At 40.1% G+C, this 126,189-nt stretch overlaps 1 protein-coding gene and 1 long non-coding RNA gene across 4 annotated transcripts; both read left to right on the top strand.

Moving 5' to 3' along the window:
- Positions 1-7,943: 7,943 nt before the first annotated feature.
- LOC142601036 (uncharacterized) lies at positions 7,944-15,468 on the top strand. Its single transcript, XR_012834591.1, has 3 exons — positions 7,944-11,865; positions 13,266-13,482; positions 14,955-15,468. It is a non-coding gene; the product is annotated as an uncharacterized LOC142601036 (long non-coding RNA).
- Positions 15,469-18,800: 3,332 nt separating this feature from the next.
- Positions 18,801-114,246, top strand: GALNT2 (polypeptide N-acetylgalactosaminyltransferase 2). Of its 3 annotated transcripts, XM_075748668.1 has the most exons (17): positions 21,796-21,896; positions 22,006-22,173; positions 68,579-68,669; positions 74,438-74,591; positions 79,629-79,727; positions 80,323-80,390; positions 80,684-80,749; positions 84,095-84,216; positions 90,596-90,683; positions 94,406-94,493; positions 95,042-95,145; positions 99,835-99,961; positions 103,861-103,953; positions 104,151-104,234; positions 106,009-106,135; positions 109,894-110,013; positions 111,353-114,246. In XM_075748668.1, exons 2-17 carry the CDS (start codon positions 22,132-22,134, stop codon positions 111,506-111,508), a joined length of 1,629 nt encoding a protein of 542 aa, XP_075604783.1. In that variant the 5' UTR covers positions 21,796-21,896; positions 22,006-22,131; the 3' UTR covers positions 111,509-114,246. The 3 variants fall into 3 exon arrangements, with proteins under 3 accessions (XP_075604782.1, XP_075604784.1, XP_075604783.1); XM_075748667.1 differs by lacking the exons at positions 21,796-21,896; positions 22,006-22,173 and adding an exon at positions 18,801-19,044; XM_075748669.1 differs by lacking the exons at positions 21,796-21,896; positions 22,006-22,173 and adding an exon at positions 19,566-19,773.
- Positions 114,247-126,189: the final 11,943 nt, after the last annotated feature.

The raw sequence follows: 126,189 nt of genomic DNA, 5'->3' as shown, positions 1-126,189 counted from the left end.
CTGCCCACATTGTTGCTAGCTGCAGTAAATTTTAAGCAAAATCATATATTGTTTAATGAGGAAAGTTTACTTTTTTTGCTGCTTCTTGCAGATTTCAATTTATAAACAGTACTTAAACCTCCAGATTAGAATATTTTACAACTACAACATGGCAGCACAGCAAGTAGCACTTTGATGAATCCCAATAGAGACATAGTGACCTGGCAGCATAAAAAAGACTTCAAACTCAGTTCTAATAGAACTGTGCAGATTTGGCTAAAATATAGCTGTATATCGATACTAATGTAAAACTGAGAATCTTGTATTTGTGGGTTTGGTTTTCTTTGAGATAGAATGATGCTGAGAATACAATGTTTATTACCACCACGCTGCTATTTATAAGAGTAAATTCAGACTGAAGAAAGCACTGCAGAGTGTTAGAAAGGTGGTTAAAAAAAAAAGACAGTTTTACTGTTGGAAACTGTACATCTAGAACATCACATCAGGGAACCTGTGTCATATTTTAAGTACTTTTACATTAAATGTTTGTTTGAGAGTGCCATTTGAATGTCACCTCCAAAATAGTCAGTAACTGCTCGTCGCAGGACAGGTTGGGGAAGCATTTGGCAACCATCTCTGCAGCCCCCAGTAAGCACGTGTAGCAAGCCTCTATGCGATTCACAGAGGGTAAGAGTTGTTGCAAATACGAAGAGGTGTGGTTCTTTGAGAAACAGTACATTTTCACTCAGAAAACCATGGAATTTGTGGAAGAGAACCAAGGCATTCATGAATTTCAGTGAAATTTGTCAAATCTGGGATTTCAAAATACTTGTGTTCATGGTTTTGATGTTCAATGTTTTGTTTGGGGAAACCCTGGGAAATCTTTTATTATTATTATTAAAGGGTAATATAATTTAAAATAGAAACAAACTATTTCAAGTCAAAATATTTCAGGACAACTCATTTTGAGCAGGCTGTTATTTGTTTCACAAACCTTCTAATTCATTTTGGTTCACTTTGACGTGAACCTGGAGCTTTTTTTCATCCCCTCCCACCTCCCCCTGCAATTGCACATCACATTAAAAACCCAAGTATCACAAATCCTAGATCCAACTTTCTTTCAGGTCTGTTTCTCCCACACAATCCTCCCGGGCTGAAAGGATGTGTCTGTGACACAAGTGGTGTACGCCCCGCTTTCCAATCATGGCAAACCCCACAAGCAGAAGAACTCGCCTCTGATGAGTGGGTTTTGGAAGACACCCTCTCTGCTGGTGCCTGGGGTTTTTTGGAAAGAGCTGGTGGTTTTCATACGGAAGATCTCAGGTTTGCTCCCTCTCCCAAATGTTGGCCAAGAAGCTGTTGTCACCTGTTGATGTGGAAGCTCACTTTCTGAGATTCATGTCATCTGGTCCAGACCCATCAATGTATTGCAGCCAGGGGCTTTTATGTGAGCAGGGTGAACAGGTCTGAAATCCCCTAAAGGAGAGCTGCATTGTAAGCAGTAGGGGGTAAACCTACTATTCCCCTCTATAGTGATGGAAGACTAGACTGGATAACAAGTGATTTTCCATCTTAGCAGACGACTTTTGCGCTTTCTTTTTGCTGCTATAGGCAGAATAAACTTCTCTAACCCATTCATAAAAATGCTACCTCATTCTCTGCAAATCTCACTTCGGTTGTAAGTGCAGAGTCAACTGTTCTGAGTAAATATTTATTGGATGCTAATAACATGGCTCAGTATTTCCTAATTGTATCTTCTAAAGAATAAAACTGTGCTACTTGTGCCCAGAACACAAGTGTCTTATCACTTCTAATCCTTCTCTTCATTTCTCCATTCCTTCCTTATGGGTTTTCTTCTGGCACTTGATGATGTGCCTTAAATCTGATTTAAATCTATTTGATTTAGAGACTTTTCTCATGTGCTTGTGTGACAGTATGATTTTTGTCTGGCTACAGTATTAATAACAATTACACAATATTTTCTTATCACCACAGCAGGGATGATATGATCCTGTGGTTTTATCCTGCTCCCAACTGAATTTCCATAGGAAATTACCCTTATCTATGACAGGAGCAAGCTTGAGTCCATTACAATTGCAAGTCATCGGTATCACCCCTTAAGGTGTTTACCAAGGGGCTCAGAGGTCCTGCTAGCCCAGGGCTGAGCTCAGCTGCCTGGATGAATTTGCGGGGATGTCCTGTGATTTGTGCTGCTTGGGTCACAGCTGGAGACCAGAAGCCGAGCTAGAGGGATGGCCGGTTACTTGCTCCAATGCAGCAATGCTTTTGGTTGCACTCGCTCAGGCAGTGGCTCGTAGATGTTTGCCTGAAGTGCCTGAATGTGAATAGCTGAGATGTCTATAGACAGCAAGCAGCTTCCAATCCAAGACACCGATTTGCAATACGAGATGCAGTTAATACCAGCTTGAACCAGCTGGTGTTCACCTGCTTGTCGGTAGCCCTGAATTATTTATCTATTACCCATTGCACAGCATTTTATTGCTGCAGCTTACTCTTTTGTGTCTTGCACTCATTCTCAAAAGAATGGTACAGATCCACAGAAAAATCTCCCGTGTCAGTATCCTGCAACTCGAAATCCCTTGTTTCACTGCAGCAGTTTTGAACAACATGAGAAGGAAGACAATTTCTGAGATAGATGTTGTTCCATCAACATAGGCTTTTGTGCCTTCTGCACTCATCCAGCCTTTTTATTTTCCCCCAGTCCTCTCTCACAAATAACAAGTGATGCACCACAGACAAGTCTGGCAGGTCATCAAGATACAAAGGTTGGACCATATGTTAGGAGGAGAATTCAGATATCTTTAACGCTTCAGTCATTATTCCCAGAACACCATCCTTTTGGTTTATGGACCTGCAATATAATCTGCCTGATAATTTATATACTATTTGACCTACCACAGTCTCAGATTATTGTTTTTATCTCCCTGGAACAACTGGTGAAAAGTAACAGTGACTTTACTGGCAGCTTCCAATGCAAGTGCATTTCCCTGTGCTGAAGGCAACATGCCATATCTAAGGGAATTCCACACACAAGTAATTTCTGGGTATCCTTTTGGTCGTGCTTCAAATTTTGTTATCCCTATTTATTTATTGAGCATTGCCAATGAGCTCAGTTTTCTACACTGTGTAGGAAATGCACACAGAGCCTGACTCTCAGCCAAGTTAAACTGACGTGTTGTCCTCTGGTGAGTCTGGCTTTCACTCCCTTATCTTACGGGCTTACCATCAAAGAGTTTCACACGGGTGCGTTAGGTACCAAGCTCTTCTTTGTTTTGTTTGCTGGCTGTACATTCAAATGTCTTTGGGGATCTGGCCTTGCTGAGAAACTGGGACTTAAATCAGCTGCAGTGGGAATGCCAGTACCCCATTCCTAAATCACACCAATCTGCTTTTCCTTTTATTTTCTTTCTCTTATTTCTTTTATCCTCCTTCTCGCACGCTGAAAAAGTGCTGTATCTTATCGGAGGCAAATGCCACAAGGCTTCTCCTATTCCTTTGAACACAAAAGCAAAATTCTCCTGGATGTGAATAGCACACAAGCAGGGCGTTTGGTGATGTGAGGTGTTGCACAACCAAAAAGTTAACCTGCATTACCTTCTTCCCTGCTTGGACCCCCTACACGTTGCTCACCAAGGGGCTACAAAAGGTCCCACTGATCTGGGGGAAGATTATTTCCTTGTGAGCTCCGCAGGGAGCAGCCACAAGGCTATATTCCCACGCATTTGGCAAACTAGGCAGAGATGTGCTGTGGTACCATGAGTTGTGGGGAAGGGGTACCTAAGGAAAGGGGGGGTAGTTCTCTCCATTGCCATTTCTAGACAGGGCCATTTCTCCTGGGAAAGCCCTGGGAACATCCCCCTTTGGACTCCAGCAGAGCTTCTGCATTGCTCCAAGCGTTCTGGAGCAACATGGGATGGGGTACAGGCGGTGAAAGGCTGCCATGCCCTGACCGTGGAGGTTGTGAGCTCCCTGCTCTGCCTCTTACAGCTACTTTACTACACGTAAAGTGTACAAGGATGTGCTTACAGCTCGCTTGGGCCTCGTGTGGCTGTTGCGGCATAGAGCGGAGCCACAGCTAAACCCCTGTGTATTTATTAAGATCTTGGACAGACTTTGCAGTCCATACTAAACCCTGCATAGCTATAGTCCTGCTGTTTTTAATACTCAGCTAATGTAAAACTAGGCATTCTATCAACTGCAATTGGTACTCTGGCTTGTAGTGTACCCACATCTGGAGGGGTCGAGTATAGAAACTTACCCCAGCTGCAGGAGACATTGGAACTGATGGGAAATGTGAAAAATGTGAGGGCTTCTGTGAGGACAATAGCCCAAAGCAATAAACATAGAAGTAAATAAATCGGTAAATGGCTGAGGAAACATATCCCTGGGTGTAGTAAGAAAAGTAAGTGGAAGAAAGGATAAAATTAGAGAAAAGGACTGGAAGAGAAGGAAAGGAGAAGAGATGGGGGAAAAAAAGACAATTTTACTGGGTGTTCACTTTTCTTAGGGGCAATTGGGAGAGGGAACTGGGGAATGGGAAGAAAAAAAAAAAGAAAAATTAAGAGCTGTGAAAGGAAGGAGAAAAAGGAGATGCTGAAGGATGGAAAAATGTTAAAATTAACATGTTGATGGGATAGGAAACATAGTCTGTGAATGGAAGTAAAAAGCAAGTAGAACTTTACTGTCCTTATGAACAACAGCTGGCTTGTGGGTAAGGCAGTGAACCCAGGGGGATGCTCTGCAGAGCAAAGGGCCTGTCTGCATGAGAGAAGGGCTCAGAATCTGGCAGGAGGATGGAGAATTGGATGGCTGAGAAAGTGCAAGAGAAAAAAGAAAAATCAATGTTACTGTGGAAAGCTAAATAACAGAATGTTGTGGAAACAAATTTTGATTTTTCACTTTCTGAAATGCATCATTGCTGAGAGGTAGGAGAAGAACTGGTCAAGTCTGGTGGTGGCTGAATGGTGTGTACCTGAGCCCCTGCATTTTGGGTGCAAGTGTGAATCTCCCTCTACAGAAGTTTTATTGAGCTTTTCTGTGGTGGCTAGGACTCACTTGAGTGCATCCAGGCAGTGACTTTTCTTGGTGCACGCTGATGTATCAGAAGCCTGACAGCTTGTTATGAGCAAATTAGAGTTCTACAAGGAGCCGTCCTTTATTCTGACTTAAAATCTTTTTTGAACAAAAAAATTATTTTGAAAATACAAGGAATTGCACTTTTTTTATACTTTGCAAGAAAATAATTACTTGCATGAAAGCTTTTACATTTTGCTTTACTACCTCTTCACACAGGTTTGGTTGTCTGTCGGAGGCGGGGGAGGGGAATATTCTCCAACCATAACGAAAGCACTGCAGGGTGATGCCAGGGAGATCTCCAGTCTCAGTCCTGAGGTTGCCATCCAGCTTTACTCTCCATGCTAACTGCAGCGCTGGGGTTTTTGGGCTGTGAACAAAATCACTTGTAAGAGCCACTGTGAAGCATGGCAAATCAGCCTGTGTGGTGCTCCATCCTCCTGCAGCTAAACCGTTTCTCATAACCTGAAGTTATCTCACACATGTTCATACTGCGCTACAGTCTGCAGCACACAACAGAGCAGAGACCCGGACAAACGGTGCCCATGCTACTCCAGACCACTAAGACAGGGACCAGGTGAGGGGATGGTGGTATCTTCATTTTCTTGCTGCACGGGCACTCCCTGGTGCTCTATTACAAACCTACATGGAGGAAAGAGTCTGGTCCTTTCCTCCAAGTCCCTGGATCGTAAAGCTGTTGGCAGGTCTGCAGTGCAGCAGGAGAGGAGGGATTTGCCAGGGGTGCTGGGCTTTGAGGCTCTGGCAGAGACCTTTGTTTTATGGGACTCCTTGTGAAGCAGCATGCAGGGGGTAAACTGGAACAATGCTGTGGATTCCTCATTTTCTGGAACCTGGCAGGCAGGGATGTGGGGCTCACAGCAGTTCAGGGCTCACACAGCACCTGCACAGCAGCCCACGGGTCAGGCTGGGGGGCTGCAGCATCCCACAGCTCAGGCTTTGCCTTCAGTGGGGTTGATCCTGGGGTAGAGATTGGAGCCTGATGGTCTTCATGAACAGCTGAACCCTGACTAAACCTTCTCTGTTTTCAACTGCAGTGAGAACAGAAATTCAGGGTGACCTAGAAAATATTATGAGTAGAGATCCATATCACAACAAGATCAAGGAGTGACTGGAAGGGGGGTATGTGTGACCACTTGAGTGTACCCATGTCACGTAGCTGGGAACATCCGCAGTACGCTGGGGCAAGAATGCAATCCCCTCAGGACTGTCGGAAACCCACGAGTGCAAGCAAGTAGCAGAGTTAGATGATGGGAATGGTCCCTGCTTGTTCAACAAAAGCATGAGAAAGAAAAGGTGTTGGATACTGAATTTGTATCTGCCAAAGTTGTTGAAGTGACTGAAAAGCACCTCCAGCTTAGCTTCAACACTACACTGTTGCAAACAAAAAGGAACTGGATGGAGCTGTTAAAATGGGATTGAGAATGTTGAGAAGCTATATGAAACCACTGAGATAATTTCCCTGCTCCAAGTGGGATCAAACATACCTGTAGCGCTGATCTATTCCTAAAATCCTCTGCTAGCACAGAGTCCCAAGTCTCCTAAGGATTATTACACAGCCTCGGATTTTCCTCCAATATCTAACTGCCATTCTGCAGGATCTAGTGGATTCTTGCCTGAAAACTGGGCAAAGGGAATAAATGAGTGTTGTCCTTTCTTGGTCAGTCTTTCATATACTGGAAAAGTATTATAAAAACTTCCTTTGGAGCTTATAGAGACCAAGCTAATTATCTGAGATGTTTCTGATAGGCCACATTCTCTAAATACCTTATATTCTTGTTGCTGTTTTAAAAAGCCACCCAGAATTAGATCCAATAGTCCAGCTGGGTCTTCACCAGTGCCTTGCAGAGCTGAATAATTCGCTGTTGCATATGACACTCCTGTAATAATATATCTCATTATGAGATTTGCCTTTCAGGAGAAGGAGATTTACCTGCTTTGGTCATATTTTCTTTGAGTCCTACTGTAGCTCTCACATTTTTTTTTTTTTTTCAGTCCTCCACCTCTTCTATGACTCCTCATTTTGTATTTGTGCATTTGATCTTTCATTTCTTCATGTAGTGCTTTGTACGTGTTGTTTCTAAATTCTGTCTTGCTAGTTTTAGACCATTTCTCCAACGTATGGAGATAATTTTCAATTCTGATCCCATCCTCTGAAGTGCTTGCATCCACTCCCACCTCGGTGTCATCCACAAATTTTATAAGTAAGTGCACTCTCCACTCCATCATCTCTGAGGATGGCACAAAAATACTGTGCTAGGTAATAAAACATTCTTTTTAAACCTTGCAAAGATAAATAGTGAGTTAAGTTCTGATAAAGAACACTTCAGGATGAAAAAGGTGTAATTTAGCTCTAGGACTTCTAATCCCAGTTTGTGTGAATAGTTTGCATGTGCTACATACTTGAGTGTGGAAAAAACACAATCCTAATTTTAGTGAGGAGTTTTCTTCCCCTACCAGCCTAACTGCAAATGAAAAAGGACACTGGTAAACTGAAGTATAAAAAGAGCCATATTGTAGAGCACAAGATAGTACCAGAAAGAAGTTTAGCATTCAGGGAATGTGCAGCACTAAAATACTTGTCAGTGTTGCAGTATTTTGACATATAAGTGGGACACATCTGAAGCCTTATCTTTGCCCTCCATTGCCTAGTGCTAAGAATTGGCACAGTGACAGAATTCATCTTGCTTAGGAGTCAAGATGTTACAAGAACCATCTCTAGAAAAAAAAAAAAAAAAGAAAAAAAAGAAATAGCAACACCTATAGTAGTCTTACAGCCCTGGGTTGGCAATTGCAGCTTATATGCTTCTGACAAGCCTGGAAGGTTTTGTCTGAACTCAGAAATACACAGTTTGCAAACTTGCTCTCTGAAGAAATGTCAAGAAGCATTGGACAAAGACGATACTTTCCTTAGCCTTTGGGATGTTACCAGTTCTCCCAAATTGCTGTCAACCTTGCCACTGCTTGTATGGTTTTCCCATCTGTGTAATCAATTGACAAAATATATCTTTTTGCTTCCAGAAGGTATTCATCCTGCCTTTACTTGATGCTGCTTTTTCTATGTAGGGTGGAGATCTAACTGGAACAATGAGCTGAAAATACACTAAATTCCAATTGCAGCTGTTCTTTATGTTTTGGTTGGTTTTAGCGAATTTAATAGTTCTGAATGGTGCCAGATCAACAGCCTCCATACCGATGTTCCCTTTCTCTCCAATCGAGCAGGTACAGGATCAGTGCTGGCTTTACTAAGGCTTCCTTTCTGGGGTGTATCTCAGCCCAGCAGGATGGAGAGCAGCGTACTCGGTTGCGGTGAACAACCCACAATGCAAGTGCAAACGTTGATCACAACCTGTGCTGTGGATTCTGATCCACTACAAGTGGCCTGAGACCAGGCCATCTCACAGACAGCTATCGAGCGGCTTTGGGGGACTGAGTAGCCCGGCCAGGTCTCTCTGGCAGATCCGGGGAGCCCCGTGTGCTGTTACCAGCCGCCTGCGCCTGCCAGCTCTCCTAGCAGACCCATGGAGAGCCTGCTTGTGGCAGGACCAGTCTGAATGCTTCTTGGCTTTTCTCAAGGAAACAGAGGAAAATCTTGGCAGGAAGATTTACATGGGAAGGGGGTAACTGGTTACACACTGAAAAGAGGCCTTGGCTCAGCTGATTTATTTATTCAAACTTTTCTCAGCTCTAGGTAACGTCACTCCCCATGGGCCATGCAGAATAAAAGCACAGCTCTGGCAGGGTTTCCTACATTGAAGAGGTTCCTCTCTGAAGACTTTATTTCCTTTGGAAGGAGAAATTCCTCCACCTGGAAAATTGCAAATACAGACCTCTGTTGTGCTTGTAGGTGCGAGCCTTTTGGTTCTGCGTTTCTTGGGATGTCAGAAGCACATTGACTCCTCTCAGATATGTATCAGCTACTGCCTCAAGTTCCCAACAGGACCCTGCTTCCTCAGCTGGGGGCGTGGGGGGTGGGAGTCCTGTCAGGACCTCTTCTGGCTCTTGGAAGCCCTTTATTTCAAGGTTTTTTTCATGTGCAGCAGCACAGTAGAATTTTTCAAGAACTAAAACAATGACATGTGCAGACTGACCCAGACAAGTGCTCAAGATCTGAATCTGTTCAGGTCTTTCACATGCAAACTCCCCATCTTTCCTCTCTCTCTTTTCATGAGCTGATGGCTCATGAGATCATGGCTGATCAAATTCAGCAGCTGAAGTACCAGTGGGATCCTGAACTAATTTGGTGCCCCATCAAATTCTTTGATATAGCTATACAACAGCTCAATGTGTTAGCAAGTAGAGGGAATAAACAGTTCTCCTTAGTGTATTGGGCCTGCTGATGTTTTTTTGGCTTTTAGAACAGAAAATCTAACTAAAATAATAATCTTATGAACCGCCTTATTTTTCCTGTTATTATTGTTACTCAAGCACATAGTACGCTGAAGGTTACCTAGCCAAGAAAGCAGTGCAGACAGCGAGCAAAAGCTTTGGAGAGCCAGCAGAGAGCATCATGATCTAACCTGGGGAAACTGCAACTGCTGGGTTAATTATTGTTATTTAGTCACATGCCAGAAAACATGTGATTAATTGTAGCAAGAAAACGCACTGCCCTTCATCAAATTTGAAAGAAATCTGCCTACCAGGAAGATAGACAAACTCTGTGAAGCTGATAAACTGAAATAGAAGCAGGAAAGAGCAAGATAAATGCTAACAGTGGTCTTGCAGCAGGTGAGGCTTCCCATCACATCCAGCCCCTTGCAAGGTCCCATCAGAAAGCAGGGAAAACCATGACACCCAAGCACAGAGGATGTTGGGTTTTTTCTGGCTGAAATCCTCTACCAGTGGCTTGACAGAGCTCTGGGGAAGCGTGGGAGCACAGGGAGATAAATTTCTTAAGTACAGGGTTTCTCTGCAGTGCGTAGGTGTGTGCCTGGCTCACGTGCAGTGACACGGCCCTGTTCCTGATGGGAACCTTGCCTTCAGGTGCGACAGTGTCTGTAGTGTTGAGCCGCCGTGTGCTCTGCACTCTTGTCAGCCGGAGCTCTGGGTCTCAACTGCTCCAGGGCACGTAGCGTGCAGGATCCTGAAAGGGCAAATGACTCAGACAAATAATGGTTTAGGTGAGACACTGCTAGGCTTGGCAGGGGCTGTACTGGTTAAAGGCAGGATTTCTGCTGGTGGACTGCTAGGATTTCAGCTGGTGCTCCACATGGCGTACGACCTCCAAGGTCAATATTGTGTATGCACATTTGTCTCGCCACTGTCACGCTGCACCTCTGCGGGTACATCTGTGTCCCTAGGCAAGTATTTAGTGAGCTCTTCTGAAACAAGGACACACAAAGAATAGCTGGTAAATGTTTTATACTGTGCAGTACAGCCAAGGATGTTTGTTCCTGTAAGACTGTCCTGGGACATCCATCTAGAGGGGATGACTCAGGCAGCACGAAAGAAAAATAAGTGTACAGCAGAAGTGCTGCTTACAAAGATGTGATACCAGAAACAGAGTTTTTCTTGTTCAGCTTCACAGAGTTTTCTATTCCCAGCATCACAGCAGGAAGCATTACCTAAAATGTGGGGGTTTTCCCCTCCTTAACAAGTGATGCATGAGAGGCTATGGTGCAAAGGCATTTCCCTCATGCTGGGCTTCCTGACACAACCAGTATATGCCCATATGTAACCAAGCAGAGGGCATGTCCTGTCTTTTCTGATTCTCCCCTCCTCTTCCTCTTCCTCTTCCTCTTCCTCTTCCTCTTCCTCTTCCCATGCCTTCCTTACCCTTGCCTCCTCTGCCACCCCCCCTCCCTGCACAGTAGCCTATGGGGCTGGCAGTGGCCCTGTGAGCATTACCATGCACAAAGTCTCTGGTGGTGACAGTTTTTAGGGCTGTTCTGTGCAGTGTTTGTAGAAGTGCAGTACTCTGTGCAAAAGCCTTTTTTTTTTTTTTTCTCCACTGTGTATTACCACCTTTCAGTGAGAAAAGGAGCTATATGAAAAACCTATTTCTTTTTCTCAACTTACATCAGTTTTAACCTGCTGTAGTGACACAGCCTTCTATAGAGTTACTCCCAATTTACACCAGTGCATGTGAGATGACAATTGGGCAAAATATCTCTCTTGGACTTATGGAAGGAATGACCTTGCTGGGGAGTTCCTGAGCCCAAAAATGTTACTTCAATAGGGAGGGCTTCATTTACACCTGTATGTTCTGGAAGAATCTATTTTACAAGTAAAAGTAAAATCATTATTTGACTATCTTTCCACCAGGTGCATGTTTCTCTCAGTTCAGAAATAGTTTTGAAAACTAGAGAAAACAGTGAGCGACACTCTGGTAGAAAGAGAAAGGAAGAAGGATCTTAACCTCAGTTCACAAACCCACAGACCTTCAGCTTACAGAAACAGGATGGAAAGTTATTTTATTTGCTGTTTGACTTTTTGGAAGAAAATGCTCGCTCCTCTACCTGAAACTCTTGAAAGAACAAAGGGGATGGAAACTACACGGTCTCTGCAGGGCAATCCCAGTTTCTCTTTCAAATGATTTTGTTTGTGTGACAGGCATCAGGGCCAAGTTCATTGTGGTTCAGCCGTGTTACACAGGGGGTGGATCTTGCTACTTCTGTTGGAAAAGGAACAGTGTAAAACTAATTTCTCCAGATTTGCTGGTTTTGGCCCTGTTTTCAGAAATAGTATCTTTCATGATTTCAACAGATGATGATAAAGGTTTGAAGCCAAAAGGGTCATGAAGACTACAAACAGGGTCAGTTTCCATCCCCTGTGGTAAGTGAGCCTATTTACTGTCTGTTCCAAAGCACTGAAAGATTAAATTTGGGAGAAATCAATATATGACTTCTAGAGGGTATGTGAACTGAAATAGCTGTGAGCATCTCTTTTCCCTCTTACATGAAATACGCTCTTGAGTGTGATACAGAAGACCTGTGTAATTTGTTATCATGATTGTGGGATCCAAACACCAAATTTTGCAAATTGGCAAATATGCAAATGGACATGATAAAGTAACGTATTTATCGATGATATATATGCCGTGTGAAAAAAACTACTTTTCATTGCACAGTGCAAAATACTTTTGAGCAATATCCGGGAGTATAATCTATAGCATTGATAAAAATACATCACTGGAGTTTGTTTAGCCACAGTTGTAATGCAAAAAGCAGACACGGTACTAAAGCAGGTGTGTGGGGAGTGGCATCCTACACCCGGTGCAGGGGAGTCTCTGGGGGTGTACAGCACTGCTGACTGTCAGGCTGCGCTGTGTCCGGGAGGAATAGCGTGGATAGGTTGCTATGGGGCAGCATACCACTTTGAAGGCATGGGTTCCACTGTGTGCATCTGAGTGGGAGCCAACAGTATGAACACAGAAGAATGATTTTTTTTTTTTTTTAAAGAAAAGCTTATTCAAAGACATCTAAGCTGTATTCAGCCTGTCCACTATGGCACCTTATCATTGCCAGTTATTAGGATGCTTCTCCAGAAAACCGGAGACCTGCTTTCCATGTCTCAAGCTGAAAGCACTTTTATTTAACTCCTACTGTAAGGGAAGTGGGGAAGAAGTAAGGAGATGCTTTCTACTGTCCAGCTGAAAATAAAATATTTTATAGCAAGGAAAGATTTTTTCTCTCTCTCCCCCTCTGAATCATATACAGTCACTGCAGAGAAGCATTTGCAATACCTAGGTATCAGTCTTTCCAATTCAGACACTGCAGAGAGACAATCTGAATATGGTGCAGTATCTTTGAAAGGCAAAGGCCTATGTTGCTTCCTTGTACTCTCACCTCCCTTCCTACCACTTCTTCATTCCTCTCTACTTTTGTTCTTTTCCCCTTTCCCTCACATTCCCTGCGGTGAGCTGAGGATGGTGCAATTAGCCAGGAAATACTTTATTTAAAGAGAGAAGCAAAACCTGCTTCTGGTAGAACACTCTCACTTGCAGAAACCTCTTTCTTGATCTCCAGGAAAGTTATTGTAGGCTAATTTAGCTGTATTTTGCTGTAGCAAAGCTGTATCGTAGATAGATAACCTCAAATTACTTGGCTGTAGCCTTACTGAACTACATTATGAGTTTGAATAGACCAAGTACCAGTTGAGATTACAGCACCATTGTGTGATGTGTTCACATTTGTCTTTGTTGCTCAAAAACAGATGTTTGTATTATGTATTAGCAGGTAGTGTTTACCCCTACCCTCCAGTGACTTATGGGACTACAGCTGTGCACCCCTGCAACGTAGTCTTGCTCAAGAGGAAAGGATGGAATTTCCTGACCTGTCTCAGACAGTAGATCATCAGTCTTCACCACTCCTGGCAGATATGAAAGATCCAGCATGAGCCTCAGAATTCAGATAAATGCAATGAAGGGGCATCAAATTACCTCAATCAAAGGTGAGGTCATTGTTTCAGCAGCCGATTCTCTCTTTCATCTATCATCGCTCTCCCATGAGAGATGCTTCTGAGCCGTATCACATTTTGAAATCTGATCATCGGCCTACAGAATGCCGCAAGAGGTTTGTTTTGTGCTGCTGAGGTTCAGTCCAACACGCTAAATGACTCAGCTTGGGAAGAATAATTGGCAATGGGACTGCAGTTTGTACTGGCTTCTGCCATCTTTAGCGGGAGGCCTACCAAAGGCTGAGTTGTTCTTTCTTTGTCTTCACCACCCATAGGAAAAGAATCAGTTTCCTCTCTTTAGAGAACTGAGCAACTCCAAGGAATGTTGAACATTGAACTTTATTTAATAGAGAGGAAGGGCTTCCAGATTTGGATCATTTGTCTTGGAAGCACAAGGGCTTAAGCTGATACTGCAAACCTTTGTGAGAAAATGCAGTGTTCACAATATCTGCATCGCATGACGTAATGTGCTGATCGATTTCTAATGGGGAAACAGCACAAAAAAGCTGCTATCAGAGGAAACAGCCATTGCTTTATGCTTTAAAAGTGAAGATACTACCTTCTTGATATCAAAGTTTAGCATGAGAGAGCTTTAGTTCTTAAAGGCCTGAATGCATTCAGACCTGTCACGGCAAACCCTGTACAGGCCAGGCAGGGTGATGTGCTATTTTCAAGGTAAAATGTGCATGATACAATATTTGCTACTCGGGGTTTTAACAGCTCAAAAAACATTCTTGGAGGGTAACAAGATTTTCTGGAAGTGAGCCACTTTCAAATGCTATTGCCAGCACGTCTGCCTACTCTGGGTAGCATCAGAAACTGTGCTGAAAAATTAAACAAACATAGTTCTTGGCATCTAAACAGATGGGAAAGGACATGTTGACTCCCAAGTCTTTAGCTGAGGAGTAGTCTGTTTCTCATTGTTACCACTGTGCAGTGAGGAATTGCAAAACACCCACATAGATTTTCAGACCTGCTAGCTGCACTTAACCTTTAATCCTGCAAGTACTCAGCCATGAGCATATAATTTTAAACGTCTGAGTAGTCTGACTGACTCCAATGGGAATACGCACTGAATGAAGTTAAACATTTGCATAAACATTTGCAGGATCAGGATCTTTCACTACAAACACAATTCTTGCACTACAAACACAAACTCGGTTCGGGCTGAGTACTCAGCGCAAGCTCTCAAGGCATTAATAAACCTATATCCACACAGATGTATTTTAAATTTCACATTAATGCGTGATTTCTATGTTATAAAACATCTTATATTAGGCTAATGAGCAACCTTTCTCATGAGAGAGGAGGAATGATACCCTTTCTGACATAACTGCATACGTTTGAAAGAATGTAATCTGAACTGGATCAGCAACATACTATCTTCTGTGTATCAAATAGGTTCAGGCACCTTGATCAGACTTTTTGCCTTTTACAGCTTTTAAAACCTATTTTCTGTGTTTTAGACCTGATCTGAAAATCCTCCTTCCTGCCTTTGCAAGGACAAGATTGCTTGCATGAGTAAAGGATTTGACTCACTTATTCCTAAAGGGGAGGACTACTTTCCATTCGCACTGCTGGAGGATTTGTTCACCTCTGACTAGGTCATTTAACTCCAGAAAAGGATGAGTAACTTTTGTGGTCTTTACTTAGGAGAAGATGAACACTAACACTCTGAATTAGACTCTGGTCATGGTTGTGTCTCGTTTTATATGCGCTCTTAAATAATTTGGGTGAAATTCCCTCTGGTTTACACCCTAGCTAAATAGATCAGAATTTGGCCCATCGAATCTAGGTGTCTGCATTACAGATCAAAGGCAAAGTTTGGATGATTCCTTCTGCAAATTTCACTCCTATTTGTACTCTCACATGCTTGATCTCTCTTTTGTTTAAAAGGCTGTGGTTGATACAGAAGCATTTATATTCTGTGAATCATTCTAGCAATGCTGCTCTTGAAATATGCTAATATTTTCTTTTGAAATACACTGGAAAATAATTTAAAAATATCTTACATTTTTCTTGAATTCTTTCCTTTAATTGAAGTGTTGTTTTTTTTTTTTTTTTTTGGTTTTGCTTTGCTGAATAAACATGTTAGGACTTTTGAGGCAAAGAGGTATGTGCATGCAAATGCATTGTAATAGAACAGGCAGCTTTTCCTAGAGTTAAAGCAATGTAACATTTTCCATTCTAAACCTCTGTGTTTTCTGTGGTCTCTGAAATATAAATGATTCAGGATGAAATCTGCCGGATTGGCACTTTGTCCGAATGTGAATATTTTGGAAAGATTTGAACAAAACTGGTTCAGCCAGTTCAGAATATCAGGAGAGTGGGAAGAAAAAAAAAAAAAAAAAGTGTTTCTCAAGCTAAGTAGGTTCTTACAGCCTGTTTGGAGCATTTCTGTAACTTTATCAGCAGAAGGCTGAAAAATGAACTCTGACATGGAAGTAGCCTTGCTTGAAGTAGACGTGCATTTGCTCGTTCGAGAAGAAATTAGTTTTGATTTGGCTGAGTTATAAACCTTTGAAAACTGCAATTGAGCATGTGCAGTGGATTATTTCAGTAAGCTTGTGAAGTGTGCGGCTACAGAAGGATTTTCTGTACATGCATGGCTGGCTAATTTTGCTGGAAAGGGAAAAATCTATCTAAGCACATTGCTAAAATCAGTGAAAATACCTGGGGCTTCAGGGAGACCTTTGAAGACCGTCTCAAGATCTTTTAGACTATGAAAAGGGCAAGGAAAGATTCTGTAGGCTTTGCAAGGTGTTTAAAGAGTAAGTGGCCTACAGATTTTGCAAGGTTAAATGGGATTACGGTTCCAGAATTGGGCATTTTACACATGCAAGCATACGATGTTTTCTGTGGGGAAGCATGTCATGTACAGCACCCTCTCCCTCAGCAGATCTGCCCGGTGAAGGAATCCCCCAGCAGCAGGGAAGCTGCTTCTTTGTCTCATTCTAGCTGATGGTAGAGCTTAAAAGGCAGGATTTTATCAGCATGGTCACAATCTTGGGCTGCAGAGCCTGCTCTAAATTATATAGAAAACCTTGCTAATTAAAATTTAGCCTTTGGGGTGGGATGTGTGTGTCCTTGTAGATGCAGGCACAATCAGTGCTTTTGCAGGAACTGCTCTCACTTGTATCGAACACATTTTGGATAAATGAAAAACTCTCATCCAGAACATCTGCGTGTCTCCTGGCAGCTCATGCTTTTGCATTGTACCTCGCTTCAATAGATGCCAGTTATTTGTTTCCAAAACTTGTATTTTGCACAAATTGGGTGTCTCTCTCCAAGTCCCTCCAAAACCAAGAGTCGTAATGCTGAGTTTATTGAAAGAGTCATTTGCTCTGAAGAGATCTCTTTATTTTACGCTCCCTGAAAGAATGCTTATTTGGGATTTCTTCCTTTGTCTTTTCACCCATCCTGTCTCTCCATCAGGGCTCTGGCAGGTGGGAAGGTGTGCAGTTATTCACTGAAATCTTTGCATGCCAGACAACTTCTGCCCAGGCCGTGCCAACACTGACACAAATCAGCGTCTGACGAGACTGTCAGCAGAGTGACTGTGCCGCCGAGCAGGTGAGCTGTTGGTGCCATTTCTTTTGGCTGCTGGATCTTTTCCGGCTCATGCAACAGAATTTCTGCCAGAGCCCTGCCACATCCTGGCACGGCATGGTGAGCAGTCTTCTACAGAGGCTCTGTAGCCACTGGTGAGGCTGGACTGGCAGAGGTCTGACGTCGGTATAGACAGAAGGAGGACAGCAATGTGCGGTAGAGTCGGAATGGGTGGCAGTAAAACAGCGTATTGAAAAAAAAGGAGGTGAGATGACAGAGAAAACTTTTAACCCCCTGAAATGTTCTGTCTTGAGTGGATACCATGGCTCTGAAACAGAGGTGCTTTTTAATTGTTAGGGAATGTGTTTCTTCCATTTTTAGTTTTGCGTTCTCATATCTTGATGTCTCACGATGGGTAAGATAGCAGTGAATGCCAAACAACAGGAAACTCAGTGGCATGGCAAAAGAGCAATGATGTGAGCTGTGCACATACAAGTCAGCAAACCACAGTGAGAGCCAGCAGCAGTGTAGCGTCTGTCCTGAGGTGTTTAAGGGTGGAAATGGGTAAGCAGAAAGAAAAGTAATACCAGGCAATGACCCCCTATCAACAGACCAGCCTCTAAAGGTAGAGCCCCACTTGGGTCAACCTCCTGGGAAGATCCAGGCAGAGTCCCCCGGAGGTCCTTGTAGCCCTGGGTAGGGGCGACCACACTTCCAGAGCAGGTACTGCTATCTGACTAATGCAGTGATCACGGAGGTGCAAGGGGAGTGGGTGTGTGACCTCAGCGGGATGGTGTGGTTTTCAGGACCTTGATGTCGTCCACGAGGCCACGGAAGAATGCCTTGAATAACGTGAGAAAGGTGGAAACTTATCAAATGAGGTGCAGACACTTGCCATGCAGAGGAGACTGGACATCACCCAACATGACTTGGCTTTCTCACCTTTGAGGTTTAATGAAGACCAGCCTCACTGCCTACCTCAGGTGACTTCAACACCACCTTCATAAAGCATGTGAGACACAGAGACACGACTTGTGACCAGCCTGGAGTGTCTGTGGAATGGTGGTACGGGTGGGAGCGAGACAACCCAAAAGAGGAGCGACCAACACATCAGTGCTGTACTGCGGTGCTCGGACGCTGCACCGAACGGGGGTGCAGCCACTAGCAACCGCTGCCAGCCGGGATCACCCCTCACGGCAGAGGTCCCGCTCCCGGCGCTGCCTACGCCCCAGCTCCGCAGGGGGCCCGCGGACCGATCCACGGACCGCGGCCACAGACACTTCGCCGCTTCTGGCCCGAGGCAGGCGGGGGTGGGGGGCAGCGGGCCGGGGCCCGGAGCGTACCGCGCCGGCGAGGCGGCCCCCAGAGCGGCTCCGAAGCCACGCCGCGGCGCAGCACCCACCGCCCCCCGCTACGGGCGCGGCCCGACGCCTCTCCCCGCCCGCCCGGGGAAAGCGCCGCCGCAGGGGCGGCCCCGCCGCCTCAAGATGGGGAAGCGGTTACCCCCCGCCGCCCGGCATCCGCCTCACGGGCGCTGGGGAGCCCGGCGGCAGGGAGGGGCCGGAGGAGCCGGCCGCGGGACGGGTGGGCGGGGTCGGGCCGTGCCGTGCCGGTGCGCGCCCTGCCGCCGCGGGGGACGCGCAGCTCCCGGCCCGTGAGGGAGGGGGCGATGGCCCGGCCGCCGGCCCGGCGTGCTGCAACCATGGCGACGCCGGTAGTCCCGCCCCGCCCCGCCCCCCTCGGGGCCGAACGGCGCGGGATTGGTCGGGGGGCGGGCGTTCGCCCTCTGCCCCCTGACCCTGCGCGGCGGCGGCGGCAGGAGCGGAGGCGGCGGTTGCTGCTGGCCGTTTCCTGGTGGCCTGGCGGCGGGCGGGAGGGAGGATGCGGCGTAGGTCTCGGCTGCTGCTCTGCTTCGCTTTCCTCTGGGTGCTGGGCATCGCCTACTACATGTACTCGGGCGGCAGCGCCGCGCTGGCTGGCGGCGGCGGCGGCGGCGGCGGGAGGAAGGTGAGAGCCAAGCCCGGAGCCCTGCGCGGGGCGGGCGGGGAAGGTGCGCTCGTTCCGTGCCCCGACGGCGGAGCGGCGCGGCTCGGCTCGGGCCGGGCTGGGGGCGGCGCTGCCCGGTCCCCGGGGCGGGCGAATCTCCTCAGCCCCGCGGGCGGGAGGGCGCTCGCTTTCAGGCGGGGTGAAGCTCCCCCAGCCTCTCTCTTCTTCCCCCGCCCGTCCGTCCTTCCTCCCTCCCGCCCTTCCCCAGCCCGTTTCCCGGAGGCAGATGGCTTCTTTGTGGACTTCAGACCGGTTTCAGCCTCGTCACGTCGCTCCCTATCCAACTGCGGCCGGCCACGTCCCGGGCCGGGGGAAGTTGGTGTGGGAGGGGAGAGCGGGGCGGGCGGCGGGGGGGGCTGGGGCTGCGCTCCGGGGCGTGGGGGGGGGGACACAGACACGACGGGACACCCGCCTCGGCTCCGCTCCCCTCCCGACAGATAACGTCTGCCCCTTCCTTCTTTCCTTCCTGTCCCCGCCGGCACCGGAGTCGTTCGGGCTCCTGTGCCCACCGAGAGGATACGCGAAGATCCGAGCTAGAAATGCATTTTCCTCCCTGTCTTTTCCTTCTTGGATGCACAGCGATTTCCTTTCTCCTTAGCGCTACGCCTAAAAGATACCGTTTTCTGATCGGTTTTGCAATATTTCAGGAAATAGCTGGATTTGTTACATTTCATGTCTGTGGTGTGGAAGGTCGGTCTCTTCCTCTTTTTTTGACAGCTCAGTTACTAATGTGCAAGAAGTTGTCTATTAATAGTACAGGAGTAATTTTTCCTTATTCTGTCTGTGAACGTATTAAGTAAATTTTTCCATGTGTTGTAGTAATTAATTGATCAGGAAAATAGTTGGAAGTACATAATAGTTCACATTTGTGTCAACCAAAACAGGTTTTTGTGGTATGATGTGGGAAGTGGCAACTTTATCCACTAGCTCTGTTTAAAAAAATATGAATAAGTGGGGTTTTTTTTGGGGGGGGGCTCCTCCCCCCCCCAAAGACTAGCAAAACCAAGAGCTGTTAGAAACTGGTGTTTAAGCCTTATGTTTGGGAATAGGAAAGGCGACAAGACATCTCATAATTGCTTCATTTTTCAAAAAACCCCAAACAAACCCAGAAATGGGAAGAGGGCAAGTGAGTGAAGTGCACCACAGTTAAGCAGTGTTTGCTAATAAATGGCAATCTCCTGTTAAAGAAAAGTAGTGTTTCTTAAGTCTAGCAATGTGTAAGAAGGGGAATCTTTTTATGCTGCTTTGATGCAGTTCGGTTCATTAATGCATGTATCCCCGGTAAAAATCTGCCGATGACTGGTTCCTGTGGCAGGCTGTGGAAGCAAATACTTGCATGATTACTTACAAGATTACTTATGTGAGCAAGGGTCTAGAGAATGAGTCGCTGCTCATTGATAACTCTCTGTTCTGATGTGTCCTGGTTTGTTTTCTCCCTGTAGCTTAGGAATGTGTTCAGCAGCAACTTTTGACATAATATGTTAAGGTAAGTGTTAAGTGTGTATTGCTAAGTACAAGCTGTTAGTCCTTCAAAGTAGATAGAGTAGCAGAAATAGATCAAGCATGGGATAAAAAGTAAGGCAGTAGCCTAAAGCCTTTCTGAAGAACCACCAGAGTGTATTTAGAAAGTAAAAGCAATCTGACACTGCTGCTGATGTATAATGGGATAAAGAAAAGCCATCTAAGGCAAATATATCTGCAGATAGGGAAATATGTTTTTAACTCTTATGGTGTGTTACATCTGGAGTTTCCAGACAGATTTGCAACTCTGTTCAATACATTTTTACTGCTGGGGAAACTGCAGTGTGGGATAGTGATTTGCCCAAGGTCACCTAGAAGACTAGGTAAAACAGAAAATAAACCAATTTTTCTGACTACAAGTCTGATACTTAATCTGCTAGAACCTGCTGCTGTTTATTGTTGATATCAGTAGGAGTTTTCAGTAGGATTTTTAAGAGATCTATGATCCTGATACTTGCTTCAGTAGTATAATTTGTTGTCATTCTGCTCAAAATTCAGTAAACCTTACTGGTCTGCGTAACTGGAAGAGTTTAGTAAAGATAATTTAAAGAAAATGAGACATTTCATAGGCCTGAGCTGAAGCTCAGTGTTAGGTTTGGAAATGTGAAAGTTTAAAGTAAAGCTGTGGTGAGGAAGAAAAGAGGTACTGTGGCCACAAGAAACAAGTGGGGAAATTAACAATTATGTGTGGATTGGTGATTTAGGATTCTATTTTCTGTCAGCGAAGCGTAAAATTTAATCCTGGGCCTCAGTGTAGGTTAGCAAATGTAAGTAGAGGAAGATGTGTGTAATGTAATAGCTTTTGAATCTCAATAAAAGGCTTATTAACTTAGTGTCAGACCCTGGTATAAAGCAAAACCACAAACTGTCTTAAACTTACGAACAGAAACATGGCTGTAGTAAATTTCTTGGTGTGTGTGACTTCATGTAGTCCTTATTACTTGCCCACTATTTCAATATAATGGAAACGGAGTTGCTTACAGAAGAACATGACTTAATAAATTGAAGCCTCTGCCGTGCTCAGTCTATAAAATTACAAAAGCCAGGAGGGGATAGTTCTTCATTTGTGCGAGCAAGTAATTTGCATGTTAATTACAGGTCTGGTTATTGAAACAGAATGTTTTTTTCCATAAGGATGATTTTTGTTTTTCCATACACAGACCTAGTGTATTACCCAGACATCCTGGACTTGTTTGGTACAGCACCTGGTCCCATGATGTGACGAACACCACCAATTCCCTTTCTTTTCAGTGTAGTTGAAGGTGTTTGCCTTTTGCCAGGATTGCACTTGAGTAAGAGAAGAGAGTGATTTTTTTTTAAATTTGTTTTTCTTATTAGAGTAGTGTCAGAGTTAACATAACCTGCTTATTTTGGTTCTCCATTTACAACCTTTCAAATTAGATCTATGAAGCTGTTTGGATGTTGCAGTTTGCAGTACAGCCTTGCCTAAGTTTTTGGCCCCTGGCAACAGTGGTGGAACCCACAGCCCTGTGTGCAGTGCTGTGGCCTGGCAGGAGCTGAGCAGGCATGAGAGGGTCTAAAGCACACAAATCGGAAGCTGTCTCATTGGCAAGTGTGTAAATAATAAGAACAAAGAAAATAGGAAGGTGCAATGCTTCTCATTCTGGACCTAGGCATAAAAACTGTAGTAGAAAGAAATGAGATCTTCTGTGTCTGGAATTTAGGGTGTGTCAATGTTTTTGGGTTTGTTTTTTTTTTTTCGTGAAAAGAAGAAAAAAGAAAAGGATATAGTTTAAGCCTTTCATTCAAAATGTGCTTGAAGGGGCAAAAATGTTTTGGGGTGTGGGTTTTTTTTTCCTTCTCTCCAGTGAATCTCCAATTAAAATGATTGTAAGCAGGAGAGCGACATGGGTTCAGTTCACTCCTTTTCCAGCCAGATCACCGGGTCGTAGGTTGGAAAGGGTGAGTCTGATTCACTTGTTTAAAGGTTAGAGAAACAGTTGCCAAAACAGAGACTGTGACACAGAAGAAAGCAAGTTGCAAGCCCAACAGTTGTGAGACAGAAAATTGTGGGCTACTTTTGTGTTCACTGAATGTGTTTTATGTTAAAAAGCCTTTGGAGTGGAGACTGGAACTTCCCTTCTTTTTGCATATGAATTTCCTAACCCAGAGGAAAAGTGGTTCATGCTCTGTCTCTGATTGGCACAACATGGAGCAGCTTCTGCAAGATGGTTAGAAAGCTACTCATAGTCTCCCAAGCCAAAGCCATCCTGATGATGTGATCCTCTCCTAAGACTGGTGTGGATTTGAATTTGTGTATTTGTCATACAGATTTTGAGTTCTTTAACCACTAAGCTCTTGCACAATAGAGTGAACTGGGTTGAAAAAAACCCAACCCCAGCAAACCCAGACTCCAGCCAAAACCCAGCTGTTTTCTAAAGAACTTGTTCTTCTAGGCATTAAGAAAGTATCCCTGTGTAATTGAGCCCTTCAGGAAGGACAGAGGAATGTCTGCATCATGTTGAAAGCACAAACCGCTTCACTGCATACCCTGAAGGAGACCTGTAGGCAGAAAGGGGATTTACCGTTGAAAGCCAAGGCATGGAGAGAGGCCTGCTAGGTTAAGCCGCAGCTGAGCCAAGGTTTGGAGCCTTCCTTCCGGATTTAGGTGCCAGAGTGCTGACAAGCTTTTGCTTTTGTTGCCATGTGAAAAATGCCAGTTGTTTTTTAAGTTGGACCTCTGTCCCCTCCCACCCTGTCTTTGCTATCTAGAGGAAGAGGCTAAAAGCAATCTTTCAGTAATCAGAGATGGATAACTTTTGCCAATGTTCTTTAAAATTAGAAACATCTTTCTTTTTCATCAACACCCTGCACTCCCCCCAAAAAAAAACAAAGAAAAAACCAAATGCCAACAAAACCAAACCCCAAACCCACCTTGAACTAGAAGCTTGTTAGTCTCTTAGCTCACCAGATTTACTGAGTGTGATGGAACAAATTGGAGAAATCTAATTTATGGTTAGTTGAGCCACAAGGAGGCAGGCTTCTCCTGTAGAACTGGTTATTGCCCTGCATATAGTGCTGTTCTTCCTTTCCATATTCTGTTTGGGGTTTTTTGTTTGTGGGTTTTTTTAATTATTATTTTGGAGCAAGCTTTTGATAGGTAGCCGTACCATGGAGCTAGCTGAGATGAAATAAATGCAAAGGTAAAAGTTGATGCTTTGCCTTGAGTATGTAACTGATTAAAAGTGACTTGATCATTTTGGGGAAAGCAGGGGAAAAAGAAGCAAGCTTTGCAAGTTCTTGTTCTACCAGAACAAAACTTTAGAATAACTCCTTTCACCATATGCAAAGCTATCTTTTAATATTTTTCTCCTTTTTTTGGAAGCCCTGAACTATTTAAGTTACTGTTAAATGAGGCTCTTATTGCCATTATACATAATGATGTACATAGGAGAGCAAGAGTGCTACGTATACTGCAGATCTAGTGTATCTAACTTTCTTTTTGAAGGATTAAGTAGGAGGAAAAAGGAAACGTGCTTTAACTTTAGGTGCATAAACATGTTTTTGTCAGAAAATGAAACTGTGGAGTTTAACTTCTTTTGACTGTTTCTCTCAAGGTGCATGAAGGCCATAGAGCTTCTCTTTGGAAGAGGGGTAAAAGTAATCTCCCAAATCCTATTGTTTTCTTTCATCTGAGGAAGGCATTGCCTGTTTTAATTGCTAAATAGTAAGTTTAGTTTGCTGCATAATTTTTAGATTTAACTTCAGTCCCTTATGTGATGTGACATTGGATGTGATTTCCAGTATCTTGATTTTTAAACAAGTGAAGATATCAAAGGTTAAAAAAGCCAAATTATCATGTGTCTTTTCTGTGGCATTCACTTCCTAGAAGGTGCAAGGTGATAGAAAAGGATGTTCCTCTGTATAACAGGTAACAGTTTCTGCTAATATATGTTTTCTTCTATACAATTCTGTAATAAATGGGAAAGACATTAAATGCCCAGACAATTCAGTAATAAAGCTGTCCTTTTCTCACTAGGAGGTAAAAATGAGTCTCTGAAGTTTGTCGTACATGTATGTTTTCTTAATCTAACATATGTCATTTGACAAAAATGACTGTCTTGGCAATGCAGTCACTTATTTTTCTGGATTACTTCATAAAATTTAACTTTGAATGTGATGAAAAGACAGTCAAATGCAAATTTTGTGTCGACTATTTAGGTCTGTGGTCATACTGGGCTCTTCCCTTTTTCTTCCCTGCTATTTGAAATGCTTCAGTGAGGTTTTTTCCCTGTTGAAATAGAGGAGTAGTGCAAAATTAATTCTTAGCTAGAAGACTGTTGTATCGTCCCCTGCAACCTGCCAGATTAGAAACTGATGACTCTGGCTTTGGTACAGATGCTATCGCTCTTGGATTACTGATAGCTATTTTGTTTCATAAATGGAGAAGTAGAGCAGGGGTGTAGTGATGGCAGAACGGTTGAGGAAACAGGAATGACTTCTTCAGTAGTTTCATATGAACCAGGATAGTTAACCAGCTTTTCCCCTAGTTTTTCCCTTTCATGTGGGTACTGCAGTACTTCACTGTGCTTCTCCATGTTATTCCATTGCTGCTGTGGTTTGCTGCTTACCGTCATCTCCATGTACAAAGTTTGTAAGTTGTAGTGATGTCCTTTGATAGATATAGTTTAAAAAATAAGTAGTGCACTAATTAAGTGTGCCATATACCCTACCTGTTCCATCTTGTCAGTCTTGTGTCTTGAGGTGTATTGCAAATAAATGCCAGTTGTTCTTTCCTTGTGTTCTGGATCCTTTCAAAAATACGACGTGAAAAGTGATATAATAGCACTTTTTTCTCATTTAGAAAAGGCACAATATTCCTTCATATGAAGTAAAAGAATATTAAAGATCCATCTCAGTGGTGATTACCAAAATGAGACTGCCATCACTTGGTCTTTAGACCAACCTAGAAAAACAAAATATAAACCATTTAAACATATGTTAGAAAACTTCAATCTCGATCTTCAAAATTACATGATAATTCCACATTTTTTCCTTAGAAATCCTGATTATTTTTTCTTCTTTTGTCTTCTCTGTTCTTTGGGTCCTTTTCCATTTACAATGTTATGTGGTATCCAAGTGCTTGTGTATAACTGGTACTGTTATGTTGAGACGATGGTAGGTCTGATGAGATGTGGTATTGTCTGCTAGAAAGCCGCTGACAATGATACCCTTCTACAGAACAGAAGAGACACCTTTATACACCTATATATACTGTGTGTCATGAGAGAGCAACCCTTGTGGCATCCTAGAACATGTTTAAAAAGAATAATTCCAGCAGACAGCCTAGAAAATGGTTTTGGTTGGCTTTTTGGTATCTACTTATGATTTATAAATAATTTAATATATAGTACTTTTGGTTAAGTTAAAGCTGTTTGAAGAGAAAACATTAGGACACAGTTGATCCTGTAAAACTGAGGTGATGAATGTAAGCTGCTCAATGAAGTAAATGCAAATGATAAACATAAACTTGGATTTTTAAGTTGATTTGGTCCACTTAAATCTCTTCAATAACCTACTTAGGTTAGCTATAGCGGCACAAATCAGTGTATAGCCAGGTGTTGTGCAAACGGGTTTTTCAACTCCCTGGCTATTGATAACTTGTAACTAAATATGATTTTTATTAGGACTTAGTGGAGAAGCCATGTATTGCTAATTATGTTGGCAATGGCATGTGTTGGCAATACGTTTGAATTCTAATAATGAATCTGCAGGAAGCAGTGAGACATTTGGGTTTTTTCTTTTTCTTACCCCTCTCCCTCCCCAGAATATGGGGCTGAATGTCATTGCCCAAATATATGGGGATAGTGTGGAAACAGAGTATCAGTGTGGGCATTACAGAAGGAACCTCTAAGCAGGTTGTTTTATTGCCATCATGTAATGCAAACTGGTGGTATCTTAAGCTATATAAATTTAAAACCTGGGTGCGTTCTTTCATGCTGTGTGTTTTGAAATTAGTAGGTGCTCCTCTTCTGCTTTTCTCTTTCATGTAAGCTTTCAAAGGAGTAAGGGATGGATTGAGGAGGGAAGATAGGAAAAAAAAGTTAAATGGTCACGTCAAAATGTTTGTTTTATGTGTTTGGGAATTTAAAAGCATAGCATAAGAGTGTAGATAACACTAGAAACGGAACCATTTCATATTCCCTCTGGGTCTGTAAGATTCTTTCACAGAAAGCTTCATATGGTAGGCCTCTCCAGCTAAGTGGAAGTAAAGGTATGCGTGGTGTGGGGTTTTTTTCTCCATTATTTGGAGAACAAATAATTTTATGAAACCTGTATGTGAATGATGCATACAGAGTACATGCTTATCTGTCATTCTCTAAGTGTTCGTTTGCAAAGTAATCTTACTGTGAATGAAGCAGTTCTGGAATACTTATTGTGTCCTGTAGCAGTCATTAATGATCAAGAAAGTAGAAAAAATCACCGTCTGTTTTCTTTCTGTAAACAGCGACTAATACATCCCCTGTTGGAATATAGCGTATTTTAAACTTCCATTGTGGCTTTAAGGTATGCCTTTTTTGTTTGTTTTGTGGGTTTTTTTCTTTATGTGTATCAACTTACATGTTAAAGTTGTTTTTCTTCTGTTCATATGATAGCCTTCTAATGTAGCCTGTGCAAATTAGTATCAACACATTTTTTTCCTCAGTTGCTTTCTCATCTGTCTATCCCCCTATAAAAAGGGATCTGTCTATCCCTTTTTTATACACTGGTTTTGTTAATTGCCGAGGGTACCTTTATTGTCATTTAAACAAGTTAAAATATGCTAGTTCAAATAGCTCCACCACCTGACAGAGCACAACTGTGTAAAGGGACTATTCAAACAGATGTTAGTTTTGAGCTCTGATTACGAAATTCAAATGGGAATAGAATGAGATAGTAATAGAACAGAAAGTCTGAATTTTAGAGCTGTGTAGTGCACACTAAAGGCAATAATTTGGATTTGTCGTCTTTATAACTATGGTCTCTTATGGAAAAAAAGAGCCTATTGAAAAGGCTGCAGGTTCAGTTGTTAAATAACTTTTCTGAAGTTGTAAAATTGTCATAAAACGTGGGCACTTTTTTAAGGAAAGCAAAGAATAACTAGACATTCTGCTGAGTTCAGGTATTAGCAAAGTGCAATAGACTGTCTGTACTGAGTAACAGATCTGCTCGAAACAGACTTTAACCAAGGAAAGATTATACAAAGAATTGGCACTGAGCTAACGCTATTATTGTGTACAAATTCTCAAAGAGCTATGACTTGATGAGGAGAAAATGTTTTCTACTTGTATGAAGTTCCAAATGTTTAGCCACCCTGGAAATAATCAGCACAGCTGAAATTAGTTTCGGTTACTAAAATAAATTTGCTGTAGCTGGCCTGTCAGTTTAAGGATGGTCGATAAATATGACTGTATTTATGGATATATGCTTTAGTGAGATGAAATGTTAAGGTTTTTAGATAGCTTGGCTTTTCTTTTTCTTGCTTATTAAGTGAAATGGAAAAGTCTGTTCTCCTAAGTACACTTAGGTTCTCTTAAGGTCTTGATAAGGAAAAGAAAAATTTCCTTCTCGTTAATTACTTAATTTGGTAGCAAACTGCTACTGACTATGGTGGGCCAGCCTATATACTTCCAGCTCATTGTTCAACCACTGGGAAGTGTCCCTCTCACAAAACTGCTACTGTCGTAGATGGACCTACCAAAAATGTGGGGGCGATTGAATTACAGTATGTATCTGCTGGAGTGTTTCACAAAATTAGATTTGTGTATGTTGTCCAGACAGTGTAGTAAGTTCTTGTTTATGGGCGGTGGCATGTTTCCTGCTACGGTGGAATGCACCAGTCCTCCTGCTTATCATAGCAGATCATCAACAGCAAGCTTGCTCATTTTCTCCCGTGTTATCCATTTGGAGCAAATAAGGGGTGTTCTTTAGTCCTCTGATTTGTTTTCTCACAACACAATGGGTTGCTTTGCCAACAGCCACTGACATGAAGATGTGCAATGTCATTTAGCCTCAGGAAATGGTGAACGACTGTTCTACTATGCAGAATAGTTATTACCCATATACATTATGTTAGTGAATACTTTTTAAAGTTTTAATTAAGGAAATGTTCCTTTTTGTTCCACTGACACAGCATCTAGCTTTCTTTCAGTGTGCTCTCTAGGTGCTGGTGGCGGACAGTAATTGTAGCAAGTGCCGTAAGGACCCTGAGAGAGAGCTGGAGCTTGATTCTGTTATGTGGTGCACTTTTAAGAACCATTGTTAATACCCCTTAAACTGATAGGTGTCTATCAAAGACAATGCCCCCACCCTATTTGCTGTGTGCTTTCTGTTAATAAGCACATCTTAAGAAATTGCAGATCTTGATAGACAGATAAATAAAAAGGCATTTGGAGTCTGAAAGAAGTATTTCAACTAAAAGTAGCAGGCAGTGGCCTAGCAAGCAGCAGCATTTCTTTGCATCCTTAGGTTTCATACTTAAAGTTAACGTGCAAAAAGCAAAGGGGAAGAGATTTGGCTTCTTTGTACAGCAAAAAGTGTGCCTGAACATTTTTTAAGGAAACTTTATTTTCCCTTTCCTTTATAGATACATAAGTGCAAGTGTTGTTTAGTCTGGTAGATTGAACTGCATGGGAAGATTGTTGATATCACCACTGATGTATCACAAGAGTTAGAAATAACGTTAAGACAAAACTTAATGCTGATCAGAGGAGAAAAAAAATTCGAAGGACTTGTCCACAGTGACTGTCAGGTTTGTGAGAGACTTGATAAGGATGCAGTATGTTTTGTTAAGGTGCAATTGTTCAGTTATTCCCAATACTTTCTGGATATTCTCTAGCAAAAATAAGCGAGAGATCGATCTTGATCTTCACGTTAGCCTAGACCTAAAGTACCTGGCTTTATGCACAACAAAAGCTATTTGCTTAAAAATCCATTTCAGTTACCTGCTGAGATAACTAATGTGGATCATAGTGGTGTTCTAGGAAAAATATCTCTTGTATCCTGGGAACAACAGCTAGAAAATCAAGATGATAAAATCAGTCTGCAATCATTTAATGTTCTCCCTCATATTTGCTTGCAATCCCAAGAGCCAGAAACAGGCAAAACCTGGTTTTATACATGTGGATGGTCTTGGAGTGTGACTTTTAAAAATTTTTTTAATTTGCCATTATTATTCCTTAATGGTTGCAAATGTTTCAAATTTGACCATGATTGTGTCTTTATTTAGTGATATGCCAAAGCAGTTGTGTGGTGTTTTTTTTTTTTTTAAAGTTAAGCAAGTAGAAAATATTTTTGATAATTTTAAGTAGTACCTTTGCTAGGTTGTCTGTGTATAAGTAATCCTTGATAAACTTGGCTGTTGTAAACACTGTCCAACAGTATTGGAAAGTCTGGTGAAAAGATACCACCGCTTGTTCAGGACACTTTTGACTGTTGTCTGCATTATAGCACTGTCTATAGAGTCCTGGTTCTATTGTGCAATAGATTGAATGGTCTTAACAGGTTATTTCTACACCATGAACTTAGAAAAGGGCTTCTTCCTAGTAGGGTTTAGATATCTGTGTGTGAATGTTAGCTGTGGTCTTATCGTAGAAATTCTCATGTGGTCATCTCTTGGTGTGGCCTTTCGCTCAAAAGCAACCCTTTTTGTCTCTGTGTATCTCAACAAGCTCTATTAGGTAATTGGTTTTTATGGATTAAAGCTCAGTAATTGAATGGATTTTAAGAAATGATAGTGTCCCAAGTTATACATCATGTGGCAAAGATAGTTCAAGTTTTTCAGTCTTCAGCATTGAAGTATGATGGGACCTCACGCTGCTAAGCTTACTAGAATGTGGGTCTGGATCTGATACGGTAGTCAAGCTATGCAGCGAACCACAGCTAGTGTCTAATCTGAGTGTGGTTGATGTTGACCACTTCTGAAACCTCCAGTTCATGGATGTTCAGTTTTGTTTAGAATTGTGATATTCTAATGTTTATTTCCAAAAGCAGCTACAGCTCAGATGCAGGCAGTAGTTTGGAAATATCATGGCATTTATTCAGATTAATTGTGATTGTGGCTGTCATCTCACAATGTTGTTATCCCAGTTACTGAGAAAAGTTTCCAGTGACAGATCTGGATAAGTATGCAAGAAAATGGATGTAAAAACTCTTTCTTCTACTTGCTGAATGTTATGTATCTTGTAATGATTTTTTTTTTAAAATTTACAGAAATGTCCTTGGTGTTCCAAAAGGCGTATTAACAAAAAAAAAAAAGGCAGTTTGGGGATGTTTGAGTCTTACGGTATAGGACTGCTTTGGATGTAACTTCCTTTGAATACTTTACAATGCCTGAATTGATTGCTCTTCAATTGTAAATTGCTTTGAAGTGGGTGTTTGGTGTTTTGTGGTTTTTTTTTAAGGGAACTGCTGTTGGTGTGATTTGGTAAAGTCTTGTGAAAACTTCTAAAACAGAAACATTGGTTTTAGTGCACCCAGTTTGTGATAAAAGCAAGGTGAATGATGAACAAGCAAGGCATTGGATGTTAGTGGGTGCATGTACTTGATAGTCTTCCAAGATGTTATGTTCTTTTTTTTAAAAGACATGACTAGTAGAACTTAAGGAGAAACCCTGTACTTAAGATGGCAATTTCTCTTAAAATAATCCACAGAAGCATTGAAATTATGGCAATTCTTCAAGACTTTAAGCACTTGTTTAGGTATGCAAAACAGCTAATAAGTGTCTGCAGTTTGCTTCAATTATTAATACTTTACTGTTTTAGTGTTATATACTATCTTATTTTGAGTTTATCCCTAATTTCTGTTAGCTATATGACTGTGTCACTTTCGTCTTGTACTGCCATAATAATTTGTCAGAACATCATCACACATGGTGGATTTTTTTTTAAACATAATTTCTTAGGTAAGGCAGGGTTTTTTAGGTAGAAATTCTATTTTATTATACAAGTGAGGATAGATGTAAAACTGGTTTTGGCAAAGTGTATGTGTAATTTTTGGTTTTTTAAAACTGAAGATAGTGGCCTTTTTCTTGATACTAATACTTTGCTGCTGTTTCTCATACAATATTTGAACAAGTCTGTTGTCTTTGCTTAGAAATGTGAACTTTGCAGTGATGCAGCTTGCTATCTGCAGTTTCAAGTGAGTTGAAGACTTTTGTCTGTTTTTGTCTTCTGTAGGTTAAAGTAATGTACTCCTTTTCCTGGAAGGAGGTGATAGAGAGGGAGCCTTAAATGTTCAGTCCGGAATACGTACTTTCACATAAGCATCTTATAAGAATAATTAAAGATTATTTTTTTTCCTAGCTTTTTGTGATCAGCTAGTGCTTGCGGATATCAGTTTTCTAGCTCTGAATTTGTTTAACTGGCTCTTTTGTCAGCTGAAGGAAGAAGAGTCTCCAATGGGAGAGATTTTGGAAGTATGTCAGTATAGCTGTACTTCTGGCAACTGCACGATGTTTTCATTTAGACTGTTCTCATGCTCTTACTGGCAGTAGGCTGTAGCAGCTGGGATGTCAGCATGTTTGCTTTCTTGTGACATGGTTTAGTCTTCTTTTTCAGGCTTACCAGTTTAAGACAGTAATTTTGTAGTATTTTTTCCCCCTGTGTTTGAATGGCCTTCTGCCATTATACAAATAGTGAAGAAAATGGCAATGAAATGATAGGAAGTGCTAGTACTGGCTTCCCTTCTGTTTTTGGAAGTTACAGTGGTTATTGCATGCCTGAATGCTATTTTTTGCCCATAGTTCACTGATGAAGCAGTTGATTCTCTTCTTCCTTCTCTTTCTGAATTCTGGATTTTGCCAGGAAAACAAAGCTTTTCCCAGCTCTGCCAGTAAACAGCAGTGCTTGCCAGTTAATGCAATGATGTTAGCAGCATAGAACTACTGTTCAGATGGGAATTGTCCCAACCGTACTGTTTGAATAGGTGAATAACATTGTATGGGCTGTATTTCTACTGTTCCTTTGAGTGCTAGCATGCCTAAATATGCGGTCTTAGTTTGTCCGTGTTAACTTTTAAGATTAATCCCCTAAATACTTTAGCCAAGAGTATTATTGTCTGCCGTTGAAGAAAATGGTAATTACTGGCTCATGTCTAGAAAAAATGCAGATGCCTTTTAGCATTTTATAGGGGGAGTAATTAGTCCCTACCATGATATTAGTAATCACAGTTTTTATGTTTACTTATTCTAGTATAATTATCTCACATGTAGCACCGTGTAGCTTTTCGACTGTTAACTTGATTCTGCTTGTTTTTTCTGGAATCGCAGTTCTAGCTCTTATGCCCACTCTGATAATAGAGGTGACTTGTAACATATGCTGCCCTCTTACTCCTTTGAGGATTGAAGATGTACAGCAGAAGTTGTATTAGTTCTATTTGCCCAGTTTCTGTGCTGTGCTCTTGGGTTTGTATTTGAATCTCTAGAGGCTGTACTCTTCATATCTTAGTTGAAAAAAAAAGTACTGTGTAAATAAATGGCATGTTCCCTTTTCCCTGCAAGGATGAAAAGCTACTGATGTTGACGTGACAGTATTCCTGCCATGGAATAACGAAAGTGTGGTGAAATACTTCTTGGGAAATCTGCTGTCTAACCAGGAGCTTATAAAGAGAAAGTTAGATGGTCACTTGCTTATTTGCCATTAACTAGAACTTTTCTGATCCCAGATTTAAGCATTACATAATTGCATACTGGTAGAATACAAAAAAGAGAGCTCTCTGTGTTTCTGTTTCAGTAAGTAACTTAAACTAGAAACTGGCTGCTTCTGTTTCTGATGCCCTAATAATAATTTTAGTAGCATCTGGCACACACCAACACACATGTCACTTGTGTTCCGCAACAGAAAAGGGTATGGTAATGATATAGGCTGCTACTTTGTTTTAAAAGGCATAGTATCTGTTGTACATAATTTTCATCAGTCACCAGCAAAGCATCCTGTGTAAGAAAAAGAAGAAATGGGGTGAAGATAAGCTGTAGGCCAAAAAGTGAAGAAAGGCGCACTAAAGAAGCGTAGCCTTTACTTCCCTTTTCTCTATCTCGGAAAATCACCACAAGCTCTATGAGAACAAATGCGTGCTTTTACTAATCGTACCCTAAAACGCTGCCTGTATTACCTGGTCTCTGCATAACACTCAAATGCAGTTGAACTGAAGGAAATCTGGGGAGAATACGATGCTGCAGATGGTTTTTTTGGTTGAAGTTCATTTGTACTAATGGCAACAATGTATAATTTTAGTTATCACATTAAATGCACTTAGCTTTGAGGTTTACAATAAATAGTCTCTGTGCTAAGAATAACAATGCAGTTTTAGACCGAGCTGTTCAGTATACCCGTTTACCAACTTGTAGACAAAACCAATTATTTCCAATTAAGAGCAAATATGAGTAGAAAGCTGTTCTCTTCATGTTTATGTTTTGTTGTTTGGGCTGTTGTATCCCTCTACTTGACCATTTGGTCACTTCTTGACAGCTTGGCTGATTGATTTCTTTTTCAGTTGTGTTTGGATTTTAATGATGACAACTGGGGTTTTTTGTAGACTCTCAACTGCATTCAGATTTGCATTAGCAGTGAAGGAGGCTTCTAGAAACGGAAACCACATGTGTCATGATACTACAGGGTCTTTTTTGGCAGCTGTAAAGTATGATGTATACGGAGAAAAATTAAATGCGTGGCGGACAAAACTAAGAAAGATATGACACAGTGGTAGTGCATCATCCTAGGGTGATCCACCTACCCCACTTTTGGTGGGTACATTTCAAAAAAACTTTCAAGTCACAGTAATCTATAAAAATCTGAGTTTTGTATAGCCACAAACTACACTTCAAAAATTGCTGGAAAGCTTCAGCTGGGTGGAAGAACCTGTGAGCCAAGATACAGCTTGAATTGTGGCAAAAATCTCCTCAGAGAAGGGTCAGTTTACTCTGTAGCCATCACTGTGACTCCAACCATTTAAATACTGGGTTTAGGGTCTCTTTAAAGCTAGAATATGTTTGAAAGCTAAAATTAAGCTGGTTTTTTGGGTTTTTTTGGTTTTGTTTTTTTTTTTTTTCCCCCATTGATGGCTGTTTGAGAATTCACAATAGCATTTGGCAGGTAGTGGAATTAGGTTCTGGTGGACGTGGGACACCCGTGGCTCCTACCGCCTTGAGTGCCTCTCTGTGGTACTAAACAGTTGGCGTTGAACTTCTCTTTCAGTCATCTTTTCTTCTTGGGCCATCACTTCTGCTAGTAAGTGACACTGGTGCTACAAATGTCAATGCCTATCTTAATGTTGCATTACTTCTGTTTATTTCAAAATTGATCAGAAGGTGTTTTGAGAGGAGATCTGCAGTTATGAAAGGGAGGTGAAATTGCCAACTTAATCTGGGTATCTACAAAATTTAACTTGTTTGCTATTTTACGATGTGGTTTTCAAACTCTACTTCAATGCCAGGCTCAGGCTGCTCATTGAGAGAAGCTGTATAGGTCACAACAATGTTCACTTGCCAAGGCTCTATTTTGCAGCTGCCACCTTAGAGATGCACTAATTCTGAATGTGTTGCATGTTCAGCATCCCTCTCTGTCCACCTTTGTTACTTAAAACAAAACCTGTCTTGTCTCATTGCTGTAAAGGAAATTGGAATGGAGATTTCTACTATTGCAACAAGAAATAACAAGTGCCATTTTTCCAAAATATTTTTACCGTTTGATGTAAGCATGCTATTTTACTTTAAACTGTCTGCATTGAGTGCAAGTGGAAAGTATTATGTCTTATAAATAAAAGCTAATTTAATCTGTTTGTGATATTTTTGCCATTGTACTGTTTACAATCTTCAGGACTACTTAAATATGTTGGATCTTGTTTCTTTTTGAGGATGACAAAATGAGTCTGATTCCCTCTTTCGCATCACCATTTACTCTGTGCTGCAGTTTGAAGCAACAGAGGTGTCAGAAACTTCAGTTTTCTACATAAGTCTGCAGACCAACACCTTATTTTCTAGATCTCAGGTTACCAGACAGTTGTAGTAGAATATGTTTTCCAAACCAGAAAAATGTTGACCTGAAATGTCAGAGATAAGGACATTGTAATAATTTCCTCTCTAAAGAGCTGATGAAATAGGGTAAAATCCATGTGGACAGGTCATTTGTACTTTATTTTTGTCTATGGGAGGAAATGCACTGTTACTGAACTATTTCATGGCATGATACTATGACCATATGGTCATGATTAATGCATAAGTATACTTAATTAAAAATTTGACAGTCCTTTCTTTTTTTCTTCCTCTCTTTCTCTCCTCATTGTGTAGCGTTATCTAATAGGAATGAAATCTTAATACACACAATTATTTTCCTCCTTGAGAGTTACAGAAAGTGATAACCTTTGGGAGACCAAGTAGCTCCTGGGAGTCCTTGAAGAAGCATGTTGTTCTTCATAACAAAGTCTTTCTTCCGCAGAGCTTGAACAGCATCTTCTGCATACGGTCGTCATAATAAAAAATTCTTGGTGCGTAGCCAATATTTGAAATTCAAGTAAGGTTCAGTAGGCTTTCTTTGAATCGTTGTATAGCAGCAGTACAGAGGCTGCCAAACTTACAAGTTAAAATTAACGCTCATTTTCAAGACTATACTTAAAAAAATCAATTCCGTGTTCAGAGGGTTAGCTCATCACTCTACCAAGGAGCATAGTCAGCTCTGCCCCAGGAAGGGAGCTTTGATTCGATTTATAAAGGTGACCGAGTAGATTCTCCTGTGCCGACTGGCTTTCTTTGCATCTGGTAACTGTATGTTATCGCTCTGATTTTTCTGTTTTCTCCCTTCCAGCTGATACTTGACTGCTGCAAATGGATAGCCATGTAGTTCCTGTCCTCACACATAGTTTTTTCTGAGTATTTTCATACAAAGTTATGCTATTTTGTTGTTCCAGGTTTTAAAGAATTTGGCTGCCAGTAGGATTAGACTGGGTTATCTATTTTACAGTAGTGCTTTTTCTGATGCAAGCATGTAGGCACTGACTTAAAAGAAAAAAAGAGTTTTTGCCTGTTGAGGTGTTTTGGCTACCAGTGCAGACCAGGACCCTTTGGGGAGGAAATAATGTAAAATGTCATAAAACAAGAATAATTTCCCCCCCCCGCCTTGCTTAGAGAATCCTCAAATTAGTGTAAAAGGTGGAAGTTCAGAAACAAAGAAAAATAACACAGTTATTTTCCTGCTGGAGGGAAAGTGTGACACAATGCTGTGCTGATGGTAAGCAGAGCCAGAAGAATATAATGATCTTACAAAAAAAAAGGGCAGCTCTTCAGAGTGAGAGTGCGTGTGGTGGGAGGGTGGATGGCAAAGCTTCAGTTTACTGTGTCAGGCAATTTGGTGTTTCAAACTGAACTTAAGTATGAATTTATATAAAACATTTTTGAATGAAGGTTAGCTTAAAGATGGCTTCACAAGGACATTTTGAAAAACAGTTTCTGCCAGATCTGAATTTGTTGTCATTTCTTTTTTCCAAAGAAATCTGCTCTAGTAGCAGTCTTAGAGTCTGCTTGTGTGGCATGGCATATCTCCAAATGCTTGGGAATTTGTTTTTGTAGAGTGGTGATGTAGCTATTTCTTTATTCTAGTTGCATACAAAATCAACCATCTTTGTTCTGCTCATTCTAATGTATTCATTCCATAAAATAGATATAAACCTCAGTATTTTTCCTTCAAGATTCCCTTGCCTTTGTGGCATTTTTCAGTTGCTTGACTTGAAAAACTGGTTTTCAAACCCAGGAGTTTGTATTTACTGAGAGGGATATAAAACTTAACATTTCTGCTTTTCGCATCTGAGATTTCTCCGCAGCAGGTACTGGTGACAGAAGTGCAGTATATGAACTACAGAGAAATGTGCTCTGTTGGCACAGGTTAGCGACACAGACGTATGGGTAGAAATTACCACGATGCAGAAACCCCCTCAAATCTAGCCTCTGATGCTGAAGCTGGACATCAACAGCTGAATTCTGAAGTTGAAACATTACTTGGTTATTATAAGCTGTTGAGAGCAGCTTCTGGATTTTAAAATGTTACTTTAACATCTTTGACTGTAAGCTATACCTGTGTTGTACTTCTGTTCAGCGAAGCCAGTATAAGCATTTGTCTGATGCAAGAAAAAAGCAAGCCATTCAGTGGTTGGTTTTCTTTTTTTTTTTAAACAGCAACACACAGGAATTCTTGGCTGCCATTGCTCCCTCTATCCATGTGACTGCTCTTAAGGGTTTTGTCAATCTGGTGTGGTTTTCCAGTGGAAAGGTCAAATTTTTTAAGCAGTCTTTCCTTCCCATTGCCATAATAGTAGTGTTGCCATATTCTTGGGTAGCTTATTTTCTGATCAGAAAGCAAGTCTTACGAAATACTGCATGGGTACTTATCTGTTAAATGGGTGAATAAGTGGTCTCAATCTGTGCAGAAAGCAAATAAAATGACATAATTATTTTGTGAAGAGCCAGATTTTAAATGTGTCCAATTCACTGTAATTACTGATTGACTAGTTCAGTAATTGGCCATTTCTGTGAAAGGTGCATCTGGTAGCCTCCATTCCATGCTGGTGCAATGGTCCTCGTCTTGAAGTTTTGGGAAATCGGATGCTAATTGTCAAGCCGCCACAGACTCCAAAGGCAATTAATCACTCTGGAAAAAATGTTTCTAAACCCAAAGCTTTCTAATTCTGCACAAACTTTCATGGAAGTTTTATAAAGAAAAAAAGCAGGTTTTCCTTGCCCTATTTCAGAATTTAATTTCTCAGGAAATGCATGTACTGGGGGGGAGTGGAATTCTTGTGTTGAATGCAGGATTGGTGCTCCTGTGTTTAATAAACTGATGGGGTTTTTTGATAGTTTTAACTGTTATGTTTTTGAAGAATGTGCTTGGAAGAGCAGATTAATTGTTCACAACTGTTATGAGACCGACAGTTTTCACTATAATTAAATTTCTCGTTATTCAATATTGTCCTTTAAGGGGGTAAGAACAGCTGTTTATCAGTACAGGATATGTCTGAATGAAGTGCCCATATCCAGCCCCTAACATTGCTATTCCCCCACACCTCCTTCCTCTCTTATTCGAGGTAGATTGAATTGATTTCTTTTTAACAGATTTTTTAGCTATAAATCTTTGTGGCTTTTCTTGTGGAGGAAGGAGAACGTAAGGAGAAGAAAGAGTCTGAAGAGTGGTGTTACTGAATTCAAAGGGAAGTCTGGTGGTGTTGGACTCTAGATAATTTTCCCAGTGTGTCTTGCACGGACAGCTGTGCATGACAGTATGTTTTTACAAGCAGTTATGAAGTTCTCTTCTTTGGGGGGTGGGAGAGGCTGCACGGTTAAGATATTAGCACAATCGTATTATTATTATTTTTTTTTAAATCCAAGTAGCAAATTTGAAAGTTCAAGGGCAGATTCTGTCAACTAATACTGAATGTATTTCAGTACCTCTAAAAGTACAATGGCTTTCCTCCTGGGCAATTTAGATTTCCATTCCCTCCCCGCTTTGGGGGTATGCAGCGTGATCAGTAGCATCTTGTACCTCATGTTTAATCTGTCTGGTTAGAATCCAAAGAGCAAGTCTGTGCACAACTTCACAAACCCTGTGATTTTTGTATTATATTGGAAGCTCTTTTGCTTTGAATCTAAAAAGGCAAGTAGTGAAGAAGAGCCTCACAGCCAGGCATACAAATACCCTTTCTTCTTTGGTTTTGCTGTGTTGTACAGTAATAAGCATAGCCTATAAAAAACATTCGGTTATTTTCTTAGCTCCTACTTGCTGTGAAAATCCTTTTTCTAGTAATGTGTCAATTTTCCATTCTTGTATCCATGCTGGGATATGGATAGACTGTGAACTCCCTCATAGCTGCAGATGTCCTAGCAAGTGCCATTGAGAGAGGCTGTTGTAGATGGAAATAAGTCAAAATAATTGCTGTTGCTTGCAAGTTTGGCTGCGCTTTCTGTGAGATTTCATGTCAAAAGGACTGTGGGAAATTGGAAAGAAATTAAAACACAAACTCGGTGACTAAAAAATTCCATTAATTTAGGCCTTGCATGTTGTCTGTGGTGGTTTTTCTGCATGTGTATGTTCTTTCATTAGCCCTCAGAGTATACATGAGTATAAGCCTTACAAATTTACATGAAGAAACAAGTATTGCTTTTTTATTTGATGTTTGTTTGCGTCTTCAGAAACTCCTAGCACAAAATTGTTGCGCTAATTTCTATGAAATTAGAACTGTGAGATTTCTATAAGGTACTGCTAGCATTAAGCTACACAACTTGAAGTTGCAATTTTTCTAATCATTCTTGATTATGTCTTAGTCTCTTGCATGTCAGGGGTAATTAAATGTTGACTAATTATAGTGCTTTAGATTTTTGCTGACAAAAACCTGCTTTAGAAATTGCAAATTCCTGTTCTAGTTATAGCTGTCTTCTCCCAGCCTATATTTTAACACATAAAAATATCACTTGGAGACTGCCTAAAATGAAAGCAATCTGAATCGCAGTGGCCCCAAACTACAGTAAGCTGTAGAACTAGCTGTCCTGAAATGGTGGTACTTACTGGGCACATCTTTCTGTACAGCGGTTCTTCTTATACCTCTCAGTCACTTCTACACTTCTTTTGCTGAAGTCCAGGACAGCAAAGGGTTGGGCCAGAGCAAGTGGATTTTACTTTCTACCAGTGGGATATAGAGCATAGTCTTAGCAGAGAATTGGGGGGTATATAACTGTGTTTACTTCCAGAAGCTCAGTAATGTCATTCTCTGTCCCCTGCCATCCCAAAATACTGGGCAAACCTTTCCTAGCTCTCCTACCACCACTCTTGAAATTCAAGATACACTATCTTCTAACTGAATTAAAATGATAAAAAGTTCAGTTACATTTCACAAAATAGCACACAAATTTGTGCTGCACAAAGCTGGAATATGGAGGAATCGTAAGTGTGGTATCTAGTTGTGAGTTAGCAAGGTAACATTGCACTTTATTGTGGAAAACAGCAGTGTTTGAGGACATCTTTCAGAAATACAGAAGGGGATGAAATAATGGTGATGTTCTTCAGCATTTTAGAGTGTAAGACTTGCTTTTTGGTATGCCAGCTGGCATAACTAACTCATATACCTGAAGTGAGTTTCTAGAGGACTAGAGAATAAAAGCTGATACCACTTTTGTCAATACACTTCTATGATGCTCTGTTTGAAAATGTGTGCGAAGTTAACAAGAGTTAAGCTATAAACTGCTTAAGATGGAGTGTTAGTTCTCTTAAACTAAAAGAAGGTTTTATGGAAATTCAGTTGTCAGTATCTTACGTGCAATACAATGAGCAGTGGGTTACTGTTCTAGAATGTGGATTTTTTTAAAGTACAAACTCTATATCCTATAGTATTTCTGTAGCAATTTCTAAAGTATCACGTATAGTCTTACAGATTTAAAATGCTTCTTCACTTACTGTGACTATATAAGGTTATAATTTTAGATAAGACAAAATATTCTTGGCACTTCTTGTGATAATACTTCTTTAGTTGACTCAGAAAATAGAGAAATTGCAATGATTTCATGGCAGAGTGACCACAGGAAAAAAATATTCTTAGTAAGAAATCAGATTTTGGGTTTGGCTTTTTTGTTTTTGTTGCTTTGCTATAAGGTACACTCACAAGCAATTGTGAAAACAAAATTTTACTTATCTAGCCTGCCTGGTGTGTTAGAGGAGTATTGATTGTTCTTGGAATTGATTTAGAGATGCAGCTAGCTGCATGCCTCTGTGATGACTATATAAAATCTGTGGGTCTCTTCCAAATGTTTGGGGTTGTGTTTTTTAGTGTTTGTAGTGTAAACAGCCTCCTGACTGTGCTATTGGCACTGCCGTGTGTGTTGCCCAGCAAAAATGGGCAGTGCTAATGTGCCCTCTGAAGCCAACCCCCTGCTCCCAGCACCTTGCATGTGGTAATTTTCAAAGCAGTTTTTAATGGCCCTCTATTAGACATGGGAAGCATCTTGCTGCTAGTATGAATGCTTCAGTATTTCTTAATGGCTTGCTTGTAAAATTAGACAAAGAAAATGTTATTGATGCAATGTTGTACTAGACAGATTAGTTTTGCAGAAGTTGTATCTTGTTTCTGGAGTTTCAGAGCTACACTTTGTCTTCTGTATATGACTGGCTCTACTGTTTGTTAGCTGATCTGACATTCTCAAAATGGTTTTGACAACTAAAATTTAATTTCTGTCATTGAAGTCAAATGCTGTGTTTTCCCTTCTGCACTAATCTCCCTTGAGTCATGAGCTTTGAAAACTTTACTGTCGGCTAAAAACAAGAATTAGGGCCTTATAGTCTGGGTGGAAATGCAACTGAGCCTTTTGGGTTGGTTTTCCTTGGGACCTTGGTGATTTTTAACTGGAACGTTACAGTTGGTGCAGTGTACTGCAATTTGTCTTCCCATTAACATTCCAACCACTTCTGTTCTACTTTCCTATCTTCCATGGTATCTTAACTCTTCTCCTTAGTCACTTCTTCCCTCCCTCTCTGTCCTGTTACTGCAGGAGAGAAGCCTGGTAGATGCATATAGTCAGCTCTTCCCTTGATTGACAGGCTATGTTGTTACTCAACATATTGGCTGTAAAAGCATCTGTGTTCAATCAGTTTCCTGATGATACTGTGCCTGCTAACTCCAATGAATCTTTCACAGACCTTAATGTTTATGAAGACTCTGTTAGTAATCAGAGTACTAAACGAAAGTTTAATGGTTCTGATCCTGGGCTGTCGTTCTTGGAAGAAATGGGTTTTACTGTCACCTCCTGCCTGCTGGGCCTCCCGAGGGCTGCCCAAACACCCCAGTTTTTCTAGGCTGTGGTAGCAGGTGTAGCATCCATCTGAGCTGCTACTCCATCTGAACAGTGGAAGCGAGTGTCTTTTTTTCAAGGGTACTGGAAAAAGGTCTCTAATCTAAAACTATGTAATTGGTTTTTATTGCTGTTGCAGCTATAGCTAGTGGCCAGATTTTTGTAGGTTCTGTAGTTTCCCAAATGACTAATAACATCTTTCAGATAAGTAAATTCATATTTTCTAGTGGTTTTGGAAAGTTTTGAGCAAGAATATTGGGATTTGAACAAGGATGCTCCATTGTAAATTTGCTTTCTCTTAAGTCCTGAAAGATTATCTTTAGGAAAGGCCAAATTTAATGTCTGACTCTCATAAAGGAAGTTGAGAGATGCCCTGAGACTCTTTGCCTTCATTTGAGGTGATATTCTTCATAGTGGTCTGCTGCTATTTTAGAAAGAAGTTTAGAGGAAATGCTTGTATGATCTAGAGATTTACCTTAGCTGAAAATGACTGTAAGAGAGATATGTGCTTACCTGTTTAAGTGCTTGTTGCTAAAGGCTTGTTCTGTACTTTCTAAATTTCTTTGAAGAATGAGGTCCATAGGAAATACATTTCTAGAGCTTTTTGAAGTTCTTTAATAATAACAGGAGGATGAAAACAGTCAACAGTGCAAACTAATATGAAAAATCAGCAGGAATTGAAATATCTCTTTATAGGAGATTCTGGCTTTGGCAAAAATTCAGTTATTACATCATCTTTTGTCTGTCCTTTTTAATTTGTCTGAGTACTTGAAAACTGCCACAGAAATGATATACCTGCCGAAGGTTATTAAACATGGAAATGCAAAAGCCAATAATGCCTAATATTTCCTTGTGTTAGTATGAAAGGGTAACAATATAAAGAACTTTATTTCCCACAAAGTATATGCAGGTCTTCCTGATCACAACTTTGTATGAATATACTTGGTTTTGAACTAATGTGGATGCTACTTCTATGATGCTCTAAAGAAGTTATGTTTTTAAGGCTGTCAGCTGAAAAATGATGTTTTTGAATGTGAATTTAGGCAAGCTGAATGATGAAAGATGTGACTTCTGATTGTCAGATTTTTTTGGATGGAAAGAAACTTTCACAAACTAAATGTGTGAGAAACATGAGCGTATTCCTACTGTGTCTGTGTGAATAGTGTTCCAGGGTAAGCAGACCCTCTATTTAACGCAAAGCTTGACAGTTCAGATTATCAGATAATTAGGAGAAAAGATGCACACAGTTTATCTGTTCAGTGAGGGGAGGAATGACTTCTTCCTTTACAGTTCACTGAAGAAAAATGTTTTCTGCTCCTTAATGTGAAAGTGCACTATTTTAAGAGTTTTGTTCTTTACTTCACCTATGCCTTTGATCAGATGCGGCAATTCATAGTCTGTGTCATTTGATAAATCTGAGAGATCACCGGAACGTGATGTTTTACCCTTTGTTCTCTCATCTTAAAAAACTTAAGGAAAACTCTTGGGGTGGAGAGCCATTTTTGGGGTCAACTTTTAAGATGTTCTATTGAGCAAGACTTCACTTGGAAAAAACTACTGTATCTCCTTTCTTGCTGCTCTCTTATTGAAAGTTGTTGGGAATATTGTTAAAGATACCTTTGAAGTTTGTTTCTTTTTGAAGCTGTGAAATCTACAGTGGTTTGGATTCCTGGTTATGAAGACATTTGTTCAGAGCATGACTGATAAATTAAGACAAAGCTTCCTTTCTTAGCTTAAACAGGAAAGGAGTGTGGTTATTTTTGAAGACTCAGGGGGCTAGGTTAGCTGGTATAAAATGTCTCTCTGGGAATTCTAGTTAGCTTCTTGCAAAGATATTTCTTGAAATGCATGTAGAAAAGGAAATACCCTTTCACTTACAACTTCACTCGTACCTTCAGGAGAAAAGAAGTTGTACCTCAAGAGTTTATTTTTGATTTGTACTGAAACCTATGGCAAGGATTGTAATATTCCAGTGGCTCTCAAGAGGTCCTTTTAGAAGCATGATGATTATTCATTTAAGGTATTTTGTACCTGTGTAGGTGCTAGATGCTTTAAACATCTTCCTGGAGTTAAAACAATTTATGAAACTGCTGCTCAGCATTTGTGGGTTGGAAACTTACGTCTAACTTTTAGATGCGTGCTTATAAATCTCCATGGTTAATTTGCAAAGTATTTATACTGAGATCATGCCTTCTAAGGATCCGTGGTATTGTCTGATTTTCTTCTGTTCCTGATCCTCATGATGATTTTGAATTACTCTGAAGGTACCACAGAGAGATCAGATTTTTCCCAAAGCAACTCTGCAGAACTGAGTTATTAGAAACATCATAGCACCAATCTTCAATATTGCTTCAGCAATTAGGTGGATCTTAAGTGCTCAAAGTCCCTTTACCAATTAATGATGACAGACTTTAAACACCATGCATCTCTGAAAGGAGTTTTATGTGAAGGATCTGCTTTTACGTGATAAATTACTTCCAATCCTCTTGCAGAGTAGGGTTTGGAATGCCTCTTTCATAAAAGGTTTATCCTAAGCTTATACCTAATAGGCCTAGCATACGAGGTACTTGAAATTTTTTATTTTTTTTTTCTTCCTCCAACTATGAAGGTTTGGGTATCTTATCTCTTTATGGCACTGATGAAGATAGTTCAGTGATTTTATTTTTGTGTGTGTTTGTGTAACTATATACCAGAGTTGCTTTCATTTCTTTACCTTCCCCCAAATTATTCTCAGTATTAGCTCATAGTTTTAAAGTAGAATAACTGTTATAGGTCTGCCTTTACTTCTGCCTCCTTAATGAATGATTTCTCTTCATCAAGAGCCCAGCTTTAGCAAATCCCTAAAGTTTTGTTCCTTAGGCTGTTTTATTACATTTTGTCTAACTTGATATGTGTTTGGTATGATACAGTAAGCCAAATAGTTAATTTTTTCAAGCTTCAGACTTCTTACTGAATCTCAGTCAAACCAGTTTGATGAGGACTCTTAGTTTTGTACAGCTAAGTTGTTGGCGAGGAGGGAAGGAAGGTAGGGGTTTAGGGATTATTGCTTGTTTAAGATGAGAAAGAGCTGTCTTAATTGACTTCTCGTTAACTTTCTTGTCTTCATCTGTGTAATGCTGAAGAGGTTCTTAACTGACTTTAACTTTCTCTTATCTGGGGACCTGCCTGCTATCTTGACTGTTATCCAAGTTCTTCCTTTCCTTGAAAGTATTGCATATATATGTGTAGTATAGTGCTCTATCTTTTAATGCTACAGCATTTCTTGTAATCAAGATATCTGAAAATAAGGCTAACCTGTCCTGCCTTCTCAAATAATTATTACAGGGAACTAATAGTCATGTGAAACAGTAACTTTTGTCTCTGAAAGTGCTGTTCAGCTATTAAACTTTGCATCACAGTACTTCATTTACTACTTATCTTTGTAGTATCTTTCTCCACATTTGCAGAAACTTACTTCTGCAGAGTTTTAATCTTTCAATCAAGTATTTCTTTGTAAGCATAAAAGTTTTGCCTTTATTAGGAAAGGTTGGCTTCAGAAAAGTAATCCTCAGAGTAACTGGGAATTTCCTTTTGTTGTCAGCATGAACACATTGTATCACATTGTTTGGCTTTTACCACTTGCTAAGTGAAATCAAATTAAATTGCGCATGACTATTTGTTTCCAAAATAATAATTTTGGATTGACAAATGAGCTTGCCTTTGTTATCACACACTCATTCTGGGATAGTTTCCCCATTAAAAATGAGAGTAAGACTGCCTGTGAATCTAACTGGAAAACTAGCAAAGTAGCTCTTTATTTAAGTATTTGGTAGAGCTTAGGGCCCAATTATATCCTTAGATGTCATTTACACTCTATAGCAATACAAATTAAGAAAAATCTAATATTTCATCTTTTGATGTGATACTTCGCTGCTTATTTGAGGTAAAACGACAGACCTGTCGCACTGTACGGTGCAAGATGGGTCACAAAACTGGCTGTTAGTCGCTCTTCTGCTTTTGTGTTAGTTTATTTTTAACTCCTGTATGTTAACAGGTGAGTCTGTAGGCCGTGCAATGTAGGGAAGTAAAGGATTGCTTGGTTTTGAGGCACGTTTATTCAGTTGCATTGATTGCAACTAAGGAGTATATTTTCCAACAAATCATTTTTCTGTGATTTATTGCTGATGAGCTGATCAGAGATCAGGCTAAAATTGTTATTAGTCATGAATAGCCTCTCAAGAGGGAGACTAGGTGCACAGTAAACCTAAGTGGGGCAGGCGTGTCCAGGCACTTCTGTATTGAAACAGTTAAATGCCATCAAAACTGCACATACTTCGTTTGAGCAGGCTAAGTGTAGCGGTGGAGTAAAAGCTGATGCTCCTCCTGGCTGCAGTAAATTAATGGTGGGAAATATGGCTGGGGAAGAGCAATGTAGTCCACAGTGCTTGTTGCATTTCAAGATATTTTTAAGGAATAATTGGTTATCAGTTGCTCTCTCCCATAGGCTTGTATGAGTCCACAGAGTAATGGCTTCTTGGCAGAGTGGGTGGCTGAGCTGGCAGCTCTGACCAGGGTTGTATTGCCAACTTCTGCGTGGCGCAGAGCGCGGCCCGTGGCCAAGCAGTGAGCTGTGAACTCGGGATAGTTCTTCTGCGGGTCAGAGGCACTGAAGTGAATTTTGCCCAAAACGGTCTTTTGAATTAAGAGGAAAACTACCATTTATTCAAGTTCTTGTTTGTGTTGGCAGATTGGCCTAACAGTTTAATTCAGCTCTCGCTCTTCAGTTAATGCCTAGGAAAGATATGAATCATGGTGCAGTACATGGCTGTCGTGCCTTCAGTTTGAGTCTTAAAATTGTCTTGCAAAAAAATAAACGTTGGGAATATCTGTTCTTTTTTGTAAAAATATAATTTAAAAAAAATCAAGGAAAAGTAAATATATTATTAAAGTGTGTGTGTGTAGAGATTTCAATATTGGGAACCTCTTATAAAGAAATGTTAATATACTTGATGCAGTGCTGAGAAAGTGGATGGACTAGAATGTATTAACTGTACTGGAAAGCTAGCTGTTGCTGCACACTAGACCATTTTATAATATTCTATTAGCTTTATCTTTTGGATAGTCAGAGTAATGTCTACAGTATACATTCCTCAAAGGGTTGGGGGGGGGGGGGGGAAGTGAAAATTCTTTTCTCTACAGTCACCTTCTCAAGATGGAAAGGAATGTTACTAGATAATATTTTTATGTAGTAAATTAGACAACTACAACAGACTTGTCAAGTTATTCTTCAATCATCCATTAAACAGAATTGTCTTAGCTACAATGCCTTAATTGGTAGACCAAGAAGTATATCTAGGGTACTTTTATTAAATCTTAATTTAAACAGAGTATTATTCAGAATGGGAATGTTGTCAACCCACAGATAAGCATTCATACAGAAGCTTTAGGGTTAGCATGTTTCTTCCCTATCTTCTTTTGATAAAGCACTTTTTCTTCTTGTTTACATCTGTATAAATCTCATCAGTAGTAATTTAATTAAAAATCATTTAAAAGATGAAGATTTGTTTGTTTGGATGTGAGTCATTGGAAGTCTAATACAAGAACTTGATAAGATCATGAGTAGGAGTTAAGAGGAAGCCAAACTTGGTTTTCTTGTGCTGCAATGAAACTTGGCAGCCTGAAGATTCTAGACTTCATTTCTTTATTAATACATTTCTCCTGATGGATGACATGTGGTATGTTTTTCTAGGATAAGAGAAGTATTGGCTGCCAGAACAGCTATTTCATTATCTGTTCTCTCCCTTGTAGCTCCCTTTCCTATGAAAGGAATATTTTTGTTTTTTGTACAGTTTGCTGGCTGTGCAACAAAAAACCTGTTCATCTAATAATTTTTTGTTGGCCAGGGACTTCTTATGCATAGTCTGTGGTATTTGGCTTTTTCAAGGTACTGTAAAGGACCAATAGAAAAGGAAGAATATCTTTTTTGTCATATTAGTCAATGTTGCCATGTAAGGTGCTGTAAAACATGAAGAATGATTTCTCATAGTCTGTGTCAGCTTCTGAGAAGGAACTTGTTTTTACTTTTAAGCAGAAATCTTATAACGGAAATAAATCTAGGGTTTTTTTCCCAGCAGATTCTTGTTTTGTTACAGGAGTTCATTACTTACTGCTCTTACAAGAAAGACAGACCTGTTTGAAACTTTACCTGTAAACAGTAGGCACCTGAGAAATGAATAAAACAAATGGTATATCTCAGTGTTGTTCCACTTAAAAGTGTTAAAGTATGTACTATGGTTAGTTTTTGCCAACCCCTTCAATTTCCATTGTTCTTGTGTGCATGAAAGCTCTTTTTCTTTAAATTCAGGGCAATTTTTGTGGAGAGGATAACATTCTGTTGAGAAAATATATCCCTCCTTTGGGGTCAGTAGGGATCACTAAAATGCAAGTGAAGTTACTAACAGAAAATTGGATTTTCTTATGTATTTTTTTAAATGTCTTGCACATCCATCTTCTGGATCAGCCTTAGACAAAATTTAGTAGTTCTTTCAATGGCTGGAGGGAAGGAGAGCAAAACTTCACAGGGCATAAGCTCCTTTACTTCTAAGCTCTCTGAGCAGTCAAGAGAGCTGTCTTCATGACCACATTCTCCTTTTAATGATTCAAGCATGCTGCCTTGGCTGGACCACGTCCTCCCAATACATTATCCATATATGTTATAACAGTTTTGCTGTGGTGTGTGCTAGCTCTGCCACGTGAAGAGGACTGGTATGATCAGTCTAGTGGAGCAGAGTGTTGCTGAGTGTCTGGGTTCACGTGTCAGTACTTGCACGCTCTTGATCTTCACAACTTTTACCTGGCTCATGGCTAACATAGCTGCGTAGCTTGGACTCCAGAGTGTAATGTAACGGTCCCATGGAGATGCCTGAGCCCACCTTCAGTGGAAAATGAAACAAAGCTGAAAAGTGGTGCTCTGTTGGCACTTGGTAAGAGATATCTAGGTGTAAGGCATGAGAAACTCTGCTTGCAAGTATTCTCCAATAGTTTTGAGTCACTACTAGAAGACCTCTGTCTATCAAAGCAGAGGTCTCCTTCATTCTCTGTTCTGCAGAGCCATGATGAAGAGGTTCTGGACAGCCACGCTCTTGTGTCTGCCAACTCTGCTCCTTTGCCTTTATCTCACACATGTCCTTAGCTCTTGCTGGTTGAGTCGATCACTGTTTGAACAGGCTAATCTTTTGGTGGCATTGTGCACATGACAAAACCAGGTTTGCTTTTCTAATTATTTAGAACTAGATATCCAAAGCTCATCAGAAATAAGCTTTAAGGGTTTGTTGAACTGTTCTTTGGCTGTAACTAAACACATTGCCAAGGTGCAAATGTAACACATCCTTCTGTGTGCTGAACCAATGTAGAAAGCAGATGAAGAATGCAAACTGCAAAAAGTTTGGTGCAAGAACAGGGAAAACTAATTTTAATCTAGTCCTTCATTGTAAGCCAGACATGTCCAGTTTCAGTAGTGTGGAGGAAGGTGGTATTGTTCTTCCAGTAGTGCTCTCATTTGGTGTATTTCCTGCTTCCTACACTATTTTTTTTTACCCTAGCTACAGAAATTAATGCTTTTAGTGTTTGGCGATAAAGACATTATTTTCTTCAAAAGGTTACAAGCTTTCAGTATAGTTTCTAGAAAGTTCAGAGCCCTGCAGCTCATACTGATTTTCTCCAAGAAAATCTAGCATCATCAGGGATGCAGTTCCCCTTTTAAGGGGATGAAAATGTGAGAACTCAAAGTTAAGTAAAAATAACCAGTATTTTATTTCATCTCCAAAGGAATGATTTCATTAAGAGAACAAATATTTACTTTCTCTCATCTGGAATATGTATTATTCATACTGTTATATGGTTTGTAGATGTTCATGATTAAGATTCATTTTGGGCTTCAGAGCAGATTTGTTTTTTCTTGATCCTGCTGGTGCAGAGCTCCAGGTTTCTTTTCATTTTGGAGAACCATTCCTTGTGATCTCTGTTGGCTTCTAAGAGTTTATGGTAGAAATAATCCCAAGATGCTTTTCTTTTCCATAATTCAACCTGAGTATGTAGCTTCTTTTCTTTTTTCTTCCCCTTCCCCACTTTGTTGCATGTGTTTGGATTTTATGATTAAACAGTACGTTATATTCCCCTTTTCTCCCCCCCCCCCCCAAGAGTGCCAGATGAACCCCTTTCTTAGAATTATGGAATGGTTTGAGTTGGAAAGGACCTCTAGTTTCAACCCGCCTGCCATAGGCAGGGACACCCTCCACTAGACCAGGTTGCCCCAAGCAACCTTTTTCTGTGAAATCCCTTGACTCTGCTTCTGTCAGTTCTGCAGATTCTGAATTTCCCCTCAAATTCCTTTATCTCTGCTCTCACTAGACAGTTTCCTGGAATTTAACCTGCACAGATCCAAGTAGATGCAAAGGACTAACCTGGTTAAAAAGCGAGAAGCGTTATCTCTTGTTCAGAAGAGAGAGCCCTCTTGATATCACATCAGAGGGCTGATAGGTTATGTTCTCCAGATCACCTTTTGTATCTATTCCCCTGACCCATCCGCTCACCCTCCTTGATATGGTAGAGATCTTCAGTATGAGGTGGTTGATTGTGGTGGTGGTGGTAGGTGTTCCCCAAAATTATTCCTGAGAATTGCTATCAGGTACGTAGCCTGTTTGAGAGGTGGTGTGTGTTTTTCTTTGCAGAGGAGGGCAAGGAAGAGTAAGCATACAAAATAAAAACTGTTATGGAGGCAGTCTCTCTCTTTTATTTTAAATCACTCCATATAGAAAAGCAGATAAGAAACTAAATCAAAAAACCTTTTTAATCCAGAAACCTAGCAGAGTGCAAGATGGTAGTAAAAATCCATTAACATGTAGGAAAACTGGGCGAAGAAATCTAAACAGGAGTGGAAAAATGTACTACTTCAATTTGAAAGCATTTAATCTGAGAAAATATAGGCATAGGTTCATTCCTGTGTAAAGGGACACTACGAAATACAAGGTGCTGCTTACTATTCATGAGGCTTAAAGCGTGGTTGCCAGCAAACTATTTCAGAATACTAAATTCACTAGACAAGTCTTGAATAAGTGTCATAAGACTTTATATCCTAGGCTTAAAAAAATCTGCTCTGCTTTTTATTTGCAGTGGTGTCAAGGGTGTCTCATTATTCCATAAATACAATTTTACCATTAATTAAAACACTTCTGAAAAATAGCGCAAAAGGATATTTGAAAATCTAAAAATTGAATTACCTTGTTTCTCTTCAGCAATGCTAGCAGCAGTGGTTTGCAGTCAGTGGAATAAACTGATGCTTAAGACAGAATCAATGCCTTCTATTAAAGTGAAGTGTAAACTGCAGCGTACAAGTTTCTGTGTAAGTTTATCTTTGCCTCAACTATGTTGATTTCGTAAATGCCAGATCTTCCCGTGTCCAAAACTAATCAATAAACCTGTATGCACTGCTTCAGGGTTACTCTAACCAAGCAATGAATCAAGATTATTCTCAAAGTTGTTGTTTGTAGTCCTATGTTCAGCACTGTTTTAGAACTGAATATAGCCATCCCAAATTATAATACATAGCATTACCTTCACCTGAAAATCCTGACAGTAAGCAACTCCTTTTTATACTGCCAGCAGTCAAAAACATTTGGAGCAAGGGAAAGGGACAGCCTTGTGAAATACAGGATCAGAACAGGTTTTGATGTTAGGTTGAGGAAGTAGAGCTGGCGGCTTTCAAAAGCCACGTAAGAAACTGCTGCTAGAACTTGCTCCTGTTTGTGTTGCAACTTGATTCAGTGGCAGCTGATCAGTTTGAGCATCAAAGAATTCAACTCTGGTTGTAAGGGCTGATTCATCATCTTAGAGGAAAGAAGCATGAGTGCATGAGTGAAAACAAAAAATGTGGAAAAGGTTGGAGTCACCAAGCAATATTGCTCGGGGCTGGCAAAAAGTAGCAGATACCTGGCTTTTGTAAAGTAGCATTCTCTAGTTCAGCAGCTGGAGGACTTCATGTATGTCTCCCCCTCCTTTTCTCTTTTAAATTATTTGTGAATGTTGCTTTTAGTGCTTGTGTGAATTTAAGGGGGTTTATCTTTCAGAATTTTCTTTAGCACTTCATTTTTTCAACTTTAATCTCAACATGTGAATAATATCCATCAACAGAACAGCACACACTTCGGGAGCAGGTGACCTAATCTATGTCTCTGTCTTTATCTGTGCTTTCCTGCAAGTGCAAAATAAATGAGTTTTCAAGTGGTCTATGTTTTTAATAATAAACCTTTTAAAGTTGCTGTTATCTGAAACATGTGTATCCAGTAGGGAGAATTAAATGTCAAAGAAATACTTGCTTTGAATTGTTGCTTGGTGGTTCTGAAGTTTTCCTTCATTTTCTCCAGGACGGTTTTTGCACCTGTGTGTGTATTTTTTTAGCCTTCCTCCCGCCCCAGAAAACTCTCTTGGTGGACTGTGCCATTTACTTTCCTTCCTTATTCTTCTTCCTCCTCCAGCTTTTGAATCTGTTGTTCAATTCAAAATAAACTTCAATTATTTCATCTTTGTCAAGTTCTTTGAAACTAGACAATGTAGTAGACAAGGACAGATCAGATTATGACATCCCTGAAAGAACAAATGTATTGTGAATTGAAATATTCGTAACTCCTTAGGGGTGAAGATGGCAAAGCCTAACTTCTCATGGCCTTTGCTTATAAATGCTGCTGCTTGCGTAGTTCTGTTATCTATTCTGGTCTTACTGAAGTCTTAAAAATGATGGTAAAGCTGCACTTAGGCTGCAACTCAACTATTAATCTGGCTACAAGTCAGAATTTAAGGAATTTGACAGATCATATTTACTCATTAGTCTAGAAATAGCTTTAGATTTATTAGTCTGTGTAAGTGAGAAGTAGGGCTGTGCTAAGTACTACCTCTGTGAAGCTCAGTTTCACTTGTATGCTGTGGCTCAATATGTTGGTGCTTTTTTTTCCAAAATACAAATACAAAGCAGTTAGAAATTAGAGCAATGTGTGGATCTTTAAAATTTGGTGGCTCTAACTTCTGGATAGCATGACTAATCTGAAAATTGAAGCCAGTTGACTACACCTAGTTTATTTATCCATACTATTAAAACAAGTCATTAGGAAGATAAGACAGTACCTGACAACTTCTGACTCATGTAGTTCGAATCCCTCCAAGTTTGATGAACAATTTGATTCTTATTCTTTCCTCTAAATCTTTTAGGTGAAACAAACTCTTCTAGGACTTAAGAAATATCCAGAAAAGCTGTTTTGGTCTGGATGTGGGGTTTTTTGGTTTGTTTTTTGCTTTGCCTTAGAGGATCTAGCTTTCAGGCTTCAGATACTGGATGCCTACAGCTATAACTTGTTGTTCTCAGAAATATCATTATTCAGCCTTGAAGTGAAAGGCCTGGCTGATAAAACTTGACGTTCCTAATGCCTCATTGTGATGGGGAATTATGGATGATTTGAAAGAACAACAATGAAGTAGTTTAAAAAGCCAATGATGCAACTGTCTTGATATCTACATGTAGTATCTCACACTACTACTTGTTCTCTTCATCCCCATGTTTGAACTGCTGGGGCTAGACAGCTGTTTTATGTGTTTGTAAAGGATGAGCCTGCTTAAAGTTCTATGTAAAATGAGATTCTGTATAAAAGAGAGATTAAACAATCTCTACAATCAGCAAAAGTGGAAAATACAGCCATAGCAATCTGATTGCACAGCCCAGTGTTGAAAACTATATGTTGTGTATGATGAGATGTCTCTAAATTTAGTGAACACAGTGGCACTTGATAATGGTGTGTGAGACTGATTTAAAGACAGCGATTGCCTTTTTAGTCAGAAAGAAGGTTGCGATCCTGTAGAGTTGAGGTTCTAGTTGGATAACTATTGGAAAAGAGTAGATGAGTCAGATTTCAGGTGCAAAACTGTGGACTGCTGTGCAAAACTGAGGACCACATCTGCAGTGTATGTGAGGGCATAAATAAAACCCATGTTTTCGGACTGATGCAAGGAAAGAAAATGTTGCTGTCTCAAATCATGTATTTTTTTCCCTTGAGTATTTTGTGGAATAGCCAATACTAAAATAATCCTCACTCCCTTCCCACCGCATCAGCTATTTCATTCTGTAAGTTCTGCTACTGTTTTGACCATTACAAACAATGAAATGAAAATGATGAGAAATAAAAAGTAATATCCTATTAATATGCTGTGGTTTAACCTGGCAGGCGGCTAAACACCACGCAGCCGTTGGCTCACTTCCCCTCCGTCCCCACAAGTGGGATGGGGAAGAGATTAGAAAAAAAAAAAAAGGTAATATTCCTGGGTTGAGATAAAGACAGCTTAATAGGACAGAAAAAGAAGGGAAAATAATAATACTACTAATAATGATAAAAATATACAAAACAAGTGGTGTACAATGCAATTGCTCACCACCCTCTGACCAATGCCCAGCCAGTCACCAAGTAGCAGCCCTCGGCCAGCCTTCCTCCTTATTTCTATACTAAGCATGACATCATATGGTATGAAATATCCGTTTGATCAGTTTGGGTCAGCTGTCCTGGCTGTGTCCCCTCCCAGCTTCTTGTGCACCCTCAGCCTACTCGCTGGCAGGGCAGTGTGTGAAGCTGAAAAATCCTTAACTTCACGTAAACACTGCTCAGGAACAACTAAAACATCAGTGTGTTATCTACATTATTCTCATCCTGAATCTAAAACACAGCACTATACCAGCTGCTAAGAAGAAAATTAACTCTATCCCAGTTGAAACCAGGACATAATGAAATATAGACTCTTTATGGTAATGAGAGTTAAGCTTTTTTTTTTTAAAATGATTTGTAGTGTTAGATACTTACTGCATTACCTGACTGTATCTTGCTTGATTGACCACCAACATATGAATGAGTTAGGATGTTCATATAGAGTAATTAAAATATTTGCAGCAGTGCAGTGACCTTTCTCAATATGAAGCTTGCTGGACAGTGTAAGCATCAAACTGATAACTGTATTCTTACTGGAGATAATTTGTGATTTGGAGCTGCCTTCTATTGTACATTGTCTTTCCTGAGTATCACGTAGGCTTTACTCTCTCATCTTTAAGGACTTTTCTAATACACCTGACAATGTGTTTTTCAGGAAGCTGAACACACCGTTTTATTCTACCAGCTAAATTTGAGAATGCTTCTGTGGCTTGGGTTCAAGACAGTTGACACTACTATTTTTTTTTCCTTAGTTTTTGTGAAATCTTGTTGCTTCTCCTTAGGTTTTTTTTCTTCTTTGGCTTAATGTATCTCTTAATTTTATTATTTGCTGTTGTGATTAGGATTTCAACTCTTCTCTCACTGCCAGAGAGCAGTTAAGTTGGTGTTTATTTTTGTCTTCTCGTGGTAGCTCAGATTACTTATTAGGATTTCTGTTGTGCTTTCGAAAGTGCACTTGGTCTCCCACCCTGTGCCTGCCCTCATTTTTCTGCCACAAAGTAAGTCTGTGATTTGAGTTCACTTCTGACTGCTAATGTGAAAGGGTACTTCTCTCTGTGTGTATGCAGGTGTGTATAATTTGTGTGCATATATATGTATATATGCATGCATGCACATTAATTTAAGGGCTTTTTCTCCTCATCCTTTTTTAATTTTTTTTTTAATTTTTTCACTCACTTTGGGATGACTTCTGACTTAAATGTCAGTTATATGGGCGTATCTAGTGAGAGGAGGCAGAGCGCTCCTGTTTCACTGTTGGAAAATAGTGGGGTAGTACGTATTGTGGAAACAGTAGGTGATAGGAGTGGTGTTTTACTCTTATATTTTATGTAGCATTCATGACTTCCAAAACAGATACGGCTTTTACCTCATCTTTTGGCATTTTCCAATGTTAAGGCTAATATTCCATTTCCAAGTGGGTAGTAAAAAACCTTGTTTGAGCTAATGAATTCTAGAAAATGGTAGCTTATAAAATCCTGCTGAAGGGTTTAAATTTCAACTTTGAAAAGTTTCTAATAGTTTGAGTTAGGCAACCTTAAAGTGGAATCTGAGTTGGAGTCATCATTCCTGCTGGAGTCTTTTGAGTTGTTAAATTCCAAGACTTTTCCTTATTGGTAGGTTTGAGAGCAGCACAAAAGCTGTCTGAGCTGCACCTGGTTTAGCTGTCATGCTTGGATCAGCCTTTAGTTCTGGCTTTCCCCCTTAGGTCAGCTTCTGTGGTAAGGGCTCTTTGTGGAGGTTGTGAGAGATCTCCGCAAAGGGTGCACAGTTGGTGACCTCTCCTCTGAGGAACTGCAGATGAATAGGCCATAACTTGAGCAGACTTTAGGCCCCATCTTCTTCTTGCTAGGCCTTAACACCCAGGAGAAGGTTTCCCACCTCTTTTTAGAATGGGATTAACTCCAGTGTGCCTGTATAGTGTGAAATTGCCTTCCAGCTTGCTGCTTGCAAGTGTGCAGAATTCCTGGGATGCTTCAGTAAATCGCCCAGTTCTAAAAATGTTCCCCTTGTTCCTGAAAAACTTGTTTTCCTATGGACAGGTTTGTGTGGTGTTAGCTTTCTCGCAGCTGAAGGTTATGTTCTCTCAGGTCTCAGATATATCTGCTACACAGGGGAAATCTTGAAGGCTTTGCACACAGCACCTAAATCATATCTAAAGGGCTCCATTTATACACTCGGTATAAAATTTAGCCACACAAAGCTGTGGCTCCTCTCTGCCTAACTCTCTGCCTTTGCTCAGGACTGAACAAACAGGATCCTAACTTGAAGGAATGTAATTTCTCAGAAAGTGCAGACAAATTAGTGAAACACGGTTCAAAGGAAAAGCAGCGCTCTGTGCTAGGAGCAGAATGCATAGCAGCAAGGCACAATGCCTGATTTCCTGACTTGAAGTTGTGGGTCTGTGCGTGGTTGAAATTTTACTAATACAGTGCTCTGATATTGGTTTCCTGTAATAACATCGGTTTGCGTGTTAACCTGAGATTAAAAAACCAAGCTTTTTTTTCCCAGTTGGTGTCTTACTGCAGAACGATGTCTTTCAAAGGTATAATGTTGTATAATTTTGTTCTGTGGTGAGCAGAGATACAAAGATCTGCGTTGCCTACTTCAGATACAAATCTTAGTACTAAAATTGGGCAGAAAGAATTTGAAGGAAGTATAGGTATCCCTTATCTCTGTAGTGATTAGTGTTTCTTCCTTCTGATGCAGGGGTCTACCTTTCACACTTCTTGTCTGGTTTGTGATAGACATTCATTTCATTATGGGATTGAGTTTTGATTAGGTAGTCCAGAGTATTTCAGATGAACGATGCTGCCTAGGTCTGACAAAACTGAAAGATGTTACTGGCAATTGTCTGTGTGAATTTGGTGCTATGGAGCCTTTGCATTCAAATTTTATTTGTAGGTATCACTTACTGTCAGAATTTTTGGACTGTACTAAAACTTTACACTTGTTATGGACAGTATTTTTCATATTTTCTTTTTAAAATAAGAATCTGCAGTTAAACACTGATGCTAAATAGTGATCCGATGTGTGCTGTCATGTGCCCAGAGCTGCAGAGACTTGTCCGTAAACCCTAATGTTGGGATGGAAGGAAAAATATGCAGAGTTATTGAAGGTAGAAGTCATCTGTCAAATGCAAGCTTGTTATAAAGCTATTTAATTAGAGGAGTTACTAAGTAATTTTTCAGACTTCTGGGACTTACTCCATCTGTTTATGTTTGAAGATGTCCTCCTTGAAAGAGGTAGAAGGAAATTGCTCCCTTGTTTTTCAGTGGCTCAGTTCTTGAATCTGAAGATTAACCTTTTCTCCTTTTTAAAAAAGTTAAGATTTTAAGTCAGTCTTGCTTTTTTTCCTCCTATTGTTTTCTTAGAGACCAAAGCAATGTTTTTACATGCTACAGAAAAGATCCAAGATGCAACAACTTTAATTCCTTGTCTCAGCCTATATATATGCCTGTGATAACCTTCTGTTAGGGCTGAGAAAACATGGGGTAATGTTGTGTTGCTTCATTGCATCGTAACCCTGCAGATCTGATCCAGCAAAACACTCAACCTGTTAACTGCCTCTCAGTTTTCTTTTTTCTTTTTTTTTCCTCATCCAAGGTAGCTCTCTTGGATCTTATTTCTATGTTGTTTCGTTGTAATAGTCACTTTGTTCCCCTTATGAACAAACTGTGGACGTGACTGCTGCAGCAGTTTTGCCTTTACACATACTTGCATTTCTGATAAACGTATATCCTTTTGATCTCAGTTACATTTGCAGGTTTAAATATTTATAAAACAAAATTAAGCAGAAAATGGTTTAGTTCTAATAACTTTCCCTTTCTGCGCTCTCTATTTAAAGATGTGTGTAAAGGCAGAGGAGTGTTTTTTCTTTTTCTTCCATTCTTCCCCTCTGTCCTAGCTGGTTCTTGCCTACTGCTTCCTTCAGAAGTAAATAGATGAAGAATTAGAAATACCTGAGTTACTGGAATACTTCAGAATACTTAAGTTAGTGGATGCATACATTTTAAGTTGAGTTCTGCTTATTTATTCAACCTTGTGCTTTTCTTTCAATTATTTAACTCCAGTTTCCTGGACTTCTAGAAAATAAAATACTTTCTCATGTGCGTAAATATTAAAGCATGGCACAATTTGCTTTCTGTGCTTTTCTTTCCCTCCCTCTCCTGTGGAAAAGCTTTTTTTTTTTTTTTTTTCCTCCTTTAGAGAATCAGTCTTAGAGCTAAGAGCAAGCAGTGATGAATTGAATTCAGAGAGGATTAGGGACAGGACTTTGAAATGCAGGCTAATTCAGCAGACACTTCTGATATTGTAGAATTAACAAGAGATGGCATTAAATCATGCCTGAGCATTTGTTGGAGTAATTGCCTTCTTTCAAGCAGAAAAATATGTAGTGGTTTTGAGTGATGGGTGGTTTAATGTTGTAACTAAACTTGTAATCCTTTACATGTAATGGCAGCACCCCTTTCAGCACTTTTTTCCTGGTTACCCTGGGTGCTGCTCCCCTTGCATCAAATACCTCAGATAATTTAGTGGTTGATCTTGTGGTTTAAGGGAAAAAAAAAAAAAGCCGAACCAGTGAAATAATACATCCATACCCCCTCCCCAGCTCACTATCAAGTCAGCTGAATGAACTGGACCACCTGATCTGCCACACCAGTGTCTATAAGGGGAGAAGTGGGGACAGTCCAGAGCTGAGGATGGAGATGTGGTGCAGTGTGAACAGCCCCTTTCAGCAGCAGCTGGCCTTTAAGGCAGCTGACTTGTCAGGGTAAGCGGCACCAGCTACACGCTTGCCTTGCAAAGCATTGCAGCAGTTTAAGATTATATTGTCCTTCTGGTTTATTCCCCTTGCTGGACTAGTTGTTCCATGGGATCTTTCATCTGATGTAAGTTAAACAGGGGTTTAGTATAATCTTGTTAATTTTTTGAATGACTAACGTGCCTGCTGTATTTCTTGGATCTGAATTGGGGTCTGTGTACTTGTATTAAGCTACTTGAACATTCAGATTTCACACTTGGAAAGCGCTCAAGCAAGAAAATGAATACCCACAGTAATTCTCAAAGAAAAGCTATGGACTTTGAAAGAAGCACAGTAGGCAGATACTGTTTGTGCATCAAGCCATGCCCTACTCTTTTGGGACCTGTTACCACCTTTTCTACCTTGTCCCATTCCAGAAACTGATCAATTAGAATAATCAAAAAAAAAATTAAAATATTCTTTGGAAACGTTATAAAGCACGGGAAAAGCAGAAGGTATGAGATAGGCCTGCTAAAATTAATGCTACTGCCTGAGTATGTACCTCAAAACACTTTTTAACCCATGTAAGACACGATGACAAAATGCTCACTGGAGGTGGACATTCCAATAAGATGATTTTAACAAGTTGCAAAGGGCAAAGTTTTGTGATGTCTTCCTTACTCTTCTTTTTTGCTGTTGAATCTTTTTTTTTTTTTTCTGGCATATATATAACAGATCAGATCACTTGGCTCCATAAACATAAACACCATTGCTGCTGAGTGTGCACTGGCTGTGTAAATTGTGGAACTATGTGTCTGCACTGACAATTTCAGAATATAAGGCTGTTTGAAACATTATTTTTTAAAAAACCCATGAATTAACTATTGAAAGAAATGCCTTATTTTGTCTCCATCAGTCTTTTGTTTTGGGAACTAAAATTGAGCGATAATAGATGTTTTCTTGAATTTAAATAATCATTGCAAATGTTTTGTGATGTTTTATTTGCATAGTCTGTGGCAGGTAGTGCAGACAAGTGAGGTGTTTTGGTTTGGTCTTTTTTTTTTTTTCTTTTTTCTTGAGACATGGTAAATTTAACAGGAAATACTGGATACTGTTTCTGACTCCCTGCTGCCATCCTTAGAGATTGCTATTCCTTGCTTTCAAAGTTACTGGTGCACTTGAGAGTTTACCCTTCCATCAGTCCCAGTACCCTTAAATGTTTCTTCTTTTTTGTTTTTTTCCCCTCTCCCTCCTCTTTTTTTTTTTTTCCCTCCTGCCATCCACCTTTATACATTCACAGAACTTCGTGAATCATGAGGATTTAATAGTCTTAGAAAAAACACAGCAAAGCCTTTTAATGGCTCCTCTGCAGCGTTTCAGTTGTGCTCATGTTCTTTCTGGTGTACAAGGCTTTCCCCTTGCTTCTGCTTGTCTGTGGAGAGCTGACAGTCCTTCCATGAGTCAGAGCCAGATTCTGTTTTAGTTTCTGGTCCTTGAGCACTTCACAGCAAGTGCTGGTCCTGCTTCTGTCTGTGGTACCCTCTGCAGAGATTTTTAGCTTGGTTGGTAGGGCTTCTTTAGGTGACTTGGGTTAGCTGATGTTGTTAGAAATAGCTGCTGGCAAGAAGATATGTTCTTATCCACCCACGCTTTATCTGAGAAGGGAGGTGTGTTAGTGTGGTGTCTTGACTGTCCTCTCTAAGGACCACTTCAGCTCCAACAGCTCTTTTTCACTGTACAGCTGAAGAAAACAAAGGGTGTGTTGTAGATTTTTGGGTTTGTGGGTGTTTTGTTTCCTCTTTCTGGTGGTATACTAGCTTGCCAATTTTATAAGGCAAGTAACATTTAGGTTTTTTGCTTTCTTGATAGGTGGCAAGGTTGATCACTTAGTTTAGGTGCTTATTGCTGGAGTGGATTAAATCTCTGGGCAAAAGGTCACCTGGAGCTGGATACCTGAATTCTCACAGAGCTGTTAGTGTTGTGGGGTTTTTATACCTTTAGGGTCACATTATAGGATATCACATGCTGACAGAATTTATTGTTTGTTATAAAATACTGAAATACAGCCTAAAACTACATAGCATTTGTTGGCTAATCAATTAACCCAGTGTATATTAAGACAAAGTGGGCATTTGGGGGATAAGTCGTGCTGTCACTGATAGGTTATCTTCAAATTTTAATTAGTTCTCTAAAATACACTGAAATGCGAATCTTCATATTTAACAGCTTGCCTGTTCTTAAAAGCTTACTGACTGAATAGCCCTTTCTGCCCTGCCTGGGGGTTTCTGTTGCTCATTGGCTCTTGCCCGTTGAAAAAGTTTGTTGTACCCAGAAATGTTAAATGAAGTTGAATCAGAACTTGCAGTTGATCCCATTTACTGTACAAATAGGTCTTCTGCTGCAAAGCTGGATCAGACCTGCCTTGGAGACTATGTATACTTTTATACTAGAAACTTCAGATAAAGCATTATTTTTGTCTAATCCATTCTGAGTTTATAAAAGGTCAGGTTTTATAGTTGTTTCAGTACTTCAAATAGTGCTGGTAAGCTCTAAAATATGTACTTTGCCTTAAGTAAAGGTAAAATTTACAGAGAAGGTAAGGCACTAAGGCATTTAATTTTGTCTGAAGACTACAGCTTACAGTAATTAGCATTTTCAAAATGTTTTGAGTGTGTTCACTGAGAGTATATCTAAACATATTTCCTATATATGAAGCAATCAAAGTATAATCTTGATTACTTTTTTCCCTTTTTTTGGAGAATTTCAAATTGCCTTCTTGTATGCATGAGGGATGTGTGTGTGTTTGTTCCCCCCTGCTGGAAGCTTCTATTTTTGGTTTGAATATTCAAGCATATGAAAGGAATGTACCTTTGGCAGCGATTTACTTAAACTGAGTAAAGGAATAAGAATGAAAATTAAACCATCTTTGCTGTAATAATTTCAGACATTATGGCTAACAGTGGTAATCAAATATCGCAAAGTATATATGTTTTCAGTGTTTTCTGTTTATGCTTTTGCTTCTTGGTCTACTCAGAAATGTCTGCTTTACTAATGCTAAGCAAGTTGGCAATCAAAGGAAGTCGCATTTGTTTATGGAATACTTCCTGCTTGTCTTGCCTGTAAGCAGCAGTGTTCCAGGCATTTTCAGAGCACACTTTATCTCAGTTTCATACAAAACGTTTTTGCTGACAAGGGAAGACATGGGTGCCCCATAATGTAATTATGTTAAATTGCTAGAGTGCTTGCCTGGCACGTAGGAAAACTGGATTCATTTACTACAGCAAGAGAGAGTGGGAGTCATGTTTCTGAAGACGTCTTGGAAGGCAGCAAGCGAGCGTTGGGTCAGAAAGCAAGCCAACATGCTGGACTCTGTCCTCAGATTCTCCTGGGTTAGGAGGAACTGGCGCTTCAGAGCCTGCTCAGCTAATCTATAAGCGTCCAATGTGATATCTAATTAAAAGAATGTAAACTGAATTGGGGGGAAAAAAGAGGCAGATATTAAGTGCTAGCAGTAGCAAAGAAGATTGGGCTTTGGCTGTGTCTGTGGCTTAGGCTGCTGTCTGCTTGGCTTTGAGTCCTTTTCTTAGGTAACTAAGCTCTGTAAGGAGCTTCATGTTTGGTTTAGGGATCTGAATTGCAGCAGGCATTAAGCAGTTGGAATGCCAAGTGCTGCTCTACATAACATCAAAGTGCTTCTGTGTATCTGGCCCCAAGTACATGATCAGAACAGAAGTATATGAAGTGCTGAGAGGAGTGTCCTCTGTAGCGAGAGCACCCCTTCCAAAATCATAAACTGATTTGACTGATCTGTACTGCACGATGCAGCGAAGCCTTTTATTAGGCCAGCTGGATCAAATGTTGTTCTTTGAAGATGCTGCCAATATTCGGTTTCCTCTTAGAAAATCATCAGTAGAAGAAAATCTGTCTGCAGTTGGCCCTTGGCCAAAGTCTTAAAAGCAAGTACCAAAACACATATTAAGCTTTAGCATGTATTTTGTGCCATGAAGCCACATTTCTCAATTATTCTATCTGAGTGTATGCTGGCAAGGCAAGTAGAACTTTGTTTTATTCTATGTAATTCCCCGCTTTATATTCTGCATTAACTTCTTTGAAAAGTTGTGCTGGTAGGTGGTGATGAGCAAAACAGTTGGTTTGATGTGTGTCTGGGATAGCTGGATGACTTTTAGCCCTTGGCTAGCGCTGTGTGTTAGCCTGTGAGATGTTTTCATCTGGCTTGCTGCTGTTTCCATGGAAGAGACCGTGAGCAGCTGTCCAGGTAGCCTGTGGTGCAGTCATAGCTCCCATCCATCTCCTGTGCCCCAATGTTGCATGTTGTTCAGCATCTGGGTTGTCTGTGAGAGGGATGGCTTGTATTGGAGGCACATTCAGCTCCCAAGTAAGATGTTTTCAACCACAAGAGCTTTGCTGAAGTCCGTGTTGACTTGCCACTTGTAAGGCGTATGATATCTTAATATATCTAGTGATCTTACATGTTGCTAAGTTGTTCTTTTGTTGATAGGAAGCCAGTGTAGGATAGAAATCTCTGCTGTAATGAGGTCTAATACATAGCAGTTAAATGTCAAATCCGTGATACTTGAAACTTTAATTAAAAGAAAAAAAAAAGTATCGGAAGACAGAAATAGGAAAAACAGTAGTGGTTTTAACTGGTTTTTATATAGGGGCAATACCTAGAGACTTGGATCAGTTTAATATCTTCTTTTTTTTTGTGCCAAGTGAAATAACAATTGACAAAATGCTAATTGCTTTGCAACGCTTGTAAGGAATGTAATACTCGATGCAAACAAATATACCAAAACCAGAAGGGTAAGTGGTCTGGAAGATCTAAGTAATGGTAATGAAATTATCCACTAATGTACATATGTGTATAATTACAGCTTTCTAAACTCAAATGGCACTAGTTTTAAATTTCTTGTTGAATATGATCGTGTCTTGTTGTAGATGTGTGGAAATGCTGTAAAAATGTGTTTGAATTTTGCTTTGCATTTGTACTACCTCATCATCTCTTTCCCCACCCCAGTCAGAGCAGCTGCAGATGTGTAACTAATCATTTTGTGAAACAATTATTTCAAGTCTAGTTCTTGAAACTGGAGTTTTGTATTGCATCTTTGTCATATCTCAAATTCAACCTACAGGGTAGTCTTAATGGGGTGGGTGAGTTGAGCAGTAAAATAAAAGTGGTAATAGCAAGATTTGTAAACTGATATAGGCTTTGAGGCATACAGAGTTTACCGTATCCTGAAAGAAAAAAATTGCTGCACTTCAGTGATTTATCGGCCTAAAAAAACCCCTAAAATACCTCCCAAATTTATTCAATTTAACCATAATGAATTGTGGTTATGGTTTGCAAGGAATGTTTTAACAAATTGGTAAGTAAATGTACATGACCTTAACTTCTGAGTTTTTGGAGTAGCAAAGGTATTTAGGTAATTGAATTTAAAAATTACATTTAATTTAGGTTTATTTGGTACATCTAAAATATTACTACAGTACTGTTGTAAGATTTCCCACTGAATGGAGTTGAAAGATTGCAATTTTTGTTTCTTTGACTGTCACCTGGTACTGAATCAGGAATTAATGGAAAGCAGTGACATGACATGTAATTAACGTATGCCAGATCCCCACAACACATGCGTTTATAGGTGGCGTGTACTTAGTTTGATGTTGCTATATGTGTCCTGGCCTGAGAAAATGACTGCATGAATAATGACCACAAATGTATAACTCTAGTGGTGTTCCATGTGCATCTAATGTTTGGTTAGTGCCTATGCTAGTTGGCCAGCTACCTTTTTATTTTTTAATAAGCTCAAAATACTTGTCCAGGTATATTTACAGCATTTACATATTTAGGTTGTAGGCTGATATTGTCAGCTTTTTTAGTATGCCAGGAAAATATTAAAGTATTAAGTACTAATAGTATTAATACTATTTTAATATAGAAAAGGCATTAGCCTTAATTTTTATTCGTTAAATCTCCTTCTTGTGCTCTCATGATTAAAGAGCTGTGCCTCCTCTTAAACTATTTCAGTTGCTTTCAATCTTGCCTTAAGCTTAGCTTTTTGTATGAATGACTTTTGTTGGTGCAAGCATTGTTATCTTCTACCAAGAAGATTACTCATCAAATGCAAGGGGCTTTTTAAGATCACAGTAAGAGCTGAGATTTTGTTTCACTCCAAGCAAGCTGAAAAAGCAGCTCTGTCCTGTGATGACGACATCGGAATGTCATTTGACCATATGATTCATTCGTGTATTGCACCAAATTAGCACGCTGAAGCAATTTACAGTCAGAGATGTAAAGAAATTGGTTGTATTTGTCTACGGTTTTAATGTTTGCTTTCTTCTCCTTTTGTGCAATTGAGTTCTTTCTAAAGGGTATAACATATCGTTTATCCCTAAAAGGCACGGGATGCCCACACGTACCTTCCAAATGCTTCATTGGGTGAAAGTGCTTATAACAGAGCATCAGTTTTAACTTTTCTTGGAGAAATAAAATACCACAAAGCCCTAATCCTGGGCACAAAGGTTTGAGCTTAATATCCCATGCTTTCCCATCATTGTACTGTCTTAAAGGGAGTCCTAGGAGGCAAGTTGACCATCCAGCAATCTGCGGTGGAAACTTGCATCCTGGTAGCTTGGCTTGCCTCAGAATTTCTGAAGGCTGTACCCACGTAGTTTCATAGAAGCTTCAAATTTATAAGAATTCAAAATGCCATTTAGCTATAAAGATCTCTAAATCTAACTTTGCCTTTGCTAGTTTATGTTTATTAAAAAAAACAAAACACAAGAACAACAAATCCCAAAGTGAAAGATCTTGATAGACAATTATGTTTAATGGCACATGCTCTTCAGCTGGAAGGATTAATGGGAAGGCAGAGTCCCCCCCTAAAGACTTAAATGGGAGGGAAGGAGAGAGGGAGGGAATGAGGAAGCACTCAATAGTTTCTGTTTAACTACAGGAGAAATCCTTGCAATTTTTTCTGATTGCTTAATGTTTTGCATTTAGTTTTTAACTTACATAGGTATTTTTTTAGACTCATTGCAGTAATTTGGGACAGTGAAAAGCTTTGTGGAATTTTGCACAACTTGATGTTCTTATTGGGAAGATCTTTTCTTCCAGCTGCAGTTGATACTTGCACTTAAGTGTTTCCATAGTGTTGCTATCTCTAAAATGGTGCACAAAGCCAAATAGCTAGTGAAGTACAACTTTCTAAAACCATAGAAAGCTTCTGTTTCACTGTGTTGGTGGGACTCAGTGCACAGTGACAGATAATTTCCCTCACCAGCAGGAGCCATGATAATTTTCTTGAAATGTGTTGTGTGTTTTTTGAGGGTGGGTTTTTTGGTTTTGGTTTTTTGGGTGGTGGTGGTTGTTCTCTTAAATCTTTCTTTAAGCAATGTTAGTGACCTCCACAAGGCACAGTGGACCAAAGCATGTACCAACATGGTGAAATGTAGCAGAACCATCTACAGAAATTCCTTCTTTCTAGTATCCTCGATGCATGATGCTATGAAAAACATGCATTTGTAGCATTTGATTTTTAACTAATTTAGTGTTTACATGGCTGCTTTTCTCTAAAAATTATTAACAATAATAAAAAAGCATCAGTATTCAGTTTTGCATTTCGGTATGTTATAAATCAGATGCTGATTTATGTTGGAAAATTCAGACATGTGGGGACGTGCTGAAATGCTATCATTTGTGGTTGAAATGTTCCCCAACATGAATTTGGCCTGTTCCAACTACTTACTGTTCTACCCAAAAAATTCTCAGCCGTGGCTTAGGAGCCGGGATGGCAGAGACAGTTTACAGTATGCAGTTAGTACACTATCACCCTGTTCTGGAGACTCTGACAGATTCCTAGAAGAGATATGAACTGTTCTGCACTACTTGGCTTTGGTGCCTGGTAATGTTTTAAGGTGCACTTGCTGATAAGTATAGGCATAGGATTGTATCTTCTTATGTGATGTAGTAAAGGTGTTGTCTTTAGTAGGGTTGTGCAAATAAAACCGGTATTATAATTGGGACTTCTTCAATGCAGATGTAGAAACGGAAATAGAATTTCCTTTGGCAAGTGTGCAAGAACAACAGAAGCTGATGGCGCAGTTGGCTAAGTGTAGTGTGCAAATTGGCATACCCTTGCTAATTATTTTTTTTTAGAAAGTTACCCTCTTTTCTGCTTCTTCCAAATGCGTAATGGGATAATTCCAGCTTGACATCTTGTATTTTTGTGGTAATGAGCAGACAAGAGTGTGGGGTTTTTCTTTTGTGGAAAGAGAAATGAGGTTTGTAGATTCACGATAAATGTTGGAAATTGGAAGAGGGGGAGATAAAACTCCCCCCCCCCCAGTTATTATCAACATTACTGGAATTGTAAATCCAGTGGAGTTGACTGTGAAGCCCAGAATAAGCTCCACTGAAATGAACACATGAAAAGAGCAACTTGAAGATATTTTGGAAAACTTTTTCCAATAGGAAGGCTGCCACTCGGGATATAACTGCTAGATAACCTGACTTCTCTTTTTCAGATAACTTACCTGTTTGGGCTGTTCCTTGATAGAGTAGGGCTTTCTTCAGGTTTTGTTTAATCTTTTTGCCTGTATTGCTCATTTGAGTATTGCCAAGTTATAAATAAATAAAGCTTTCCTAATACATTTCCTTCTTAAACATTTTTTTTTAAATAAGAATTACTGCATAAATTAAATGCAAAAGCCTATCTTAAATTTTTGTTCTATTTTTTGGTTTTCAAGTAATGGAGGAAATAATAATCCTTTCTCTTAAAAACCAAAGTTAGCTCTGTGGACCACTTCACGAATTAAAAATCCACAAAACTTAATGTTTGCTTTGAAAACACAAAATTAAATCAATTAAGGAGATTATTTTAAAGATTATATACTTTTTTTCAGGAGGACCCAAATGATATCGACCCCAAAAGGAAAGACGTGCGTGGCAATGATGGGGAGGACAAAGCACAAAGTGTGGAGACGCTACCTCCAGGTATTGCAGTAAAGTTTGTTGCGAAAGATCCATAGCCATAAAACATTTATCCTTGAAAGCCATAAAACACAGCAGTTGTTCTGATTATAATCATACTTTGTAGTTTGGAAGTGCTGGGATTATTTTAGCAATATGTACTTCTCTATTCTTAAAGCTTCAGCTTCCTTAAATCTTACCTGCTTCACTGCTCCTTTGGGTTTAAAACCATAAAGAATGTGACTCTCTGCTAGTATGTTTGTATTGTCCTGCAATAGGTTTGAGGTGCCATAAAAGCCTCTGGTACAAAAGTAGTCCATTTCTCTTGATGGATATTGCTGGCAGGCAACAGACAAGTCGCCTTGGGACTGTTTCCAACTGAAGATTCAGCCAAGGTTCATACTTTTTTAGTTTTGTCTTGTGTTTAATGTGGCAGATTTTCCTGAGTGGTGTACCTTATTTTTCTCATACTTGCTCAGTATTTGTCACAGGCTGGCAAATAAGAGCAACATAATTTTTGGTTTATTTGCGTGAAATGGTCTTACGCCTTGAGGATGAGCTGGGAGAATTAAGTGTTAAGGAATTTTCATTTCATGTGACTGCTTCCATGAACTTCTTTCCTGCTTAACTGTTTCACATCAATGAGATGTAATATATAGCTAGAATTGCCATACTAGGCAATACAGAAATAGTAAAATGGATTTGTATATTTTACACTGTATCGAAAAGGTTTGCCATACAAGGAGGACAACTTCTGATCAAATAGCTTCACAACACGTTTTACTTTTCTTCTGTTAACCATAATGTTTAGCTTACAAATTTGTCTTAGCCAAGCGTTTGAAATGCTGTGAGCTCTTGAAGAAAGAACTAACCAAGGTAAACTTGCCTTTAAGCAGCTGGAAACTTCCATCCCCAATAATGTGTAAGCAACTACTTTTGTTTTACAATTTTAGACCTGGTATGGTATAAGCTGTTTGACATTCATGGCTTACTTCCTGTAGCCTTTGGTGTACCTTGTCTTAGCTGCTTTCTGGAGAGGGGGAAACAAGATTCTGGTTATGTATGTATGCTTTTCTGGCAAAAACTTTACTTTGTGCATGAATTGGAAAATAAATCCTAAAAAGCTGAAGAGCCTGGCTTATGTAACTTGGTTTCTGGCAGATCTTTTCAAGTATTTTTTTTCCCCTTAACAGAACTCTCTGCAAATATCGTTACTGGGATTATAGGTCAGCCAATTTTGCACCTTCCAGCTACTATTCTTGTTTCCCCTTTTTGAAAGGTTGTTTATGTATTCTGGGCCAAATGCTATATACTTCCTTTAAGACATTCCTTTCTCAGTGGCACTTAGTAACCATTTGCGTATTAAAAGAAGTGGGAAGTGTCGCAGGTTGAAAGGGAGAGATATCAGAAGCTGGAAGGGTTGAAGCTAGAAGTAAAATTAAGTGTAAAGTAGAGCAGGTCAGGGCTTCTTTCATTTCATCTGTTGATTAGTAATCTCTTCTGGTTTGATTTAACAGGCAGGAGAATCGGTTGCTGCAAAGTCGTATGAGAGTCTCAAATCAAACATCAAAGGCTACACAGAATTATGCACTCTAAAACCACTATTTTGATTATTTTCAATTTGTGTAGGGAAACTTTTGAACCTTTATGGCAGTGAAGTTTGGAATTTCTACAAATTCTTTGCACTGCTTTAAAGCAAAGTGATCAAATTTTCGGAGGGCTTTGGTTCAAAACTTTCTTGCTTTTCCACTGAGGTTAGAAGACCTGTAGTTTAGGTTTCAGCATTATGCAGTGTAGTATCTTTCAGAACTTCTCAGAATTAAGGAATTGTTTATTATCTTCATCTTTGAAATGGCTTTATATAAAGATTAAATGGTTTCTTTTACCCTTTTGTACATCAGAGTGTATCTATACTTTGTCATTTGGTGACTTTATTTTATTTGCTGCAAAAGCCTAATTACTGTTTTGTGAAAATAGTGATATTTAGCTCCTGTAGTTAGAAAGACCGATCCTGAATTGTCTGCATGGGTCTGCAGAACTGTATAACCAGTTCTCTGTAATGATAGGAGTTTCAGCAGTTACTCAAACAGCTCTTTTTCTTAGTTAATGAAGATCTGGAATCTCTTAATGCCTGTAAGTGAAAATAATCATATTTATATCGACTATCCTACTGCTTTTAAGCTGTATTGAGTCAATAAGAGGGAGTGCAAGCTGTTTAGGGGATTTTGTATCCATCTATTCCTGCTCTTTGTTGCCTGCTACTTGGCTGTACGCAGATTTATCTGCTACGCTTTTTTCTCTTCTGTCTCGCTTTGAGCTGCTCTTGCTGTTATCTGACTTTTCCCTAATAGGTCTGATTCATATTGTACACGGTTGACAGGGCCTTCTGCCTCCTTCCTGACTCCTGAAGCCAAACTCACTTGTTCTTATATTCTGTGGGCTGTCACTGCTTTTCAGTAAATTTAGACCTATGAAGTGGTCTGCTTGTTTTCTTCTAAAATTTACTCTCTGCTTTCTGGACTAGCGTTGCATTTGTTGGTTTTAAAGTCTTGGAAAATGGTAAATGACACATTTTAAATTATTTATATCAGGCTCTAGTTGGATGGAAACTGGAATGGAATAAAATGTACCAAACTAGCACTATTTTTTAAATACAGGTACCTATTACAGAGCAAAAAAAATCAAAATGTATTTTCTATTTCAAATCAAGCAGCTTATTAAAAATAACAGCAGTGAATTGCACTGTTTTTGTTGATTGCCTTCACCAAGACTTCAGAGTTGGGAAATACCTGGGACAAAAAGAAGCAGCTCTGCTGGAGTTCACCTTCTTTGCTTGAATTTGAAGTTACAAACTTGCTTAATTTAAGTTTGAAATCATGTAGCTGTGTTTTCTGATACTCATTCCACCTGGCAAAGTCACTGAAACTCAGGAAACTACAGAGACAGCCAACTCCCCGGAAGAAATTAAATCAAACATGCTCCTATTTGTGTACCCCAGGGAAGTATACAACAGAAACAGTACCTATTATTGGAAAGGGTTTGTTAAACCACTTGTAACTTCAAAATTTAGTTGATAAATTTGCTGAAAGGCTTGCCTTTCTGACAAAGTAAGGCTGGACAGTATACTTACCTTTTGGATCAGCCTTTCATTTTCCAGCAGTTAACTTGAGCTGTTAGCACTTGTAACCATGTGGGCAGCTCACATTGCAAGTTGTAGTTCATAAAGAACGCAATGTGTTTAAGAAGAATGCTTGTGACAGCGTCGCCCTTACCACTGATGTGATGTCCTCATGACCTCTTGTGTTTTAGCTGCTCTTACACTGGATGGAAGTCAACTGGAGGAGTGCAAATCCCAAAGCAGGCACAGCATTAAAATTCATTGGAATTTGGAGTGTTTGAAAGTCCTATATAAATGCATTTTAAGTGTAGATTATGTTTTGCAAAACGCACTAAAATCTTTATTTTTAGACTGGAAAAGCAGTGACATGTCCTGTGTTTCAGAAAATGTTCAACATATGTTCCAAATTTAAGCTGTATTATAAATTAGAAGCAAGGGTGATAATACGGTTTAGTTACCAAGGAGGTTGCAAAAGCTTTGGGAAATGTGAAGAAGAGAGTTATATGGGGAGATGATCTTATGATCTCTGTTTCTTCCAGTTTCCTGAATCAAGCCACTCTTGCATTTTGTATAGTTTTGTTGCAGGTGAGGTTTGGTGTAATTTTTGTAAGTAACTCTATTGGGTTATTTGCAGTGTGGTAGCTGGCTGAGGTGTAAAGTTGTTTTCAAAGTAAGTTTCTGGAAATATTTTGAAGAATGAACTTGAAAGGCTAAGAAGAACTCTTGGCACTCTGTGGACTACCAACAGCAGCTGTAAAGTTTCCTTTTTAGAGTTCTTTCAGTAACTGGAATTTGAAAATCTGTATTTCTCCCTCCAGTTATTGTCCTATAGTTTCCCCTCTGGGCTGCTTCACCAAGTGTCTGTTAAATGTTCCGCAGTTTGTTTTTAGCTCTCTAGTTCTGGCTTCTGTGTGTGTGTGTGTGTACATGTTTTAACTTCTTTAGGATGGTAATTCAGATGTAAAAATAGTTGCTTAGTATTAGCTGGCTAGCTGTTAAACCAGTAATGCAAAAGTATGGGCACTTTTCTCTTACTCCATGGCTGTACTTGGATGTTGGAAGTTTCTTAAAAACAAACTTACCAACCCAAAACCACCTCCTCCTCCCCTCTCCCCCACTCCCCTTGATATTTTTGCCTTACAACCTCCATCGCCATCTGATAACCAAATCACACCTTGGGTCCAAGTTGCTTTTGTAGCTGAGCTCTACAAAAATTTTTAAGAGAATTTTTAAGTTGGTGGTACTTGTCTGGTTAAACAACAGACAATTATTTTGTTTAATGAGGGAAAGTGTTCTTTCAATATCAAAATCTTCTAGCAGGAGTTATTGTGCCATAACCGGGGCATGGCTATGGCTAGGAAGCTGTAAATGAGACCTACCTTAGTTTCTGCGCTGTGCAGGTTGAGAGACAGCACAGGCAAACCTTGAAACATGTGAGCAACCTCTGACTCTTGTTAATAGCTGTTAGAATAGTATTCCCTCTATGCATGTCAGCTTAGTTAAGGATATACCTGAGCTATAATATTTGTCTAAAAGCTGAGCTTGAATGGAGGGACATCTCTGCAACCTGCTACTTGAACTTAATTGAAAGTACCTCAAAAACTTTGTATGTTAATTATGAAAACAATGAGTCCTAACTCCTCTCCTTGGTAATAAACAGTGACCCCAAAAGACGGCTTTTGCTTTGTGTTTTTTTTTTTTATGCCAACAGTATGCTGTGTTCACCACAACATGCTTGCAGGAGATTATCATACACATCCATGTTAAAACAAAAATGTCTATATTGCATTACAGTTTGAGTTCTGATTTTGAGTTAAAGGTGGTATTGATTTGCTGTAGGTAGCATAAGTTTGGCTGTCAATAGGCAAAAAAGTAAACATTCAAGCAGAGGTAAGAACTGATAGTTTTAAGACATTTGGTAGAGATCATACCATTGTTTTACACCTGAAGATGGTGAATGTCCTGAAATTTTGTTCCTGGTGGCTGGATGCTAATCTAACTTTCTGTGTTAGTGCCACAACCAGTCACATAACAACACGGTCCTTGTTAAAGAAGGATTAATCTGTGAATCAGTTCTGATTGTAAAGGAGGTTGCAGTTAGTCATAGTGAAGAGCGATCTAGTGCTCTGCCAACGTGAAATGCTGTTTTTTGAGAATAATGTTGTCTTGTGCTTCTAAAAGACCTGTTTCTCAAATGGTTTGATTATATCTGACTGTGTTTTTGCTCATGTGATGAGACATGACATTGAATTAGAATGTCTTTGAATTCTAGACTGGATCTTTAAAAAAAACCCTGTTTCTTGGATAACTTTATAGCCAGGTCATCTGCCACGTTAATGTCCGTCGATATGTGGAGGGTTTTTTAAATGGCAATTATGGTAGTTGGGGTTAAAACAAACAAAAAAAGCCAAAGAAAAGACAAGATGAAGCATGGTCTGGTGACCACTTGTATAAACTGAGATCTGTACAATTGTTGAATTTTATATTAATGTTCTAGAGGAATTTAACATGCAAAAGTGACAATGTTACACTGTTAATAATACTGTTGAGGTTTAATTAGGTTGTTGCAAAATTAAAAACCAAGCTATTTCATCAGTTATATTTGGATTGTTGAATGCTGTTCTTTAAATTGCAAAGATTGAATGTGGAATATCTTCCTGTTTTTCTATTGTAGGAAAAGTTCGGTGGCAGGACTTTGATCAAGATGCTTATGTTGGCGCTACCATGGTGCGATCTGGTCAGGATCCATACGCCCGCAATAAGTTCAATCAGGTAGAAAGCGACAAGCTGCGAATGGATCGAAGCATTCCTGACACTAGGCATGATCAGTAAGTGCCAAACTGAGCCATGTTTGACTTGGATTAACCTTTTTGTATTTATGGCTTTTGAGCAGCAGGTGGTTTTTGTAAAGCAGGAGCTCTCCAGCTTTCGAAATGACAGGAACAATAAACTGTGGTGTGATCCTTGAACAGTAGGTTAAAGAACAATGAATCTTATTCAAGTTTTTCTGTTTCCATGACTTCCATCAGTGTGTATTCTATATCCAAACTGGTGCTGCATTCCAGTCTTTTTTTGTTCCTATTTATCTGATGGCTTTTCTTGGTTTCTACCTTTGTAAGTCTCTTTCACTGTGAGGATAATCAAACAGTGGAGCAGGTTGCCCAGCGAGGGTGTAAAGTCCCCGGTCTTAGAGATATTCAAAGCCCAATGCACAGCCTGCTGTAGCTGGCCCTGCTTTGAGCAGGCAGTTTGGACTAAGATTTCCAGGGACCCCTTTCCATCTAAGTCACTCTGATTCTGTTCTTCTAAGTATGTGACGATTGTCAACGCCTGACCTAAAGGAATCCATTTATGCAGACCCCAGTGAACATAGGGCAGAATTGCACTTCAGATGCTTAAAAATTTTTTGCTATGTCAGGCTGCATGTGCAGATTCAGGAAGTAGTATACATCAGAGTAAGGAAAAATATTATTTTCCTGTGGGTAGAGAAGACTTTATGCAAAAAAAGGGTTTGAGTGACTTGCACTAATCTTGTTTAAGCAGAATTGATTACTATTAAACCAACAGTTGCTCATTAGGACTTCCATAACTTACAAATAACAAAAGCAGGTTGAACTTGGTTTTAAAAACTAAGCAAGCGTAGTCTCAAAGCATAAAATTAGCCAACTGTATGTAGTTAATTTGCATACCTAATTCTGGAGTTAGAGTGAACGTACATTCTCAGCTTTGTAGGTAGAAGAAGCTGGAGGGGACACCAGAGGGAGATAGAAAAGGAGGGTGACTGTTTTTCCTCTATAAAGCTCTTTGATCAGGAATGGCATAGCAAAGGAGACTTGTATAAAAAACTCAGACACTTGCTGTGTCATTTTAAAATCCCTTGTATAATAGCATGGGTTTAGGTTCCTTTAAGCAGATGATTTGTAGATAGAGAAAAGCAAGTCTTGTATAATTTGCCATTAATTGAATGGAAAAGTAGGAAGAATCTAGTGTTTCATGTGTTGCCATGAAAGCAGTGAAAAGCATGATGCCCCTGGTATACTGAGGAGTTTAAAATAACTTTTGAATTTTCTTCATCTCTCATAATTTTTTTTTTCCCCACAAGAAATGCATTCTAACTCTTTATACCAGGTATTCTTTTCCTGCAAGAGCAAAGCTCAACCATCAACTTCTAGAAGCTTGTATGTTTCAGATGTGCTGGATTTGGAATTTTTCTAGATATTTAATAACCTCTGAGGGGAGTCTAACAGAGAAATGCTGCTCTTTGAGAAGAACTTAAATAAGAGAGATGACAGGAGACAAATTATATTACAGTGTCTACGTTTGCTTTAACTGTCAGTATTGTGCTTGTACACTGACCTGCCTGGGTTTTTTCACTAAATGGAGCTGGAAAAGAACCCTGCAATGAAGAGAGGTGTGTTTCTGGAGAAAGGCTGAATCTGTGTTGTGATTATTACTTAGACTTTGCCATGGACCAGATTTAAGTACTTGTCAGTCTGTAAATGGTCATCTTTTTAAAGGGGAAAAAAACCAACCAAGCACCCTCCCCACCTGCCAAAAAAACCCAACCCAAAACAACTGAAGCAGTCATTCCTACAAAATGTCCATGATGCTTTCCCTGCCATGTTGCAATTAATTTTCCTTCTATTTTGGCAAGGGCATTCACTTGAAATGAATGAAAAAAGTCACATGAGATATTTGGGAACTGTCCAATGGAAAGAGCAAAAGCAATAGCCATAGGAAGAGCAATACATTACAGATCTGAACACGTGACACTTGGAAGCATGTTATTTTCAATAAAATTGGAGGCAACTAGGTTAAGATTAAGATCCCTTATGGAGCTGCTAAATCTTTTTCTTTAAGAGAAGAAACCTGGATGAGGAAATACTTGTTTCTGTTTAAGCAAATTTTTATTAATTTTATTGATGTGTCTAAGAGGCTGTTTGACTTTAAAATAACAACATGATAATATTATTGTTGAAATTGTCTAGGCTGTTTAGAAGCAGTTTGTCAGGATTCTACATTAGATAGCTAAATGTGTGTGTAACCACGCATCTCCTTTTCATACTATGTTATTTAGCCTTTTCTGCATCAGACAAACGTTAGACCAAAGTTTTCTACTTGCTTTTTGTCAAAGCTTACGAGCAGTTCTAGAAAACACTTTGGTTTGTCTAAGCTTCTTGCCTTTATTTTAAGCAAAAGGGAGAAGTGAGAAACAGGCAGATACAGCATAAGAAAGGAAGCAGAGCGAGGAGGTCTGGGCAGGAATGCAGATTTTCACTCCAGCTGATGCTCACAACTGCCACTTCCAACAGCTTTGAGAAACCTCTGGGTTTCCTTCTGTTGCAATCTGTTTACAATGTGTAACTGAGAACTATCCCTGTCATGGTAGACTTCAGAGATCCAGGAAATGAGTGTCACAGTCATAATAGGAAACTTCGAGAGCTGTCCTCCTGTCAGTATAAAATAGCCTCCCAAATGGGCTGAAGGGTGAAATACTCCATGGTTTTTGTGGACCAATGTCCATCATGCTTACTTTGGACCAGTGGTTTCTGATCACATCTCTTGTCTGATGTGTTGGCATGATTCTTGAGAATTACTGTAAGTACATTAGCTGGATTAAACCATGTTTTCTTTCTCATTCGGCATCTATTAGAAGCTTCTGACCTCACACTCAAGTTTTATTCTTAAGCAGAGAAGAAACAACTTTCCTATCTCTTTGGTACCCAGATATCTGTTGAGGTGAATGTTCTCCTTGCACTGTTTAAAGTGGATATTTCTGCCAAAAAATGGTTTCTGAATTCTCCGTGGTTTGTTGAAAACTTGTTAATGATATGAACTAGTCCAGCAACTCAAGTTTCTGGGGGAAGGAATGTACTTTTAATTTTTTTAACTGATTTTAATGGCCTGTGCTAAGCATCGAAGTGATGACATTGTTTCTTTGGTTGAGGTTTTATCTGTGGCACTATTCACACAGCAGAATAGGATGAGGACTGCTACTAAGACAGTTAAAGCAGGATTTTTTGAAGAGCTGAGCGCAGAAATACTCAGTAAGACATTCCTCCAGTTTTACTTGGAAGTCTAAAAATCTTAATTTCTCCCTCAGAAATATGCAGTAGTGCTCTTGTCTTGAGTTTCCTTACAATTCAGAGGCTTTATTGCATTCAGCAATTCCACTCTAAGACGTGCTCTGGCTCAAGTGCTCTCGTCTGCAAAGAGATCAGTATAAGTTTAATGTGACTTTTTTAATTAGTGTAACGCAAGTGCTTCATGTGATAACTGCATGCACAGTAGGCTTGTCCTCTGTGGGCAATTGGAAAGTTAGCAGAAAAAAGAATATCTTTTTTGGCACCGTAGGCTTTGGTGTATAATAGCTGGATGTCTCTTAGCTGTCCAGATGAATTGCCAGAAGGCAATAGAGAAGGTCTCAATTTTTTACTTTCCAGGAACGCATACACGTTTGATTCATTGCTTCAACGCTGGGCGGTAGTGACGAAGCCATCTTCTATGCCCACCATTGGAGAAAGCAAGCTAGATAAGGCCTTCCTAATCTGACACAGCAATTATAGGGTTGGCATGGGCTTTGTTTTTCTTCAGAGTGAGTGAGGTCACCATAGCACAGGCAAGCACCGACGTGTGCGATGTTATGGGTCTGTGGTATTGAAACCACTGCAGGTCCTTGGGATTTTGTAGGGTGGGCAAGGGCAAGAAGTGGACTGTCGCTCCCTCTCTGATTCCAAGTTGAAGGTTGTGTGGTTTATGATGCAGGTCACAGATGTTTAATCAGATATGGAGAGGCCTTTTATACAGTTTTAGAAGTTTAGATAGCAATGTAACTTACCTCTCTTCCCTTAAAAGCTAGTTTGATTAATACTGCACAGAGTACAGAATTGCTTGCTGAATTTGCTACAAGTGTATGCTGGCTGGGTTTATCCCTTCTGAAGACATCTAGGCCTGTTTAAAACTCTGCCCCTAATATTTAATAAAGGCTACGTGAGGAAATACATTATTCATGTATGTTACTGCATGAATGGTGATGAGTATCGTGACCTGTCAGACTGTAATGCTTTCAGCATAAACTTGATATACAGTGTTTTGTAGTACTGTTAGTTTCTAATACAATGTGAGTAGTCTCTTTTTTTAGGTTTACTGTCAGTGGATTTAAACAGCTTAACTTTTTGTAGTCCTGCAGGAAGTATTTTGGGATTTGCTTCTTTTTACTTATTGTATTAAATTGAAGCTACTAGAGGTGATGAAAAATGACTTGACATAGATGGAATATTTCATTATCTTTATGGTGCGGAAGGATGTAGTTCTGTGTTTAGTTGGCTCAACATTGTCACAGCTAGCTTTGTTTTTCAAATTCTGAATGTTACAATCCTTACAACTCTTTAGAATAGAAAACTGTTTTTATCTATGAGCAAGACCGGGATGTTACAAGAGCTTTAAAAATAAAGGGAGAAGTGGACACATGCTATTCTCAAGACGATACATGGTAGCCTGTGAACCTGTGCATTTTCATGGAAAATATGTTCGTTTGCTTAGATCTGTTGAATACTTTTAATGTAAAATAAGGGTTCTGGTTTCATACTCAGTTGCACGAAAGATATTTACAATGTGCAGCAGTGGTGATATTCTGATGACTTTTCTGAACCTGCCTATATCTGGCACTGACTTCTTAGTCTGTTGTATCCTAAGACAACTGCCAAAAGTGGCAGAAGAGGAGTCGCTTATAAACTCACCTGCAAACCAGATATTTCGTTCTTCCTATGTAGATGTCGTGCGTACATGATTTTAATAGAGAACTGTTTCTGCTAAGCCTGGAATGTAAATAATATGTATAAACAACAGTGTATTATGTCTTTCAGGTGTCAACGGAAACAATGGCGGATAGATTTGCCAGCCACTAGTGTGGTGATCACCTTTCATAATGAGGCAAGATCTGCTTTGCTTCGAACTGTTGTCAGGTATACCTAACAGACACTTTGATTTTTTATTTTTTTAACTTCTTTTTCTCCCTAAAGGCCGTTCACTTGTGTCAGATAATAGCTTACGATAAGGAAGGGAGGTAACAATCCATTAGGCTTTTCTGAACCATTTGCAGGGGGAAAGCTGAGCCTTAATTTCATTGATGCTTCCAGTTCTTATGTTCTGAAATAGTGACATTAATCAAGCAAAATTGCTCCCCTTTACCACAAATGCATGAAAATGTGGAACAAGTTACTAGATGATGTTTGGAAGTTGGCTGTATAACTAGTTTCAAGACAAACTCAGGGAAGATGGATTCTCAGGGGATATTTGACCTAGAGCTGTCTTCAGAATTCCATGTTGCAAATTGTCTAATCCACTCATTCCTGGAGGCTGGAATTTTGGGGGGAAAGATTCTATATGTGCCTTTCTTCACAATTGCTTTCTCTAAGAATAAGCCAATAGCTGTTATTGAAGATAGGATCCTTGGCTAGGTGCTATTGTGGCTTAACAAAGCAACTGCTTTTATGACATTATTATGAAAAATTTAGACTGCTTAGTACTGAATACTTTTTTTTTTGGGGTCTATTTCAGTGTCCTTAAAAAAAGCCCATCACATCTTATTAAAGAAATCATACTCGTGGATGACTACAGTAATGATTGTAAGTACTTTTACAGGGTCTTAACTTTATTTTGTTTATTCTGGTAAGACTTTCTGTAGATGCTAGTAAGTGACTCAGTTGAGAATAAGTCACATCAATAGGAGTTTGCAGAGACTGATCCAAACCCAGTTCTTAATTCTTTTGCATCTGTCATTATGGAAATTTGAAGAGTTCTGATAAATACTTCAGGTATATTTTATTACTTCCTGCTCACTGAAGGAGCTGAGTGTATACTTGAAAACAGCCTTTACTTAGTATGTTATCTGACATAAATTATTTTATTTTTTTTAAAGCTGAGGATGGTGCTCTCTTGGGAAAGATTGAAAAAGTGCGGGTTCTTCGAAATGATCGCCGAGAAGGTAGGCTTAATCTGGGGGAAGGAAGATACAAATTCCGTTGTGCTGCCTTATCTGTTCATCAAGTCGTTTAAAGGAACATTCTGCTATACATTCTCTGTTGGAGGGAGGATTTTCACTTTGTAAATCAACTTGCTAACGGAAGGAATAAAACCAAATGCATTTGTGCAAGTAAAAACAGTAATTCTGATTAATTCCATATTGTTGTATGTGCAGTTGCCTATTGTTGGCTTTCACCTCCTTGAGAAACTGCCTTTCACCCTCAACCTCTCCTTTCTCTTACTATACTGAATCCCCAGTTAAGCTGCTCCCTTTGTACGTAAGGTCTTGCTGTAAACTGTGAATATTTTAAATGATCCAGCTTAAAAACAGCTCGCTCTCTTTGCTGGTTCCCGTACTAGCGATGATTTTTAAGGATCCAGTTGATGGACACCCTGACCAAGTTTGTTTGGCAGACTTGAGAGGGTTTGAGCAGCCAGGAGAGCCAGGACCACGTATGCCAGTTTTGCAGACGCCAGTGTGCCATGTAACAAACTTGTCTTACGTTTTTGTTTTCCTCTTTGTTGCTTTGTAAATTATGGTCTCATATGACTGAGCCCTTCAGTCAGCAGCTTCCTGGCTATGGAGCTTAAAGTATTAGATACAGGCAACTGTTATTCTACAGCTGTTTGAAATAATATCTGAGAGTTGACAGTTGAAATAGCTGAGTTAGCAGATATGTGCTTGTTTATTTTTATAGGTGCTGTATCTTCTAGGCTGCCAGCCCAGCCTGGGGAGCAGCTAGAATCGTTGTCAGATGTCGGAGACTGGAAATGACATGCACAAAACCTGTGTTGTCCCATAATTAGTTATTGCAAACTGATGGGCTCTTAGTGTTTACATATTTTGTTTGGATTATACTTGTGAACAAAGACTTGTTAGGAAAGCAGGCCTTTTATGACTTGCCATGGTTGCAGGGTTCTGAGTAAGTTGACATCATTCCTCTGATCAGTACAACACTTAAAGATGGAGATAATAGTAATGGAAAAATGAAGTAATGCTTTTTGATTTTTTTTAAAGTAATTATTATAAATATTAACTTTGTACTGCATGTACAGAAGAACTGAATTGTCATTCAAACTTAAAATATGCATCAGTATATCTGAAAATGTAATATAATTTGACAAATCTTTTACTATGTCAAAAAAGAATGTTTATTTGCAATCTGAAGGCACTGTGCTGCCTTACTTGCTATTTTTGTGAGATTAGGATTAAATTATTACCTGTGGGATCTACTGTATTGTTTATAAAGTTTTGCCTATGCATGCGTACGTGCAACCAGGTGATAATTTTTTAAATTAAAATATTCTAAGATTCCATTTGATTGTTGGCTTGTTATGCTGGAGTTTGATACGGACTTTGCTTTTCATTTTCAGGAGTAGGCTGATACTGATATCTCAGAAACATACAAATTAAAATTTAAGAGAATCAGTAAAACCAACCAGTGTATAAGACACTAAGAGTAACACATTGGTATGAACAACAGGGGAAAGCAGTGTTTTTAAAATGAAAATTAAAATAAAGGGACAGTGACTGTGGAGGGGATTACATTGCTTTCAGAAATATGGGATAGTAGCTTTTGGTCTGATCTGTAGGATTGGAGTTCGTTATGGGAACAGATGTGTTTTGGAGGGCATGGTAGTCTGTGAATAAATGTTCAGGGGAACCCTCTCAATTCTCTGTTGTAAGGCTGGATGTGATTGTAGTGGACTCAGACCCAAGCGGTCACCTTAGATTGGGGGTGGGGGGGGAAGGAAATTAGAAACGCTGTGGTGTGTTTTCTATGAAAGTAGAGCAAGACTGTACGCTCTGTAAGAATGTAAGTTAGAAATAATAAGGTCTGGAACGGAGGAATTGCGCAAGTAAAACAAACATAGCCAGAGTGCTTGAGGAATGGTTTGATGTGGAAAAAACCTGAACAGAACAGCTTCAAAGGTTGGAATTAGGGAGACAACATAAAAACAATGAGTTACAATTAGCTGCCAGCGTGCAACAGATGAAGTGTAGAAGGTACTGTCAGAGATGAACACAGTGTGTATCTACAATAGTGAAGCACTCACATTTGTGGTAAGAGATAGTACAAAGATTGTGGTGAATGTTGGACAGACCAAACAAACTTATCCTCTTAAGCATCTTGTATTCTGTTTGTCAGTTATGTTTATTTTGTAAAAGGAATGGAAAGAAATGGGGGTCACTCTTTTACATGTTTCAGTTAAGGGGAAAAAACCCAACCAAAACCAGAACAGGCTTGGTGGGAAACAACGTAGAAAGAAAAAGAAAAAAACAAACAAAAACCCCCAAACAAACAAAAAACCCCACACCAAAACAAAACGTAGTACTTGGCTTTGGTCTTGAGTGACAATAAAATCAATGAATTTTGAATATTAATAGAGAAAAGTAGGGAGGAGATTTACAAAGGAATGAAAGGAAGCTTGCTGTTTTCTGTATTGGAGTCAGTGGTGGAATGTTCTGGGATATGGGTGTAAATATAGCAAGGGACTTTAAGAAATGGTGAGGTCATCCAATGAACAGATATTAAAAGAGAAGGAAGGAAAGGAACAAAGCAAACCAGTGAGGTGATCTGTGTAATTGAGGTGTAGGGAAGAGAAGAACCTTTTGACTTTATCAGGAGCTTCTTCCTAAAGAAATCTTTTCAAGATAAGATTTTAAAAAACCCAAAACAAAAAAAAACAAACCGAAACACTCACCAAAACAAGAGTGTTGCATGAAACACAGGGGGAAGACAGTTGAAAGGGGTGGGGGGGAAGGCTCTCAGATGTGAATTAATCAAGCATGGCTATTTCTGGAAAAAGTTGGATAGAAGAATGGACAGACTGTGGTGAGAACTAGGATGGGAGGGCAGCAAAAAGGTGGGGAGGATAAGTTAATGATGGTGCTTTCCTTAGTTCTATTGTAGAACTGTAAGAAAGATATTTATTTTCAGGACTGATCTTGAGTAACATTTGTCAGTGTAAATACCAGTTATTGTAATGCAGAGATACTTGTGTATCTCTCTTTTTGTCTGTCTGTCTTTTTTCTTTTCTGAAAAGGTACTTGAATTCTTCCACTTAAATCATATTGAAACTTGTAGACTAGGGTGCAGTAGATTGGAAGCTTGCAGACTGTGTGTTGTGAAGTCATTTCACTGAATTGTTAACTAGATTCTCATTTTGATAACGGAACTTATGTGTTTGTCCTGTCTGAGTTAGAGTAATTTAATTCGTGACTAACTTGGAATGCAATACTTTCTCACTGCTGTTGATTGTTTTCCTCAGTAAGTACTTTAAACTTTTTATCTTTGCTTCTCAGGCTTGATGCGCTCCCGTGTCAGAGGGGCAGACGCAGCACAAGCAAAAGTGCTGACCTTCCTGGATAGTCACTGTGAATGCAATGAACACTGGCTGGAACCACTTTTGGAAAGAGTAGCTGAGGTTAGTAAAGAGTTCTTCTAAAGTAGTTTCCTGAAAGAGTAGCTTTTAAATTTTAAAGCCATCTGGTTTATACTACATTAATTTTATACATTTTTCTAAGGAAGCTTTTTCTCTGAAGTGAGATGATGGAGGTGATCGGAGTGTTCCATGATTAAAACCCACTTTTTGTTCATTTAATCTGTGAACACAGGAACATAAAATGTGAATATTTATTATAATCTTTGCAAGCAATTCAAATGTATGCTTCTTTAGTTCTTTAGGGACCTCCTCAGTAAGTGTTGAAAATCTTTAGAGCAAAGTATAGTTCTCAATCAATATAATTTCAATGTAATTCAGTTTACCTGAGTATTTATGCCTCATTAAGATTCAGTGTGATAATAGGAGAGAGGTTGAGCTGTGAAACCAAAATTCTCATGGAAATTAGCAGGGACTGTGGGCTCTCAGCTTCTATGAAAATGCTGCTTCGTCTGTGTCCTGAAAAAGCAATTGAGAGGATTGAGAGTGAAAATATACTGTTTTCTTCAGGAGTTGGTTATACTTGTTAACTTGCTCTGGAGGAACTCAGCTGAAGTGGAAAGTGAATCAAGTGTGATCCCAAAAAGCACTGGGGAACACTCAAGACAACATGTTTATTCTTCTTCCTTAATTGCATTCCCTTTCTGGTAAACTCCCCTTCCTGGAAAGGCTTTCTTTCAAAATGCTCCTGGTCAAAATGGTTTTGCTAATCTACTCTGTTTTGTTAATGCCCAGTTCTTTGCTTATCCTCACTACACTTCCCTTTGCATTTCACCCCAAAAAGGAGAAGGGGGGGGGGAGGGGAAGAAGTGAAAGCCATATACTCAATATGCCAATGGAGAAGCTGTCAATTGATGACTGATTTTCTTTATTCTGTTCGGTTCTACGATGCTTTACTGTGTATTCCAGAAATACTGTAAGTTGCCTAAGATGTGTCAGCAGTTAAAATCCTTTTTTGGAGTAGAAATAATTTTAATCAGCTCAAACCTGGACACTATTAAAGTACCTAGAGCATACAAAGCCCTTCAGTGTGAGTAACATAGCCCTACTTCTATTTTTGTGCCTGTGTAAAGTGTTGCAGCCTCAGAAGGGTTGGGGTGATGTCTCTGTAATTATTAACTAGGAAAATAAACTTGAAGGCATTAAATATATCTCAGAAGGAAGTGGAGAGTCCTTGCAGCTAAAGCACTAATGGATTCTAGAATGCGGGAACCGTTTTCAAGCCTTTTTGTGTAAATGGTTTGAAGCATCTACCTGTTCAAGAAATCAGAATAGAAATGATAGTTTTGGTCAACAAAACCTTGCTTTTAGTAAGACAGCTGTTCTACCATTTACCCTTTTTCTTGTCTGTGACTTTTTCAGGGTATACGCATTTAGCTTTCTGAAACTGATATGGGATATGAAAAGTGTTACCTTTTCATCATAACAGAATGTAAAACCTCTTGTTAAATTGCTGACAATTTTGTGAAGATCCAGCATTACACATGGAATATTTGGTGGGAGAAACTGGTGGACGCTTTGCTTTGTGCAACAGCTACTTTTAGCAGCATGTGAATTATTAGATCCTTCAAAACTTGCTCCTTACAATTGTCACCATGATACACACTAATCATGTGTGCCATTGAATATTTTTCAGCTGTATGAGTACAAGTTTCCATTCTTAAAAGCTTGATGTACTGTTAAATAAATAATTGATGTGGAATGCCAGTTTACTTCCATCTGAGAAGATTCCCAACCAACTGGTATGGGGTTTGATAAAGTAGCTTCTAAGCTTTCTGCTTGTTCAAATAATTAAGGCATGGATAGTATTTACGTATAGTGTATGATAGTTCTTTGTTATTTTAAATGGATTGATTTTGCTCACAGTGCAGACGGTATGTTACTTGGTATGGCAGCACTTTCTTGGTAGTCTCAGTGACAAGAACCTGAAGAGACATGAACTCATTTCTGCTCTGGCCTCAAAGGTAACCTTTTCAGGTCAGGGCAACTATACATTAACAGTATTTTAATATAGTATTTTAATATTAATACAGTAAAAAACCCAGTAACATAAATAAACAGTATTATTAATACAGTATTTTCTGATGCGCTGCTGCATCTATTCTCTATGTGGTGGAAAGTGTGGGGTTTTTCTTTTTTCCTTTTGTTCCAGAATTGCCCACTTGGCATTTAATTCTGTTGGAGTTCTGGGGGATTAGTTGTGTGTTACAATATAAACATTTATAGCTTCCAAGAAACAGTCTGAATTGAATCAGTTTTACAATACTCTTATCTGATGTGCTGTGACCACTTTAGAAAGTGGTGACGTTGACCTCTTGCTTGTGTTGGGAGCACCTGAGACATCAAGCTCCCCTTTGATTGAAGGGTGATCCATCCCACAGTTTTCTTTGAGATGGTTTCCTGGTTAGAGTATTGTTGCCTATTGACCCTGCTTGCTTAGCATTCCTAGAGAGGTCTGACACTGCTAGGGATTTTTCTTCAGCAATTTGAGCAAAGGCTTAAAGCAGAAGCAACGTACATACAAGGTGAATATTTTAGAGTTCAGAATGTACAGATAAGAACATATACAACTCCTGTGTAACCTGGAACTGGTAGATCTCCCTCTTTGCTCCCTCCTGGAGAATGGTTTTCTGTCTGATTCCCTAAGGCTACCTTTTATGCCCTCTAGATTTGTGTGTGTGTGTGTGTGTGTGCGCTGGTTAGGGGAGATTAAATAAGGAGCCAGTGGAGTTCAACCCTTTGATTTTCCCAAAATGTCAGCGTAGTAATAAGTAATACACAGTCTTGAAAACATTGGTAACTACTAGCTAGCTATTTCATGAACATTTGTCTACTTGGCTTTTTCTGTTTCCAATTTCTAATCACTTTATTCTTTTCCTCGTATAACTGATGTATTATAAAAAAAAGGAAGATTCTGGTGCAGAACTGAACTAATCTGTTTTCATAGCATAGCTGTAATTCCTACATTACTTTTAGGAAGGTATTTTTAAACAAAGACCTTAAAAGGAAGAAAGAACTAAGATTAAGAAATGAGATGTGGATTCCTTTTTCATATCTGTCTCAGATTTTGTGACCTTGAATGAGTCAGCTTTTAACTGGCACAATGCTGAAAGAAACATATTTATATTTTCTCTTAAGAGTGTTGTGAAGCTTAATCTTTGAAGTGTCTTGAGATTTTTTTTTTTTGAGGGGGGAGGAAGCAATGTATGCAGAATCTTGAGGATAATTTCTGATGGTTTATGAGAATAATATATAATAGTCTAACTCTCTAGAGCATACATAACCTCCTTATGAAATATTAAAATGAAATAGTCTGCTACAAATTTCCAGGCACTAGATACTTGCAGTATTCACAGGCTATTTCTTTCCATTATCCTCACCAAGAAGCACATGGTTTTCCAATTGTGTGTTCCATTATGAGTTATGGCGTCAACCCCTCAGAACGAAACAGGAGATTACAAAAAGAAAACTTCCTTTTTGCTTGTGTTTTTGTTTCTAAAATGCACATCAGATTTCTACTTTAATCATGCTATGGATAAATAAGTATCTTGCTTTAGGATAAGTTAAAGGGAGCAGCTGCTTTTTAGTATTTTAAGTGAATGAACTCCCTGTACTTTAGAAACCCACAAGCTCTTGTTAATGCAGAGACTGCTAAAAACTTTGTAGTGCCCTGCAAAGCATCACCTTAAGAATGTGCAAGTCTTTTGTCTGCTTTGCTGCTGAGCAAATCTGTAATTTCAAATCACGGAAGGAACAGCATGTTTCCAAGCCAACAAAGTAGTTGTCGTACATCGAGCAGAATGCTCACAACCTGGGTTTTTGTCTGCTGGAGAAACAACTGTAAGTTGCTTAAATAATGTTAGGTGGAGCAACTGGTGTTAGTGTGGTGTGGCACTGATATTGGTTGAACTAATCAGCAGTAAAAGCCTGAGGAAATCACAAATGCATAGAGACAGCATGCTATCTGCTTACTCAGCACAGTGAAGATAAGTTGAAGCCTAACTGAAGCTCTACCTAATGTGACACCTGATAGCTTGGGCAACTTTTACCAGTGGGTTCAGCCATGCTGTGTTGGGTTTGCGTGGCAAGGTTTCGGTAGTGGGGGGGCTACAGGGGTGGCTTCTGTGAGAAGCTGCTAGAAGCTTCCCCTGTGTCTGACAGAGCCAATGCCAGCCGGCTCCAAGACGGACCCGCTGTTGGCCAAGGCCAAGCCAATCAGCGCCTCTGTGATAACATATTTAAGAAAGAGAAAAACAGTTAGAGCTTTTGCAGCCGGAGAGAAGAGTGAGAAGATGTAAGAAACTCTGCAGACACCAAGGTCAGTGCAGAAGGAGGGGCAGGAGGTGCTCCAGGCGCCGGAGCAGAGATCCCCCTGCAGCCTGTGGTGAAGACCATGGTGAAGCAGGCTGTCCCCCTGCAGCCCATGGAGGGAGGATGAGGGGGTGTAGAGATTCCACCTGCAGCCCGTGGAGGACCCCACGCCAGAGCAGGTGGAGGCAACTGAAGGAGGCTGTGGCCCATGGGAAGCCCGCGCTGGAGCAAGCTCCTGGCAGGACCTGTGGCCCCGTGGAGAGAGGAGCCCACGCCAGAGCAGGTTTGCTGGCAGGACTTGTGACCCCGTGGGGGACCCACGCTGGAGCAGTCTGCTCCTGAAGGTCTGCACCCCGTGGAGGAGACTCACGTTGGAGAAGGCCGTGAAGGACTGTCTCCCGTGAGAGGAACCCCATGCTGGAGCAGGGGAACGATGAGAGGAGTCCTTCCCCTGAGGATGAAGAAGCGGCAGAAACACCGTGTGATGGACTGACCGTAACCCCCACTCCCCGTCCCCCTGTGCCGCTGGGGGGGGCGGAGGTTGAAGCCGGGAGTGAAGTTGAGCCTGGGAAGATGGGAGGGGTGGGGGGAGGTGTTTTAAGATTTGATTTTATTTCTCATTCCTCTACTCTGTTTTGCCTAGTAATAAATAAGATGAATTCCCTCTCTAAGTTCGGTCTGTTTTGCTCGTGATGATAATTAGTGAATGATCTCTCCCTGTCCTTATCTCGACCCATAAGCTTTTCATTGTATTTTTTCTCCCCTGTCTGGTGAATGAGGGGAGTGATAGAGTGGCTCTGGTGGGCACCTGGCCCTCAGCCAGGGTCAACCGACCACACATGCCAAGTAGAACCATCTGAGAAAATGCAAATTTTTGTCAGAAAAGGTTTTTAGCGAAGTCCTTAGACGTATAAGCTGTCTCAGTTTCAGCTAAGGAAAGAAGGAGAAGAAAGGAAGGATGGTTTTGTTTTTGTATTTCATGCTGATGGATGTATTGTGAATAACTGGATAGGCTGAGTATCTTCTGTCTCATCAGTCTTCAAATAAAGGAGTTTTCTAATTCTGTCACTGTATACAGAATGTCTAAAATAAGGTCCTGGGTGCACCTGAATGTTAAATTGTGGAGCTCAAACTTTTATTTTGAACTCAAGCAAAATGTTCCATCAAACTACCATAGACGTTATGCTTCAGTGTGTAAATGTAACTTTTTTTTTTCCCCATAGTAAGTCATGGAGACAAACTGGCTTAACCATGATATTGCATTTCTAATATTAGATCTTTTTTTTTAGAGTACTGATGTCTTGTGATCCTATTTGATGATATGTGTGTGGAGTTGTTGGAAAGATTTTTGGTTTTTCTTAGATTATTTTGACAAAAACATCGGCTAAGGTGATTAACATTGCTCCGAGGAGTGTACGAGACCATGGTTGGACAGAGGACTGTGACATCTGTACCCCTGGAGTCTTGGCTGCTGGAGATTAATAGCATTCATTAGTTTGAGGTGGTTTTAGGTTCTTTTTCCTGTCTAAGTATCTGATTGTGAAGTATGATTCTTCTAGTGTGAAATGAGTTAGCATTAACCTAAGACTTTCTGATTACAGAAAGGCCTAAGTGTTCCTTAAAGGTTGAAATAGTAGGACTGTAATAGGCTGTGTGGCTAGAGATGTGCTGTGGAAAACATGAATTGCCTGGATTCTTCTTTTCTTTGAGCTGGGTTTTAAAAGTAAGAATGGAAGTACTGTTTGCTCGACTGCCTTTAGAACTACAAGTTTGCTGCCTTCTTGAAGAGCAAGTCAGAAGGGGATTACTTGAATATAAGGAGCCTAGAATAGAAAGAGGATTCCCAGCCCTATGGTGTGGTTTCTGCTTTCTGAAGCAGTGCTGAGGAATGCTATTCACAGTACTGGCTATTCAGAGTCGTAAGTTGTAGTAGGGGGAGAGCTGGGGGAGATGTGCTAATGAAATCCTGCTGAACTGTTCAACATCTCATCCTGCCTGAATCTTTATATATTGATTTCATTATTTCAATATTACTTTCTAATATTTATTTTAGGACAAGACCAGAGTTGTGTCTCCTATTATTGATGTAATTAATATGGACAACTTCCAGTACGTGGGGGCGTCAGCTGATTTAAAAGGCGGTATGTACCTGTACTGGAATACAAATTTAAAAAAAAAAAAAGGCATCAAGAATCGAAGCTCATAATCACTGCAGTTGTGGAATGGGCAGTTAACATACTGTTCTTCCCTTTCATATATCTAGTTTAAGTTCTATAGGTCAGTTGTTTCTAGGCTTGGATTTTAATTGGCCTTATTGTCTTCTGCTTTAAAACAGTTCATCTTTATTATACTAACTCTTACAAGTTTATGCTGCCTTTTTCCAATGTGCAGTACTCACTCCAATGGTTGTAGGATTCTGTAAATGTGTCAGAAGCCGTTTATGGCCAGAGCTCATGATTCTCTTTTTAGATAAGACAGACTTTAATTGCTCTCTAGCTTAGAAGCCCATCAGCAATGCAGTGCCTATGAGTTTTTTTCAAGATGCTGGTTTGCTTAAAAAATTAAACTCTTCTGAATAAGCTGAAAGCTTTGGAATGTGTTTAAAAAATAAATGTTTTTGTTAGCCATGATTTGTAATTGTGAAGAGAGTAACATGTGACCTTGAAAATTTGTAGTGTTTATACGTTTATAGTTACAAAATTTCCTGTTAAATTGAGTTTAGAAGTCCTAACTACTACAGTTTCACTATGTCTAGCTAGTGTAAACTGTTGACAGCAAATAGTAAAAAAGACTTGTGAAGCCCTCAAAAAAAATTTAAAAATTCCTCCCCTCACTTTCTTCACTGTAAGCAAGAATCTAGCATTTAAAATAGCTATTCTGTGTCCCCCCCTTCCCCTCCCTTTTTTTTTAATAATTGTTTCCACAACCCTTGAAATTTAACTGTCTGCACAAAGATTTAAGATGAGCCATGATATAGAAATTATGCAGTGCTGTTCCCACAGTATTTCAGATTTTCTGAATGGACTTTCTTGAATGAGGAAGGAAAAAACAATTTCAAGCATGTTCTGTGAGTTACTAATTTCTAAATGGCCACCAAGTCTTGTGCCAGTAAACTAAAATAAAAGCAATATTTGCATAATGTTAGATATGCTTCAATTTCCAGTCAGTGATGTGGAGGTGAGAGGTTCTATATCTTTTTAATGAACATTCTAAAATAACACCTACAGTGCATATATTCACAGTATGCTAATGTATAGTTCTCTGCTATTATCTGTGTGCCAGCTTTATTAAAACCTTAAGGCTTTTACCCAATCTATTCATTATGCCTTGAGTATGGAAATCTCTCTACCATTATGTGGCTTTTATTGTTGTCTGCAGTAGGAGGAGGAATTCTTTCATTGAAACCTTTGATTGGTTCCTGTGGGGTTCATGGTCTTTAATTCTTCCCAAGTGAAGTGGGAGAAGATTGAGAGATCATTTCACTTGTTACTGCTTTTTATACTTCATCTTTGGAACTACATTTCCCAATTTATTTTTTTTTTTTCTTTTTAGTGCTCATTTTCTCCCCTCATCCACAATAGAAATAGATTTTTTTTCTTGATTTTTTTTTTTAAAAGTCCGTGGAGCCTCCATACTCTGGACTGAGGAGTGAGAAGCCATCTTTTTTAACATTAACAATAGAAATTTTGTACATAGCAGTGTTTAAAGCTATTTGGGAGTCTGTTGAAACGCAAATAACGTATTTCTTTTCAGTTCCCAGAGGACAGATTACCCTGTTAGAGGTACTGCAGCATTTGGCATCACAGGACACTTTCACTGGGGCCAAGTCTAAAGGTGGAAGCCAAACTATGCTTTCAACCTTAGATACAGTATCTGCATGGCTGAAGCATGGAGAGTTGAGACAGCTGGGACAGCATTTGTGCCCGGTCTGCTTTGAAAGGACTTAATCACCCAAGACAACAAACTAGCAAATGCCACAAACTTTTTAAAGCAGACAGAGCTGAAATAATTCCCAAGTCTGGCCAATACTAAATCCATGCACTTCATGGTACAAATTTTTTTTTGAGGGAGGATTTGAAAAAGTGTTTATGCTGTCCTGAGAAACATTTGAATTACTGGAATAAACCGTAGTTAACTGAGATCTAATATTTTAGAGTATGCCTATGATGCAGTTTACACTGGATAGAATTTCATATTGGATATGCTCTTGTGTTTAAAAATACTCCTTTTACAGACTTACTGATATTATCTCATTGAGTGCAGATTTTTCCCAGAGTCAGTGAAAATGGAGACGAAAACCCAGTTTTTTTATGGGTAGACAATTTGTATGCTTGTTCAGAGTTTGTAAGAGTGCTGTGTTCCAAAAGAGACCCCTTGTGTTCACTGGAGTATATGTAACTCTATCTCTACCACTTCTGCCAGAGAGCAGTAGGTTTGTTTTGGTTTTTTTTTTTTCAAGTTCTCCCAGATGCAAGTAATTTTGCTGGGTATGTATGATGAAATGCAACTTTTTAATTGCATGCAAATATTGGAGCTCATTTTACTTTTCATGCTGGAGGCTTTGCAGTACTATTGATTGTAGACATTTTACTGTTTTGTGACTTGGAGTTTTGGAGTAGTTAGGTGGTCTTTCATTTTTACAGTGCAACACTTCATGAAATACACATGGAGAGAAAGAGTTGGCATGCATGCTGTAAAGACTGTTCAGGATAATTTCTGTACTGTGTGTGTGATAACTGTCTTGCGAGTTAAAATGAAAACAGTTTAGTTTTAAACTCTCCACATCAGTCATTACTATGCATGTTTACAGATGCAGGCAGACAGTTTGTAGGACTGTAATTGTTGTCTGTTTACCTTAGCTTTTCCCCCACTTCCCCACGAAATAATTGCTTTATCTTTATGATGGAGAAAGCAAGCTATTGATATCTGTGCACCAGAAATCTGGAAATCATTCATTACATGATTTCACAGGATCTCAATATGTAGTTTTTTAAAAGATGTTCATGCTTATGGGCATAACCCAGCTCAAAAAACTGTTAAGGAAGTGTTTCCTAGAGGAAGTTTGTCTTATACCAACTGTGTATTATTGCCTAAAGGAGGTAATTCAAATGGTAGTCAGGTAGACAGCTGCTCTAGGTGACCTATTGGTCTTGTCTGTTCTAGTGGTCTTTATGTGCTTCTGTGCTTAACTAACTAAAGGACCAGACCAGCTGTTGCTGTGTGTACACACACACATATATATGGACATACATAAGGGAAGTAAGATTTTGGTACTCTAGCGCTTGCCTCAGCTTTAAAAAATGAAACACTTAGAAGCATGCAGTAGGAAAGCAGGAAGTTAAACAAATGTTAATAAGTGGGAGCTACATAACCTGTTGTGACCTTCATGATAGAGAGCTCCTGCTGATAGAGCAGTACCAAGAGTACTGCATAAAGCCTATGTAAACATAAATATGTGATTGTTTGATAAGAGTTGAAATGCAGTTGTACAGTAAAGACTATAAGGAGCACTTGTAATGGCTGGAAGATCTTCATATGATGTTCTATTTAATGTAAGGATATGAGATGTTGGATTCATATATTAGGCTTTTGCTTTGTCACTTGTTGACTGGATTTCTTACTTTGTGTAATAGATGGCAACATGAGAAATCAAAGTTATTTTGTATTTGAGATTACTTTTTTAATTGACCTGTCAACTTTACCTTTCATCTGGATGCCTACTTGTTTGTTTTCTACCCAGAAATTTGTACGAGTTTAAATTTTTAATTTACAGTTCCCACTGTTTTCAGTCAACTTGATTACTAGAAGTTGAATGATGACCACAGTCTTTTTAACATTCTACTCTAATATTTTCTTCTTGAAGGCTTTGATTGGAACCTGGTGTTCAAGTGGGATTACATGACACCAGAGCAGAGAAGAGCACGGCAAGGAAATCCAGTTGCTCCCATAAAGTATGTCTGTACCACCACTTCTCCCTCTAATAGATTGTAGTTTGCAACTAAAAGTTAGAAATCATCTTCTCTGAGTCTGAAAGGGAATTTTTACTATAGCTTTCATTAATATTGAAATTTCATTCATATTTATGTAGCATTATGAGGCTCTCGGAAATAAATTGTATTTTAAAAAAAATACTTTAAAGCACCTTAGTAGATTATTTAGCCTTAGCAAAAAGTAGATGTTGTTTTATTTTAAGTTGGTATATTTTGAGGGCTAAAAATACAGCATCGGTTTTAATGTTTTATTGCTTGCATAACCTGTCACTCTTTGCATAAGCAACTTGTGAGCCAAATGGAGATACGGAAACTACCTCAGAAGGTGGTCATAGCACTGTATATGCCATAGAAATGTGTGCAGACGATGTTTGAAGTGATAGATGCAAAATTAGTTGCATTCGAAAGCATTGCAAATATTTTCAAGGAGGTATTAGCCTTGAGGTGCAAATAATAGTTACCTCCCAGTTCATGGTTCTATAAGTATTTAATTTTTCTTGTCTGTTTAGGACACCCATGATAGCTGGTGGGTTATTTGTGATGGACAAATCCTATTTTGAAGAACTAGGAAAGTATGACATGATGATGGATGTTTGGGGTGGAGAAAACTTAGGTATGTATGTTACTTACCTTCAGATCAGTCTTGAAAGAAAGCAGGTTTCATCATTGCCTTTACTGTCATGGTCTTCCTGATTTTGTGCAAAGAGGGTTATAACCAGGTGTAAATCTTCACATGCATTATCGGCAAAATCCAAAAGGTCATTTCAATGAAAGAATTAAAACAAGGTAGGTAAATGTGAGAGAATAAAAGTATTTGTTCATTAAGCAACAAAATTTGTTTGTAATGGAAGTTGACTGATAAAAAATTACTGGATATAGATAGACAGTTACATTAAAAAATGCTATCTTGTTTGAAAGTCACGTCCTCATATAAAGTTATTGATTAAAATACAGTAATGTTCAAATGCTTGCCACTTAAGGCATGTTTTAAGATGGTGAAATTTAATCGAGAACAGTAGAACACAGGAGTTCATGAGTTTAATGTTCTTACATACACCTTAAAAAATCAATTAAAACTTAGGTGACTGAAGAATAATCTATTTCTTAACTTTAATACTACTATACTGCCTGGCATCTAAACTTAGTGAGTTTTTTAATTCTATACACCTACTTTAGCCCTGTGAGATAATTATGGTTTAGAAGGCATTTTTGCTGTAATTCCTTATTTTCAGATGTGTGAGTGAGTGGAATTTAGGGAAGAGGGAAGAGAGGCTGAGAGAACTTGTGCTTTAGCCATTTCTTCTTTGACCTGGTGGTTAGGTCTGGCTTCAGTAGGGGTTTTTGGCTCTTTGCGTTACAGTATTGTACAAAGTTTTTCTCCAGTTAAGACCAGTATACTTTCATTAAAACAAAAAAGATTTGGGATGAGCGGAACTCTACAACTTCTCAAGACTTCTAGTCTGTCATTAATTTAGTTTTCTAGGGCAGAGATGCATCTCGGACATTGCAAGTAGTGTGTTTTAGGACCAGTTCTAAGGATGGAAACTTCTCTACTGCATGTGTGAGCTGCAAAATCCTAAAATACTTTGAACGTGTAAAAACCCAGGAGTATTTTGAGTTACTGAAATATGCATGTGCATTGAGCATATTCTTGGCCTACAAGGAAATGTCTGCTGTATACAGCACACTGAGTATGGAGACATGGTAACCAAATGTTTAACACTCCTGTAAGGAACTTAAAGGCTGGAAGCAGCATCCTTACAGTCCAGTCTCTGACCTTCTTATGCAATACTCGAAGACACCTCTTTTGTATTTTGAACAATTACTTTCTGCGTTTCTGTTTGTTCACTGTTCTAGCTGTGTATTGCTAAATTGTATTAATATGAATATCATTTTTTAAATGTTCTGGAAGGTCATTGGATAAACTTCCCACAGCAATACTTGCATTCACTCTGAAAACCTCTTTTGCCACTAGAGCGCTTAAATATTTGATTAGCTGCAAGCATGTACTTGAGTGACGGAGTTTTTTTCTGAAAATCTAGCAGCTGGTTTTATGCTTTGATAATTGAGGCCTTGATAGCAGGAAAGGGCATGAGCAACAGCTCCTCACTCCAGGTGCATGCAAAGACTGCGTGCAAAAAGCTGTTTATGTTGCTCCTGCTGCAGTTCGTTCCTCCTCCTCCATGGGAAGGAGATGGAGACTTTGGGGTGCCTTTTCTCGGCTCCCTGAAAAGGCCAAGTCAGTCAGTACAGCAGACAGCTAATGATTTGTTCGTAGCTGCCAGACTAGCTGAAGATGAGTAAAAATTGCATGGTGTGTGATTTAATTGGCAATAAATGGCACGTGCACCAGATACCGGAAATCTGTGACGTGCAGTTTAAAATTCAACATGCACACTCGTCAAGCCTCTTTACTCTCAAGTATATCTCTGAATCAGTGGCTCAATGTTACATGCAAATAACTTGCTAGATGAACTTGCAAAATAATTCTATACATTTTTCCTTCACTCATGTACAGAGCAGCTGTTATATGAGATTTTGTTCACATGTTAGTATAGTATCAACTTTACAAATTTCAAGATGTGCCTGCAGTATTTTGCCTAAATTAGCCAATAGTCAGCTCTTACTATGAAGATATGGTGCATTTTCAGATTATTGCTAAATGTGACATAACACATGCTTGCTGTACAAAATGTGGATCAAGGTTTGTTTGGTCTTATCTTGAATTGGTAAACTCAAATTCTCAGAGTCTTTACAATGCTTTTTGATAAGCACAGGAGGTACAGAGGTACACTGGAGAACTGGATGGACTATTAGAAAGTTTGGTTCGAATTTGAAAACCTAGACTTTTCTTAATTTTGCTAAAATCAGAGAGCAAGTAAGACATTGCCTGTGTTCTATATTGATGACACGCTACGATAAAAAGAGCAAATCTGTTACTGAGAAATGTAATGTAATCTCATACAACTGAAGAATGTTTGATGTAGTAACATTTCTTCTCCCACTGTCTGACTATGGCAAAAAAGTTGCCTTAAGGGAGTTTGTGGGGGTTTAAGTTTTAGTTGCTATACATTCCTTTTGCTTTAAAAATCCATGCAGGCTTTAGAAGACTGGTACACGTAAGAGTTAGTTTCTCCCTATTTACTAGTCTTTTGTCTTTCCCATAGAGCTATTTTCCATCATTTTCACTTTTTTGAGAATCTTCAGAATCTAAGGTGCTGGAAAGTATACATGTAGGTTTACATTTCTGGGAATTTGTTGAGGCAGAATTAATCAAATTAATGTACACAGTAGAGGGAGCTATGAATAATGAAAAAAGTTGACAGAAGGTGTTTCTAAATTACTCCTAAAACAAAAATACTTTTTCAGTGCCTACATACATTCAATAGATGACACTGACTTTTTGGATTAAACCTTCAAATGAATAATTTAAAAAAAGAGCGAGCTTCAAGCATACTGTATTGACCTTTATTTTTAACTAGAATCTCACTTTACCTCATTTCAGAGGCATGTATTTCCTAATAAATAAATCTAGTATTTTGATTTCAAGCATTTAGTCTGTACTTGCTTGTCTCACACAAAAGCCTTTATCTTTGATAGATCTCCCCTTCTTCTTTCACTAGGCTGTCCTCACTGCATCCCCTCATGCTGGACTAATAACTGTGTGAACTTTCTAGCAAAAACTCCATATATAATACTTCAGGGTGGTACAAGACAACTATTATTCCCCTGCTTTCACAATTTGAGCTGTTTGGGACCAAATTTGAGCTAGATTTGGGAAAGCCTGAAGTCTTCTATGTGTAATTTATTCTAGTAGAAACATAGAAGTGCTTTTGTTAAACTTGTTTAATAGCAGCAGTGACTAGTCGTTTACTGTGATTCTCTCTTTGTTTGTTTTGTTTTCATTCTAAGCTCAAAATAAGAGGTGTAATACGGAAGTCAGTGCTGTGAAAGATGTACAGTGAGAATGTCATGTTCAGTTGCTTTAAAATTTACTTTTGCCTATTGTCCCATGTTAATTCAACTGGAAAATCATGACTGTAAGTTGCTGGCAAAACCAATGTCACTAACATTTTTGGAGGATGATCTCTCTGTAGTTTGGACTGTTGACTATCTAGGATTCATGAATATGCCTAATTGGTCCTGATGCAACAGAATTTATCACTGAAGTAAAACAAATAGGAAATGATCCTTGTAAAAGCAAAGACCATTCAGAAAAAAGGCAATTAACTTGCACTGTCAATGGTTGAAATCACAACCTCTTTCTCCCCCCACCCTCCTTTTTCCTTTTTCTCTGTCCAGACCATCAAGAAGACAAGCTCTCTAATCTTTGGGTTTTTTGTTTGGTTTAAAATTTAATTTTTGAAGTAATGCTGGTTTTATGACTTATTATGTGTATGTGGGAGGAAAGCTTCTGGGGGAAGGAATGGTACCTAGTATAATAGGTAGACACTGAATTTAGAGCTTTTTTTAATCTGTGGAAAGATACTGAATGATTATGAAAAAGCTTGAAACTAAGGGTAGCACTCAGTAACTAAAGGGGGAATCATCACAATTGAAACAGTGCTACTGGAAGCACCCTTCTTACTGCACTTATTTCTGGGTTTTTTTGGTTCTCTGTCAGCACTAGGTGACTTGTGCTGGCAAAGATCTAAGTTGAGAAAGGCGTATAAATATTTCTAGACCTTCTTGTCCTCGCTAGCTGGGTCAGCTCACTAGATTGGCTTAGAAGTATACTGTCTATAACCTTCAGTTTACAGAAGTTGCATCTTTATTCAGTCTGTCTTCAAATCAAGATTGACTTTATATAAATCCTTCTTCCATGGCGAGTGTTTGGGAGTGTTTGGTTATCTGCTACAGTAAGTTAGCAGCTCAAATCTATTGATTGTTTTATCATGCCTTGATTTTGTCCGCTGTGTTATTCCATCTTTAGCTGAAAAATTCTAAAATCATTAATTCATCTGTTAAGCGTATCAACTGTTGCTTACCCTTTAGATAAAGCACGGTAATGGTACACATAGACCTAACTTACTCTGGCCAATTGCAGCGTGGTGTATGAATTTGGGGTATGCTGGTAACCTCAGATAAGACAAACAGTTTTGCTTCCAAGGTAATATGGTTATTTCTCTTGAGCCTGGAGAATAGTAAATGCTCAGATATGCCTTAGTTTTCTAAGAAATTCTAGGATAAACAATTGTATGGATCTTTCCAGCAATAGCCAATGAAAGCCTTCTCTGTAAATAGTATACTACAAAATTACAGTATTTTGTGATGTTGGTCTTCGTTCATGTTTTTATTTCAGAGATCTCATTCAGAGTTTGGCAATGTGGTGGGAGCCTAGAAATCATCCCTTGCAGCAGAGTGGGTCACGTATTCCGCAAACAGCATCCTTACACGTTTCCTGGTGGGAGTGGTACCGTATTTGCAAGGTAACTGTTAAGTCAAGTCTTTGGTTAAATAGCAATGTTTTGGATTTCTTCAGATGATCAGCAGGTGGCAGTAATTTCATTTTAAGGATCTCCTCTTTAGAAATATTTGCAATATTATCTAGCATGGAAAAATATTAATTGAAAGGAAATTAATGACTTGGAGGCAACTACACAAATTGAGAGAAGAACCTGAGAGCTGAAAAAGGGAAAGATCTAGCAGACATAGCCTGAGAATCTGGAAAAGGAGGAAATGCTTACCTTGGCATTCTATCAATCATTCTATCAATTTTGAGAAGTTTCTGTTTATTTGGTTTTAAAGAAGGCCTTATTTTCAGAACTCTCACACAAATCCTCATTTTGTAGCAACAGTTTCATCATCCACTAAAAGCCAGAATACACTTAAGTTATTCATAAGCTTTGCTTGCTTGGTATGTGATTGGTACATGATTGATACATGATTGGTATGTGATATGCAAATGATTATGTAGACTGATTCTGGTATTTGTGCTAGTCTGGCAACTGAGCTATTTCCTCAGTTTCTCCTCTCTAGAATGAGAATAGCAATTCTGATTCATGTTCAGTGTGTTTTGGAAGTAATATGGATAAAGGTATTGCATGAGTGTATGGTAGATGTTTTGACTAAGCCTCTATCAGTTGTAGCTGAAGAATCACTGTGGGTTTTGGCTTGGAGAATTGGACTTGATGCTCAGGGGGCTGGAGAAGTACAAGTCTCAGCTGAAGGTTTGGTGGGTTAAGAGCTGCAAATTATTTATTTATCCTTGGAGGGATATGGAGCCCAAACTCTGTTTAACTTGAAGCAACATAGCACATACGTACTTAAATTCGTAAGAATGTTCTAAGCTGCTGATACATTTGGACTTGGGGTGTAATTTTTCTCTTCCATGCTGGTTATGCCACCAAGATGAGGCTAATGAATTTAATATTAAGTCTTCTAACATACAGTCACAGTCCTATTTCTTCCAGTAGTTCTAGTAGTGATTTTTCTGTTCCTCTGTTCTTTGAGATCTGTATTTTATTCTACAGTGAAAAATGAGTACTAGTACCTATGGGAAAACAAATGCTAGCAATGAAATACATCACATCTCTATTCCAGTATTTATGGTGTGCAGCAGGAGGGTAGAAGGATCTACCAATTAAACTGTATTATGTAGGCTTGAGATGCAATGGTTTTAGTTTTGTGGTAGGTTTTAGAACGACAATGTCATGACAAGGAACGTGGTTAATAAAAATAAATAAATTGTGCAGTTTTCCCACTCCTCTGCAGGTCTTCCATCTTTGGGCTGTTGCCAAGGTGCTGCTTTTCTTGTGATGTTAAGTCGGTACTTAAACATAGCTCAGTTAAAGAGTAGGAAAAGAGTGTGGCTGTATGCATGCAAGGATACAACGTATGTTAGAAATGCATCGTATTAGCAGGGATTGAAGATTCTGCACTTGTGGTGGAATTAAAGCTTTTGGACTTTGTTGTGAAGTCAAATCATCATTGTGATTTGACCAGTCAAATGTCCCGACAATTACTATGACAGATCTTTTTTTTTTTTTTTGAAGTTGCATTGTGTTTTCCAGTCATTTATTGTCAAAATTACTTTTAAAAAGATCCCACATCTACTTGAATTGTAAGGGCAGGTGAAGCCTGCAAACTAGTGTCTTGGGTACTTACAGCCCTTTCCAGATCTACCTTTCTCTTTAAGTGGCTCATTACCTTTGTCCTTTGCTGCCCAGCTGTCTCAACTTCTGCGATGTCTTTAAAATTCTTTGTTTCACTGGAATTATTCTTGAATTGACCTAGAAAAGTTGTGTATCACTTAAAAGCAGGGTTGACAAGTTGCTGTATATTTGAAGGTTTCCTCCTCAGTCAGCTTTCTTGGGTGTCAAACCAATATAACAATCCCTTAAAATCAATTTTAGCAATGAGAGAATGAGAAACCGAAGGTAATGGTATACCCTGGTAGTACAGGTATTATCTGGTATGTGTAGGACCATGGTGCCAAGAAACGATGCATGGAATCTGTGCTGGTCTCGCAGTCGGGACTTGTTAACTTATGCCATCATCTGTCCCTTGACTGTATGCAATTTGTTCCGGAGTGCTCTGGGTAAGCAGCCCATTTTTAGCTGAGTAGTCAGTAAGCACTGCCTTTTGCCAGCCAAAACAAATTGGTGATTCTGGATGAGGGACTAGGAGTACTGTTTCATGAGAGAGGAGACCACATCCTGGCTGTGTGGTGTGGGCAGATACAGCTTGTGCCTGGCAGGATTTGTTAGACCAGTATGCACTGCCTTAATACGCCGCTTCAGATGAGCCAGTAAACCTTGCAGACCCCAGGCTGCTCCATGCAAAGCTGCCTCTGATTGCTCAGTGCTATGCTTCATTAACTGTGGCTCAGCATTAAGCGCTGAGTGCACCCTACGCTGTGTTCCTCAGTACCCTACCTTCTTTAGGGCCTTACTAGTTTAGGCAGTTCTCAGCATCTACACAGCTTCTGCATTCATGTCGTACTAGGCCAGAATTGTTCATTGTGAGCATGGGGAAGTGTGATGCAAGCATGCGTTCTGGCCTCGACGGTGCCTTTGGAGTTGTCGAACCCTGGCAAACCGAAGAGTTCCTCTCCCACCACCAAAATCTGTTTGGCCTGTGGGCAGCCAAGCTGATTGCTGAGCAAGTAACAGGGGCAGGTGCCGAGTGGCTGGCTGACACTCACAGAAGCCTGAGAGACTGCAAGTGAAGATAAATTGAAATAGCTCTCTAATCTATGTTGAATGGGATTTTGCTTACAAAAAAATTTAAAGGAATCTTTGCATGGAGAAATCAATCCTCAAAGAAAAAAATGATTGAGGTCTGTCTTGTGGCTTTTTTTCTTCCCTGTGTCTGTCCTTCCTCAGTGACCTGCAAGAAGAGCTCACTTTATCCTGACTATTTTTTGTCTTTTGAATTGGAAAATCATATTAGAGAAGTTATTGGCTGACTGAGTTTACTCCAGTTGCTTTAGATGTATGTAAATGTAAAATAAGCTTCAGAGCATGGCAGTTGCAAGTGAAATAAGACTTCATTTTCTAAGCATAAAATTACAAACAATAGAAGTAAATGAGTTTTACATGGAAGCCAGGGGATGGAAAAAGGCATTACCCTCTTGCAGTCCAAAAGGAGATTTAAAGACACCAGTTACACAGAGACAGGAATGATAGTTAGGAATTTGTTTGATTAGAAATAAAGAATTTGGGTTAGTGTTTTTTCACATTTATTGCAATAATTAATCTCTCTTGAATTTTAAAGCATTAAAAATATTTTCTAATTACTGGTTCTCCTTTGTTACCTCAGCTACAGCAGACTTGCTTGGTTCATAGCCTTAAATGTCACGGCAGCTTATGTCATTTTGGAACTTTGAGTGCTCTGCTGGTAGGAATAGGATGAAAATGTTTTGCCTGTGTTAGCATGTCTGTTTTCAGAAAGGTAAAGACATTATTAAAATTGCCAATTGTTGAGATTTTTGTTTCCCATTAGCTTGCTTATCCAGGTGAACACTCACTTATTTTTGGCTTTTGTCAAGTTACTCTTATAAAAAAGAAAAAAACCAAAACAACCTAACAACTTCCATGAAATTTGCAGAAAGACCTTCAAGATGTGTATTAAATTCTGGATGAAAACCTGAAGCAGTGATGAGTGCAGAAAAGACATAAATTTCATTCTAAATGCATTGATCTCAGTTATGTTACTCTCTAATGGTTTTTTATTACCTAGGTCTTTAACAGGGAATCTTCTGCCTGGCTTCAGGCAACTGACTATGTAGTACTAGGGAGGATTAAAATCAACCCAAGGATAAATGACATGATTTAATTGCAGCTAGAGAGAATATAACCTATGTGTTTCATATGATTGTCCCTAGAAATACACGCAGGGCAGCAGAAGTCTGGATGGATGAGTATAAAAATTTCTATTACGCAGCAGTGCCTTCAGCCAGGAATGTACCTTATGGCAAGTAAGTCACAAGTGCTTCTTTGCCCTGTTCATTTATTCTTCATGAGATGGCACCTTCTGAAGTGAAAGAAGTGCTAGCTCTCATGTGTTATCTCTTTAAGATACAGTTCTATAGTTCTTGAGTTTTCTGTGGATTCCTTACTGTATATGAAGACAGCAGCCTGACTTTGAAACCTGCTCCTTTTTTTTTCCCTCTAGTATTCAAAGCCGAATGGAACTCAGAAAGAGACTTAGCTGCAAACCCTTCAAGTGGTATCTTGAAAATGTTTATCCTGAGTTGCGGTGAGTTTTGACCGAATCAGAAAATATAGTATGGAGTTCGGGTTTTTTGTTGGGGTTTTTTTTTCCCTTCCCCAGAAATCATCAGTTTCTCCTTCTCCTTCCTTGGATGTAAAGGATGTTTTTAATTTATTTGTGAAAGTAATGCCTTGTGCAGACTTATGTGCTTTGGATTTTATTAGCTCTATTCCTACAGAGCCATTTTTTCCTAGTAAGCTGCTTTTTCTTTTTCCACTTCCTGCAACTACAGCTGCAGTAGCAGGTATTTTAGAGAACAGTGTCCAAAGGACTCCTTATCTGAGCCTGAAGTTTAGTCTTGTACGCAAGCCATTTGTTCAAAAGTGCACGGTTCTGTATCCTGTTGTCATCCTCTTAACGCTTTTGCCTTCGCGTAGGCACGTGCCTAGTGGAGCGAGGTGACTGCATCTCAGTGTGGTACAAGGAGCAGGAGTCAGCAGACAAGAAGGCCTTGTATGTTTGGCAGACAAGGGTAGATGCCTAAGACTCTAAGAAGCTGAGTCTTCTGCTCTTTCTGGCTCTTGTTCTCTGTCACTAGATAATCACTAACTTTTGTTGGGGGATGAAAAGGGGGAAATGAGGGGTTAGCAATTAGAAATTGCTAACAGTTTCTGTAATGTGAATGCATCCCAAGTAATGAAAAATCCTCAGAGAAACACTTTTTGAAAGTATAAAAAAAGGGTTTTGTTCAATAACCTGTTAATGTCTGTCAGATCTGAGTCTATAAACTAGTTTGCCTGCTGTCAACCTAATATTAGTAGTGTAATGGTAAGATATGGTGCGTGGCTTATAAGAATACTTGTTTTTTTTCCTGGGGGCACTTCATGTCAGTCGAGTCAGGTAACTGCTAGTGGCATACAGGCTTGGAATGCAAAAGCACCAGCCATTACAGCCCTAGTGAAACATGTACAGAACCACACATATTAAAGGGTCTCATAAACCAGGATGATGCTGAGGAAGTAAGTTATTCTTTATTTTCTCTTAAAAGTGCCAGACAGTATTTATTTTTGTTTAATTTGTCAGAAAAAATACATCTTGCAAGCTCTCCTGGAATATGTGCTACCGTAAGCATTACTTAAGTGTAATGTCATCTTAGTCTGTGTCATCTCTCATGTGCTCCTTCTCTGGGTTGAATTATTATGCTCATATTATAGTCTGAAGCTTTAAAAGAGGCTAATATGCCCTTGCTTTACTGTTTGAACTCATGGCCTCTACCCCACAACTGTACTTCGTTGAATGGGTTTGCCTAGGTATTTCTATACTGTATGAGTGCACTTTATGTGCAACCATTAGAAAATAAATATCAGCAAGACACTGATTTTTTTAATTCCTAACCCCTTTTCTGACACTTCAGTAAAAGTCTGGGGAAAATGTAGAATGTCATATTTCTGCCACAAGCTAGCTTGGCTGAAAAAACAAGACGGCTTGATGACCTTAACTGATACCATTAAGCTTGAGTGACCTTAAATGATAAGTCATCTTTAATTTGTTGTTTATATGTTCATCCTCATTCACTGGTGCAAGTCTTTTTGTATTCTGTCCAAAGCTTGCAAGTTTACTTGTGTTTGATCAGTTCATGATCAGATAATTGCCTTCCCTCCTCAGAAAATGATTGAGATTTCCAGATAGTAGTCGTCACTCATCTTTAACCTGTCATCTTAAAAATACTTCAAGTAAAGACAAGGAGTTTAAAAAAAAAATTAAAGAAACAGAATTGTAAAGAAATTGAATTAAACAGATATTTCTGGGTTTATTCTAGGGTACCTGATCATCAAGATATAGCTTTTGGAGCTTTGCAGCAGGGTACCAATTGCCTTGACACTTTGGGCCATTTTGCAGATGGTGTTGTTGGAGTTTATGAATGTCACAATGCCGGGGGAAACCAGGTCTGTATGCCATTATTTTTTTCCACAGTATGTGATGTTAAAAAAAAAAAAAAGGAAACTTTTAAATTCAAGCAGGTACTGTTTACTGGTGATAGGAAGATTAACCCAAATCAGTAGATCAGTTGTTATAACAGATTGGCTAAATAACTTCTTCCTCAAACATAATTTTGCATTTATAGGATTAGAATCTGAGCCCAGAGATTCATTCAGTGTACATCAGATTATCCCCTTCCTTTGTCTGTATTAATACTTACTTTTACACTAGAGGCCAGTAACTTCCTTCCCAGGAGTTTTATACTTGTATAGAAAGCTTTTTTTCCATGAAATGGTGTGTTTGATTTTTTTTGGGGGGGGGGGGGGATGGGAGGTGGTTGCTTAAGAAAATATTTGAGTTGTATTAAGCATATGGCCTAAGGTCAGCAAAACAGAAGAATGCTTTACTGTGGTGCCCTAGTAGTCGTTTCCAATTTGCAGTGGTGGGGTATAAAAAAAACCCCAAATCTGTCTTAAATACCTGTTTGGCTCTACTACAAAACAGAGATGCCTAAATGTCATATCCTATTCACTCACAGTAAAGGGAGCGCTTCAACAAATCCTTTCTAATCCTACTCTTAAACTAATTGCGAGTGTGTCAAATCTGTAAATGAGAGCATTAATTATTTCAAAGAATCTATGCAGTTGTGACTTGGTTATTGTTCACAAAATACATGCATACATGCTCACTGTTTTGTGTGCTGCTTTGTCACTAAATTCTTTTCAGAATCAACCTGACTATAAATCAAATGTAAGATTAATACTTCAAGTACATCTGTTAAAATAGAAGGCTGACAATTGCATATCTACTGTTGAATGAATATCAGAGTCTTGCTTGCTCCGATTTAAATTAGAAGGGGAAAGCCCTAAAACCAGATGAAGCCTAAAATGAAGAAGTTATTTCCTGGAAGATGTATTACGTTGATTTGAATGCATTGCCGTCATAGACCTGAGAGATGCCTCTTTTCCCTATCATTAAAGAGAATATATCTGGGGGAGGCCTTTTCTATTACTTTTATGAAAGTACACTCATCTTTTCAGAACACCACAGTGTCTTTTAGGAGAAAGGGCGGATGTCAGAATTGCCTTGGTGCAGAAATGTTGGAAGTTTCTGGTGACGTTGTGTATTCTCTATAGATACACAAAGTTATCTTCCTCTTTCAAACTCCCCTCCCCTGAACCTGACCCTTTTTTCTGTGTAGTTGCTTCTGTGAAGCTGACCTTCAACAAACAAATGACCTTTGACAAACAAATGCATACTTGCTCTGAACAGGTCCCTGTGAGAGGACATTCAGACAGATGAAGAGGCAGAACAGGTCAAAAGCAGGTTTTATGTCCAAGCAGAATTTGTATTGGATCGGAGGGAATGAACAACATGGGAGAAGAGGGATAGGGAACAAACTAGAGTCTTTACTAAATCTGTACTATGTGCTTTGCACCTATTATTCTTATAAGGGTTGGGGAGGTGGGTGGGTGGTGGGATTAAGAGTAGTCAGATATTAAAGGCTGTGGAGACCTTCTCCTGTTATTAGAAGTTTACGCTCTGGCTTATGCTCACCACAACATGCAAAATTTAAGTAAAAATGGAATTTCTGTCCTCCCCCTGCCTCCCTCCAACAGGTTGGTAGAATTCAGTGATTCAAAAGGCAGATGTACACCTCTAAAGGGCCGAAGAAATTGTGGTGTATTTGACCATTATGTACAAATACTTAGGGTTACGATAAGGAGCTAAAGGTAAAGCCAAATGCACTTTGGTGCAAGGGAAAGGTTTCAGGTTAGTGGTGTTCTACTAATTCTCTATTTCTGATTTATGACACAGGTTTTTTCAGATGTCCTGATTTTCAAATTGTTATGTAGAGCTATCCTATTTCCAGCCTATGCGCTGAGCATGTACACTGCTTGCAACTTTTCTTCTCTTCTGGTGTAGTTGAACTTACTTAGTCTTATCTCCATTATAGCTAGTCATAGTTTCTGGTCACTGGAGAAAAGCATCTATACGTTGTGTTTCATACTGTGAAGGGCCATCACGTAGATGTCTCAAGCAGCAGAGCTTGGAGCTTCTGTGAAGCAGTGCCTTTGGCTTTTTAATGTGTTAATTCCTTGTGTGATTTCTGTTGTGTCTGGGGTTCTTGCAGTCTTTTGATGGAAGAGTGAGGATGTATAAAGCAGTATTTTCAAGGCTCTAACTTTCTCTGACTGCAGGGTTCTCAAACACAAGTTTTACCACTTCCCTGGTAGTATTTTCAACTGTCACTATTCAGTATAAAACTTAAGGGGGCCATCTGTTTCAGGGCATTTGTGATTCCTCATAAGATCTGAAAATAACTTGCTTAATTCTTTAAGTTCTTAAAAATGGCTATTAATGATTCTTGTTAACATGTCACAAACTAGACAGAACTGAGAAGGCAAATAATTTTGCTGTCAACTGAGGTTAACATATTGAGAGTGAAAGGAAAAGTTTTCAGTTTAAGGGTTTGGGAGACAAAGGCATACACAGAGTTCTCCTGCCTTTGTTTTGCATAGTTGTTGCTATGCTAGTACTTGCATAATATGGTACCCATCTAATGGCTTGCTACCTGTACGATGGCGATTACTTGTAATCATGTGGGTTAGAAGTTCTGATTGTTTCCTGAGCATCTGTTCTTAAGGGAATTTAATCATTGTTAAATCTGCTGAGTTTAAAAGTGATTATGCAAGCCAAAAATTGAGTTATGGTATCAGAAAAAAAGTAAGGAAAATGAGATGGGATTAGTAATTTAATTTCTTTCTGAAACACTGATTGCTTGCAAAATAACATTTAAATGTAGCCAGGCTTGGCCTGTGTATCTAGGGCTTTGTATTATACAACTCTGAATCCTCTTTAGTTGCTGGAGAAAAACTAATTGTGGCATTTTAAGTAGCGACAAGCATGATTTGGATAATCAGCGTGGCTTTAGTTGATAGATCAGCTTCCTTCCTCAAAGGGTCATTGGACAAATTAAGACCAATCTGGATCCTGGAGACCAAACTTTGGGGAGAAAGACATGGAGAGAATCTGAACATCAGCACAAGGTCAGGCTCTGAATAGGATGCTGAGATCAAACAAGCTGGGCGACAGTACATACAGAATGGCTTTTGTTTGCTCTGAGTTGCATGTTTAAATGCATTTAGAGGAAATTCTCCCTCTACCCTTGAGTTTGGCCCTCTTGTGTATTGCTTTCTGGTGATCTCTATCATATGAAGAACTACTCTTTCCTCACTGTGGTACATGTGCTTTTGTTTAGTGTGTGGGTAGGCTGGCCAGCGATGCTGCAGACCAAACTTTTAGGGGTTTATATATATGTACTATAGTTCTTACATGTATAGAATTTCTCCTACATAGAAGATATGGGGGGTATCTAATACACAGAGAGAGAGAAAAAAAAATGTAGCTGGGCACGTATTTGGACACATATTTTAACCCTGAGGACCTGTGTGACTGCCCGCTGTACTTGTGTAAAGCCAGCAGAGGGAGCAAACAGCCAGCCCAGCCCTGAGCTGACTTGGGGATACTGAAACAATTGGAATTACTATGTTTGAAAAGGACTTTTTTCCCCCTCCTGCTTTATGGGAAGCAAGGAACTGCTCTAATGCTCATACGTAGCTATTTACAGGATTTTAACCTGTGCTGTATATGCAGAGATAGCACGCACACCTTCTGCATATGTTAGTATACACAATTTTGTACACTTTCTTCTTTTTTCTAGGAATGGGCCTTAACAAAGGACAAGTCGGTGAAACACATGGATTTGTGCCTTACTGTTGTGGACAGAGCACCTGGTTCGCTAATTAAACTTCAGGGCTGTAGGGAAAATGACAGCAGACAGGTTAGTATGTCATGAATGCGCTTTGCAAACAGTGGGGACAACAATGGTTGTGAATGAGAACACAAGAACGTGCACTGGTAATCATATCTGCTGTCCATTCTGCTCTTCAGTCTGTGTCTCGGTCGTTTGTGGGTGCGTGACATCTGGGCAGAGCAGCAGGAGCAAGCTCGTGTACTGAGCTTTTCTTTTTGTAGGCCAGTGACAGTATTTTTTAAACATGTAGAGGTTTTATCCCAACAGTGGCCTTATGTAAAGGTTTCACCCAACAGCATTGATGGTCTTCAACTACCATGTCTGTTTTCTGAAATAGAATATGTAGTCCACAATGTATTTTTGAAAGGCCTTATTCAGTGAAGTTTCAAGATTATGTAGTCTATGCCTCCGAAGAGTATGGTTTGGCTTTCCTTTCTTCTTTTCAGCTGTGACCTATTTATAACACCACTAGACTCCTTCAATTCATTTTTATTAATGCGGCATTGTAACTCCATCTATTTGTCATGCCTGAGGAAAATCACATTTGCAGAGTCATGCCATCTTTTTGATCTAGTCGTATAACAGTTCATCTCTTTCTGCGAAGTCATCAGTTCTGACTGTCTGCCAGCTTCCTTGCTTCTGTATCTCAATTTTTGCAGATAGATGAAATGCTGTTCCTTGATGAAGGAAGAATATTCTTGGCACTTTTCAGAAAAGGAAACTAAGCAAGCAAGATTTTCTTTATAAGTTTTAAAGGCACAACACTTTAGAAATACAAAAGAAAACTTTTTTTTTAACATACTGTATTTGGGATTTACTCTATCCTTGGCATCACCTTGGGCAAAGAGCTTCTGCCAGCACAGATTGACTGGTTGTCTTCTGTATAATTGAAAGGTGCCTGACAGATTTCTGTATTTCTGTAAAGCTCTTTAGTGATTGTGCTCCTTGTTTCTCTATGTTCAATATTGTAGTGTTATGTAGATGGGCTTTGTGATTTTTGGTTTGTTTGGGGCTTTGTGATTTTTGGTTTGTTTGGGGTTTTTTTCCTTCAGACTGAAGGTTTCACACCTTCAGGTAACATGGTGTGACAGTGCATTTGAGAAGTGCTGAAGTAGAGGAAAATGCTTTGGTGTATTCTGTATCTATTGCAGTGCATTAGCTGAATGAATGAATGGTTGTTTTGGCAAGGCTTGCCTTAACTTTATATACTCTTATTCAAGGTTCATCTAAACTGCGTACTATTATTGTAGTTTTGCCAGCTTTCCCAAGCACAAGCCAGGGAAGCTTCTGAAGACTCCAAAGGACAGGATGTAGGACTCATCCTTTTCTTGCTTTTCCAGCTCAATAACTGTATTTTCTCTTCCAGAAATGGGAACAAATTGAAAGCAATTCTAAACTGAGGCACGTTGGCAGCAACCTCTGTCTAGACAGCCGAAATGCCAAAAATGGTGGTCTCACCGTCGAGATCTGCAGTCCTTCTTTGTCACAACAGTGGAAATTCACACTTAATCTGCAGCAGTAGAAGGACTCGCAAGCAAAATGCTGTTTCGATTCATAGACGTTGGGCAAAGTTTTGATTGAATTACTGATGTATTTCTTAAAACTTTCCACGGAACTTATATACCTCAGTATTCCATCTTTATCTGAAAGTAGGAGAGTGCTGAAGCAGACACCAGGGATCCAGGGGACTTGGAGCACTGCAAAGATGTCACTGAACATGGCTGCGGCACAATTCCTTCTAGGAGTGAAGACTTCAATGGTTCCTTTCTGTCTTCAGTTATGTACTTGCACAGCAGATAACTAACTCTAGGAACAACTGATGTATGATAAAAAAAAGGATCTGAAGAAACACCTGTGGGGAACAGGGTGTGGGAGGGAGGGTGGGAAAAATTACTAGGAGAAGGTCATTTGCAAACTCCACTTGCATAGAAATCATGGTTTGTCGTTTCCAGAAACAGAAGTGTCATTTTGAAGGTTTTTTTCCTCCTGTGTGTACTTGGTAATTTGAATATGAACTTTTATATGATGGACTCTAAATATAAATATATAAAAGTATATATATTGTCAACTCCCAACGATTTGTATCAGTTTTCATCATCCTATAATTATCAACGAAGTGATTGACACGTATTACCAGAAATGGGATTGGAATGCTAGGAAAGTGAAACTTTACGAAGGTGCGCATTTTGTGCTGCTGAGTATGATGTCCGTGCTAACACTGGATGCTTTTGCTTTGCAAACTGGATCTACTTCTTAACACCTCGCCCTCACTGGAGATCATGAAACTCAGGAGGAGAAAGTAAATAAGCCAATGCATCTGCACAGATGATTGCTCGGATTGTTTATTCCAGCTTGGAAATTCGTTACATGTGCTCTGGATAACGTTAAACTTGTACTTGATATTTGTGTTGATCATTTCTGTAGTACTTTGTCTTTAAAATACTTCTTCCTTTGTTACAAAATTACATAAACAGTGCAGATCTTTCATGCAGCCATGTGGGTTCAGCACAGTTTTATTCTGGGCCCTAATGAGAAAAATTTCTTTGTCTCAAACTCCCCTTTTGTGTTGTAGAAATGAGATAGAATAGTAACGTCACTGTCAACAACACAAGATCTGAATTTTAATTTGCAAGGATGAGCAGCTATGTAATATCTCTGAATTGCACTTGCTTAATTTATAGACCTACTACTGGGGAATTTTCTTCTGTTTTATTTCTTTAAATGGAGCTTTTGAATGGATTCAGGCTCGGCTCTGCGAATCGGCCTGGATACCCTGGAGACCCTATGTGTTTTTAACCATAGAACCCATGCATTTTGCAGCTTCAGTCCAGCTGATGTCATTTTTATATTAAAATAATACTGTCAAAGTTAACCCCAACTTTGACCTGTCCTTTCTTATGTTTGCATAGACTATATACTTTTTTAATTAAAAGCAAATGCTTCAATGAGCTTTTAAAATGAAAAGGAACGGTAAATGAGTACTAATAAGCAAGACAGCGTTGACAAAAATGAGTGCAGACACACAGTGCCAGGAGGTGGGTCTGGTAAGATGATGGATCTCAGAAAAATGTAAGGGTTGATCAAAAGGAGATGAAAAACATCTGCTGTACTGTAGTGTGCTGGTACAGATCCCCTCTTTCTTTGTTCCTGGGAGTAGTTCCCAATTTTTGTTTCTTTTGGCTGCATTTATACATTAGGTGTAGAGGTGGGTGGTACTCTTCTGGGCAAAATGGCTTTAACTGTGCCAGTCCCTAAATACCTTTTGTGTGTCTGGAGTTACAGTTTGCACGTACCTGCAGACCTTTTGGATGGGGGCATTAAAGCCAGTTTCTCCCATCCGTCATCTGATTTTTTTTTTTAAATGAATAATTAGTACTTTTTCCCTTCTTCACAGTCCACTTTCTCCAAAACTTGCCTGTTTTAGAGGCCATACAGTGGATAAACTATTTTTCAACTTTTAGTCTCTCCCTATCTGTAGCCTTTTAACCTAGCTGAGAACTTGAACGTGATTCATAAACATAGCAGTAGATTTCTTCATATTCTGGAAAATAAATGCTGAAAATACGGGCTCAGCAACAAATCAATTGTTCGAGGTTTTGAAAAACAGAATTTCAAAGGAAAAAACCCAACCACACAGCTTCTGCTGCGGAGGTATTTCCATTTGCAACTTTGATCATAGTGAGGGTAGTGCTAACTGAAATCAGCAGTTGCAGCTCTGAATATTGACCTGCCTCTCAACTCTGAATCAAAATTGCTAGTAAAAAAATCCATATTCCACCTCTTAAGTCTTCAATGTCAACTGCTATCATATAAAGTAGGAATATTTTCACTGATTCCCCATGGATGCTGTGCATAGGAGTTTTAATATAGGAGCTGTATGTTAAAGACAGCATGTCTGTTCGCTCAAAGAAAAGCAAAGAAGTGGTATCCTTATGTTATGTTTACATGACAGTGTGCCAAAGTTACTTACTGTGATTTTAGGGGTTTTTAATGTTGAAGAAATTCGCCCATTTGAAAGATAAATTAAGAGCCCTTGAAGCAAATTGCGATGGAGTCTCCTGAGAACTTTTCTTACTGTCTTCAGAGCAAGAATGGTGATATTGTTTGTTTTGCAGATTTTCAAAACATAGTTTGGAGACTGTTTTTTCAGTTGGTTTGAAAAGTCTGCTGTACAGAGCTTGTACTTTGTTCATTTTATAGATGGAAACCATCCTTGAAAAATTGTTTAACTTAAATAAAGAAGAATGCTTTATAGATAAATGTGTGGTGTTTAATATAACTGAGTAAAACAAAGAAGTCTGCTTGCAGCTTGTAGGTTGAAATAGTTTTCAAATGCTTCAGTTCACTTAGTTGTTTCATAAAGCTCCTCTTATAAAAGGGTGTATATGTGCGTGTATGTTTGCATTTATGAAAAGAGAATTTGTATTTAAATTAGTATGATAACTTTGAGGAAATTATCTTTTTGTGGAAGCTGCTTTACACTGAGGAGTGAGTTAACATTGACTGTTACCACCTGAAAATACACTGTTAAGCTACTGCCCCTCCTGCCCCATTAGACCTAATCTTCCCTTCTGCTGTCCCTTGCCTTGCCTGATGAATTCTGATGTCCATGGTGCACTCAGATCTAGATCTTAAATACTCCATAGTTAAAACAAAAAACAGATGAGACTTTTTTTTTTTTTAAAAGGAAGGTATTTTGGAGGACAAACACTTCACAAGTCTGGTTTAGAGAGCTTGCAAATGAGCTTGCACTGGCACAGCTGGGAAGGGAGCGAATCCTCTGTGGTAGGTGATGGCAGCTGGGCAAGTGTGGGGTTCTCCTGCTGCTGTATGAGTAAGTGGGGTGCAGGCAGGGCATGCTGCTGCAGCACAGCAGCACCTTGGCACAGCTGGGCTGCAAGCCGAACGGGGAGGGATGGCATCATGCTCCCCGGGAGGGTAAATGGGAAGCGGGAGAATGGATGAGGTAAAAAAAAAATCTCGTCTGTGATGTTTTGTCCAGCTTCAGAGACGCCTTAACTCAGTTCTTGGGGCACATCCTTCTTTCCCACTCTGTGGCATACAGGAGTGGGATCTTTGCTCCTGGTCTAAGGACCAGGCTTTACAGTCAGGCCCAAGGAGATGATGAGCTAGCGTAACCTGCGAGAAGCATTTATAGGAAAGCTGTAAACACTTCTACTCCTTTCATTGTCCTGACAGGAAGATTTTTACTTATCAGGCTGTAGGCAAGGAGAGTTCTTCGGTACCAACTTACTCTCCCTGTGTGCCACAAGTCAGTGACCAGTTGGCACCTTTCAAAAAGTCTAAATTAGATGAAGCAAATAGATCTTTAATATTTATGGTTGTCCAAAGTAAAAAGGCCCTGTGAAACTGCAGTAAACAGAAGAAACAACCTTGCATTTGCAGATTATATCTGAGAACTCAGATGAGGATTCTCCATTTGAAATGCCCTTTGCCACCTGTGAGCTGACAGGTAATACTCAAAGATAATTACAACAGGCATCTGGCAGTAGAAACTTTTCATCTAATCCAATGTTAAATGTAGAAGTCTGTCTCATGCCTCTGCCGTGTGTCTTACATGTTTCTTGTGTGTGCTGTTCTCAGCAAACTTCTGAGTGTATCAGGACTGAATCACCTGTCCAGCAAATTCTGCATTACTTCTGACCAGAACTCCGTTCTTTCCTTTGCCTTATACCCAATTGTGTGTGTGTATATATTTGAAAATAGTTTCCCATTCAGTGTAATTCATTTTTCTGGAATTTTAGGTTTTAGCCTAAAGTAAACTAACTGAACTTTTTAGCCAGTTCTGATACCTGAGTTTACTCTGCTTGCTTATCACTGTGCATAAAACCAGATATACCCCTTTTATAAGGGAACATTTAATCTTTCCTCTCTGTGGATTAACAAAAACATATTTTAAACCCTGAATTTTCAAGATGCCGCCTGTGTGCATTTGGAAAGGAAGCTGAATATTGGGAGAGATTAAAAGGCTGTAATGTGCTGGAGGCAAGGACTGTTGTCTTGTTTAAGGTGGGTCCCGTAGAGCATTGTCCAGTTCCTGTCTGGGATGTCACTGCCATAAGCTCACTTGTTTTAAAATGTTATATTTTTTTGTATACAAGTACCACTTTGCCTTAGATGTATATTAAATGTAGATACTCTACAAAATTTCTGTGGTCCTGAGTTGGTGCATGCATCACCTGTGTCCTCATTCAGCCTGAAGCACAATGAATAATTTCACAGTGATAACTTGTTATAGAATGCTCTAGCAAGAGGCTTGTTCCTGTACAGAATGATTTCAAATGAATAGAAACCACTGACAAAAAAATAGCCTGGGATAATAAGCCATGATTACAGAATGAGCACAAATGTCAGGGTTGCATCTTTTGTTAAACTGCACATTTTATTTACAGCTTAACATCCAGTAGCTATTTTAAGATCTGCTAGTAATCAAGCTTAAAAATTGGGAATAAAGTCAGTCCACAGATGTTCTCCCTGTACAGCCCTCCAAGAGGTTGTCTGAATGGGTGCAAAATACCCTTTTGATTTGATTTGATTTCTTGCAGCACAGCAGCATGTTGTTGCTCTGTGTGCAGAAAGAGGGACCTTGATTTTAAGTTTCATTTCAAGTCCCTATTTCTACTCAGCAGATGTTTTTAATCCAAGGATTTTTTGTGGGGTTTTTTTTTGTTTTGTTTTTATTAAAAAGGATCTGGAAGTAGCAAATGGCTATGTTTTCTGCCATAAGTGTATTAATTAAACCTCACCTTTGGTAATCTGGGCATTGTGGTACAAAGAGGGTTAGAAAACAACTGCCGAGTGTCTGTTGTGCTCTGGTTGTATGGTGAGCACCGCTTCTGCAAAACGCTTTTCCCTCAACGTTTGTGCCACCTTTCTTCCTGTCCAGCAAGTTGTTTTTGCGGCGGCGATGAGGCCGATTCCTAGGTGGCAGCTCCGTGCTCAGCGGAGCCAGCCCGTTTCTCGCTGCTGATCCTGCCTCTTCTGCTCGCGCTGGTGCCCGCTCCATGAGACAATTGACAAAGCAGCAGGACAAGCTTAATTTTACTTAGTTTTCTGTCTATCTTGGAGAGTTGAGTTGGCCTTTGGAAGGGTCTAGAGAGCTGGAGTTGGCACAAAGTGGTAGGGTTTCATAACCAGAAGCAGGCGAGGGTGGAAGACGTCGAACTTTCCCCACCACCGCCGCCAGCACCAGTGAAAGCCAGAAGCAGCTTGCTCGTCCTGCAGAGCAGCGGGACCCGGCATCTCCTAAGGTATTGCTCCTCCCTGCTCATGGCTCTGAGGCTTTGGGTACGGTTTCGTCACTGTCCTGTGCTGATCTGGGAGGTAGCAGCGGTTAAAAGGAGCATTAGGAATGCCTCATGGTGAGCCAGCGTGGGGTGTAAGGAAGTTTGGCAAAAAACCCCCAACACTGCAAGAGTGGTGTTACTTTCAGTAGCTGAAAGCCATTTGAGCTTGGCTTAACTAGACTGTAAAATCAAACCTCTCGTTCTCCTGAGAGAGCCTGAGCTGAGGGATGTTCTGTTTTGCTTTCCAGTTGAGATGCATAGTAGTTATTGTTGTTGTTATTACTTGCACCAAAACAGCCTCATTTGCTGATATCTGAGTTCTAAGCCAGCAGCACCTGGAGTGGCAAGAGAGAGAAAAAGGTTTTAAGTTGCATCAAGGTCTTGGTTGCAACATCAAGCTGATGTTTGATAGGGACTTTTCTACTGGGAAGGGACGTAACACTTTGGCTTAGACAATTTTGAGCAAGGAAATGCTCCATCCTGCACGCAGTTTGTGTTTTGTGTGGTATGGTGCAAACCACACTGGTGTCAGGCTCTCTGCCAGCTGGGTTCAGAATGTTGCTTTTACTTTTCCTATTGAATGAGTTCTTTGGGAGAGGGTGGCACCTTTAGGTCACTGGTGAGGGTCAGGGCTTCTGTCACAGCAGGAGCTGCAAAAGAAGATGACACACTGGTATCTTGATGTCTAGGTAGAAAACACGGGAAAAAAAAGTGAAGTGGAAGAGAAAGATGTGGAAAGTGCGAGAGTGTGGAGAAGCAGTTGCAGAGCTGCAGCTTAGACTGTATTCCCAAGTCAGTAAAATCGTAGTTTAAGGTAAAACGAGATCTTCCTGTCTTGTGCTCTACAGCATAGGCTGTAACATCTTCACCAGTGACACCTGTGCCAAGTCTCAGCTTCTGTTTGGATGCAAGGTCCCACCAGAGCATTCAGCTCGGATGTAAAAGACTGGATACAATTTTCAGAAGTGTTTACGACAGTCAGTTTTTAAAAATAAAATTTAGTCAGTTAAACATCTTGGGAAAGTGATGAATTTGAGAATTAGGAAATCTTGCTCTTCAGCTGATCTAATTCTCTTCTTGTCAGCTGTTCCAGAACATCTAGCTTTGACTCCCAGCCATTTTGTCAGCTAACTAAGTTTCATTCCTCAAAATCTTCTTTTGCATCAGAGCTTCTGGAGTCTGATTCCATCATCTCTTAACTTTTCCCCTTACAGACTGAGCCTCTTAAACTAGCTGAGAAGCAGGTTTTTCAGACCATCCATTGCTACAGCTGTTCCCTGAGCTGTCCTGAAAGCAGATGGAGGGACGGTGAGGAATGAAGGTCCTCCCCTCAACTCCAGTAAAAATAGGACGAGGGCCTTACGGCTGTTCCTTGTGTAAGATTCCCACTGATGCTTACCACTCGTGTTGTACTTTGGGCTTTGTAATAAAGACAGCCAGCTTTTAGACTCCGCTCCGAGAGGCTCGGAGTCAGTGATCCTGAGGGGTGGTACATCTTCCTCGGCTTCCAGCATAGCAAGGTAAATCAATGTTGGGCCTGGAGGGGTTTTTTGGATGAAAATAAGCAAAACACTGCTAGATGTCCACGAGCAGTGCTTGCAGGCTGCTGACCTGAACTGATGCTCTTGAGGGTCTGTCAGTTTGCTCAGGGAACATCTCCTGAGGCTGGACAAGCACGCGGATGCACAGAGCATCTTGGAGAACAGCGGGCAGGTAGGCAACGCTGCATTGCCAGGAATGTGTGAGGTGAAAAGGGTTTTGGTTGATTTTGATATTATAATGGAAAATGGCTACAGAAAGTTTTTAAGTTTCAAACTTTCACCTAGAAAGAGGAAATGTGAAAAAATAAGCCTAGAAAAGATAAGGAAATTAATTTTGTGTGTTATTGTGAATAGTAGAAGTCCAGTGCCTTCAGGGATTAAATTCCACATGCCATTTTAAGAATTTCCTTCCTATCCAAACCTGCTACAGCCCTTAAGAATCAGCACTCTCAATAGTCTCTTGGGTTGAAGATGGCGTCTTTGACACTCTGTTGTCTCTTCATTGCACAGTCCCTAAGGACAGTCTTTGAGAGCTTCTGAAGAAATCAGGTTTTTATAGACTTCTGAAAACCCGTCATGGGATTTTCCATTAGAATGATCTTTGTGCTGCATCTGAATTGAGACCTTTCTCCAAACGCTGCTCATAAAGGCTTGTATGAGCTTCTGAATATCCTCACCTGGCAGAAAGCAGGTCCTGGTTAAAGATGGGGCACTTGGGCTCCATTGCTAGAGAAACGATGACAAAAAGGGGAAGTGGCTTTTGCACCCTGGAACTCCTGCACTGTGAGATTGGTGGGAACCAGCACCCATCGGTTTTGTTAGTGCCAGTACTGTACTTCTGCGATCCATTTCGTATGGACGAAAACAATTTCTGGTAATGAAGCTGAAGACATGCCCGGCCTATGTGGAGCAGCCCTGAGCCTGGCGGGAGTGAGCAATGCCCTGGAAGCTAGGACCATTGAGTGACTTTCTGGAAAGATTAAAAAAAAAAGAAAAAAAGAAAAGCCCTCAATTTAACATTGAGAGGAAAAGGAATATGTTATTTAGACCTGTCCAAATAAAAAGGTCATTTCGTGGGGGACACAAAGGGTGGGCCCAAATCCATGTGAGTTGCACACGACCTTTTAGCTGCTCACTCCATTCTGGCTTTGCTGGAATATTTGCTTTGGAGGTTGCGTTCATGTTGGCCTCGCTCCCTGTGTCTGCAAAGGCTGGAGCAAGACGTGCTTTAAGCACCTTGTTGAGCTGGGGTTGTAATGTGTGAAGAGCTCTGTCAGTGAGCTGATGCCTTCTGTTTTGTCAGGGGCTGCCTTTCAGGGCAGCGGAGGTTACCCCTCTTGCCCCTCGCAGGAAAGATTTGGGGGGGGGTTGTACATACAAACGAGTCTGTGCATAATGCTTGTCTGTCTGCTTCTCGGTACGGTTATGTCTGTGTTCACCTATACGTACCAGCCCACTGCTTTTTTTCATCTGTGGGAAGCGGCCTTCCCTTTCCCAGCAGAGGTGCTCCTGCTTGCCCGGCTTCCCTCACGGGGGTGCTGGAGCTGTGCGTCCTCCTGGCAGCTCCCTTTTCCATGCCCGGGTGCCCTGCAGCACAAGTGTCCTCAGGAAAGGCAGAGATGGCAGCAGGACAAGTTTCCTGCTGGGTCTCTTGTTCCAGTTTCCTCCTTTTGGCAGAACAGAATTTGATTATTTTTTTTTTTCCCTCACTATTATCATGGGCTGCGAAGAACAGCTCTTAAATTAGCCCTGAGGAGGTGGAAAGGTAGAGAAAGCTTGCTGCGGGGAGCTTGGTCTGATGCATGTAACAAGCACAAGCTCCACCCGATCTGACTGATGAACCCTGTCATATGCACACCCCTCTCTTTCTTTAGTTTGTTTTTGTTGTTTTAATTAACTTTTGGCACCCACACCGAACACAAAAAAACTGAGTTGTTTTTTTTTTTTTCCAACTGCTGCTGCAAAGTTCTGGTGAAGCTCTTTGGCCAGAGCTCGACTCAGGAGGCTCAGGTCCATCCCGGGAGCATCCCATGAAACTCAAGACCTGTGAAAGTGACAAAAGTCCAAAACGTCCCATGACAGTGACCCTTTATCACCCTTTCCTGAAACGACTCTCGCTCCATCTTCTCCCTGCTGCTTTGAGCAGCACCTACAAATCTGCTGCTGTTGTTGCTATTCATTTGGGATGGTTGCGTCCTGTTTGGCCAGAGATGCTCTCACCGGAGAAGCCAGCGCTTGCAGAGCGCTGCTGGGGGAGCCGGGAAGGGCAGAGTTGGGCCCGTCAGCTGTGCTGTGCCGACATGCACCCACGGGGACAGGGGCCTGGCGTGTGCGACGCTGGCCCCGTTACCGGTGCTTCTGGAGGCTGTCCCTCTTGGCGGGGTGGTGTGACTCCTCCTCAGAACTGAGAGGATGCCCCTGGGTTTTCCCGTGGTGCCTGCCGGGGGCAAGAGCATCCCAGGGGCTCCAGCTGGTGGAGAGAGGAGGGGAGGGGAGGAAAGGCAGCACACAAACCCCTTCAGTGCCCCGCAGCATCGATGGGCAAAGCAGTATTTAGGTCACCTGCCCAGCGAGTGGTGAGCCCTCTGCTGAGTGCCTCGGTCACACAGCCCCAAGGGGCTGATGGAGGTAAGGGCAACTTTGGGACCAGATTGTAAATCCTCTAGACTTCAGATAAGATGTTAGTCTTTGTTTTCAACGAGGGAAGATGACTTTGCAACCGCTTGCTTTTAGGTAAATCTGACTTAAGGAGATAGAGCTGCTCGTTCCCGGGTGCTTCAGCCTTTGCGTAGGGTCCTGAAGAACAGCAGCAACAGCAAATCTCATCCGCTGCTGATTTCCACTAACCACGTGAGAAACTGGGTTAAGCTACCTCAGGCGATAAATTCCTGCAGGCTACTGCGAGGCTGTCGCTGCTGGAGAGGCTCTGTCAGCTGGGCAAGGGCACTGCTGTCTCGCAACAATGAACCTAAGGATGCTATAAATAACTCCTTGTTGTTCAAAAAGGAACAGTAAGAGGAAATTCTTTCTTTCTCTCTTTCTGTTCTAGTTTTCTCCCCTTCGGGTAGCGTCAAAGCACTTTGGTTATTTGCAGCATGAAAGCAGAGCCGGTTGGGATGGGCAGCTGTAAAACCAAGGAGACGAGAGGTAGGGCGAGCACATGGAGAGAAGAGGAGGGTCTGGCGTACCTGGTGGTTAAAACCCGTGCCCAGGGATAAGGTTGGGTCCCCACCTATGTAGCTGCAGCGGGGAAGCTCCTTTGCAGCCCGGTTCTGCCAGGCACCTGGTCTCCCTTGCTCAGAGGGTGCCTGGTCATCACTCCTGCAGGCTGCTCTGCTGGGAAGTAATCAGAGAATTGTTCGTCCCAGTGCCTTGCAAGCTGTTCATGACACGCGGTTTACAACTGGTCTGCCGAACCACCCTGCCTCTATAGATGTTTCCATTGAAATTTGGTGGTGGTGACGTTATTGGACAAATCACAAGGAACAGGTTGTTCGCTGTAGCCTGTGGGAACAAAAGTTCAGGCCGCTTATTGCATGAGCAATAGAAAGCTGTTCCTGGGCCCCCACTGGGTCCACTTGGTGTGTGTGCACTTGCCCCAGGCCAGGGGAAGGCAGGTGTACTTTACACAATATAAAAGCAGCTTCTAAAATCACTGCAGTGCACGATGCCTTGAAACTGGCTGCTGGCACCCCAGGTAAGAGAGGGTATGCTGCTGAAAGTGGATGATTTGTTTAAACTATCTAATTTATCTATCTAGTTTATTGCATTGCCCAAGACCCCTGTAAGGAATACAGATGTTTAGCAGCTGGTTTGGGTCCAGCTGAAGCACCTTTCAGATACATCAGAGCTGCTGTAGTTCAAGGTCACACGCGCCAAGCCTCTGGGCGCAGTAATGAATTTTCTTGATTAAAAGTGCTAGTATCTCTCATCTTTTAATAAGTTTGTTGAACCTGACTTGCATTATTTAATAGCACTGATTGCTCAGTCTGGCTGCAGACTGTGGGTCATCACCTGTGTTCAGTTTGGTAAATACTTGACATTATCTGGTGTCTGAACAGACAGAAACTGTGGAACCCTGTAGTGGCACTTTTGAAATTGCTGTTCTGAACAGAGCAGTGCTCTATCTTCTCTGTATTAATCAGGGCACAGGAATAAAAAAAGGTGATTATTTGAACACAAAAATGTTATGCGAAGCTAGTTGTGGAATGCCTCTTCATCCCATCTCTGTACCAGGTGGTAGCAGGTTGCTGGGCACGGTAGTAGAGAGGACTGAAGAGAGATGACCCAGAGACAGTGACGAGAGGAACGGCGTGTACAAGCCAGAGGAAAGCTGACAGGTACAGAATTACGTTTATCGTTGCAAGTGTCGGATGGGGACTTTCTTCTGTGGCTGGGTGGAGATAGAGTTGCTTATGTTTGGAGACCAGCTTTTTCAGTCCAAATGTTCAAGAGATATGTATGTACATTAATTCACGTATTTGTCTTTATCTCCAACAGTTTTGGTGCTAAAATGCTTTGGGATACAGATAGACTAGTAGGCAATGAATCTTTCCGGTTCCTGAGAGCAATTTGCAATTTACTGCGGCATGGCTGGCTGCAGATACTGATCCTACTCGCAGCAAATTAAAGAAATGTCTCTCCCCTCCTCCTCTTTCCCTCAAAACTTTCAATTTTTGTAGATTATTATTTGACATCATTGTACCTGGCTGCTGGAAGCTTGACAAGATTCTCCTTTTTTAAAAATTGTGTCTGTCCAGAACAGATGAAAGTGGTTTGCTTTGCTGTTTCCCCAAAGGGCAGGAGACAATGCCGGGATTTTAAATCCTGCCTTGTTGTTCTTGGGGAGTCTGAACCTGGCAGAAGGAACATCTAATCCTTCTTTTAAGGTTAAAATCCAGGTTCCGAGTCATGGCAGTATGAAAAGGAGCCTATTTTGGCTTGTTGCACCTCGGTGTGTTCAGGTCGCTGTTGGTACCAGCTGCCTCCGGGCCAGCGTGGGGTGGGGGGCGGCGCTGCGGCCGGCGAGCCCAGGGGAGGTTATCCTCATCCAGCTTTGTGGGACACCAATTCCCCGGGAGCCTGAGAACCTGCTTTGCTAGTGGCCTTGCTTCTTGGCTGAGGAAGGTTTTTGGGTTGCCAGGCAAAACCTTTGAGAGGAAACGAATTCTGCAAAGAAAAGTTAAAGCTGGCAAAATACCCGAATGTGATGTGAGAATCTCTGGTGAATCTCTGCAGGCGTTCCTGGGGAATCCCGTCCAAGCCCTCACCTGGGGAAGCGGGAACAGCAGAAGAGGGAGAGAGGTCTCTGGCTCCTCAATTCTCATCCCCTTGTGCCTTTTGTTTTCTCAAGCTCTCATTCCCAAAGATGAAACTGTGGCTGGCTGTGAATCTGACCCGTGCTGTAATCTAAGGAAACTGGAGTGTGGAGATGGTCTCTGAAGAGAGTTGAGATGGCTTTGCTTTGCAGGGGTCTGATGAGATGCAGCTCATTAATGCGTGTAAAGTGCTTTTTCAAGTCTCGGATGAAGGTGCTCTAAGGCTGCCTGTGCTTTGCCTTAGTGATGGCTGGGGGTATCCTCTGCAGCGTCTGTGACTTGGCACTTTTTTCTCTCTGCTCCTCTCTGGGGATGAAGGAGCAAGTGGAACAGGATATTAGAAAACACTGCAAAAATGGAATGTTAAGTTTGGCTTAATTAAGAAAGACTATACTGCTGGAATTATTAATTGCAAATTCTCTTGAGAATAACGGGAGATTGAGTTACTGCGGGCCTTGCCCTGATCGGAATGGATGCCACTGGTTTAAATGACAGCGCTAAGGTTGCGTGTGTGTGTGCGTCTTGGTGTTAATGAGATCCTGGGTTTCATAATTTCACAAATTAAATTGCTTGTTTTATTCAGTTAGTGTGTTAAAGATGATTCACATCGCTTCTCGCAACTCTGGTCATGTAGCCTGATTACACACAGCATTACCTCTGGTCACAGCGCATCCGGGGACCAGGGAGCAAAGCGATGCTGCTGGGGGGGGGGGGGGGGGGCCCAGGGGGGTGGCTCTCCAACCATGACGCCGAACACGGAGAAATTCTGATTTGTTTTATGACACAGCTGAACATCTCGATGGGTGTATGGCTGATCTCACAGCAGAGGCCTGTAATCATCTCCTTAGGTCCCTCCTGCCTCTGCGTGCCTATGGTGTGATGTACAGAGCCACCCGTGGGTGCAGGTGCCGTGGTGCTGTGCAAGGCTGTTCGCATTTTGGGGAGCCCTGTCCCCTGTTGGGGTGTGTTCATGTGCCAATCCACCACCCTGATGATGCACCTACATGTTCACAGACTCAGCACTCATTTGGGGTGAGCCAGCATCCACCGCGTGCTGCAGGGAATCACAGTGGTTTGATCATTTCTTGACCTCAGATGTGCGGTCTCATAGTAGAAACTACTTTTAGGGGTGGGGTGGGGTGTGTTCCTCCCCAGCCACTCAGCAGTGACTGTTGTGGAGCAAAAAAAAAAAAAAATGCAAGGCAAAGGACAAAAGGAACCTGTTTCTTGGAGGAGCTGCTTGTGTGAAGGGTCCAGACTGTCTTCCAGACCAGCGCATTAAGGGTTGTCAATTCACCTACCTATATGTTGACAAGATTTCTGGGAGCTTGGCTGTGTTGAACATGCCAGAATTTCCTGCCCTCCCCTTTTTTTGATACTAGCTAAGCAACTTAAGAAATACAGTCACCTCCTAGAGACTGGGGCCACAGAGATATTAAATAGGTCAAGGGGGTCGCTGCTGGTTGCTTCTGGTTACTGTTTGATTTTTCCCTGAAAGTCTAGATTTTTCTTCAGACAACTTAAATGCAAACCAAATTTCTTCCTGTGGAAAACACAAGTTACTATGAAGAAATACCCTGAGCACATTAGAGATGGCAGACACCTGACAGATCACAGCAAGAGGTCAGTGTTGAGCCACACTAGCACATACCGGGAGGATGCTCTACAGCCTGCGCCCCAGCTGACGGCTCTGCGGCCACCAGGAATGAGGGACGCAGGCCCAAGGCGTGGGGGGAACATCTTTATTGTGGTTGTCGGCAAAGACCCACTGTAACCCCACTTATGTGTTCTCCTGCAAGGTTTCTGCTCCCTTTGTGGATTAGGGTTTAAACCATGTTGTAATTAAACTTGTTGGCTCGGAGCGGTTAAATAGCCGTCATCCGCAGATGATGTGTGTCTGGCTTTGCCTGCAAATGGCACTTATTTGGCATGCAGGTCATGGTTTTGGTGGGTACCAGTGGTGGTACAGACAAACCTTGCCAGGAAGAGTCAGAGCAGGACAAGGGGCTGGTACGGTTCAGCAGAGGCACCCGAGAG

The sequence above is a fragment of the Balearica regulorum genome, chromosome 3 (genome assembly GCF_011004875.1).
Source record: "Balearica regulorum gibbericeps isolate bBalReg1 chromosome 3, bBalReg1.pri, whole genome shotgun sequence".
NCBI lineage: Eukaryota > Metazoa > Chordata > Aves > Gruiformes > Gruidae > Balearica > Balearica regulorum.
The sequence above is the reverse complement of the archived record's forward strand: the minus strand, read 5'-3'. Positions and strand labels throughout refer to the sequence as shown.

Coding starts and splice junctions, on each gene's coding strand:
- GALNT2 (XM_075748667.1), top strand. CDS start 18,919: ATGCGGCGTAGGTCTCGGCTGCTGCTCTGCTTCGCTTTCCTCTGGGTG. Junction 104,235..106,008: donor AATGTTTATCCTGAGTTGCG/GTGAGTTTTGAC, acceptor GGTTTATTCTAG/GGTACCTGATCATCAAGATA. Junction 110,014..111,352: donor GGGAAAATGACAGCAGACAG/GTTAGTATGTCA, acceptor TTTCTCTTCCAG/AAATGGGAACAAATTGAAAG.